At 37.5% G+C, this 127,762-nt stretch overlaps 7 protein-coding genes across 12 annotated transcripts; 6 read left to right on the plus strand and 1 right to left on the minus strand.

The window, feature by feature from the left end:
• The first annotated feature begins 24,966 nt into the window (after positions 1-24,966).
• On the plus strand, positions 24,967-42,675 carry LOC104116684 (uncharacterized). 4 transcript variants are annotated; one of them, XM_070201905.1, is made up of 7 exons: positions 24,967-25,284; positions 25,887-25,968; positions 27,510-28,288; positions 28,391-28,837; positions 28,937-29,069; positions 29,685-29,842; positions 42,314-42,675. In XM_070201905.1, the coding sequence occupies exons 4-7, from the start codon at positions 28,719-28,721 to the stop codon at positions 42,318-42,320; spliced, it is 417 nt and encodes a 138-aa protein (XP_070058006.1). In that variant the 5' UTR covers positions 24,967-25,284; positions 25,887-25,968; positions 27,510-28,288; positions 28,391-28,718; the 3' UTR covers positions 42,321-42,675. The 4 variants fall into 4 exon arrangements, 2 of the variants coding, with proteins under 2 accessions (XP_070058006.1, XP_070058005.1); XR_011415883.1 differs by lacking the exons at positions 28,937-29,069; positions 42,314-42,675 and having other exon boundaries at positions 24,980-25,284; positions 27,510-27,919; positions 28,012-28,288; positions 28,391-28,682; positions 29,685-29,792; XR_011415882.1 differs by lacking the exons at positions 29,685-29,842; positions 42,314-42,675 and having other exon boundaries at positions 24,980-25,284; positions 27,510-27,919; positions 28,012-28,288; positions 28,391-28,682; positions 28,937-28,962.
• An 8,049-nt stretch (positions 42,676-50,724) lies between these two features.
• On the plus strand, positions 50,725-55,706 carry LOC104091430 (transcriptional activator TAF-1-like). 3 transcript variants are annotated; one of them, XM_009596761.4, is made up of 13 exons: positions 50,725-50,860; positions 51,956-52,102; positions 52,251-52,295; positions 52,382-52,477; positions 52,595-52,675; positions 53,389-53,445; positions 53,600-53,757; positions 53,882-53,948; positions 54,044-54,092; positions 54,248-54,492; positions 54,635-54,712; positions 54,830-54,955; positions 55,055-55,706. In XM_009596761.4, the coding sequence occupies exons 2-13, from the start codon at positions 52,043-52,045 to the stop codon at positions 55,286-55,288; spliced, it is 1,296 nt and encodes a 431-aa protein (XP_009595056.1). In that variant the 5' UTR covers positions 50,725-50,860; positions 51,956-52,042; the 3' UTR covers positions 55,289-55,706. The 3 variants fall into 3 exon arrangements, with proteins under 3 accessions (XP_009595056.1, XP_009595057.1, XP_009595058.1); XM_009596762.4 differs by having other exon boundaries at positions 53,894-53,948; XM_009596763.4 differs by having other exon boundaries at positions 53,900-53,948.
• A 1,921-nt stretch (positions 55,707-57,627) lies between these two features.
• LOC104091431 (NDR1/HIN1-like protein 6) lies at positions 57,628-58,320 on the plus strand. The gene has a single exon (XM_033654869.2). The coding sequence runs from the start codon at positions 57,628-57,630 to the stop codon at positions 58,318-58,320; it is 693 nt and encodes a 230-aa protein (XP_033510760.1).
• An 8,602-nt stretch (positions 58,321-66,922) lies between these two features.
• LOC138891714 (uncharacterized) lies at positions 66,923-68,896 on the plus strand. The gene is made up of 2 exons (XM_070175467.1): positions 66,923-67,577; positions 68,826-68,896. The coding sequence occupies exons 1-2, from the start codon at positions 66,923-66,925 to the stop codon at positions 68,894-68,896; spliced, it is 726 nt and encodes a 241-aa protein (XP_070031568.1).
• A 5,946-nt stretch (positions 68,897-74,842) lies between these two features.
• LOC138891715 (uncharacterized) lies at positions 74,843-76,993 on the minus strand. Its single transcript, XM_070175468.1, has 4 exons — positions 76,882-76,993; positions 75,992-76,050; positions 75,193-75,441; positions 74,843-75,103 (listed from the first exon to the last, which is right to left on the minus strand). The coding sequence occupies exons 1-4, from the start codon at positions 76,991-76,993 to the stop codon at positions 74,843-74,845; spliced, it is 681 nt and encodes a 226-aa protein (XP_070031569.1).
• Positions 76,994-94,800: 17,807 nt separating this feature from the next.
• On the plus strand, positions 94,801-100,469 carry LOC104091432 (ubiquitin-conjugating enzyme E2 28). Its single transcript, XM_009596765.4, has 5 exons — positions 94,801-94,957; positions 95,053-95,152; positions 97,481-97,608; positions 99,393-99,497; positions 99,982-100,469. Exons 2-5 carry the CDS (start codon positions 95,083-95,085, stop codon positions 100,123-100,125), a joined length of 447 nt encoding a protein of 148 aa, XP_009595060.1. The 5' UTR covers positions 94,801-94,957; positions 95,053-95,082; the 3' UTR covers positions 100,126-100,469.
• A 2,726-nt stretch (positions 100,470-103,195) lies between these two features.
• Positions 103,196-105,362, plus strand: LOC104091436 (uncharacterized). The gene is made up of 2 exons (XM_009596769.4): positions 103,196-103,493; positions 104,360-105,362. Exons 1-2 carry the CDS (start codon positions 103,263-103,265, stop codon positions 104,807-104,809), a joined length of 681 nt encoding a protein of 226 aa, XP_009595064.1. The 5' UTR covers positions 103,196-103,262; the 3' UTR covers positions 104,810-105,362.
• The last annotated feature ends 22,400 nt before the right edge of the window (positions 105,363-127,762 follow it).

Genomic DNA, 127,762 nt, shown 5'->3' on the forward strand with positions numbered 1-127,762 from the left:
ACATGAGAAACATCTTCGGATTGTGCTTTAGAGTTTGAAGAATAATCAGTTATATGCCAAATTTTCGAAATTTAAATTTTGGTTAGACTCAGCTGCCTTTTTGTGACATGTTGTATCGGTAGAAGGCATAAAAGTGGATCCTAAGAAGATTGAGGAAGTTCAGAATTGGCCTACACCTACTTCAGCTACAGAGATCCGGAGTTTCCTGGGTTTGGCAGGTTATTATCGCTGGTTTGTGGAGGGGTTTTCATCCATAACATCCTCACTGACCAAATTGACCCTGAAGGGTGCCCCAATCAGATGATCAGACGAGTGTGAGTTGAGATTTCAGAAGCTCAAGACTTCTTTGACTACTACACCAGTGTTGGTATTACCTACAGGTTTAGGATCTTATATGGTGTATTGTGACGCATCTCGCATTGGGCTTGGTGCAGTATTAATGTAAGATGGCAGAGTGATTGCATATTCGTCGCGGCAGTTGAAAGTTCATGAGAAAAATTATCTTGTTCATGACTTAGAATTAGCATCCATTGTTCATGCGCTGAAAATTTGGAGATATTACCTTTACGGTGTCTCGTGTGAGGTATTAACTGATCATCGTAGTCTACAGTATCTGTTCAAACAAAAAGATCTCAATTTGAGGCAGAGAAGATGGTTGGAGTTGTTGAAAGACTATGATATCACCATTTTGTATCACCCCGGAAAGGCCAATGTGGTGGCCGATGCTTTGAGTAGAAAGGCTGTGAGTATGGGTAGCCTTGCGTATATTCCGGTTGGTGAGAGACCGTTAGCTGCAGATGTTCAGACTTTGGCCAATCAGTTTGTGAGGTTAGATGTTTCAGAGTCCAGTCGGATCCTAGCTTGCACAATCGCTTGATCTTCCTTGCATGAGCGCATTAGAGAGCGATAATATGGTGATCCTCATTTGCTTGTCCTTAAGGACACGGTACGAGACAGTGGTGCCAAACAGGTTGTTGTAGGGGAAGATAGAGTTCTGCGGATGCAGGGTCGTATTTGTGTGCCTAATGTGGATGGGCTTCGTGAATTAATTCTTGAGGAGGCCCACAGTTCCAGGTATTCTATTCATCCGGGTGCTGCCAAAATGTACCAAGATTTGCGGAAATATTATTGGTGGAGAAGAATGAAGATGGATATAGTTGCATACGTAGCTCAGTATTTAAATTGTCAGCAAATCGAGTACGAGCATCAGAGACCTAGTGGTTTACTTCAGAAGTTAGAAATTCCTGAGTGGAAGTGGGAACGTATCACTATATATTTTGTTGTTGGACTCCCACAGACTCAGATAAAGTTCGATGCAGTATGGGTCATTGTTGATAGGTTGATCAAGTCAGTACATTTCATTCCAGTAGTTGTTACCTTTTCTTCAGAGCGGTTAGCGGATATTTACATACACAAAATTGTCTCATTCACGGTGTGCCCGTGTCTATTATTTCAGATCGAGGTACGCAATTCACCTTGTACTTCTAGAGGGTTGTACAACGTGAGTTAGGCACGCGGGTTGAATTGAGTACAACATTTCATCCACAGACAGACGGACAGTCAGAGAGCACTATTCAGATATTGGAAGATATGCTTCGCGCTTGTGTTATAGACTTTGGAGGTTCTCAGGATCAGTTCTTTCCACTTGCGTAGTTTGCCTATAATAATAGCTATCATTCAAGCATTTAGATGGCTCCGTATGAAGCATTATATGGGAGGCGATGTCATTCGCTAGTTGGTTGGTTTGAACCGGGAGAGGCTCGGTTTGTTGGGTACCGATTTGGTACAGGATGCCTTGGATAAGGTCAAGGTTATTCAAGATCGACTTCGCACAGCTCGGTCTAGGAAAAAGAGTTATGCCGACCGTAAAGTTCGTGATGTTGCATTCATGGTTGGAGAAAGAGTATTGCTCCAGGTTTCACCTATGAAGGGTGTAATGAGGTTCGGAAAGAAGGGAAAGTTGAGCCCTAGGTATATCGGACCCTTTGATATTCTCAAAAGGTAGGTGAAGTAGCCTATAGGCTTGCACTACCACCTAGTTTATCAGCAGTTCACCCGGTGTTCCATGTGTTTATGCTCCGAAAATATCTTAATGATCCGTCCCATGTGTTAGATTTCAGCTCAGTCCAATTGGACAAGGATTTGACTTATGAGGAGGAGTCGGTAGCTATTCTAGCCCGGTAGGTCCGACAATTAAGGTCTAAGAGTTATCCATCAATTCGAGTACAATGGAGAGGTCAGCCGGTAGAAGTATCTACCTGGGAGTCCGAGTTGGACATGCGGAATAGATACCCATACCTTTTCACCAGCCCAGGTATTTTTTCTAATTCCGTTCGAGGATGAACGTTTGTTTTAAAGGTGGATAATGTGATGACCCGAAAGGTCATATTTAAATTTAATATTCATTTATGTGATTTGAGACCTCAAATAGCACCACTTAGTATTCCTCGACTTGCATGCGCAATCCGTATATTTTCCGGAAAGCTTTTATGTGAAAAATTGATAAAAACAATGAAAAATAATGCTTTAAAGCTCAACTGAGTTGACTTCGGTCAATATTTTTTGCAAATAGACCCGGATTAGTGTTCTAACGGTCCCGATGGGTCCATATCGTAATTTGAGACTTGAGCGTATGACCAGAATCAAATTTGGAAGTCCCTAACTTGAATTATCTCTACTTGACGAAAACTAGAAGTTTAAAGTCTTAAAGATTTTAAAGTTTGACCACAAATTGACTTTTATTGATATTGGAGTCTGAATCTAGTTCTGAAAATTTTTATAGGTCCGTTATGTCATTTATGACTTGTGTGCAAAATTTGAGGTCAATCATACTTGATTTGATAGGTTTCGGCATCGAATATAAAAGTTAAAAATTCTTAAGTTTATTAAGCTTGAATTGGGATATGATTCATGGTTTTAGCATTGTTTGATGTGATTTGAGGTTTCGACTAAGTTCGTGTGATATTTTAGGACTTATTGGTGTATTTGGTTAAGGTCCTGGGGGTCTCGGGTGAGTTTTGGATGGTTAACTGAATGAATTTTGGATTTGGAACCTGCTGAAAATTTTCTGGTGCAGTATCTGGTTTCCTTCATCGCGTTCACGAGAGGGGTCTCGCGTTCGCAAAGAGGAACTCAAGGCAGGCGAAATTTACTCTTCGCGTTCACGAAAAGGGGACCGCGTTCGCGAAGGGTAATGGGTAGTGTTCATCGCGAACGCATGAGAGTGTTCGCGTTCGCATAGAAGGGCGAGGCTTGGCTGGGCACCAGGCGATAAAGCTTCGCATTTACGAAGACCAAGTTTGGCAAAGCATCGTGTTCGCGAAGAAGAAATCTGGGGCAACACAAAAATGTGCTTCGCGAACGCGAGGCTCCTGTCGCGTTCGCGAAAAGGAAAAACCTAGACAAAATGTTTAAGTTCTAAAAATCATTTTTCATTTTTGACAATTTAGAGCTCGGGAAGAGGCGATGTTTGGGAGATTTTCAAGAAAAATAACGGGGTAAGTGTTATTAACTTAATATTGGTCAAATTACGTGAATCCATAGTTGTTTTAACATATAATTTGTGAATTGAGTTGGAAAATTTAGAAAACCCTCTTAGTTTAATTTGAAGATTTGATGGTCGAGTTGATGTCGGAATTTGGTAAAATTTATATGGTTAGACTCGTGGTTGAATGGGCGTTCGGGTTTTGTAACTTTTGTCGGTTCCGAGACGTGGGTCCCACGGACGATTTTTGAGTGCAATTTCGGATTTTATTGGAATATTAATATTTTTAGATTGGAATTAATTCCTATAATTTGTATTGACTAAATTGAATTAATTGTGACTAGATTCGAGCCATTCGGATACTATTCACGTGGCAAAGGTTTATTGGAATCTTGAGTTGGTTGCAAATCGAGGTAACTGTTGTAGTTAACCTTAACTTGTGAGAATAGAACCCTTGAATTATTTGTTACGTGAATTTCATGTGTGACGACTTATAGGCGAAGTGACGAGTGTCTATACATTGTCAAATTTATTGTTTGCATATTTATCTAAAAATCATAATATATTTTAAATCATGAGTTAATTATTATATTAATTATTTCTCTCATATTCCTTGTCCAATATTATGTCTTGAATTCATGCGATAATTGCGACATGCTTATTTGAATTATGTGTCTTAATTGCTACTTGACATTTAGCACATTAAATATTAAATTGCCTATTTTCTCCCTGATTTCCCACAATTTATTTGCTACTTGTCATTACTTGTTTCCTAAATAAATCATAATTTTTGTATGCCTAATAATTTCTTATTAAATGTGGTATTTATTGGAGTATTTTCTTCATTTTAGAATTGTTAAATTATGTTGTTGGAGCGGGTTGCACGCCGCAACGAATTTATGTTAAGTTTATATTGTTGGAGCGGGTTGTACGCCGCAACGGATTTATTGAAAGTTTATGTTGTTGGAGCGGGTTGCACGCGAAAACGAAATTAAATTGAAAGATTATATTGTTGGATCGGGTTGCACGCCGCAACAGATTTTATTCTAAGTTTATATTGTTGGAGCGGGTTACACGTCATAACGGAAATTAATTAAAGGATTATGACTTTTGAATTGACTTCAATTATTGATATGATTTACCGGTCTTACTTCTTTTCCTGTTGTTATTATTATTATTATTATTATTATTATTATTATTATTATTATTATTATTATTATTATTATTATTATTATTATTATTATTATTATTATTATTATTATTATTATTATTATTATTATTATTATTATTATTATTATTATTATTATTATTATTATTGCGTACGGGTTAATGTAAGCGACCTGCCTTAGCCTCGTCACTACTTCGTCGAGGTTAGGCTTGACACTTACAGAGTACATGGGGTCGGTTGTACTCATATTACACTTTACACTTCTTGTACAGATACCGAATTTGGTCTCAGCGGTGTACTGTAGATTTGCTCGGATTCAGCCATCAGAGGAGACTTGAGGTATAGCTGCACGGAGTTCGCAGCTCTGAAGTCCCCTTCCCCTTTAACTTAGTTGTATGCTTTCTTTCAGACAAATTTATTTTATTCAGACCCTTGTTTGTATTATTCTAGAAGCTCGTGCACTTGTGACTCCAGTTCTGGGATGGTATTTAGACATCGTTATCATTTTTATTTGTTTACTTTAATTCAGATATTATTACAATTGTTGGGTTCTTTGTTGTTTAATTAAGATAAATTGTTAAAAATGTTAAAATTATTCTAACGCTGGCTTGCCTAGCAAGTGAAATGTTAGGCGTGATCACGATCCCGAAGGTGGGAATTTGGGGTCGTGACATCTTCTTAAAAGAAACATATATTGTGGAATGTTTTTATATGAAAAAAGGGTTAAAAAATTTAATTGGTTTGTCTACCTATATCGTAGTATAGAACTTAATATTTATTTATAAAAAAAAAAATATGCTAAGTATTTATTTATCTACTAGGGATATAATTTTATTTCTCACTTTCTTGGATTATTTCAAACTTGCATTAATATAATAGCATATTTTAATCAAGCTTAAATTTTGAAGGACAATTTTTCTTTAACTAAGTTAATGCATACATTAAAACTCATTGCATTGTTAATACCATGGTTTCTTATGCATTAGTTATGCATAGGATAATACCAAATAGGGTATATAAGTAATGCATATGCTTAAAAAGTATACCAAATAAAATATTACTAATACACAAAATTAATACATGCATTATTTTACCTAATGCATCCTACCAAACAACCCCAAAGTTATTTGGGGTTGGAGGTGTGAAATACTTATGCAATTAGCTTGGTTACATTTTGACTTCACCAACCAAAATGACAACTATCAACTACACATTTTGTTCCAATATGTATTGCCATTTTTGGTTGGTTTTCATTTTTCAATGAAATTTATGACATGGGCCTCACATCTCGAACCTCAAGAGCGCTATAATGTTGATTTGTTGAGTTACGACATCCTTTTCGGCCCATTACCAGAGAGCCCAAACAAAAAAAGATATAGGAAATTTTATCTCCTTTATCAAACTATTACGCCTTATTTATTATAAATCAAAATAATTTTAAAATATTTTTACTTATAGCTATATTTTCTACTTTATAGCAAAATATGATAGCTATAAGAAGTTAATTCCCACTAAACTATAGTGATTTCTGAAAATTTCTCAAAAATATAACAAAAACAAAGGAAAATTTATATAGTATAACTAACTTATACACTATAAAGAAAGCAAAAGTTATTTGAATTTTTTGGTCTTAAACAAGCCATGATATTCATTTGACAACAAAATCCTTGTAAAGATTCTTTTTATGCAGCTAAGCAAACATTGTTATCTTATGCAAAACTTTATGTTGGGGTTAATAGTTCCAATAACACAATCAAACGATGCTAGAGCCTAAATAAAAAATTTAAATATATTATTTTAAAATATAATATAGTTCCCTCTAGCATCGTTTGATATATTTTAGGCCACTAGAGGGAACTAAAGTAACAATACTAGTACTTTTTAAAGACTAGTAAAATATATAAATTGTTACTTTAGTTCCCTCTAGTGATATCTTGTGGCCTAATGTAGTGCTTGTATTTGTAATGTGTGCCCTTTTAGCATAGTGAAATGTAGTGCCCTTTAGCGTAGCATCCTTGTAGTTATTGAAATTAATCATTTAAGTATCTCTTATACCCAAAAATACGTCAAAAAATTGATAGTTCAAACACAAACTCTGTCCAATTCTAGTCAACGATCGTAAGAAAATAACATGATAAAACAACAATATTTCCCGGACCAAGTATTGTTATATGAATATTTAAAAATTAAATCATGTATAGTTATGAAAATTAATTATTTAATTTTATTATAGTAAAAAATAAGTGAGTCATAAACAAAAATATATAATAATAAAACTAACATATAAATTAATAAAACTAACATATACAATATTAAACTAACATATAAATAATAAACTAACATTTAAAATAACAGACCTATTGAGTAATAAATCGGAAAACTTTTCTCATCATGAACACAAGAATTTAGGATACCTTGGTGCTACTGGGCCTCAAATATTGAGCCCGAAACCCATATGTGAATATTTAAAAATTAAATCTTATATAATTATAAAAATTAATTATTTAATTTTATTATAGTCAAAAATAGGTGAGCAACAAACAAACATATAAAATAATAAAACTAACATGTAAAATAATAAAACTAACATATTAAAGTAAAATAATGTAATTAATATTGTTCAATTTACAGTAGCCGGCATGCAGGTTCCGCCTTTGCATCCCGGACCTGCCACGCCAGAGCTACTGTTGCTACAGGGCGAGCATAGGTCGTCCTACATATGGGAGGGACAGTTATTGGCCCAGACATTCCGCGCCAGGAGAGTAGACGATATGTGGGACTTTCTTAGGGCCCACCCTCTCCATCCCCGTATAGTCAGATGCCTCCAGGATACAGGTTTTTATAGGATTGTGGAGATCGCCGGCTGCAGCTGGATTGGTCATTGATCACGGCCCTGATAGAGCGGATGTGACCGGAGACGCACACATTCCATTTTTCCATTGGCGAGGCCACTATCACACTTCAGGACGTAGAAGTCCTGTATGGGATGCCCGTTGATGGACACCCTGTTGCTTTGCCAAATGCCATCAGAGAGTATACGGGTTTGCAGTACCTGGAGATACTGCAGTGACTCACCGATTTCCAACCACCGGATGAGACTGCATTGATTGGGGCTAATCGTCTGCAGTTGACGCCCGTCCGACAGCATTTGGAGGCGATGCACGCTGACATCATAGATGATACACCGGAGCTTCATATTCACCAGTACACGAGGTTGCTATTGCTGCTTATGTTTGGAGGGATTTTGTTCCCTAACACTTCGGGGAACCTAGTTAGCTTGAGATTGTTTTATCATCTTGAGCGGCTAGATGATTTACATCATTACAGCTGGGGTATTGCTGTTCTCGGTTACTTGTATAGGCAGATGTGCCGGGCGAGCATGGGCACCCAGCGAGACGTTGTTGGATTTTTGCCGCTGCTACAGGTGAAAACATAGTCGAATACTCTATTTATTATAACATACCTAGTAAAAATATACCTTAAATTTTACGCCCACTTTGTATATTAAGTTTGGACCTGTGAGCGATTCCTGCAGTTGCAGCAACCTCTACCACCCTTAGCTCCGGGTGCACCACCTCCATTTCTCCCTTTAGCTAGGAGGCGGGTTGATAGGCGAGGATATGGACGGGAGTACGAGGCTCGACATAATCTCCCCTATTGTAGGGATTTGTTGGATTTGCTGGAGGGCGCATAGGTAAATGTATACCTAAGTTTACTTGGCCTGGCTTCATATGTGTTGCGTATAATTTGGAGGCCATACAACGACGAGCTAATAGCTGGTTTGCTCGATTATTGCTCGACCGGCCGAATTATGTGGAGCTCTTCCGTCCCGTTGATGTGCCTTGATATTGTCGAGCATCATGCCACCGAGCGAGTACTTCGCTAGTTTGGTCGACCGCAGCTTGCACCTCCACCGCCCACTTGGCATATGACATATTACCAGCGAGATGATCGTTCCAGGGTGGACCAGACATATGTGGCATGGCTAGAGGCGCAGAACAATACTTGGGACCAGCGACATGACCTGATTCCGCCCCCTCCACCTAACCGGATGAATAGTGAGAATGTCTATATGGGCTGGTACCGCAGCATTACCTGACTTTTCGTCGGGAATCCCGTTCATCGCGCTGGCGGTCGGTACGTTCCATACGCCGGGAGGCACAAGGCACTGGTATGTTATTTGGTATACTTACTTATAATGTTAACCTAGCATTCTGTAATTTATATTTTACATGTTGTGCAGGCTATTGACCTACATCTGTTCCACCGGTTGGGACTGCAGATGCAGTAGTATACCTGTGAAGGAGTAGACGCTTTGCACGAGTATGGTCGGTAAGTTACCGATTTGGCTTCCCAGACATTGAGGCGAGCCCGGGGTGATGAGCGCTTAAGATACCAGACTGATTATGTGGCGCAAGAGCAGTACCGTTATGGGCCAGCAGTGGAGCCGGAACTTGGTCGACATGGCAGGCGTGCCCCATGAGGTAGGGATGTCCCACGAGGTAGGGATGTCCCACGAGGTAGGGATTTCCTACAAGGTCATGGGGGTCGGCGAAGAGGTGGTCCCCAGCAAGGGGGCGTTGAGGCACCTGTTGAGGATGTTGGAGTTGATCAGCCGGGTGACCTCCATGAGCCAGACAATGCTCATAGTGATATGCCGTCATTCAGCCTTCAGCTTACTCCAGGGACTTCGTAGGTGACCCCATCAGCTTTATTGTTGATCGTGGGCACGGCCATTACGCGAGAGGATTGGGATAAGTATTTTCCTGATCCTCCAAACCCATCGACCGTTGCTGATGATCGTCCGACACGAGATGTAGATTGTTGGCGCCGGCTGAGTTATGGCTCATCATCGAGGGATGCTGAGGATCTTTCACAGGCGTAGGTTTGTTTGTATTACTATTATTTATATTTATTTTTATCTCATTGATTAGCCATAAATATCTTTATGTTTTTGTTTTTACGGCTTCATCCCCGCCCGTCATGGAGGCCACTTTGTGCGATATTGACCTGGCTGTGACGGATGATTATATTCAGGAGTCCGATGAGACCATGGTAAGATAATATAAATTTTTGTGACTTAACACGTACATTACTAATATATAAATATATCATATACTAAAATATCTTATTATTCTATAGGTTACTGCTGGACCGACGGACCCTTTTACCGAGCCAGCCAACCCTACAGACGATCATGCTGCAGCGCATCCTTCGATAAAGAGGCGACGTGATGAGGATGATCCTGATAGTATAGCCTGGCGGGATGGGATGCGCCTCAGGCCAGCGACTGCATTAAAGCATACAGGATGTGGGACACATTAATATTTTTATATTTTATGTACATATGACATTCAGTAAATAATAACAACATTTTTTATTGTTTACATTATATGTGCATTATGTTTTTATTTCTCCGGTTCTTCGTTATTTCTCCAGACATTTGTTAATGCAAGAAAAATGAAAAATTTATGGAAAGTTTTGCTATTTGTTTTGGTTAAGCGCATATAATAACTAAAATATGCTAGTTATTTATAGGCAAGACAACACAAATAACGTAGTATCTCACCGCGCTATGCTTCGCGTGTTAAAGATTCTTTCGGGTACAAAACAGCTTTTCCAGAAGATAGCTTTTGCAGGAGAGCAGCTTTTTAGGTCAACAAGACAACACACAATTATTATTTTTTTAATGGGTTTATGTGATTGTTGTACTAAAGTATTAATGTTAAATATCAATAGGATTTAACAGCAATGGAAACATAATTTTATTTCATACATTCTGCAAGATAAACAAGTACATACACTTATTACAATCACATTACGGAAACAAAATACTACATGTATCCTTGATAGTTGGGCATATTAGATGAACTTCCACCAGGAGCTGGATTACCACCGCCACCCAAACCAGCTGAAGGACATTTACGACGGTCGTGTCCTGTTTGCGAGCATATGCCACATTTGCGCGCATAAACAGTATCACCAACATCCATTTGGTTCCGTATACGTGTTCTTTTTTCCACTTGTCGTTGACGTACATAGTCCTTGTTACACACCATTTTAAATGGCTCTGGCGGCCAATAATGCTCAGCACCCACTGGCTGCAACTACCCACTATAGGTGTTTAAGTATGCAGAAACACTATATTCTTTATCAACGTAATTGGTTGCCCCTAAACCTGTATGTTGAAAGCACTTGATGGCTTGTGAGCACGGCATGTGGTAGATGGACCATTTCTCACAAGAGCATAACCTTCTGGCTTCATTTACGGTGTGTGTATTATTTTCCCGGTTTTGATGGACAGCGGTGCGAACTTCAAAAATATTTCGCTCGTTGCAATACTATAAATATGAATGCCAATGAGCTAGCCGCCTGTATTTCTCAGATCTTTTCATTGGTATTGGCATAAATTTAACACCCCTTGCCATCAATGACGATGCACCATTAGCCCTTTCGACAAACCTCTCCGCCATATGCTTGAATGACATCCGCACCATGGCAGTGACAGGCAATCCACGTGCAGACTTCAATAACCTGTTGAAAGACTCTGACACATTTGTAGTAAGAATTCCCCATCTTCTTCCACCATCCACATTCAAAGTCCACTTGTCAAGCTCATGTCGCATTAACCAACGATAAGCTCCCTCGTCTTCCTGCCTGATAGATTCCATGCGCCTCCTGAATTTACACTCTTGGTGATCTGTTGCAGCCATCCACATTAAATCATTCAAATCCTTGTTGGGATATGCTTTCTGGAAATTGGCCTCCATGTGCCTCACACAGTAACGGTGGTAGACATACGGTTCCTGCCATGCAGGCAAATTCTGTACAGAACTTAAAATACCACATGCCGATAAGATATTAGACAAATACCTGAATGTTGTTTGATAAAATGCTCTTTCAAGTGGTTGAAAAATAGTATCCACGTCTCTTGGCTTTCATTGGCACAAATAGCAAAATCTAAGGGAAATATACTTCCATTAGCATCTACTACAATGACGATCAACACCTTAATATCATACTTTCCATAGACATGAGTGACGTCTATGGATATTACCGATCGGCAATGCAGAAAACTATCAATTGCTGGTTTAAATGTTAAGAACACATATTTGAATATATGTTCTGGTATTCCCAGACTCCGCTCAAGCTTCCATTCAACAATAGTCCAGGGGTTAAAGTGTTGCAATGCAGCCATATACCTGGATAAAGATGCAAAGGACTTATCCCAGTTACCATAAACAATTTCAAACGTACATTTGCGTCGGAGAAATGCCTTTCTTTTGGTAATGTGTGATGACCCAAGGGGTCATCTTGTGTTCTAGGACTTTATTCCATGCTCGTTAGCCTTAAAAATCTTATAATTATCTTTCTCGATTTGCGTGCACAGTCCGAACGTAATTCCGGAAAACCTTTACGTGGAAAATAGAAGAAATAATATTTTTTGAAATTTAAAAGTAATTTTTAGTTGACTTTGATCAACATTTTGAGTAAACGGACCCGGGCCCATGTTCCGACGGTCCCGGTGGGTCCGTAATTAAATATGGGATCTAGACGTATGCCCAAAACCAAATTTCGAGATTCATAGCCCGAGAAATGAATTTTTGACTAAAATTGAATTTCAGAAAAAAAAATCTATGGTTTTAAAGTATGTTCTTAATGCTTGATTTTGATGGTATCGGGCCCGTATGTTGGTTCCGGAGCCCGGTATAGGTCCTTTATAATATCTAAACCATGTCTATAAAAGTTGGTGAGAAACGGAGTTTATATGACGTAATTCGGACCCTCGGTTGAGAAAATAGTAACTTCAAGTGTTCTTGAGAATTTCATTGATTTTGATGCTAAATCCGTAGTTTTAGGTGTTATTTTGGCAATTTGATCGTACGAGCAAGTCCGTATGATTTTCTAGACTTGTATGCATGTTTGGTTTGGAGCCCCAAGAGCTCGGGTGAGTTTCAGATAGGCTACGGGATGTTTCCGACTTAGAATTTCTGCTGGTTTGTTGTTGCTAGTGCACAGGTATTTTGTGCTTCGGGATCGCAAAGAAACTCTCGCGATCGTGAAGTGTAAACTAGGCTGGGAGGTAATTTCTTCTTCGCGAACGCGAAGTGTATACTAGGCTGGGAGGTAATTTCTTCTTCATGAACGCGAAGGACTGGTCGCGAACGCGAAGCATTGGGGGTGGTACCCTTCGCGAATGCGAAGCATTGGGGTGGTACCCTTGGGGAATGCGATCAGTCTCCCACGAACGTGATAGGTTAAGGGACCTAGGGGAGGGGGTCATGTTCTTCTACGCGAACGCGTCCACTGGGTCGCGAACGTGAAGGCTTGGGGGGAGCTGCCTTACATGAATGCGTAGAAAGACTCGTGAACGCGAAGGCCTTAGGCTGCTGTGCATCGCGATCGCGACAGGCCTGTCGCGAACGCGATGAAGGCCTGTATAGTGTTTTAAAACAGACTTCAAAACGGGATTTGTTCAAAATTTCATATTTCCTTCCATAGAACTCGACCTAGGGCGATTTTTGAAGAAGGATTTCGACACCCAATCATAGGTTTGCACTTTCTAACTTGTTTTCATCAATTTTTATCATCATTTATTGAACTCCTAGTCTTTAATCTTGTTCTTTAAGGGTAGAAATTAGGGATTTTGGGGGAATTGGGAATTTGACACATTTGGGGATTTAGACCTCGATTTGAGGTCGGATTCCGGAACTAATTACATACTCGGGCTCGGGGGTGAATGGGTAAACGGATTTTGGTCCGAACCTCGAGTTTGGACCAAGCGGGCCTAAGGTCGGTTTTTGATTTTTTGGGGGAAATCTCTAATTATTCATTAAAGTTGATCCCTTTAGTGATAATCGATAGTATTAAGCTATTTGTGACTAGATACGAGTGGGTTGGAGGTGAATTCTAAAGGAAAAGCGGTACTTAAGCAGTGAGTAGCCTGCGAATCGAGGTAAGTGTCGTGTCTAACTTTTGCTTGAGGGAATAGGTAATATGTGTTTATTTACTACATGTTTGGTTGTTAAATACGATGTATAGGTGAGGTGACGAGCATCTATGCCTTGCTGTCGAGACATAGCATGCGAGTGAAATCCTATTCTTTATAAATTTTGTAGCCTTTAATCCTACTATCCATGCTTAGCGTTGTTATTTGAAATGTTGGGTGACTTATGTCTGGTTTCATCGAGATTTGGCAATTTTTGAATTTTGGTTCAAGGTTGAGGTTTATATTATGATATTACACATTGGTAAAATACTGCCTTCTTTGTGAAACTTATGTTTATCCGTTGTTATTGATTCTGTGATTTGTGAGGAGGAGTGTAAAGCACAAAGGGTAATGCCATGCATGCATTATTTATATTATGAGTAAGAGTGTAAAGCACGAAGGGTGATGTCGTGCCATGATATGTAAGTGTTAATGCACGAAGGGTGATGCTGTGCCATGATTTATGAGTGATAAAGCACGAAGGGTGATGCCGTGCATAATATGAGAGGTTTAATGCACGAAGGGTGATATCTTGCCGTTCTATTTATTATTTGGTGAGATTGAGAGTAAAAGCACGAAGGGTGATGCCGTGCAGTTTTATTTATTATTTGGTGAGGTTGAGAGTAAAAGCACGAAGGGTGATGCCGTGCATTTTTTCTTACTGTTTTAATGCTTAATGTGTTTACGGATTATTGTTTAATTCTGTATTTTCGTTATTCTCACTCCTTACATTGAAATCCCTCAATGTATGTCCCCTTCCCATTATTTTCTGCTTTATTTATTTATTTACTGTTATTTCTTTTAGCATGATTATACTGTTCAGGTTATATATGGGTGTCTTGTCCTAGCCTTGTCACTACTTCGCCGAGGTTAGGCTCGACACTTACCAGTACATAGGGTCGGTTGTACTGATGCTGCACTCTGCACTTTCTGTGCATATCCAAGTGTCGGTCTGAGCTGATCCTGAGTTGGTAGCTGACATTTGCGCAGGAGACCCAAGGTAGATCTGCCGACGTCTGCAGATTCTTGGAGTCCCCTCCTATATATTCATCTACTATTTTTATTAGTTCATAAACAGTTGTACCTCTTTCTTTCAGACAAATAGTTATAGTTAATCGTAGTAGACTGTGAGTTGTGACACCAGATCATGGATAGTTAGACCTATCAGTATTAATTGTGCAGTATCATTATATAAATTTCGCTACTTATTTTATTTCCATGTGTTGGATTGTAGTGATTCTCTGTATATATTGCAAGATTTTCATGTTGCAAAACTCTAATGTTGGCTTGCCTAGCAAGTGCAGCATTAGGCGCCATCACGGTCCGACAGTGGGAATTCAGGTCGTGACAAGTTGGTATTAGGGCACTAGGTTGCTTAGGTTCACAATTCATGGACAAGCTTAGTCTAGTCTGGGGGATCGGTACGGAGACGTCTGTACTTATTTCCCAGAGGCTATAAAGTTAGGAACAAGTTCACTTTTATTCAACTCTGTCGTGCGATTCTTGTTATCCCAATACTGATTGAACTCTTCCATTCTTATTCTCTCGCAGATGGCGAGAACACGTACCGCTTCTTCCACTGATCAGCATCCGGATTCTCTAGCAACAGCTCCTATGAGGGGCAGAGGCTGAGGCAGGGGCAGGGCTTAGCCCGGGGCTCGAGCAGCAGCTCCAGCTGGGGAGCCTCAGGTAGAGTTCGATGAGGAGGCTCCAGCTAAGACCGTTCTGGAAGGATCAGCTCAGGTCCCAAAGGGGTTTATTGCTACCCCGGTACTTCAGGATGCCTTGGTCCGATTAGTGGGCCTTATGGAGAGTGTAGCCTAGACTGGCGCATTCCCTATGGCACCAGCCATATCTCAGGCTGGAGGAGGAGCTCGGACTCCTACCACCCACACTCCGGAGCAGGTGGCTCCCCAGTTTCAGACTCCAGCAGCCCATCCAGTTGTGGTAGTTCAGCCGGTTGCTGCAGCACCGCCCATTGACGGGGCAACTATGTCCTCTGAGGCTTTGTGGAGGTTGGACAGGTTTACCAAGCTCTTCCCAGTTCACTTCAATGGTGCACCTTCAGAGGATCCCCAGGAGTACCTTGATAGCTGCCATGAGGTTCTTCGGAACATGGGTATATTGGAGACCAATGGGGTCGACTTTGCTGCTTTCCAGATGACTGGTTCCGCCAAGAAATGGTGGAGGGATTATTTGTTGACTAGACCAGCTGGGTCGCCTGCTCTTACTTGGGATCAATTCTTACATCTCTTCTTGGAGAAGTTTTTGCCTATCACTACTAGAGAGGAGCGCCGCCGTCAATTCGAGCTTCTCCAGCAAGGCAGCATGACTGTTACTCAGTATGAGACTCGTTTCGTAGATTTGTCCTGTTATGCTATTCTTTTGCTCTCCACAGAGAGAGAGAGAGAGAGAGAGTGAGGAGGTTTATTGAGGGTCTTGCTCAGCCTATCAGATTGCAGATGGCTAAGGAGACGGGGAGCGAGATTTCTTTCCAGGATGTGGCCAATGTGGCCAGGCGAGTTGAGATGGTTCTTGGATTGGGAGGTCAGGGGTCAGACAAGAGACCTCGCCATTCCGGGGGATTCAGCAGTGCCTCATCTGGAGGCGGAGGTACTTATGGTAGAGGCCATTCTTCCTGGCCATTTCATTCAGCACTTCAGACATCCCACGGTGCCCCAGGTGGTCGTGGCCCTTATATTCCTTATTCTGATCAGCCAGCTCCTATCATTGCACCTCCTCTTCAGAGTTTTCAAAGTGGTTATTCAGGTCGACAGGGTCGGTTTGTCGGCCAGCAGTCACAGCAGCCGAGGTCATGTTATACTTATGGTGACCCGAGGAACATTGCTAGATACTGCCCTCGTACGTCGAGTAGTTCATAGTACCAGAGTTCTCGTGCCATGGTTCCGGCACCAGCTGCCGCACCGCCTGCCCAGCTAATCAGAGGTAGGGGTCAGATAGCTAGAGGTAGGGGCCAGATTGTTAGAGGTGGAGGTCAGGCCACTAGAAGTGGAGCCCCGCCAGTTAGAGGTCGTCCTAGAGACATGGTTCAGGGTGGTGGGGCCCAGCCCCGATGTTATGCCTTTCCAGCCAGACCTGAGGTTGAGTCCTCCGATGTTGTTATCACAAGTATTGTTTCTATTTGCAGTAGAGATGCTTCAGTTCTATTTGATCCGGGGTCTACTTACTCCTATGTGTCATCTTACTTTGCTTCATAATTGGTTGTGCCCCGTGATTCTTTGAGCGCCCTTGTATATATGTGTCCACGCTCGTAGGGGATGCTATTATTGTAGATCGTGTGTATCGCTCGTGTGTGGTCGTTATTGGAGGTCTTGAGACCAGTGTAGACCTTTTGCTCCTCGATATGGCTGATTTCGATGTTATATTGGGCATGGGTTGGCTATCACCTTACCATGCTATTTTAGACTGTCACGCCAAGATAATGACCTTAGCCTTGTCGGGGTTGACTCGATTAGAGTGGAGAGGGACTCCTGGCCACTCTTCCAGTAGATTTATTTCTTATATGAAGGCTCGGCGTATGCTCGAGAAGGGGTGTTTGGCCTATTTGGCTTATGTTTGTGATTCTAGTACTGAGGTTCCTTCTATGGATTCTGTGCCTGTTGTTCGTGCGTTCCCTGAGGTATTTCCTGCAGACCTGTCGGGGATGCCACCCGATAGGGATATTGACTTTTGCATTGATTTGGTTCCGGGAACTCAGCCCATTTCTATTCTGCCATACCTGATGGCCCCACCATAGTTAAAAGAATTGAAGGAACAGTTGCAGGATTTGCTTGACAAAGGCTTCATTAGACCTAGTGTCTCGCCCTGGGGTGCACTGGTTTTGTTCGTGAAGAAGAAGGATGGATCTATGAGGATGTGTATAGATTATCGGCAGTTGAACAAAGTCACTATCAAGAACAAGTATCTGTTGCCGAGGATTGATAATTTGTTTGATCAACTTCAGGGTTCAAAGATTGATTTGAGATCTGGCTACCATCAGTTGAGGATTAGGGCATACGATGTCCCTAAGACAGCTTTTCGGACGTGGTATGTGCACTATGAGTTTCTGGTGATGTCCTTCGGGTTGACCAATGCCCCAGCAACATTTATGGACTTGATGAACCGAGTGTTCAAGCCTTACCTCGATTCATTTGTGATTGTGTTTATTGATGAGATCCTGGTATACTCTCGCAGTCGGGAGGAGCATGAGCAGCTCCTCCGGATAGTGCTCCAGACTTTGAGAGATAGTCAGTTGTATGCTAAATTTTTGAAGTGCGAGTTTTGGTTGGATTCAATTGCTTTCTTAGGTCACGTCGTATCAGCAGAGGGTATTCAGGTGGATCCTAAGAAGATTGAAGCAGTCAAGAACTAGCCTAGACCCACTTCAGCCACAGAGATCAGCAGCTTCTTGGGTTTGGCAGGTTATTACCGTCAGTTTGTGGAGGGGTTTTTATCTATAGCAGCCCCGATGACTAGGTTGACCTAGAAGGGTGCCCCATTCAGATGGTCGGACGAGTGTGAGGCGAGCTTTTAGAAGCTCAAGACAGCCTTGACTTCAGCACCGGAGTTGGTATTACCATCAGGGTCAGGATCTCACATGGTATATTGTGATGCCTCCCGTGTTGGGCTCGGAGCAGTATTGATGCAGGAGGGCAGGGTGATTGCATATGCGTCTCATCAGTTTAAGGTTCATGAGAAGTATTACCATGTCATTGACTTAGAGTTGGCAGCCATTGTTCACGCGCTGAAGATTTGGAGGCACCATCTTTACGGCGTGCCATGTGAGGTATTCATGGATTATCAGAGCTTGCAGTATTTGTTCAAGCAGAAGGAAATCAATTTGAGGCAGAGGAGATGGTTGGAGCTATTAAAAGACTATGATATCACCATATTGTATCATCCCGGGAAGGCCAATGTGGTGGCCGATACTTTGAGTACAAAGTCAGCTAGTATGGGTAGCCTTGCTTATATTCCAGTTGGTGAGAGACCGCTTGCATTGGATGTTCAGGCACTGGCCAACTAGTTAGTGAGGTTGGATGTTTCTGAGCCCAGCCGTGTTCTTGCTTGTACAGTTGCTCGGTCTTCTTTGTTTGAGCACATCAGAGATCGACAGGATGACGATCCTCATTTACTTGTCCTTAGAGACACAGTGCAGCACGGTGGTGCCAAGTAGGTTACTGTTGGAGATGATAGAGTTTTGAGGATGCAAGGTCATATTTGTGTGCCTAATGTGGATGGACTTCGTGAGTTGATTCTTGAGGAGGCCCACAGTTCCCGGTATTCTATTCATCTGGGTGCCACCAAGATGTATCAGGACTTGTGGCAGCATTATTGGTGGAGGAGGATAAAGAAAGACATAGTTGCATATGTATCTCGGTGTCTAAATTGCCAGCATGTAAAGTGTGAGCATCAGAGACCTGGTGGGTTGCTTTAGAAGATATATATTCCTGAGTGGAAGTGGGAGCGTATCACTATGGGTTTTGTTGTTGGACTCCCCCGAACTCAGAGGAAGTTCGATGCAGTTTGGTTCATTGTAGACAGGCTGACCAAGTCAGCACATTTCATTCCTATGGCAATTACCTATTCTTCGGAGCGGTTGGCAGAGATTTACATTAGTGAGATCATCCGTTTTCACGGTGTGCCCGTGTCTATCATTTCTGACCGAGGTATACAGTTCACCTCGCACTTCTGGAGGGCAGTACAGTGTGAGTTGGGTACACGGGTTGAGTTGAGCACAACATTCTATCCTCAGACGGACGGGCAGTCCAAGCGCACTATTCAGATCTTGGAGGATATGCTCCGCACATGTGTTATAGACTTCGGAGGATCGTGGGATCAGTTCTTGCCCCTTGCAGAGTTCGCCTACAACAACAGCTACCAATCGAGCATTTAGATGGCTCCCTATGAGGCATTATATGGTAGACAGTATAGGTCGCCAGTTGGGTGGTTTGAGTCGGGGGAGGCTCGGTTGTTGGGTATAGATTTAGTACAGGAGGCCTTGGACAAGGTCAAGATTATACAGGATCGACTTCGTACAGCTCAGTCCAGGAAAAAGAGTTATGCCGACCGCAGAGTTAGTGATGTGATATTCATGGTCGGGGAGAGAGTATTTCTTCATGTATATCCCATGAAAGGTATCATGAGGTTTGGGAAGAAGGGCAAGTTGAGCCCTAGGTATATCGGGCCATTTGAGATTCTCGAGAGAGTGGGGGAGGTAGCTTATAGACTTGCGTTGCCTCCAGTGTTATCATCAGTCCATCCAGTATTTCATGTGTCCATGCTCCGGAAGTATCATGATAACCCGTCCCACGTGTTAGACTTCAGCTCTGTCTAGTTGGACAAGGATTTGACTTATGAGGAGGAGTCGGTAGCCATTCTAGACTGGCAGGTTCGACAGCTGAGGTCGAAGAGTTATCCTTCAGTTCGAGTGCAGTGGATAGGTCAGCCCGTTGAGGCAGCTACTTGGGAGTCCGAGTCGGACATGCGGAGTAGATATCCCTACTTGTTTGACAGTTCAGGTACTTTTTTATGTTAGTTCGAGGACGAACGTTTGTTTTAGAGGTGGAGATTGTGATGACCCAAGGGGTCATCTTGTGTTCTAGGACTTTATTCCACGCTCGTTAGCGTTAAAAATCTTATAATTATCCTCTTCGATTAGCATGCACAGTCCGGGCGTAATTCCGAAAAGCCTTTACGTGGAAAATAGAAGAAATAATAATTTTTGAAATTTAAAAGTGATTTTTAGTTGACTTTGGTCAACGTTTTGAATAAACGGACCCAGAACCGTATTCTGACGGTCCCGGTGGGTTCGTAATAAAATATGGGATCTGAGCATATGCCCGGAATCGAATTCCGAGATCCATAGCCCGAGAAATAAATTTTTGACTAAAATTGAATTTCAAAAAAAAATCTATGGTTTTAAAGTATGTTCTTAATGCTTGATTTTGATGGTATCGGGCCCGTATGTTGGTTCCGGAGCCCGGTACAGGTCCGTTAAAATATCTAAACCATGTCTGTTAAATTTGGTGAGAAATGGAGTTTATATGACATAATTCGGACCCTCGGTTGAGAAAATAGTAACTTTAAGTGTTCTTGAGAATTTCAATGATTTTGATGCTAAATCTGTAGTTTTTTAGGTGTTATTTTGGCGATTTGATCACACGAGCAAGTCTGTATGATATTTTTAGACTTGTGTGCATGTTTGGTTTGGAGCCCCGAGGGCTCGAGTGAGTTTCGGATAGGCTACGGGAGGTTTCGGACTTAGAATTTCTGCTGTTTTGCTGTTGCTGGTGCACAGGTATTTTGTGCTTCGCGATCGCGAAGCAACTCTCGCGATCACGAAGTGTAAACTAGGCTGGGAGGTAATTTCTTCTTCGCGAACGCGAAGGACTGGTCGCGAATGCGAAGCATTGGGGGTGATACCCTTCGCGAACGTGATCCGTCTCCCACGAACGCGATAGGTTAAGGGACCTGGGGGAGGGGGTCATGTTCTTCTACGCAAACGCGTCCACTGGGTCACGAACGCAAAGGCTTGGGGGGAGCTGCCTTACACGAACGGGTAAAAAGACTCGCGAACGCGAAGGCCTTAGGCCGCTGTGCATCGCAATTGCGGCAAGCCTCTCGCGAACGTGATGAAGGCCTGTCCAGTGTTTTAAAACAGACTTCAAAACGGGATTTGTTCAAAATTTCATATTTTCTTCCATAGAACTTGACCTAGGGCGATATTTGAAGGAGTTTGACACCCAATCATAGGTTTGCACTTTCTAACTTGTTTTCATCAATTTCCATCATCATTTATTGAATTCCTAGTCTTTAATCTTGTTCTTTAAGGGTAGAAATTAGGGATTTTGGGGGAATTGGTAATTTTACAAATTTGGGGATTTAGACCTCGATTTGAGGTCGGATTCCGAAACAATTACATACTCGGGCTCGGGGTTGAATGGGTAAACGGATTTTGGTCCGAACCTTGAGTTTGGACCAAGCGGGCCCAAGGTCGGTTTTTGACTTTTTTGGGAAAATTTGGAAAATCTCTAATTATTCATTAAAGTTGATCCCTTTAGTGATAATTGATAGTATTAAGCTATTTGTGACTAGATACGAGTGGGTTGAAGGTGAATTCTAAAGAAAAAGCGGTACTTGAGCAGTGAGTGGTATGCGAATCAAGGTAAGTGTCGTGTCTAACTTTGGCTTGAGGGAATAGGTAATATGTGTTTATTTGCTACGTGTTTGGTTGTTAAATACGATGTATAGGTAAGGTGACGAGCATCTATGCCTTGATGTCGAGTCATAGCATGCGAGTGAAATCCTATTCTTTGTAAATTTTGTAGCCTTTAATCCTACTATCCATGCTTAGCGTTGTTATTTGAAATGTTGGGTGACTTATGTCTGGTTTCATCGAGATTTGGCAATTTTTGAATATTGGTTCAAGGTTGAGGTTTATATTATGATATTACACATTGTTAAAATACTAGCTTCTTTGTGAAACTTCTGTTTATCCGTTGTTATTGATTTCGTGATTTGTGAGGAGGAGTGTAAAGCACGAAGGGTGATGCCGTGCATGCATTATTTATATTATGAGTAAGAGTGTAAAGCACGAAGGGTGATGTCATGCCATGATATGTGAGTGTTAATGCACGAATGGTGATGTCGTGCCATGATTTATGAGTGATAAAGCACGAAGGGTGATGCCGTGCATAATATGAGAGGTTTAATGCACGAAGGGTGATGTCGTGCCATTCTATTTATTATTTGGTGAGATTGAGAGTAAAAGCACGAAGGGTGATGCCGTGCAGTTTTATTTATTATTTGGTGAGGTTGAGAGTAAAAGCACGAAGGATGATGCCGCGCAGTTTTTCTTACTGTTTTAATTGCTTAATTTGTTTACGGATTACTGTTTAATTCTGTCTTTTCGTTATTCTCACTCCTTACATTGAAATCCCCCACTGTATGTCCCATTCCCATTATTTTCTGCTTTATTTCTTTATTTACTATTATTTCCATTAGCATGATTATACTGTTCAAGTTATATATGGGTGTTTTGTCCTAGCCTCGTTACTATTTTGCCGAGGTTAGGCTCGACACTTACCAGTACATGGGGTTGGTTGCACTGATGCTGTACTCTGTACTTTCTGTGCAAATTCAGGTGTTGGTCCGAGCTGATCTTGAGTTGGTAGCTCACATTTGCGCAGGAGACCCGAGGTAGATCTGCCGACGTCCGTAGATTCCTGGAGTCCCCTCCTATATATTCATCTACTGTTTTTATTAGTTCATAAATAGTTGTACCTCTTTCTTTCAGACAAATACTTGTAGTTAATCATAGTAGTCCGTGAGTTGTGACACCAGATCATGGGTAGTTAGACCTATCAGTATTAATTGCGCAGTATCATTATATAAAATCCGCTTCTTATTTTATTTCCATGTGTTGGGTTGTAGTGATTCTCTGTATCATTGTAAGATTTTCATATTGCAAACCTCTAATGTTGGCTTGCCTAGCAAGAGTATCATTAGGCGCCATCACGGTCCGACAATAAAAAATCGGGTTGTGACATAATGGTGCACCCATATTTCTGGTGGACAGATATTATACACCCTTTGATCTTGTACCTTATATACGCTTCAATGTGTGGAATCAAGACAAGAAAAATCAAGTCAACATTCAAGTTAAAATGATTCCCACTGAATGTGTCCATTTCACAATTGTGGGTGCCTATGTATTTACCCACAACCCACATATTTGTTTTCTTCTTCCTTGCACACAACATCCAATTACAACCCGTAAACCATCTACGGCAGACTACCTTGTATACATCTGGAGATGACTCGTGTACCGTGATCTCACGATACTCTTTTATGCTGTACATTAGCACCGCCCTGGTTAGGCGCGCTTTATCGGGAAAAAACATGCTCTTTCACATCACCGTTGCTCTAGATTCATCCTAATTGTTGTCATAATCACTATTCTCTTCCTGACTCTGTGCATCTGCCAGATCCCGATTAAATATGTCGTCTTCGGGCAATTGAGTAAGGACAGGACCTTCAGTATGCCCGTTTTCACTGCACAACCAATAAAATAATGAGTTACTCAAATTGATAAATACTTTACATATAGCTATATCACTTCACTTACAAATCGTAATATGTTGACATCCCATGATGGACATTATCCTGTTGGTGATGACTCCCGGATGGACTACTATGATCCAACACACCAGAACTAGGCATATTCCAACGGGGCATTAGTTCATAACTTGTAAAATTCATATCTGGATGGTACCCCATGTGGAATATATGAGTGTTAATACAAATTCAATACATCAAAAATAAATATCGTAACACAAAGGAAAATTAAAGTTTACCACTCGTCTTATGGATTATGTAAACTAGGAGAAAAATTATTTCCTCGCTCCTCATTCGCCCGTGGAAATAAGTTTAGATCAGGCCAAACTCTTTCATCCGGAACCTGTTCGGCTAAAACTACTCCAAAATAACCACCTGATGACTGAGGGATATCCCTATTTTGTGCAACCTCATTATTGCGAACGTCTTCAACCTTGACGTACATTTTCAATATTTTTATCACAAGAAATTCTCGGTATTCATCCGGAGTCCTCAAAAAATCTCTCAGAGTTTCATCGTCCTCGATGTTAAACTCAGCATAACAAGCAACCCCTTACGGAATGACAAAATATGGATATCTTTCGATTACTTTAAGATTCACCGAACGTTTGCTCACACTCATTTTTTTTACATAACAACGATACCAATGTATCGTACTGAGTTATCACCACAACCTCACCCCCCCTCCCCTTCCAATATAATGAAACATTTATTCTTCGCTATTCAGACATTATGACAAAATATAAAACAACTTAACGAAAAAATATTTCAGAAGACTTGAGAATATTTGTGAATGGATTTTTAGAAAATCCTTAACCTCTTTAAATAAAGCAAAAACCAATCCGGGGGTACAATATTTTAGGTATAGCACTTTAAATAAGGGCGTTATACCCAGTTGAATTCTTATTATGTCAGTTAAGCCCAGAAGAATTATTGGTGGGCCCACATAATATGTATAGCGCGATAAGGAAAGGCGTTATATATATAACGCATTTTAAAAGGGCGTTATACTTAATTGGGCAAACTGTCGTTAAGGTATAGTACCCTTTAAAAGGGCGTTATATATATTTTGATCACTATGTTTATTTTTTACATATTTTAGTTCTTTGTGTTCAAAAGAATCACATTTTGGTTCCGAAATCGCTCAGGAATGCAAAGGAAAAGGTGGGGTCTACTTATTCAGTCAGTTATAGGCGGGACACGTCATTTTGCCGACCGAAATCATCAGCAAAAGTTTCAAGGGCCACCACTTCCACGTGGTTTTCCTACTATATAGAAGAGCGCAGAAGCAGCTCACCGTCGACATCCCTGCTTAGGCACATGGGTATTCAAGTATTTTTGCATAGCTTTTGCGTTCCCTGTGCTTACACGTATTTCATCGGATTTTACTCAGCTCCATCATCTTTTCTCCTCTCTATCTTCTATCGAGTTTTCTCCGTGAGCCTTTGCTGGATTTCTCAATAACAATACGTTTGGTGAGAATTTCTCTGCCATTCTTCTTTACTCACTGGTATTTGGTTAAAATTGGTAGGTGTTTAAATCTGGGATTTCTGTTTTCACATTTTATTTCTCTCTTCTTTTATTTGGGTTCCATCTCATTAGGTTTTTTCTTTTTGAGATACCCATCTCACAGACTGAAACACTTCTGATATCTCTGATTTTCTGCCTCTATCAGTATAATTTCCATACCAAAGAACTCAGCTTTACTGATCTTTAATAACAACTTATTCTGCATATCCATAAGTGCAATTTCTTGATCTTTTTTGCTGAATCATTGTAAATGGTATGTGTAGAAGAATAATTATCATCGGCTCCTGAATAATCAAAATTTTGATGCATCGCTTGAGATATCATGTTGATTAGTTATAATATCTTAAGAATTTTATTGATTTGTTGAAGGTATCAAAAAAGAAATGGACTGAGATGTATAATCAGTCAATATGCTGCTTTTGTCGTATATTTTATAAACAAGAAAAATCATTCACAGATGAAACCCTGGCTTTATTATTTCCACCTTTGTGCTATTGCTTTCGATATTTTTGAATTGGAATTCTATTGAAAAATTCAAACTTTTCCACGGCCAAGAACTGAAATGGAATATCAAGATTTTGTTTGTGGATTTTTGATAGGTTGAATCATTGTGAAGAAATGGTGTTTATAACAACATAAAGCCACTTGTAGCTTAAGCCCCAAAGTTAACTCCTTCTCATTGTAAGACCTTCTTTGCTACCTCATTTGTATTCTTTATGATTATTTTTGGTTAAAAATTATTTTGACATCTGTTGATTTTGCTCTGTTAATCAAAATTTGGTTTTCTTAATGGATATTATGATAAGTAGGGCTGGGTTCATGTTGATTTTTGTTTTACCTAAACTCGTGGTGCTGCAGTTGTAGTATTTACTAAAGGCAACCCCTTATTTGATATTTAATGTACAACTGCCTGATATCCTGCAAAAAATGAATCCTCCGGACCTAAAAATTGGTTGTTACCATAAAGATATTAACTGAGATATCTACTTAAAAGAGTTTCAAGGCATGTTATGTCCAGTGAATAGCCTTTATCTCATGTTTGCTAAGAAAGTAAATTATTTTGTTAAATTCTGTCACTATCAAGTTCTGTCTGTTGTGATTTCCTTATCCTACTGGAGTTGTCTTATTTATAAAGGTACTATGGAAAATAGCAAAGTATACTAGCAAAATAATACATGTCGAGATGACATATAGTATGTCCAAATTACTGATGATGTTTTTTTCCTGCTTGTACTATATATATAGACCAAAGATGATGACATTTTCTTTATGTTTACTGGCAAAAATATTAAACTTTACTATTAGTGCTAAAATTACGTGCATTACCAATCTTGAGTAAGAAGGCCAGCAAAAAGAAAGAGAACAAGTAATATGCTTCTATTTTCTAGAAGGAACTATTTACAAAGTATGATATGTTAAATTATTTTTTTGCATTAACTATATTGCTTAATGTTTTCCAAATTTTTAGCGCTTTGTTATCAGAATAGACCACCTTTTTTGTGCTGATGGGCCATAATGTTGCAATATGTTTCTGAGAAAGGCAAACTAAATGAGATTTTCATATTTCCTAGGTTTACTTAAATATCATCTGTTCTTTTCTCCGGTAGAAATTACCATTTTAAGTTAAAACTTATCTTTCACTCTATGAGTAAAACAATTATGCCTACTGCACTCTTTTTGACATTCAAAATATGACTTTGCGTTTTACTGAAACATGTGCTTAGGAGATAACTATCTATAGTTGGTTTGGATGTTTCTACACTTATTCTCTTCTTTATCTACTGCCTTCCTCTACTATAAATATGTTGTAAATGATGTCTTCTCATATGACTATGTGTACTAAGTTTTCTGCATGAAATTAGTATGTCTGATATGCTGTTGTGTTTTAAATTATTTATTTGACAATAAAATGACATACCATCAACTGGATTATACAAAAAAAGTGATTGAGTAAATCTTCATTAATAGGGAAGTATGTCCTTAATCCTTTGTCATATTTTCGAAAGTACAAACTTGCCGGTTTCTATGTTTAAACAGTTAAATAGTAGTATACATGTTTGAACAGTGTCAAATGTGCTAGATGTTAGGGTCATTGGTGTAAATCTCATTATCTTGAAGAATGAACATGTGTGAACTGTTGAGTTGTTACTTTTCTAAAGTTGCTATAATCTATTGTTCTGGTATGACGTATATCTTGACAAGTTATTTCTGTTTCCACAAAGGAATAGAGATTATAGAACGCGTGAAGCAGGGAGTTCCTACATTCTGAAATCTAGTGATTAAAAAATCCAGATCCAACTTCCACTAGGAATTCCTAACTTTTGGAAAATATTTCAAGTGTATTTTACGTATATTTGATGCTTTATATTTGTAATGTGGGATGGTTTGTTCTTGCAATTTTACGATTATTTGTTGTCTTATATTTGTAATGGGGGATGGTTTGTTCTTGCAATTTTACGATTATTAATATGCATGTTATATTGATAAAATGGAAGAAAGACTTAACATCAGTGAAATTACACCACAAACTACAGAATGGATTTGCAAAGTCCAGGTTGTAGACAAATTTCGGCCGCGAGACAGCAGAGATCAGCGAGTTCGTTTTCAGACAATAATTGTCCAGGATGAAAGCGTAAGTCAAGTTACAACTATAATTGTAACATTAGATCTTCTCACTTGTACTCTTCCAAAATTAGTGCATTATTATTCTTAATAACATTGTAGGAGGAACAAATTTGTGTAATACTGTACGGTGACGACATTAGACGATATGATAACTTGTTCGAACTTTTTGAGACGTATCTAATTTTAACTGCCAAGGTTAGAAATACGCTGCCTTATTCACTACATAGCTGCCAATTTGAATGGGTCGTCGACATGATCACTATTGTGGAGTCTATTCCAAAGAATAATGAAAAGGAGGCAATGTTACCTCCTTCGTCAAGACTGAGTACGATTTCGTTCCTCGATGTTGAACAACAACATTGCGGTGTTGAATTTGGTATGTTTCAAATTAGCCTATGCCTTATAACAACTTAATTGCTTGGAACTCATGGTGAATGGAAAAATATTGGTTTTACCTACATTTTTTTTATAACAACAGATCTATTAGCTGTGGTGGCAAACTATAGGGAAATGCAATACACCTCTGATCAGACTAAGAGATTTCAAGAGGCCATAGTTATGGACAATATGTGAGTCATTTAATCTTCTATTACATAACAAAATCTCCAGTTGACACTTACAAATGTACAAGAAGAAACAACCTCTTTTCTTCACTATATGGGAAGATTTGGCAAGCAATGAAGGAACTGAGTTACTGAGACAAGTGAGGCAACTGCAAGAATACCCTGTTATTCTCGCGAAGCAGATAGCTACCACAAAATACCATGGTGGTAAGCTCATGAAGTTCCTGTTTCTACATATGGATAATGTTTCCACGTTGTTTATTAACAAAATTTGCATACACAATTTCCCGTTTGGCAATAAGATACAACTCGACAATCTTAATCAATTCCCTGTATGTGCAAGCAACTGAATTACAGAATTGGTACAATATAAACTGTACTTAAAATATACCACATCATTATTTAACTATTGTTACTTCTATGAAAAAATAATTTTCCGACATTTCCTGTGTGAATTACAGGGCAAATGAGAACAAACAAATGCTAATGGTATACACAGTGAAGAGTTCAACTAAGTCAGCTTCATCACTTAATCTTATATATGTTGATGATGAAATATTATCTGTTTCAGCTATTGCTATGCAAACCTCCATTGTGAGGTCATTAAATTACAAAATAAAATACCGATAACTGACACACCATACTCTGTCGTTGCGTATCTTTTATACGATATGGATAACTGTTTAATATGTTCTAATATACTATTGTTCGTGTCGTCCCAATAACAATATGATCTAAAAGATATTAGACTATAAGTTTTTGGAATAAACTCTTATGTTAAAGTTCAACTATAAAAAATCCTAAAGAAAACAATATCAAACAAGTTATATTTGTTCATTGAAGTTATATATTGTTCGCTTTACAATTAAATTTATTTTGAAATTCTTTTTAAAAGTCTAATCATTTTATTACATCCTATTTGTATCCTACGTCATCTTAATATTTGGAAAAGAGGCTATTGATTCAAACAAATCTATTCTAATATCAAACAGAATAGTTATCACAATTTAGTTTTACATAAAATTAGTTAACTAATTTTTATATTTTGCTGTCACAACACACTCCTCATGAGGTCTTACTAATTATGCAACTTTATATTATTTCGCTGCTGGAAATTATATGCAATTAACAATTGATGATTTAGCATATTCCATTGCTTATGTTATGAACATAAAGCTAACGACTTGTTTCATTATTTACATTTTGCAGGTGGAAACTTTTTACTTCGAAGGAGAAATTTTGCTACCTGAGCATTTCCAACGATTTTATCTGCTAGGTTGTTCTGACTGTAACCATCTTGTTCGAAGCAAAATAAAAGGTGAGGTTCAATGCATAAACTGCAGGCTGCAACGAATGTTAATTCAAAGGTAACAACTGCTACTAATAAGATGATTCCATTGATAATATTTGATATTGTGTACCATCCATTCTACCTCAACTAAAATAATTTACAACATACTATATCTGTCATGACCCAATTTTACTTATAGGTCGTGATGACGCCCAACACTACAACTAGGCAAGCCAAGCAGTAATTTAAAATAACCAACTCTTAATTCAACCAATGTGTGTGCCAAGACCTGGTGTCACAGGTGTATGAGCATTCTAGTAGATTATACAAAATCTCAAATACTGTATAAAATAAAAATAGACAGAATGTAAATATAAGAAGGGACATTTGTAGCTGCAAAACGGCTCAAAAAGGCAGCTCACCACTATGCCTCTGGATAACGTGGGTGTAAGACGATAGGTCCCCCACTAGTACTTACCTCAGGTCCTGCACAAAAAGTACAACAAGTGTAGTATGAGTACCTAAACAACATGTACCCAATAAGTATCAAGCCTAATCTCAAAGTGGTAGAGAGAGATGGTCGACTTTGACACTCACTATGGGTCAATAATAATAATTGAAATAAAACTAGAATATCTAAATCAACATGATTCACAGAATATAACAATAATTTATTTAACCAGCAGAAATAATTAAATTCCTTCAATTCCAATAAATTTTTAAATTTATCAATTAGTCTCATTTACAGGAATAATAATTCTTTAAATTTCAAAGATTTTCAATTTATCAATTAGCTTCACAAACTACAATAAACTATCAAAGTATCATGTAATTATTATTATTATTAAGCACGATTTCTGCCGAGGTCGTTTGGCCCGATACAAAGTGTCGTGTACACTGCCAAGGGACGTGCGGCACGATCCATAGATGCATCTATTCCCGCCGAGGCGTTCGCCCCGCTCCACAAGAAAGGAGAACATTTTCTTATGTACCTCCGGAAATATAGTATATTCATTATAAGATACATTCAGGAGGATGAACAATTTCTTTTAACAATTTATTTATTTAAACAGAAAATTAAGCATATGAGATATTCATCTTTTAATATTTTTATCTAACAATTCATACACACGCACACACACACACACACACACACACACACACATATATATATATATATATATATATATATATATATATATATATATATACTGATTAAACAAAAAATATAATTTACACAAGTAATTCATGCTTTGAGTCCTAAACTACCTGAACTTTAGTATTAATAGTAGCTACGCACGGACTCTCATCGCCTGGTGTGTACGTAGCCCCCACAATTAGCAACAATTAGTACCTTAATTACCTATGGGATAATTTCTCCCTCACAAGATTAGACAAGAGACTTACCTCGTCTTGCTCGAATTTAATCCAATAGAAGGCCTTTTCCACGATTATCCAACTATGTCTGACTTGAATCTAGCCAAGAAACATTCGATACACTCACTAACAATTATAGGAATCAATTCCATAAGAAAATACTACATTTTTCAATAAAAATTCGAAATTAATTAAAAATTCATCTGTGGGGCCCATGTTATGGAATCCGACGAAGGTTATGAAATCCGACAACCCATTCAATTACGAGTCCAACCATATCAGTTTCACTCAAATCTGACTCTGAATCGATACAGAAATCTCGAAAATTCGTTTCTATGAGATTTCAAAAATTTTCCAAATTTCAATCTCAAAACACTAATTAAATGGTGAAAATAATGATATATTTGTGTATGTAGACCAAATCCGAGTTAGAATCACTTACCCAAATATTTTTCCTTGAAAATCTATCCAAAATCACCTCTGCTCAAGCTCCAATTTGTTAAAAATGACGAATGGGACGAATGCCCTCTTTTTATAAAACTGCCCAGACAGCTTTCGGAACCGGGCCTCGGTCGTGGCTTCAATCATGGCCCTCGAGCCTAGGCCTTAATCGTGGATTCGATCACAGGCTCGATCCTGGACCTCGGTCATGGCCTCGACCATGACATCGAGCCTGAGCCATCGATTGTGACCCTCGATCTTGGGTCTCGATCCTGGCCCTCGAGCATTGCCTTCGATCATGGCCCTCGAGCTGGACCTTCGATCGTGGCTTCGATACTGAGCCTCGTCCCTGTCTTCGCCTCAGGCTGTCGATCGTGGGCTCAATATCTGGGCTAGATCTTGGGCTCGATCACAACCCAAAATATCCGGCTGAAGGAAAAATTGCAGCAGCTTTTTAAGTCCAACTTTTGATCCGTTAACCATCCGAAACTAACTTGAGGCCCTCGGGACACCAACCAAATATACCAACAAGTCTTAAAACATCATACGAACTTATTTGAAACCTCAAATCACCTAAAACGACGCTAAAACCACGAATTATGCTCCAATTCAAGCATAATGAAACTTAGAATTTTCAACTTTTACATTCAATGTCGAAACCTATCAAATCAACTTCGATTGACCTCAAATTTTGCACACAAGTCATAAATGACATAATGGAGCTATAAAAACTTTCAGAACTGGATTTCGACTTCGATATCAAAAAGTCAACTCCCCGGTCAAACTTCAAAACTTAAATTCTTGTTGTAGCCATTTCAAATCTAATTTAACTACGGACTTCCAAATAAAATTTCGAACACGCTCCTAAGTTCAAAATCGTCATACGGAGCTGTTGGAATCGTCAAAATTCTATTTCGGGGTCATTTCCCCAAAATGTTGACCGAAGTCAAACTTGAACTTTTAAAGCCATCTTAAAGAACCAAGTGTTCCGATTTCAATCCAAACATTTTCAAATTCGGAACCAACTATCCCCTCAAGTCATATATCATTAAAAGCACATACGAGAAGTTTTATTTTAGGGAACGGGGTTCTAAAAGGAAAAATGATCGGTTGGGTCATTACATTCTTCACCTCTTAAACAAACGTTCGTCCTCAAACAGGTTTAGAATTATACCTGAAGTGTTGAATAAGTGTGGGTATCTGCCCCGCATGTTTTCTTCGGCCTCCCAAGTCGTTTCCTCGACTGGTTGGCCCCTCCACTGGACTTTTACTGCAGAAATCCTCTTGGACCTCAACTGGCGAACCTATTTATCAACAATGGCAACTGGCTCCTCTTCATAACCCAGACTATTATCTAACTGAATTGTGCTGAAGTCTATAACATGTGATAGGTCGGCATGATACTTCCGGAGCATAGATACATGGAAAAACGGATGAACTCCCGATAGGTTGAGAGGCAATCCAAGCTCATAAGCAACCTCCCCAACTCGTCTCAACAACTCAAATGGGCCTATAAACCTTGGGCTCAATTTCCCCCTTTTTCCTAAATTTCATGATTCCCTTCATTAGCGAAACCTTCAAAAGAAATTTTTCACCTACCATAAATGATAAATCACACGCTTTCTGATCCGCGTAACTCTTCTGTCTGGACTGCGTTGTACGGAGTCGCTCCTGAATCAACTTTACCTTTTCCAAGGCATCCTTCACCAAATCAGTACCATATAACTTAGTCTCACCGGGCTTAAACCACCTGATGGGTGAACGACATCGCCAACCATATAAAGCCTCAAATGGAGCCATCTAGATGCTGGATTGGTAACTGTTATTATAAGCAAACTCGGCCAAAGGAAAGAAACGATCCCACTGACCTCCAAAGTCAATCACACATGCCATGAGCATATCCTCCAAAATATGAATTGTCTGCTCTAACTACCCGTCGGTCTGCAGATGAAAGGATGTGCTAAGCTCTATACGGGTCCCCAATTCACTCGGTACTGCTCTCCAGAAATGTGAAGTAAATTGAGGGCCTCTATCTGATATGATAGAAATTGGCATGCCGTGCAACCAAACTATCTCCTGAATATAAATCTGGGCCAACCTCTCTGAAGTATACGTAGTCACAACAGGAATAAAATGTGCCGACTTGGTCAACCTGTCAATAATGACCCAAGCTACATCAAACTTTCGTAAGGCCTGCGGCAACCCAACTACAAAGTCCAAAGTGATGTGCTCCCATTTCCACTCTGGTATAGTCATCTGCTAAAGTAGGCCACCTGGTCTCTGGTGTTCGTATTTAACTTGATGGCAATTCAGACACCTAGCTACATACTCAAATATGTCCTTTTTCATTTGTCGCCACCAATAATGCTGTCTCAGGTCACGATACATCTTTGTAGCACCTGGATGAATAGAATACCGAGAACTGTCTGCTTCCTCTAGGATCTTTTTCCTCAGTCTATCCACATTAGGAACACATAGACGATTCTAGAGTCACATAACACCATCCGCGCCAAAAGTAACTTCCTTGGCACCACCCCGTAGTACTGTTTCTCGAAGAACCATTAAGTGTGGATCATCATACTGGCGAGCCTTGATTTGCTCAGATAGTAAAGACTGAGCTACAACACATGCAAGAACTTGGTTGGGCTCTGAAATGTCCAACCTTACAAGTCGGTTAGCCAAGGATTGAATATCCAAAGCTAATGGTCTCTCCTCTGCTGAAATGAAAGCCAAACTGCCCATACTCTCCGCCTTTCTACTCAAGGCGTCTGCAACCATATTTGCTTTGCCCGGATGATACAGGATAGTAATATCATAATCTTGTACTAACTCAAGCCATCTGCACTGTCTAAAAATTAGATCCCTCTACTTGAACAAATGCTGCAAACTACGATGATCAGTGTAAACTTCACAAGACACCCCACAAAGATAATGCCTCCAAATCTTAAGAGCGTGAACAATCGCAGCTAATTCCAAATTATGTACTGGATAATTCTTCTCGTAGGGCTTCTGCTGACGCGAAGCATATGCAATAACTCGCCCTTCCTACATCAATACAACACCCAAACTAACGCGTGAAGCGTCACAATATACTGTATACATCCCTGAACCAGAAGGCAACACTAGCACTGGTGTTGTAGTCAATGCTGTCATAAGCTTCTGAAAGCTCATCTCACAATCATCAGACCATCGGAACGGAGCACCCTTCTGGGTTAATTTGGTCAAAGGTGCTACAATAGATGAAAAGCCCTCCACGAACCGACGATAATAACCTGCTAAACCTAGGAATCTCCTGATCTCAGTCGCCGAAATGGGACGATGCCAATTCTGAACTGCCTCAATCCTTTTGGGATCAATCTCAATACCCTCGCCCGATACAATATGCCCCAAGAATGCTACAGACTCTTGACGAAACTCACATTTAGAGAACTTAGCATATAACTTTTTTTCCCGCAATGTCTGAAGCACTAATCCCATATGTTGCTCATGTTCCTCCTTACTGCGCGAGTAGATCAAGATGTCATCAATGAAGACAATGACAAACGAATCAATATATATGTCCTGAATACCCTGTTCATCAAATCCATAAACGTTGCCGGGGCGTTAGTTGAATCGAAAGACATCACCAGAAACTCATAATGACCATATCTAGTCCGAAAAGCAGTCTTCGTAACATCTGAATCCCTAATCTTTAACCGATGGTACCCCGACCTCAAGTCGATCTTAGAGAACACCCCAGCACCCTGCAACTGGTCAAATAGATCATCAATATGTGGCAACGGGTACTTGTTCTTAATAGTGACTTTGTTCAATTGGCGATAATCAATACACATCCGCATTGTTCTATCCTTCTTCTTCATAAATAATACTGGTGCACCCCAAGGCGATGCACTTGGTCTGACGAACCCTTTGGCTAGTAACTCCTCAAGTTGTTCTTTCAATTCTTTCAGAGCTATGCGATACGGTGGGATAGATATAGGCTGGGTATCTGGAGCCAAGTCAATACAAGAATCAATATCACGGTCAGGTGGCATACCTGGAAGATCTGAAGGAAATACATCGAAGAACTCCTGAACTACAGGCACTGAATCAATAGTCGGAGTCTTTGCAGTAGTATCCCGAACATAGGCTAGATAAGCCAAACAACCTTTCTCAACCATGTGTTGAGCCTTTATAAAAGAAATAACTTGATTAAATGAACTAACATACGAACCCTTGCACTCCAGCTTATGCAATGCTGGAATAGCCAAGGTAACAGTCTTGGCATGACAATCTAGAATAGCATGATATGGAGATAACCAGTCCATGCCCAGAATAATTTCAAAATCGGTCATCTCAAGCAATAGGAGATCTGCTCTAGTTTCATAACCACAGAATGTAATAATTCAGGACCAGTAGATCCGGTTCACAATAACAGAATCGCCCACAGGAGTGGACACATAAATAGGAGTACTCAAGGACTCACAAGAAACACCCTGGAATGGAGCAAATAGAGATGACACATATGAATACGTAGATCTTGGATCAAATAATACTGAAACATATTTGCCTCAAACAGAAATAATACCTGTAATCACGGCATCTGAGGCCTCTGCATCTGGTCTGGCCAGAAAAGCATAAAACTGAGCTGGAGCGCCAACTGGCTGGCCTCCGCCTGGCTGACCTCCACCTCTAGGACGACTCCTACCCACCTGTCCTCCACCTCTTGGTGGTCGGACTATTGGTGGAGCAACTGGTACGGTAAGTATAGGCTGCTGACCCTGCTGCATTGGTCTACCCTGCAACCTAGGGCAAAATCTCTGCATGTGGCTGGGGTCCTCGCACTCATAGCAACTCTTCGGTGCGATGGGCTACTGACTAAAAGTCTGGCCCTAGGGAAACTGAATACCCACTAGGAGGACCCTAAATAGCTGGTGGGCGATAAGAACTCTCTGGTATAGCACTGAGATAGGGTTGCACTGGAGCACCTCGAGGAGGCGGTGGTGCTGGATATGGGGGCATACTGGACTGCCCTCTCACGAACTGACCTCTGCCTCCAGACGGAGTACTTCTGAACTCTCCAGAATACCTAAACCGCTTATCTCTCTTAACCTGCTCTCGGATCCGCTGACGTACACCCTCAATCATGCGGGATATCTCTACGACCAACTCATAAGAAGTGCCCATTTTAACCTCTCGAGCCATAGTGGCCTGAATGCCAGTATGTAAACCCGCAACAAACCTCTGCATTCTCTCCGCCTCAGTAGGGAGTATCATAAGTGCATGGCGAGGTAAATCAGAAAACCTCGCCTCATAATCGGTCACTTATATCTGACCCTGCTGGAGCTGCTCAAACTGAAACCTCAACTCTTCCCTCTGAGAGGGTGGAATATACATGTCCAGGAAAATACTGATGAATTTGTCCCAAGTCATGGGAGGAGAATCTGATGGTCTGCCAAGAACATAAGACTGCCACCATCTACGGGCTCTACCCTCTAACTGAAAAGTAGCAAAGTCTACACCATGAGACTCCAATATCCTCATGTTGTACAGTCTATCCTTGCACCGATCAATAAAATCCTCGGGATCCTCATGTCGCTCACCCTCAAAGACAGGAGGATGTAGTCTAGTCCATCTGTCCAATAGTTTCTGCGGATCAGCGGCTGCAGCTGGCCTGGGCTCAGGTATAGCTGCTACCACTGGCTGGGCTCCACCCACGGGTAATGCACCCTGGGTCTGATATACAGCAGTTTCCTTTCCATGAGCCTATGCGGTAGGGGTTTGTGCTCCCCCTCCCGCTTGAGATGTGGCTGGGTCTGCCGGAAATAAACCGTCCTGAGTCATATTGTCCATGAACTGTAGCATACAACCCATAACATCCTGGAATCCCGGTGCAGATGTGAAATCCATCGGAGCTGGCTCTGCCACAGGCATTTCCTCAACAATGGGATTCTCTGCTGGACCTACTGGCGGCATAACTGGAACAGTCCTGGGATGTCCTCGCCCTCTACCACTGACTGGAGCCCTCCCTCGGCCTTTGCCTCGACCTCTAGCAGCTGAGGGAGTAGCTCTTCCCTGGTATGGAACCTCGTTAGAGCGTGTTCTCACCATCTGTGAGAGAATAAGAGAAGGATATTTAGTACTACATCAATTGCACGATGAAATATGAAGAAAGGTAGTTTCCTAATACCCTATAGCCTCTCAAAGATAAGTACAGACGTCTCTGTACCGATCTACAAGACTCTATTAGGTCTGCTCATAACTTGTGAGACCTACGTGAACCTAGTGCTCGGATACCATGTTGTCGCAACCCAATTTCGCCTATAGATCGTGATGGCACCCAACACTATAGCTAGGCAAGCCAACCAATAATTTATAATCACCAAAAAAATAAGAAACTCTTAATTCAACCAAGTTGTGTGCCAAGACCTGGTGTCACAAGTGTACGAGCATTCTAGTAGATTATACAAAACCTCAAATATTGTCTGAAATAAATTAGACAGAATGTAAATATAAGAAGGGACATTGGTAGTTGCAGAATGACTCATAAAGGCAGCTCATCACTATGCCTTTGGATAACGTGAGTGTAAGGCAGTAGGTCCCCCACCAGTACTTGCCTCATGTCCTGCACAAAAAGTACATCAAGTATAGTATGAGTACGTAAACAGCGTGTATCCAGTAAGTATAAAGCCTAATCTCGAAGTGGTAGAGACGATATGGTCGACTTTGATACTCACTATGGGTCAATAATAATAATTGAAATAAAATTAGAATATCTAAATCAGCATGATTCACAGAATATAACAATAATTTATTTAACCAGCAGAAATAATTAAATTCCTTCAATTCCAATAAATTTTCAAATTTATCAATTAGTCTCATTTACCTGAATAACAATAATTCCTTAACAAGCAGGAATAATAATTCTTTAAGTTCCAAAGATTTTTAATTTATCAATTAGCTTCACAAGCTACAATAAACTATCAAAGTATCGTGTAATTATTATTATTAAGTACGATTTCTACCGAGGTCGTTCGGCCCGATCCAGAGTGTTGTGTACACTGTCGAGGGACGTGCGACATGATCCATAGATGCATCTATCCGGCTGAGGCATTCGGCCCGCTCCACAAGAAAGGAGGACATTTTCTTATGTACCTCCGGAAAGAGAGTATATTCATTATAAGATAAATTCAAGAGGATGAACAATTTCTTTTAACAATTTATTTATTTAAACAGAACAATAAGCATATGAGATTTTCATCTTTTAATATTTTTATCTAACAATTCACAATATATATATATATATATATATATATATATATATATATATATATATATATATATATATATATATATATATATATATATATATATATATATATATATATATATATATATATATATATATATATTGATTAAACAAAGAATACAATTTACACAAGTAATTTATGCTTTGAGTCCTAAACTACCCGGACTTTAACATTAATAATAGCTATGCACGGACTCTCGTCACATGGTGCATACGTAACCCCCACAATTAGCAACAATTATTACCTTAATTGCCTATGGTGTAATTTTCCCCTCACAAGATTAGACAAGAGACTTACCTCGTCTTGCTCCAATTTAATCCAATAGAAGGCCTTTTCCACGATTATCCAAGTCTGTCTGGTTTGAATCTAGCCAAGAATAATTTGATACAATCACTAACAATTGTAGGAATCAATTCCATAAGAAAATACTATATTTTTCAATAAAAATTTGAAATAAATTAAAACTTCGTTCGTGGAGCCCACGTCTCGAAATCCGGCAAAAGTTACGAAATCCGACAACCCATTCAATTACGAGTCCAACCATACCAGTTTCACTCAAATCCGACTCCGAATCGATACCGAAATCTCGAAAATTCGTTTCTATGAGATTTCAAAAAATTTCCAAATTTCAATCTCAACACACTAATTAAATGGTGAAACAATGATATATTTGTGTATATAGACCAAATTCGAGTTAGAATCACTAACCTCAATGTCTTTCCTTGAAAATATATCCAAAATTGCCTCTGCTCAAGCTCCAATTTGTTAAAAATGGTGAATGGGACGAATGCCCTCTTTTTATAAAACTGCCCAGACAGCCTTCGGAACTGGGCCTCGATCGTGGCTTCGATCATGGCCCTCGAGCCTAGGCCTCGATCGTGGATTCGATCACAGACTCGATCCTGGACCTCGGTCATGGCCTCGATCATGGCATCGAGCCTGAGCCTTCGATTGTGACCCTCGATCTTGGGTCTCGATCCTGGCCCTCGAGCATTGCCTTCGATCATGGCCCTCGAGCTGGACCTTCGATCGTGGCTTCGATACCGAGCCTCGTCCCTAGCTCCGCCTCAGGCCGTCGACCATGGGCTCGATATCTGGGCTAGATCTTGGGCTCGATCACAACCCAAAATATCCAGCAGAAGGAAAAATTGCAACAGCTTTTTAAGTCCAACCTTTGATCCGTTAACCATCCGAAACTTACCCGAGGCCCTCGGTGTAATGACCCAACCGGTCATTTTGACTTTTAGAACCTCGTTCCCTAAAATAAAACTTCCCGTATGTGCTTTTATTGATTTATGACTTGCGGCGATGGTTGGTTCGGGATTTGGAAGTGTTTGGGCTGAAATCATAACACTTGGTTCCTTAAGTTAGCCTTAAAAGACCAAATTTGACTTCGGTTAACATTTTCATAAAACGACCCCGGAATCGTGATCCGACGGTTCCAATATGTTCGTATGATGATTTCAGAGTTGGGCATATGTTCGAATCGGGTTTTGGATAATCCGGGAGCGTTTTGGCGCTTAATAGTGAAAAATCAACTATTTGAAGATTTAAAGTTCTTTAAATTTGGTTTGGAGTATGTTTTTGAGTAATTGAAATTCGTTTGGAATTCTGAGTTTGGGAATAGTTCCGTATAGTAATTTAAGACTTGCACGCAAAGTTTCGTGTCATTTCGAGTAGTCTAAGTATGTTTCGGCGCGTTGGTAGTAAATTGAAGAACTTAAAGTTATGAAGTTTGAATCAATTTGGTTTAGGGTATGATTTTTAGATTTGATGATGTTTTACACATTTCGAGAGTTCGAGCGAGTCCGTTTTATGATTTCAAACTTGTTGGTATATTCGGCGGGGCCCCGAGGGACCCGAGCGTTAATCGGACGAGGCTCAAACTAGGTTGGAAATTTAGATCCAAGATGAAGCTCCCTAGTTCTGTCATAATTGCAGGAGCAGAAATAGGACCGCACCTGCGAAGGCGCAGGTGAGAGGAAGAGGAGCGCAGGTGCGGTAATAGCGCAGGTGTGACGTGGGACTCGCAGAAGCGAGCCGCTGACCGCAGGTGCGAGCGAAGCCGGCTAAGGGAAAACCGCATCTGCGAGGGCATTTCCGCAAATGCGAACATCACCGTTGGGCAGAACTTCGTCCATTTTTATTCATGTTTCTTCCATGTTTGGGCGATTTTAGAGCTCTTTGAGAGGAGATTTAAACTAGCAATTTGGAGGTACGTTAATTCTACACCCCTTGAGTTAAAACATAGATTATGGGTAGATTATAACTAGTAAATCATAAAAATCAAGGGTTTAGGTGGAAAACCTAGATTTTTATAAAAATAAAATTTTAACCACGAAAATGGTTATGGAATTGGATAGAAGTTATATATTTGAGTTCTTGAGATTATGGGTAATGTTTTCATCCAAAAAAATTTGAAATTCGGGCACGTGGGCCCGGGATGAATTTTAGAGATTTTACCATTTTTGATAGGGTAATTTATTTAATAGATGAATTTCGAATTATTGAGCATATATTAATTATTATATATAATATTTGAATAGTTTCGAATTTTTCGGTGCCGAATAGAATTTTATGCGACGCAGTAATTAGAAAGTGGACTTTGAGACAAGGTAAGTCTCTTGCCTAATCTTGTGAGAGGGAAATTTTCCCATAGGGATTAAATTAAATAATTATTGCTAATTGCGGGGGCTACGTACGCACGAAGTGACGAGAGTCCGTGCGTAGCTACTATAAATGCTAAAGTCCGGGTAGTTTAGAACTCAGAGTATGAATTACTTGTGTAAATTGTATTCTTTATTAATTAAATTATTTGATGTATATATTGTGAATTGTTAGATAAGGATATTAAAAGATGAAATTCTCATATGCTAAATTTTTGTTTAGATTAATTAATTGTTGAAATAAATTGTTATCTTCTAGAATAAATTTTACAATAAATACTCTTATTCCGGAGGTACATAAGAAAATGTCCTCTTTTCTTGTGGATCGGGCCAAATGCCTCGGCAGGATAGATGCATCTATGGATCGTGCCGCACGTCCCTCGGCAGTGTACACGAAACTCTGGATCGGGCCGTACGACCTCGGCAGAAATCGTGCTTAATAATAATAATTACACGATACTTAGACAGTTTATTGCAGCTTGTAAAGCTATTTGATAAATTGAAAATTTATTGAAATTGAAGGATTTAATTAATAGATTGAAAATTGTTGTATTTGAGAGATTTTTATTATTTCTGCTAATTGAATAAAATTATTGTTAACTCTGTGAATCATGCTGATTTGAATAATTATAATTTATTCCATTTATTATTGTTGACCCTTAGTGAGTGTCAAAGTCGGTCATCTTGTCTCTACCACTTCGAGATTAGGCTTGATACTTACTAGGTACACGTTGTTTAAGTACTCATGCTACACTTATTGCACTTTTTGTGCAGGATCTGAGACAAATACTAGTGGAGGACCTATCATCGCACATCCTCATTATCCAGGGGCATAGTGGTGAGCTACCTTTATGAGCCATCCTGCAGCTACCAATGCCTCTTCTTGTATTATTTTTATTCTGTCTATTTTTATTTCAGACAGTATTTGGAGTTTTGTATAATCTACTAGATGCTCATACACTTGTGACACCAGGTCTTGGCACACACATTGGTAGAATTTGGTGTCTTATTATTTTCTTGGATTGAAATTTCATCGATATATATTTAATTTATTAGTTGGCTTGCCTAGCTATAGTGTTGGGCACCATCACGACCTATAGGTGAAATTGGGTCGTGATGCTCGGGACCTCAACCAAATATACCAACAAGTCTTAAAATATCATACGAACTTATTTGAAACCTCAAATCACCTGAAACGACGCTAAAACCACGAATTATGCTCCAATTCAAGCTTAATGAAACTTAGAATTTTCAACTTCTACATTCGATGTCGAAACCTATCAAATCAACTCCGATTGACCTCAAATTTTGCACACAAGTCATAAATGACATAACGGAGCTATAAAAAATTTCATAACTGAATTTCGACTCTGATATCAAAAAGTCAACTCCCCGGTCAAAATTCCAAACTTAAATTCTTGTTTTAGCCATTTCAAGCCTAATTTAACTACGGACTTCCAAATAAAATTTCGAACACACTTCTAAGTCCAAAATCGCCATACGGAGCAGTTGAAATCGTCAAAATTCTATTTCGGGGTCGTTTTCTCAAAATATTGACCGAGGTCAAACTTGGCCTTTTAAAGCCATCTTAAAGAACCAAGTGTTCCGATTTCAACCCAAACACTTCCAAGTCCCAAACCAATCATCCCCGCAAGTCATAAATCATTAAAAGTACATACGAAAAGTTTTATTTTAGGTAACGAGGTTCTAAAAGTCAAAATGACCGGTTGGGTCATTACAATATCATAAGTGTCACTTTGAGGTAGAAATTACTGACGAAACTGGCACAACTACAACAATAGTGACTGAAGGTTTGGCCGATAGAATGTTGTCAATATGAGGGCTGAACATATATGATATCGCCAATGTTAAGGTACATACACATACAACGATGCAGTTAATATAAGCCAACAAAGTTAATATAATACTCTCATGGTTTACACATAAACGCAAGCTTTGACAAGTCCATTGTTTTTACTATCTCTTTGCAGAATGAGTTATTCTATGTTGCCCATATCAATCGATAACTTGCAGATAAATTGTTCAGAGTTCAGCTACAGAGGTCATCATCCAGAACACCAGGCAAAAATGCAGGTTCTCTAGTCCTTTTATCATATACTAAAAAACCAACTATGTTTCTACCAGAAGAGTCAACATCTGTAGCTGGTGCCGAGGGAACTATGGAAGAAGAATCAATACTTGTGACTGATAAAAAAGGAACTAAGAAACAAAAAATGGAACCAAATACTCTACCAAAGCCACACTCAAGGTTAGAAATTGAAATACCATATTTTACCATGTACTAATTTTCTTAAAATGAATATTTTATTTGTACAGTTTCTCGAGGCAGTGATGTTCGCGCAGATGGTATGCGATGTACAAACGCATTTTGACAGATCGTACCGATCGTTTAACAAAGTTTAGATAGTTAGTCGTCTTAACAAAGTGTTCCACATTTTTTGCATAAATAGTTCTAAGTAGTGTGTGCCTATGTTTGTGAAGGCAATTGGTATTACTTTTTGGATATTGGAGCGGCCTCCAGATGTTGTGCAATGACATATTATAATTAGAATGCATGTACATTTCCGAAAGTTTACTATGTTTTATCGCATGATGTTTTCCTTTATACTACTGATGTCTACTCTTACTATTTAATAAAAGAACTACACATGTATCATTTACATAATTTTAATTTTAGTTCAGTTATAAAAATCTGTGGCAGCGTTTAAACACAATTCATTACCACCAAAATGTTGATAAATAAGAATTTTTTCTTAGCTGAAGTATTTATTATTGAGCATCAGTAAATACTTTAAAGTTTATGTTATATAAACTATGTCATTGTATGCGGACTATATAAGGGAGTTGACAGGTGAGACAAGCGGTCACTTTCCTTCGGATTTAGCTACCTTGGTTTTTTATTTGTATAATATTTGTGTGTTTGTCAAAGCTACATTTTTAGACAGAAGCTAAAGGCCAAAGAGCTTCAACTTCTTATGATAACTTATGATAGAGTAAAGGTAATGTCCAATAGATTGCCTTTATCTCAGATTTGTTGAGAAAGTAAATTACTTTCTTGAATTATCTTACGACCAAGGTTTGTTAGCTATAATTATAATTATATTTATCGGTCTGATATAAATATTTGTTGAATTTCTACGCTATTCAGATGAAGAACAAAGTTTATGTGGACTCATTTGGTCATCTTTTTGCAATATTGGTAACGTCGTCTTCTGCCAGCTGTGCTTTAACTCTGTCAAGGTAAGTATATGAGTTTAAAAAATTCTCACGCTGCTACGTTCTGTCTACTCCTAAAATAAAAACAAACCTAAATTTTTTTGTGCACTAAAAAGAAGTGAATTCAAACGTAATGTTTCTTCCCAGTAAAAACCAATACAAATAAAAAGCCTTTCTCTGGGTTGGGACCATTGATATGAAAACGTTTTTGGTTGCTATTATACTAGTTGTACAATGGAAGTAACCAACTTCCAATATGCTAAATTTTCCCCCATCTCTGTTGCATTTCTTAATTTTCTATTGAAGTATCTCGGTATATTTTAATGCTCTGATCAGTCTTACTAATAGGATATTAGAAAGTATCTCAAACAGTTGTTGAAAATATTGTTATTCATGTTATATGTATTAGTTTCCTTGAGTTTCTTACTTACCTTAATAAATTACACGTGCTTCTGATAAAAAGTTTATGATTTTTACAAGCTTTCATATATATATATATATATATATATATATATCAGTTAAATTTCTTTACATCAATATTAATGGGAGTTAAATGTTTAGTTGTTGAAACGTTATAAAAGATATACAGAAATGATTTCATTCCAATCTGTGCCTTCTTTACCTTAGCAACCAAGAAAGAATATTTTGGTTTTGAATTGTCATGGATCCATGGAAAAGTTAAAACTAAAATAACAGAGTTGCTGTCTAAGTTTTAGCTGCCTTTTAAATCCAACATAAACTGAAAGAGTCATATCATCTTTAATGTGCTTTAGGAATATGTGATGGTTTCTGTGACCACTTTTAGTCGTAAACTTTCTATTGTCGTTTGGCTCATATTTTTTCTTTAAAATATTTCTAGAACATAATAATTAGATTTACATTTCCCGAATACCTAATCGAGATTGGTTCCTTTAGCATTGTTTGATGTATTTGAGTTCCGTTCGGAGGTCGGAACGCACGGGATGGCATTTTGGAGCATCGCTTGGCTTGCTCGGTGTTGGAATTTTCTTGTTCGATGTAAGTAACTCTTCTAATTTTGGTGTTGAGGGTATGAAATCCCGAAATACGTATTATGTGATTGGCATTGAGGTGACGCACATGCTAGCTATCGGGCGTGTGGGCATGCACCATGTGAATTGACTCTGTTGTTTCCATAACACTGTATAGTGGTCTTACTTTGTTGGTATCCATGTTTTCACTATGTGATAAAGTAGTTAAGCTGCCAATCATGTTAGATATCATGTTTAGGTATTATGCCGATATTGTTTGGACCCATAGTGGTCGTTTCTTACTGTCACCTCACTGATTTTGATATTTCATACTCAGTCATATCCATGCATTCATGCCATATCTCACTCTCAGTTATTATTTATTGATACATCATATCATTATTGTCGGGCTAGTTTCATGAGATTGTGAGCCCGTGAGTGAGACTAGAGAGATTGATGACAGTGAGGCCGAGGGGCTGAGTGAGAGTGATATTTTTTTTGGGATCGGGCTGCACGCCGCAGCATGATACATCGATTACATTTATGGGATCGGGTTGCATGCCGCAATGAGCCTTAGGGTTGTATATGTATATGGATCGGGTTGCATGCCGCAACGAACCTTATGGCTAACTATATATTATGGGATCGGATTGTACGCCGCAGCGATATAGCGCTTGGGCTGAAAGGAGCCCCTCCAGGAGTCTGCACACCCCCAGTGAGCGCAGTCGACTATAAATAGGGATCGGGCTGCACGCCGCAGCGGGTATTATACAGCGCTGAGTGATTGAGTGTGCTGAGCATAGTGAGAGAAAATACGAGACAGTGAGATTGAGTACTCTGCGAGTGTGAGTACATGAGTTCATCCTTGAGATGTATTGCATTTGACATGCGTACTTGAGATACATGCATAGAGATGCATTTCCTTCTGCTACCCGATTTTTGGGACATTTATGATTTTACTTGTATCTTGACATGTAGGCATAGAGAAGTACTTTTCTCGTGCTATCTGAAAATGAAACAACTTACTATTTGTTGAAAGGAGTTTTTGGAAAAAATCACAGTTTTCAAATTTACTCGTATTTTGGCTTTTTTCGGTAAAAGATTTAGAGTTTCACTGAGATACTTGAAAAGAAATGTCTACTTTCCTAAAAATGTGAACAAACTGAGCCTTTTATTTCTGAGATACTCTTTTATTACTTGTACTATGTTGTTATGTTGAATTGTGAAATATTGGTGTTGGACCCGACCTTCGTGTTAGCTCGTCACTACTTTCAACCTGAGGTTAGGTTTGTTACTTATTGAGTACATGAGGTCGTTTGTACTCATACTACACTTCTACACCTTGCGTGCAGATGTTGGCTGTTGATGTTGCTGTTTTCGACGGGAGCTGGATTGAAGATATAGCTGCGTCCCGGTTGTAGCTGTCTCTTGTTCGTGGTAGCTTTAGATCTGTAAAACTCTGTTTATGTACTATTCAAACAGACTATGTATTTATTTCATTTCCGCTTTGTAAACTTTATTCTTAGAAGCTCATGATTTGTACTACCAGTTCTTGGGGAATGTATTAGATCCATATATTTCTTTTGAATAATTGTCTTATAAATATTATTGGAATTGGTTAGTGGTTAATTGGCTTACCTAGCGGGTTGTGTTAGGTGCCATCACGACTAGTCGGATTTTGGGTCGTGACATTAACCAATCATTATTTGTTGATTTTAAAAGTTTATACTATTTTTAAAAAATATGATTAATGTAATTATAGTTGAAAGTTGTAGGCTATTAAATTTGCAGTGACTTCCTTATTTTATTTTATTTTTGTTACCTCACCCATGGTGGGTGGGCTCGACTTCTTAATTTGTCTAACTCACTTCAACTTGAATCAATTTTGTTTATAACTATGATTTTATAGAATTTTCTTCTATTCTTAAAGTGCTTTTTAGACAATTTTTCAATCTCAAACTAATGAAATTGTCAAAGAATTAGATATGAAAAAGCATTTCTTAATCTTGAATGTCTTTTAAGGCATTTTTTTAAATTTTGGCTTTAGGCCACATGTAGGGTTGAGCGGCCTCTGTGTTCGCATGGGCAAAATTATCTAGTTTCTTTAGATGACTCGAAAAGCTTACAGAATTTAGATTGGTTTGAAATAATTGTTCTTTTGGTGTATTTTCATTATTTTTCTGCAAAATTGCAGATTTACAAGTTCAAACGAGATATTAGAAGAGTTTACCATATACGTGTATAGGTCAAAATCTTCTCTAGAATATTTAAGACAAGATAACGCTAAATGAAAAGTCTTTAAGCCGTCACTAGTCGAGGTCGACCAGGAAGCAGCGAGATTCGCGGCCGAGATGTCAGCCAGGGGCGGACCTAGAGCATTGAATATGGGTTCCCGGAAACCCAATAAATCTTGCATAGACCCTGTATTTATATTAAGAAAATCACTAAATATTTATAAATATCTAACTGTGAACCCAGTTATTATTGCATATTAATTTGAAATTACGGTAGGAACCCATAAACCTCAAATCCTGGATCCCCCTCTAATGTCAGCAAAGGTCGATGTCGAGCACCGTCGACAAAGTTGTAACGACTAGTTTTCAAAATAAGATATGAAAGAAAATATTCTAGTGGATATTCTCTTTACTTGTACTATTAGGGTTTGTTAAGAAAATGTCTCATATTATAAATAGAAAATGAGATAATGGTAGAAGGCATGTGAGATTCATTATTTGACAAGAACCAATTTTTGATTGAAGATTCTCTCTCTTACAAAGTTACAAATACTACATTTTCGTCTAGATTCTTGTTGGTATTATCCCACTCTCTTTCGTCAGATCCGAGAATAATTCGAACATTCTGGGATTTATCTGTCACTCATCATTGACATGAGAGATAATCAGCTAGTTCATACTTTATTGGGTGAATCACTCTTTCTATTTACTTAAATAGCATTTATTGTTATTTATTATTAGTTATTGCTACATTAACGCTTATACCTTTTAGAATAGTTAATGCATATAGTTGTCAATCCTCCATTAGATCTGACCAACACTAGTCATTATTTTGAAAATAACATCTAGATATATTATTATTAATTAAGTTTAACCCATTATTATATAAATAAATTATTTAAATCGAAAGTTATACTTTTTGGTGAAATAATATGCTCAACACATCAGGCGAAATTAATAGGCTTCTAGGCTGATAAATATATATTTTTTTTTTTTAAAAAAAGAAAGGGAAGTTAGGCTAATTCCGAATCAGAAGGAATGAAAGAGAAAAGAAATTTTTTTTGTAATACATACCATAAATTTGTATTTATGTATGCTTTGGACCCGATAATATATGTCGTTGTCAAAAAACAAATTCGTAAGGTGTGTTCGGCCAAAAAGAACAATACGTGTCATGAAATTAAAGTCGTAATAATGATTCTAACTTATTCGTACTATAATAATTGAATATAAGAAAGATGATTTTTTCCCCTCGCATTTGAGTTGTCCTTGTTGGCAAAGATTCTTGATGTAGTTTGATATTCTCACTTGCGTGGCCTGCGCTAAGCCGTCCATCAATCTTCACCATTCATTGCATCCAAATCTAGCTCTGGACCCACATTGATTTTCTTACACGTGTTCCACTTTCTGTATGATTAAGAAAGTGCTAATAAAGATTCAAGAGTATTAAATAGTGACAGTTCAGATTGGTTGTGGCAACTATAAAAATGCTAACTAAACATTGTATTGCTAATACTGAAATTTATGTACGTATTATACTGCGTAATACAACCCCGACCTTGGGTAGAGAGGCTGTTTCCGATAGACCCTCGGTTCCCTCCCTCCAAGAACTCTTCACATTGCTCTTGGGGTGACTCGAATTCACAACCTCTTGGTTAAAAGTAGAGGTTGCTTATCGATAATATACTTGCAGCCAAATGACCCCTTAGTTTATGGTTTATGTAATTGTAAATGAGGAAAATAGAGAAGAATCGCACCCCAAAAAATATAGCTAGCGTTTGGCCATACATTCTCAAATTTGTTTTGAAAAATCTGATTTGGGTGAAGTTTGATTTGAAGATGAAAATGTGTTTGGACATCAGTTTTCAAAACATATTTCCCAAATTTATTTTGGAAAAATATGAAACATGACTTATACCCACAAGTTCTAAAAACTATCACAAATACCCAACAGTACTATTATCAGTAACATTCATTATATTATCGCAAACCATAGTCCTGAACATAAATAAATTTGATACAAAATTATCATTTTTATAATGAACTACATGATACACTATCATGTGACCGACAAGACGAAGCAACATTGTTACAAAATAATAAATGGTGGGCTCTTTTATAAAATATAAAAGTTTGGGGCAATTTTAGAAAAATACAATAGTGATATTTTGGCCCAAAACCAGCTATTGAGCTGGTTTTGAGATTTGAAATTTGGAATTTTGCCAAAATGTAAGCAAAATCTATGACCAAACATGTATTTACCAAATAAAACTCAAATTTATTTTCTCAAAATCTATAGCCAAACGGGTCCATAATATAAATAGCATATTTTAATACAATCATTTATGACTACTTTCACTGCTGAAATTGCTCCCCTTCTGATTTATTTATCATTATGTTGGCTGCAAATACTTGTAAGATGCGTTTACAATATTACATGGCGGATTTGAAATGAATAATCCAATAAGGTTAATTTTCTCATTTTAAGTAATTTTCGGAGAACAAACCACGTCAGACACAAAACTAGTGGTACAATTAATTTAGCCAACAAGATCCCACGCTAGAAACACGTAAATCGAGTATGCAAATGACACGTAAAATAAATAGCTGACATAAGAATAAATAAATAAAATACACGAATTTTAAACGCGCCACCTCACCCCTTACAAAAACAACTCAGTACCTTTACCAACCGTATGTACAAATAATGTATACGTATACGTGAGTAAGCTGGTTTAGATACGTACACGTGTTTGATGACGTGGATGTTGCCTTGGCTCTCCTCTTTCCTTCTTCTTCTTCTTCTCTCAATTTCTCTCTCTACAATTTTCTCATTTTCTCTCTCTTTATCATATTCTCAGGTATGTTCATATTTAGGAATTATGCAAATTTTTCTTTTTATTATTTTGTGAAATGTTTTGGCTTTTGAAGGTGAATTCTGTTGAATTTGCTGTACTATTATTTCCTGACATTTCTGTTGAAGAGAATTTTTGAGTTATCATTGTGAAAAAGAAGAAACTAAATAACTAAAAGTTTAAGTTTAAGTTATACAAGCCGTCTGTTTCAGAAACTTTTAATTATCTTTAGCTGTGATAGCAGATTATCTGTCTTATTTTCAATATGAAAATGTTTAGAAATTAAGAAAGTTTGATAGTCCAAGGAACGTAATTTAGACTTCATGGAACAATGTTTTATTTTTCTTTTATTTGTTCTTCTCTAGTTGTAAATTAGGTGGATTGATGAGCACTAGTTTGTCATTACATCCTAGGTTGTTCTATAGATTCTCAAGTTTTGTAAACTTTTTCCGTTTACTTTGTTTTGGATGAGGACTGTGAATGGACTATTATGCCCCTGTTTCTCTTTCCTGAATCCCGCGTTCACGCAGGGTCGAGGAAGAGCGCACCCCCAAAGGGGTGTGATGTAGGCAGCTCTCTCTCTCTCTCTATATATATATAAGAGCAAATTGTAAGAAAATGAGTGAATTTTGAAAGGACAGGAGGTAATATTTGAAAATCATTTTTAAGGTGTTAGTTACAAGAAAATAAACTTTGACCATGCAAATCATTTTCAGTTCTCCAAAATGGACTTATTTTATACAGTAAGATTTTTTCAAATATAGTATGCAATCAAAAGTTTAAGAGATGTAGTATAGAAGATGATGCAAAGATGTATAGAGACGTAGTATAGCTTCCACGTCTTCGTCCATTTGTTCTAACCACAATGTGCTAGCAAAATTAATCACAAATGCAAAGATAATGTTACATTTTTCTGTAATACGTTAGGATGGATAAAACTTCGCAAAGTTCATTTGCTTCCTTAGCTTTGGATGGTTTTCTGCCAATATCCTTTAGATTAGACCATACTTGTATTAAGAAAGGGGGAAACTTTTTGTTATTCCATCTTTGGTCTTGTGAAATTTTGTTGCTCATTGTTTAACACGGCTGTATTTTATGCAGTTGGCATAATAATCTTGGTCAGTACCTACAAAAGGAAGTAATCATTTCAGCTGTGAATTAATATAGCATTTAGTTGCTTTCTGATACATGGGAAATAGTGAGGACGGGAAATCTTGTAAGCCTGAGAAATCATCTTCGACCGCACCAGTAAGCAAATACAGTAATGGTTATTGTTCAATTTTGTGTTGTATGTTTGACATTTTTCTCCTATGCTTCAGAGTATCTGTGATTATTGTTAATCTCTTCTTTGAAGTTAGTCTCTGAGTAGTTGGCAAATTTCTTCTTGTATTGACAGGACCAGAGCAATATTCACATGTATCCTGATTGGGCGGCTATGCAGGTTAATCATTTTTCGCCTTGCTGCTAAATATTCTTACCGTAGCTCTAGTGGTTGTTGATATTTACATATACCAGTTAAATCTTCAGGCATATTATGGTCCACGGGTAGCTGTACCTCCATATGTTAATTCTCCTGTTGCACCTGGTCAAGCTCCTCATCCTTGTATGTGGGGACCGCTACAGGTAATTTCGCCTAATGTTTCTTAATAATTTTTGCAATTTGTTTAATCGAAGTGTTAGGTATTAGATTATTTGGTTTTGACTGCACGAGTGCTAACCGGGATTCTCCTTCTTTTTTAGCCTATGATGCCACCTTATGGTATACCATATGCAGGAATCTATGCGCATGGTGGTGTTTATGCGCACCCTGGAGTTCCTATCGTGAGTCTCCATTCCAGCATTTCGATTCTTTTTTCGATATCATAACTGCTTTCTAATTCTTACTTTGGGGCATTGGTAAACACCTTATAACATATTGAGCTAGGCCCACTAATTTCTTAAAGGACTGAGAAGTATCGGGGACAAATATGAAGGTATAACTATTTTAACAATAGATCGAGAGTGAAAAACAAGCAGCTAACTGATTTAGGAATTAAGCCCTACAATTGGCCAACAACAAATTCCAGTATCCACACTACTGGAAGTTGTAAAAAGTTGCCGTATTTGCTCTGTTATGGAGCAAGTGAACTCATCTTGATTTTTAATGTTAAAGATTAGTTAATGGATTGGCTCAAGTGAATAGTGATCATTGGTAGAGGGTATTATATGAAAACTTGAACCACCTTTACCAGTTCCTTTTTCTTTGCGCGATTGGGATTTTTTCAACTTGGTCGGATGTATGTGTTATCTCTTGATAATTTAATATTTTTTATGGACATAAGGAACTGAATTCTTATAAAAAATAAAATAAAATAAAATATGGGGATCTTATAATCTTATAATTTCTAATTATACTTGGTTTTATCATCTTCATATTAAATCTGTGACTGTATGTTTATGGAGAGTTACTGTAACATGTAACGCTAGCGACAAAGAGTTGTGGCTAAAACGTGGAACAGGCTCATTTTACAGATTATTTGCTTATCTGATTCCAGGTGTCTCGTCCTCAGGCTCATGTAATGACATCATCTCCTGCTGTCAGCCAAACCATGGTATATATGACTTTTTAGTTCTTACAGTGTTTATGAACTTACCATATTTGTTTCCGGAAATGCCGACAGTGACAGATTATTCTTTTCTCTAACTCAATGTAGTATACTAGTACCTAATGGTGGGATTGAAGCTAAACCATTCTACATTGTGTAGGATGCTGCTTCTTTGAGTATGGACCCTTCTGCTAAGACTTCGGGGGATACGAATCAAGGCTTGATGAGTAAGTTAAAAGGTTCTGATGGGCTTGGAATGTCAATAGGAAATTGCAGCGTTGACAATGGCGACGGTACTGACCATGGACCTTCTCAGAGGTTTGTGCAATACCAGTTAATGCTTCGGATCATATTCAGTTATTTAAGAACCATGCTCGACTGTGTCATAGATAGAATATTTGCAATTACTGTAATCCAGTTAAAGATTTTGACTAATTATTAGGTTTCATGTCAGTGACAGTGGGCAAACGGAAGGTTCAAGTGATGGAAGTAACATACACACAGCAGAGGTATGATCTTCTGAGATTTATAAATCCATTTGTCTCATCTAATTTATTTATTTTAATTTCTATTGGGGAACTGATACTTTCTCTTCATACCCTAGGTGGGTGAGAAGAGTAAGAAAAGAAGCCGCGAGACGACTCCTAATACCTGTAAGAGTTTGGTCTCATTGTGAATTTTAAGGGTTCTTGCATCTATTCATTGTCTCGTATTTGCTTCCAATATTTGTTAAATGAGAAAACCCCAGTTTGAAAGTAGTTTGCCTGATTTCATCTTGTGATCTCACTGTTCTTCAAACTTTTAACAGCTGGTGACGGAAAGAGTCGGACACGAAGCAGTCCACAACCTAGGGAAGTAAATGGGGCTACCAAGAAGGAAACTTCTATAGCTTTTAATCCTGGTAACATAGCAGAGAAAGTAGTCGGAACAGTATTTTCTCCAACCATGACTACTACTCTGGAACTGAGAAATCCTGTCGGTACACTAGTGAAAGCTAGTCCAACTAATGTTTCACGAATTAGTCCTGCAGTGCCGGGCGAAGCTTGGTTACAGGTACATACACGATCCAGGTTAACTTTGCTTGCTATTCGACATAAACTTTGGTGTTTGCATTTTTGTACATGAATTGACGAGAATAGTGTTTTTTTTAATGTGTAATCTACGTTCTTATTGTTAACTGCAACTATATTTTCAGAATGAACGTGAGATGAAGCGGGAGAAGAGGAAGCAGTCTAATCGGGAATCTGCAAGGAGATCAAGGTTGAGAAAGCAGGTAACATAGCAAATGTGGACTACGTTTTGATTTAATCTTATTATATGGCCTACGTTTTACTGCTTTCATTTACTAGTTCTGATGCACATACTTTCTTTATTTCCATCCTCCCTCCAGGGAGAAGCTGAAGAATTGGCAATACGAGTTCAATCTTTAACCTCCGAAAATTTGGGACTCAAATCAGAGATAAATAATTTCACTGAAAATTCTGCGAAACTAAAGCTTGAAAATTCCGCTTTAATGGTACGACTTTGTTTCTTTGTTAAGTATTTTTCTTCAATTGTTAGTGGTGACATCTATATGCAATGTTCGGGCTTGTCAAATATGGTCTGGCTTGCGCAGGAGAGACTGCAAAATAAACAACGAGGACAAGCAGAAGAGGTAACTTTAGGCAAGATTGGTGATAAGAGGCTGCAACCTGTTAGCACAGCAGACCTATTAGCAAGAGTCAACAACTCTGGTCCGTTGGATAGAACCAACAAAGACGATGAAATTCATGAGAATAATACTTCAGGAGCAAAGCTTCATCAACTTCTTGATGCTAGCCACAGAACTGATGCTGTGGCTGCTAGATGATAAATAGTCACGACCGTGCCCGCCCCCTACTTTGAGATCTTGAAGTATAGTTTGATTGTGTAATTTTGGTGCAAGTTTCAAACTTACTGTTAGCGCGCAGAAGTACAGTACAGAAATGCAGAATAGGGCTCTGAAACTTCAGAAATTCTAATTTTACCTAATTGTAATTTAGCAATGGACGAAGCTGAGGAGTGCCTTTTTTTTTTTTTGTCCCCTTCACTTCAGAATGCCATATTGGACGGTCTTATGTAAATTGCTAATGTTAGTCATACTAGAAAACTTGACTGAGAAGTGAAAAGATTTTGGTTTGGATGTCTAAAAGTATTGGCTTTGGAAGCAGTGAACAAGTGATCTTTGTGATATGACTGATGCCTTTGTTGGAAAATATATATTGTCAAAAATGCTTGTTATAGTTAAATTTTTGGTAAAAATGCATGTGTTATGCATATTCTAATTCTTATGCCTTTTAACTTCTCTACCATTGCTTCTTGCTATTACTCATTTTCCCTCCCACTCCCAATTATCAATGTAATAACATTGGCCTGTCAATTTGGTTTCAATTTTAAAATTAAGCTTAATCTTTCATCTTCATGCTTCTATTTAAACCTAATTAATTAGAACCTATAGGTTCAATTCCTGTCGAGGTAATTCTTACAACTACTCCTAACAGGAATGATTTTTAATCTCCCTACGTTTAGACAACGAAGGGGAGCCTTAGGGTAATGTTAAAGTTGTTTCCTTGTGACCTATATGTAATGGGATTAATTGGTTGGATACTTGAGACACATAATCTTTCTAGGAACAAATTCTACAACGATAGGCAGAAAGGCATGATTAGTTCTACAAATCTCACTACACTGACCATAGTAAACTGGTCCTTCTTACGGGACTATCCTTTGCATTAGTTATGATCCATCTAAGGAATGAGCATTCCCCGGAGTCAAATCCCATGGACTATAAGGAAAAGATAGAATCTTGCCCGGCAACAACAGCAGCTGATTCAATAGCAGATGGTCTTGGAAAGAATCTTTCATTCGATGCTTCTGATTCGAGCTGTGGAATTAGCCATTGATACTTGCATCAAGGTAAGCTGTCTATATCACATCCCTTTAGAGTATGGTCCTTCTCCTGAACCTGCGTGAACACGAGATGTTTTGTGTACCGGCCTGTCCTTTTACATTTAGGCGATATCCGATCATCTTGACCTCGACAAAAAGTCACCACATTGATCATTCATAAAAATTGTATATTTTGTTATAATTATTTACTCAAAGTCTAATAATATTGATAGTACGTGCTGACAGACTAGCAAAATAAAGTTTGGCCGAGGAAATAAAAAAAAGATAAGACTTTGGGGATAGAAAATTATATTCATGTTTCTTATTTGTTTTAAGTTTGTTAATTTTTCATTAATCTACTCGAAACCTTGCGCGTAAATCTCGGCAGTTTAATCTTTATCCCCACACCATTATCTGGTTCCTGTCTTTGTCATTACCAGAAACCTTTCTCCTCCCACCTTTGCTTCTCTTTTTCCTCCATTTCGTCTTTTACCTCATCAGAAATCCTACAAAAGAAAAAGGAGAAAGAAAAAAAAAATTCTTCTCCAAAACCCAAGTTTATTCTTTTATTTGTTTTCCGCAATTATTACCACCTGAGATTTGATCTCTCAAATATATATAAAGGTTCAACATTTACACATGATATCTTTTCCAAATAAAATGCAACACTGAATTCGACTCCCAGGTTTTATCTCTGATTCATTTTTAGAATTGTTTTAACCCCACATTTTCATCTTTAATTTCTTTGGTTTGATACACAATATTATTTGCAATATTCTTTGACAATTTACTTTCCCTCAACAATTCCGATTGCATCCATTACAATACTGAAAACAGAATTCAACAAAATAAATGCTTCTTCATTCTATAACAATATATTTTTCATATCATGCATATTTAATTTGACGCTAGTATATACAAATTTCATTTGAAAACTAACCATGTCATTTGAAAACTTAAGTTGCTAAAATAACCACATGACTTTTATTTTCTCAATAAAGTTTTCAATATGTACCCTCACGTCTCATTTTTTTTATATCATGTGGCAAGCTTTACGTGTGAGTTTGTTCTTTTTCATACCTCAAACACGTGAAAATTCTTTTTTGATACTAAATAAAAGTGAGATTCTAATCAAATATCTCTGTCGCGCTGATATCATGTTAAAGAGTATAATAACCTAAATTAAGTTTTCGACGTTTCATACCTGAAAACATGATGATTAATATCAAATTTGAATCCACATGCAGAAACAGATAGAAACAAAGAGGAGAATTTTGAAGAATGTCAATGAGAAAACCTTTGCAGAAGCCACCTGGTTATAGAGAAACTGGAATACCAATTCAAAGGCCACCACAATCATCATTCTACCCAGAAAAAAATAATTCGCGCAGAAGGAGTTTCTGCTGTTGTTGTTGTTGTTACTTCTGCATCTTCTTAATCTTCTTAATCCTCTTATTAATTGCTGCTGGTGCCATTCTATATCTCTGGTTTGATCCAAAGCTCCCTATTTTCCACTTAAAATCCCTCGAATTCACCAAATTTAATATCACTGACAGTCCAGACGGGCCTAAATTGAATGCACAAGCAACAGTTAGTGTAGAGCTGAAAAATCCAAATAAACAGCTCAAGATTATTTATGGAAAAACAAACATAGAATTGAAAGATGAAGATGGTGTAAATTTGGGTAATGGAAACGTTCCAGGCTTCGTCCAGGGGACGAAGAATGTGACAGTGGTTAAATTTGGTATTAAAATGAATGAATTGTTATACGTTGAAAATGTCGCGAAAGTAAGAGATGGATTAAAGAACAAGAGTTTGAAGGTTTCTGCTGATGTTGGAACTGGTTTTGGAATTGGATTTAGTGGTTGGAAAAGTGAAACAATTGGAGTTAGAGTGAGTTGTGGAGGTTTGAGCTTGAAGCAAATGGAAAATGGTGCTGCACCAAAATGCCAGATTACTGTGCTTAGCTGGTAAGTAACAAGATTACTTGTAGTTAAAATAAATTGAGAAGAGTATTATAGATGAAGTACATAATAAAAATAGAACACAATGTAAAGAAAAAGATATCTATGTAAAGGATATTAACAAGTTGAAGTTAAACCTTAGTTCTGTTGGTAGGTTCATATTAGTTCGAAATATATTTGCTAAGAGTCTTTTGATATTGGAGAGGATTTGTATGTCAGTAGAAAATATAAAGAACGTCAAAATAGATCGGAGCTAAATGGATAGTAATGATTCATATAGGACCGACTCCGACTAGCTCGAAATTGAGGCTTAATTGTTGTTGTATGGGATTTCGTGAACCAATTATTGTAGTTTTTATACATTTAGTTAAAAGTTATTTTTTAGTGAAATATAGTTACTCCGCCTACTATATTATTGTAAAGGCGTTCTCTTAACGAACCTTCATTGTTTAATTTGCATGATTCATCAGAGGCGGAATCAGGATTTGAAGCCAGCTCCGTCCCGGGCATGCATATAACCAGGCAGGAGGAATAGGAGTTACTACAGTGCTACGTTATACACAACATACCACATATATTTACTTTTGTACATATTATGATTTATCTATATGATTTTGGATAACTCAAGCCAAAAGATATAACCCTATAGATAGTTAAGATGCATATAGTGCTTTAAACACCTGGTATATATATTACAGCCTACAGGTGATGAAGAGAAATGGTAAGAATGAAAGGAATGAAGTATAGTATTAGTTGAATATATAGAAGAACTAGAGGTGTTTGTGCAAAATTGTCAAGCCCCTATGTATACTAGGAATGACAATATGAGCATGTACTATGACTAACTTGTAATATAGCAGTATCTTTTTAAGCAAAAAAGAAGAAGAAAAAGAAAAGCACTATGGGTGTTTATGTTAAGAAAATATATGCATTCATCATTTCTGCCAGGGGTGTACGTGGACCGAGTTGGTTCGGTTTTTATCTAAATCAAATCAAACCAATTATATCGGTTTGGATTGGTTCGGTTTTATCGAGTTTTTCGAATTTTTTGTTATATGAATATTATTTTAATCTTACTTTGTTAAATTTTTGATAAGTAAATACTAGTATATGTTTAGTAAAAATTAAAAAAATTGACAAATATATGATAGCACATGATAGTTATTTTTTAGTCGTCTGATAATAATTTTACGTTGATGTACACTTTCAAGGTTAACCAAATTTAATAATTAAATATAAAAATAAATATGAACTTATATAATGATATGTTCTATTTAATTTTAAATTATCGAAATACCATTTCAAATTCGAAAAAGATATAAGAATTTAATAGATCTTGACATATGAATATGGAAGAACAAAGAGATTGACAATTTCACTAACACTTGACAAGAAAGTGATCATACAATCCATTATTTAAAGTTAATAAATATGGAGCATTTCATATTTAACTAAATATTACATCCCATAAGAAAATCACAAATATTTTTAGATATTTTTTAAAGAAAATTCTATAAAAAGTCTTAAAAGTATACATAAAAATTATATATATATTTATATGTCGGTTTGGTTCGAAATTTTTACTCAATACCAAACCTAATCAGATTTTTTAATCGGTTTAGTTTGACTTTTCGGATTTGTGCGACTTTCCAGTTCGGTTTGAACACCCCTAATTTCTGCTATTTGATTTGGTTCTTTTTTTAATTTTTTTTTAATTACATCAAGAGGAGAGGAGGGGAAAGGAAAAATGAAAGGGAAAGGGGATGTTACGCTATTGATGGGGTTTGAATCCTCCACCTCAATTGTGGAAGACAGAGGAGCTACTAAGCGAGCTAGTCGTCAACCCCTAGTAAATACTTACCAATTCTCATAACAATTTAAAAGATTTATTCTTCTCCCTAAGACACAATTTTAAATATTAAAACACTCAGCAACAACAATGTATTTCAGAAACTTTAGTACGTATCCAATTTTTTTAAAGCAGCTATAGAGATATTATTCATCCATCCAAAACTGCAGATCTCCAATTCAAAGTATCTGAATATCATCGGCATTGGTCGATTGAGCCGAGGCCATGTAATCTCCAACACCAATCTTGCTTTGCACTTCTAATGTATGTACAGTTTGGCATGACGATAACCATTTGTTGAGGATTTGTTCCCTCAAGATTGTGTTGCTCAACCTTATGTCCAAATTAAAAATTTCAAAATCAGCCTCTAACCCAACAATGAGAAGGACGACTCTAATTTTTATTTTTTTTTGCGTCTCGATAGAACTGAGAAAATAACTCGATATAAACGGGACTGACATAATTTTTTAAAGCAAAAGCAGTTTTAAACAAAAGAGTCTTAAAAGGAAAAAGTTATATACGATAACTAAATAAAAAAATAGTTACTAAAGCCTCACAAAGTTACTTGTAGTATCTCAAAAAGTTGTTCACAATACATAATACCTGGACTTGTATATAAATAGGAAAGGCGTAAAGTTGAGACTTAAGTACGTCAATAACATCATCACCTCACTTTTCTTATCAAGCCACTCAAGAATATAAGAAAATGTATGGCTAAGGATCAGAATTCAGTGGCAACAACCATATTCATGGAAAAGGAAAAATATGTAAAAAAAACCTGCAAAATAAAACTGCCAAGAATAAACTTCCAATTGACAGCGTGAAAACTAATATATGTTGTTGCCTCTGCACAAATTCTTTTCCAAAACTGTTTTCCAATAACAACAATAACAAAATCATTCTAAGAAAAAAAAAGGATCTCGAAAGAGAGTTGATAATAGAAGAAGTTATGGAAAAAATAGTGTAAGTGAAAAATTGATCTTGTACGTCTAAAATGTAAGGTAAGTGATATAAACGTAATGAATAAACTCCATAATATTCACAATACACATGCGAAAAGCAAGTAAAGAATGAAAGAATCTAATCATTCTTAATATTGACCTGGTTGTGAAACGTAAAAAACTAATGCAGTTCCATCACGAGGTGCATCTTTCTCAAATATAACTTTGTGCATCGAATGTCCCTGAGACAGTGCAAATATATAGTATAAAAAATCCCATGTTTTGGACAAAATTTTAATAAAATAACAAAATAGATGCCAAAATATATGCAAAGATAAATCTTTCAAGACACTTAGTGCATATAAATGTCCTTGGGACACAAAAAAGAAGCACCACATTTTGAACAAAACTTTAATAAAATAACAAAATAAATGTCAGAACATATGCAAATTTAAAGACCAAGAGGAAAATGTTGTAACAAGATAAAAGGCTTAAGTTCTAGTTACTCTCTTTGCATTGCGTTCCAATCACAAAAGGCATTTGATCGGTCAACTCAGGCACAAATGATGCGGACCTAAAACAAATGTGGGAAATAATATACTGAAAAAGATTATGTTTCCTTGATCTGGATAGAATGACTAACACGCTTATATACCTTATTTTGTCTTTTATTCACTTGTTTTGTTGTCTTATCATATCCTAGTTGATTTGTTAACCTATATATGAAGTGTTGGTTCAAATGATACCTATTACCAAAACAGAATATTATCAGGACATGAAACTTGGTTCAAGGTTATAATACAATTAGCAGCATGGACCAAAAACAACCTGTATACGGTCGAAATAGATTTCGGCCCTCGTATGTTTGATCGAGTTCGAATGGTAAGCGACCTGAGTGAGACTTCGAGATGAGTTACGAAGATAGTACTAACAAGCTTCGAGCTCCAAGACCGATCGAGGAGTCGGCTCGGTATCATTATCGAGCCCATGACCAAATCGAACCGCAAGGCAACGTGAAGGTAGTCGGAGACGCACAGACCGATTGACACTCACCCCGAATGTCGAAGACACACAGACCGATTGATACTCACCCCGAATGTCGAACTCGAACCAAGGCCGAGGGCTCGACCCAATACCGAGCTCGAGCCAGTATCGAGTTCGCAGACAAGAGTCGTTGCAACCGTACTAGGGGAGAGAATCTTGGCGGGAATCGAGGAAGAGACAATTCATCATAGGTTCTCCACTATATATTTTTTATTATAAATAAAGTAAGATCCCTCTACTATAAAAGGGGGAATCCCTGTAAGCACAGGGCAGGTGGACACATTGTAAAAAAAGACTACTTCTCCGATGGAAGAATAAATCTCTTGAGCTTGTTTTACTCAGCATACTCACTCTCCTTATTCAATAATTCATATCCCGTTTTTATAGCCAAGAATCTAAACATTTCCACTTTTAGTATGATTTATGTCAAGCTATATCATATATTCTTAGAACTACTAATAAATTCAACTATATCCGATTTTTCGGATAAACGGTTTGGCGCCCACCGTATGGCTAAGGGTAACAGTGGTTGTTTGATACAAATCTGCAATACACACTAGTTTACAACTTCAAATCAACAATGGCAAACCCTCGATTGATGGCTTTATCTATCGACCACGAAGCCGACCTTCAAGATGAAACCAACAACTTGACACTCAGGGCCGGAAGGCTACTTAACGATGTCACCGAAGCTCGAGTCGAAGTGCCACTAGATGTCAATTCACAAGTGGCTCTTGAGGCGAACCAACGTTCCGAACTGGAAAAAAGTATTCAGGGCGGTACTCGATCCGTAGCTCGAGATACCCATAATGTGGAGGAGATCGGAGTCAGCTTACGGATGATCTTCGAGATGTTACAAGCCCAACAAATAGCGATAGCTCAGTTGCAGAGCCAAACTCAGGTACAAAGCAGGCCGGAGCCCAATCCGCTTCGAGAAATCACCCACAGAACGGAGCCAGCCATAGTGAAGTCAAACGAGCAAGAATCGAGGACTACTTCCGAAATTACTAAACTGCTAGAGGAACTCACAAAACGAGTCGAAGACAACGATAAAAAAATAAAAATATATAATTCTAGGGTCGATCAGATCTCGGGAGCTCCACTAATGATAAAAGGGCTGGATTCAAAAAAAAATCGTACAATAGCCTTTTTTTCCGAGTGCAGCCCCAAAACCAATCCCCAAAAAATTCCGTATGCCCCAAATTCCCAAATATAACGGTACGACCGATCCCAACGAGCACGTCACCTCTTACACGTGTGCCATCAAGGGTAACGATTTGGAAGACGATGAGATCGAATCCGTGTTATTGAAAAGGTTCGGAGAGACCCTCTCGAAGGGAGCGATGATTTGGTATCATAATCTGCCACCAAATTCCATCGATTCTTTTGCCATGTTAGCGAATTCGTTTGTAAAGGCACATGCTGGTGCCATAAAGGTTGCAACAAGGAAATCGGACCTCTTCAAAGTAAAACAAAGGGGTAATGAAATACTGAAGGAGTTCGTGTCCCGATTTCAAATGGAACGCATGGAATTGCCACCGGTCACAGACGACTGGGCCGTCCAAGCTTTCACCCAAGGGTTAAACGAACAAAGTTCAGTAGCATCACGTCAGCTGAAGAAAAATTTGATTGAGTATCCAGCAATAACTTGGGAGGATGTACACAACTGATATCAGTCAAAAATTAGGGTCGAAGACGACTAGTTGGGAGTTCCTTCCGAATCCATGCATCAGAACATGACAGCTATTAAAAACTAGAGGGACATCGACAGAGAGCAAAGGTCGAACAGAGACCGATATCAACCGTACATGGCAGATCGAATGAACAACGGTTCAACGCGCAATGCCGCTCAGAATAATCGAAGGAATGATCGAGGACAAAATTCTCGGGGGCTTATGAGCAAGGGTGGATTTGATAAATATGCCGATCCTATAGAAGCACCTCGGCTATCGGAGTACAATTTCAGCATCGACGCATCGGGCATTGTATCGGCGATCGGAAGAATCAAAGATTCTAGGTGGCCCAGACCCATGCAAACCGACCCTTCCCAAAGGAACCCGAATTTGATGTGCAAGTATCATGGTACGCATGGCCACAGGACCGATGATTGCACACAATTGAGAGAGGAGGTAGCCTGTCTATTCAATGAGGGCCACCTTTGAGAGTTCCTCAATGACCGAGCCAAGAATCATTTCAGAGAAAGGGACGCTAGCAAAAAAGATAAACAGGAGGAACCTCTACATATCATTCATATGATCATCGGTGGGGTCGATACTCCACAGGGACCCGTGCTCAAATACGGCAGATACCGACCGTAGGGGAAAAATGAACTCAAGGTTATGTACCCGAGGGCACTTTATCATTCGGAATTGAAAAAGCTGAGGGCATCTCTCAACCTCACAATGACGCTCTGGTAATTTCTATCCTATTAAATAAAGTTCAAGTTAATCGTGTCTTAGTGGATCCATGCAGCTCTACGAATATCATCCGATCTTGGGTAGTAGAGAAGCTCGGTTTACAAAATCAAGTCATGCCCGCAGCTCGGGTCTTAAACGGCTTCAATATGGCCAGTGAAACAACTAAAGGGGAAATTATTCTGCCTGTAAATGTAGCTGGAACCATCCAAAACACCAAGTTCCATGTAATCGAATGTGATATGAGGTACAATGCCCTACTCGAAAGACCATGGATCTACAATATAAGGGCAGTGCCTTCAACTACACCAAGTGATGAAATTTCCTACGTCGGACGACGTGAAGACAGTGTACGGGGAGCAACATGCTGCGAAGGAAATATTTGCGGTCGATGAGATAACACTGATACAAACGTTATCGGCCTTAGAAAAGTCGAGCACAAAAGATAGGCGAGAAACCAAGTAGCAATCGCAGCCACCAGTCTCGACCGAATCGGTGAAGCAAGAAATAAAAGATGACGAGGAAGAGTTTCCGACACCTCGAGCTCTCATCGTCCCTGATGACTCCGACACCACCAAGTCAACAATCGAAGAACTGGATCAGGTTATATTAATCAAACATCTACCCGAGAGAAAGGTATACCTGGGAACAGGGTTGACCCTCGAACTCAGGCAAAAACTTGTTCAATTTCTTATTGATAACATAGATTGTTTTGCTTGGTCCCATTTAGACATGACAGGGATCCCACCATCGGTAACAACGCACTAGCTAAGCTTGGACCCTAGGTTCAAACCGGTGAAGAAAAAAAAGAAGACCTCAATCCAAGGTAAAACACGCATTTGTAAGAGATGAGGTAACTAAACTTCTAAAAATAGGGTCGATTCAGGAAGTAAAATATCTCGAATGGTTAGCCAATGTGGTTGTAGTCCCCAAAAAGGGAACAAACTTAGAATGTGTGTAGATTATAAAGATCTAAACAAAGCATGCCCCAAAGATTCTTTTTCACTGCCTAGCATCGATCGCTTGATCGATGCTACAGCCGGCCACGATATCCTCACTTTTCTTGATGCCTATTCCCGGTACAATCAAATTAGCATGAACCCGGAGGACCAAGAAAAAATTCATTTATCACTAAGTATGGAATCTATTGGTATAATGTAATGCCATTCGGGCTAAAAAAATGCAAGGGCTACGTACCAACGCCTAGTGAATAAAATTTTCAAAGAACAAATAGGTAAATCGATGGAAGTTTACATTGATGACATGATAGTTAAGTCCCTGCGCGCAGAGGACCATTTGACTCATTTACAGGAAACATTCAAAATTTTAAGGAAATACAACATGAAGCTCAACCCCGAGAAATGTGCCTTTGGGGTTGGATCGGGCAAGTTCCTCGGGTTCATGGTGTCGGATCAGGGGATCGAGATCAACCCCGACAAAATCAAATACATCGAAGACATCACCGCCGTGGATAGTGTGAAAGCAGTGCAAAGGCTAACTGGACGGATAGCTGCTTTAGGCCGATTTATTTCAAGATCATTAGATCAAAGCCACGAATTCTTCTCTCTGCTCAAAAAGAAGAACGATTTCACCTGGACCCCAGTATGCCAACAGGCACTAGAATAACTGAAGTGGTACCTATCGAGCCCACCATTGCTTCACACTCCGAAGACAGATGAGAAGCTTTACTTATATTTAGCGGTATCGAAAATCGCGGTAAGTGGCGTCCTAGTTCGAGAAGAGCAAGGTACGCATTTTCCTATTTATTATGTAAGTCAGACCTTAGGAGAGGCAGATACTAGATACTCACACTTAGAGAAATTGGCGCTTGCATTGATAAGACCCTCTAGGAAGTTAAGACCATACTTTCAGTGTCACCCTGTATGCATTTTAATAACTTACCCACTTCAAAACATTTTGCACAAGCCCGAACTATTGGGCCGACTGGCCAAATGGGCCCTCGAACTCAGTGGGTACGATATTGAATATCAACCTCGAACGGCCATCAAGTCCCAAATTTTAGCAGATTTCGTGGCCGATTTCACACCAACCCTCGTACCCTAAGTTGAAAAGGAACTCTTATTAAAATCGGGTACATCATCGGGGGTTTGGACCCTCTACACAGATGGTGCTTCAAATATGAAGGGATCTGGGCTAGGCATCGTATTAAAACCTCCCACATGTGGCATTATTAGGCAATCCGTCAGAACTACTAGATTAACTAACAATGAGTCCGAATACGAGGCCATGATTGCAGGTCTCGAGCTAGCTAAAAGTTTGGGAGCAGAAGTCATTGAAGCCAAATGTGACTCTTTGCTAGTGGTGAACCAAGTGAACAAAACTTTTGAAGTTCGAGAAGATAGGATGCGGAGGTATTTGGACAAACTACAGGTAACTCTACACCGTTTTAAAGAATGGATCCTACAACATGTGCCTCGAGAACAAAACAGTGAGGCCGACGTACTCGCAAATCTGGGGTCGTCGATCGAAGAAGATAAGATCGACTCGGGGACTGTCGTTCAACTTTCGAGATCTATAATCGAGGGAGGGAATGCCGAGATTAACTCCATAAGCTTAACCTGGGATTGGAGGAATATGTATATTAAATACTTAAAGAACGGAAAACTCCCATCGAACCCTAAAGAATTGAGGGTTCTACGAACCAAGGCTGCTCGATTCACGTTGATTGAAGATGGAACATTGGACAGAAGGATGTTCGACGGACCACAGGCAATATGCTTGGGACCAGGAGACACCGATTATGTTTTACGTGAGGTCCATGAAGGCACTTGTGGAAACCACTCCGGCCCTGAACCACTAATTCGCAAAATCATCAGAGCAGGAAACTACTGGGATAGCATGGAGAAGGACACTAAGGAATTCATTCGAAAATGTGATAAATGTCAAAGGTTTGCACCAATGATCCATCAACCTGGAGAGCGGCTTCATTCACTCATTTCTCCATGGCCATTCATGAAATGGGGAATGGATATCGTCGGCCCTCTACCATCGGCCCCATGTAAAGCTAAATTTATTTTGTTTATGACTGACTATTTCTCTAAATGGGTTGAAGCACAGGCGTTCAAAAAAGTAAGAGAGAAAGAGATTATAGATTTCATCTAGGATCACATCGTGTGTAGATTTGGTATACCAACAGAAATAACATGTGACAATGGTAAGCAATTTATCGGTGGAAAGGCGACGAAATTTCTCGAAGATCATAAAATAAAAAGGATACTGTCAATACCATATCATCCTAGTGGGAACGGACAGGACGAATCAACAAACAATATTATCATCTAAAACATAAATAAAAGATTGAACGAAGCCAAAGGAAAGTGGAGAGAAATTTTGCCCGAGCTCCTTTGGGCATATCGGACAACATCTAAATCTAGTACAGGAGCTACTCCATTTTCCTTAGTGTATGGCTCCGAAGCTTTAATTTCGGCCGAAGTCGGGGAACCAAGCGCAAGGTTCTGACATACATCGGAAGAATCAAACTACGAGGCAATGAATACTAGCCTCGAATTATTAGATGAAAAATGAGAAGCGGCACTGGTTTGAATGGCTGGACAAAAATAACGAATCAAAAGGTACTACAACAGAAGAACCAACCTTTGCCATTTCAAGACCGGGGACTTGGTCCTAAGGAAGGTCACCATTAACACTCGAAATTCTAATGAAGGGAAGCTCGGCCCAAATTGGGAAGGACCCTATCAAGTCCTCGATATAGTCGGGAAAGGGTCATATAAACTTGGAGCAATGGATGTAAAACCATTACCAAACAATTGGAACATATCGCTTCTCAAATGATATTATTGTTAAGGTATGATTTTCTCTTCTCTATCGTCTATATACGTATACTCGACACTAATTGTAGGAATTGGACAAAAAACATCAAGACCTCTGGTTTCAAAGCACGCATTGTACTCTTTTTTCTTAGTTCGGCTTTTATCCCAAATGAGTTTTTCCGGCAAGGTTTTTAACGAGTCAACAACTATGTGCTACCCGAGGACAAATCAATAGTATCCGAGGCTCCTTCGTAATCATCCTCGAATACTGGGGGGCTACCAACCGTAATAAATCAAGTCCGGCGCAAGAAAGTTATTTCATATCAAATTCATGTCAAACAGGGTCTCGATAGAGAAAAGTGTAAGGGCCAAATGGTCAAGACGAACCATGCCCACGTAGTTTGGCTCGAACTCTGGCACAGGATACAAACACATGTATAATGACTTATAAAGGATAACTTTTTTTTCTTTTTCAGATATTTCACACTTTGAAAAGATCTTCCTGCTTCATGATTCAAACAGGAGCTTATGGGCTAAGATACTTTGAGTTCGAGTTCGAAAACAATCACTCACTCAATTATTAAAGCCTAAGGGCTATCTTACTTCGAGTTCGAGCAATCACTCACTCGATCATAAAAAGCCTACGGGCTAAGATACTTTGAGTTCGAGTTCGAAAACAATCACTTACTCAATTATTAAAGCCTAGGGGATATCTTACTTCGAGTTCGAGCAATCACTCACTCGATCATAAAAAGTCTACGGGCTAAGATACTTTGAGTTCGAGTTCGAAAAAAAATCACTCACTCAATTATTAAAGCCTAAAGGCTATCTTACTTCGAGTTCGAACAATCACTCACTCGATCATAAAAAGCCTACGGGCTAAGATACTTTGAGTTCGAGTTCGAAAACAATCACTCACTCAATTATTAAAGCCTAAGGGCTATCTTACTTCGAGTTTGAGCAATCACTCACTCAATCATAAAAGCCTACGGGCTAAGATACTTTGAGTTCGAGTTCGAAAACAATCACTCACTCAATTATTAAAGCCTAATGGCTATCTTACTTCGAGTTCGAGCAATCACTCCCTCGATCATAAAAGTCTACAGACTAAGATACTTTGAGTTCGAGTTCGAAATAATCACTCACTCAATTATCAAAGCCTAAAGGCTATTTTACTTCGAGTTTGAGCAATCACTCACTCGATCATAAAAAGCCTACGGCTAAGATATTTTGAATTCGAGTTCGAAAACAATCACTCACTCAATTATTAAAGCCTAAGGGCTATCTTACTTTAAGTTTGAGCAATCATTCACTTGATCATAAAAGTCTACGGACTAAGATACTTTGAGTTCGAGTTCGAAATAATCACTCACTCAATTATCAAAGCCTAAGGGATATCTTACTTCGAGTTCGAAACGTCTATTCGACTACTAAGCCTGTGGGCTATTCTTATTTTTCGAGTTCGGGCAAGCACCCACTCGACCACTAAGCCTGTGGGATACTTTTATTTCGAGCTCAAGCAAACACTCGCTCGGCCATAAAGGCTACGAAGGTCGAATTCGATGAAATCACCTAAATCCTCATGAAAACATCCGCAATGCATGAATGAAATCAAACCCCAAACCCAAGCCAAATGCTCTTCGTACAAGGTGAATCGGGTGAACAGTAACCCCACAGCGGCGAAAGGGCCACCACGCCTCCGTCCAGTGGCGAAAAATCACAAAATTGGTCTCAAAAGAAGCTCCTAGTCTTTGCGCACAATCCCCGGTTGGTTTCATCACCAAATACATACCCAAATGTTATAGATCTCCAAATTAATGCGACATTCACTGTAGCACAATAGTGCCAGCATTCTTCAATCATTTCCCAGCTCATTTCTGTTTTAGTTTGCTTCCTTTTGAGCATAACGTCGTCTCATTTTTGCGACAAGAATGTTGAACTAGGTCATCCATGACTGCGATTCTCTCTCCCCGGCCTTTGGATGTGGGAGAGCCACCTTCAGTCGTTATAGAGAACATACAAAATACATATGCTGCTCAATTGTCTCAAGCGAAAGCTGCTGCTACTTTGAATCAAAAAATGTTGAAACCTATTAAAGTAATTCATGAAATTCCAACAATTCAGTTTCCAATGGATGAACGGATGGAATTCGCAAAAGAGGAGGGATTGCATCAAGCTGTTGTGGTGAAGCTTTCTTCAAACGCACCAGATGTATCCACATTGAGAAACTTACTGTCGAAATTTTTCGGTATCAAAGGACAGGCTTTGATCGGCCAACTTGCACCTAGACAATTGCTTATTAGGATTGATCAACATGAAGATTTCGTTAACTCACTTACGAGGTGAGTTAACTACTTTAAATACAATGTTAAGGAGCACCAAATCAGGGTATTTTCATGGTTTGTTGGTTTTAATGTAAAGGAGGAAACGACAAAGGCAGTGGTTTGGATTTCCTTGCCTAATCTTCCAACGGAGTTGTTTGCAATGAAGGCGTTGTTATCTTTAGCTTCAGCTGTAGGCAAGCCTATAGCCATTGACAAAGCTACTCAGACTAAGTCACGTCCTACTACTACAAGGGTGAAGGTTATCCTTGATTTAATGGATAAATTACCAGATAAATTGAGGCTACAATTTCTGGACAAACGAACAGGCAGAATGGTTGAAGTTTTTCAAGATTTTATATATAATAACTTGCCATTATATTGCAACCACTGTAAACACCAAGGTCATGATGAAAATACATGTCGGCGTTTGAATGAAAAGGTTGTGGGGAGCAGGCCAGGTGAAGAAGATGATGTCGTGCAAAGTGAAGAAGAGATACTGGATAATGAAGGTAAGTTAGTTGAGAAGTTTCAAGGGGATTTAAGGAAACTGCTTAATGAAAAAGGGAGACTGCCAGGTTTGATTGAGGCAACAGGTATTGAGGGTATACACCAAATATCTGATGGTGCACAAGTTCATAATAAATCTGGGAATCATTAAACTATTGGAGAGGAGAGGAGGTTGAAGGATGTCACATCTACATCTGGTGCACTAACATATGCTACTGCTGGGGCATTAGGTGCTAGTGGTGATGTGAGTTCAGCTGACTTGCATGGGAAATCAGCTGATCTTATTCAAATGCAGGAGGATCGAGCTACAGCTGATCGATATGTTTATGAAGGAGATGTTAATAATCGAGTGCAGCTTTTGGTTTCTCAGAATGCCACAACTGACCGAGTTGCTGCTACAAATACTAATAGAGTTGGTCAAAGATCAGATGTTATTAAGGCCTAACATGTACCAACTGTTTCTGGTGTTGCAACAGTTCCAGTGACTGCTGCACTTGCTAGAGTTTCTAAGGAGTTGAAGGCTGATTCAAATACTGTGTTTGGTAGTGATTTACTTGGGGTTAGAAAGGGACCAGGTGCAACACAAAAACATGATGAATATGGGCAGCAAACAGGTAATGAACATGGGAAAACTAATGTCCTGCTGATAACTGATGGGAAGGAGAATAGAGCTGGGCAGGTACCTCATTCTTCAGGAAAAGTTGGTACAGATCCAGCAAAAAAAACTAGAATTTCTGAGGGGAAAAAGGAGACTGTTAATGAGCGAGGATTTTCATGTAATACTGAGATCGCAGTAGCTATGAATAAGGTTTCGCAGGTGTTAGAGGGGGGAAAATAGACTGCTATAGCTGCTAAAGATAATACTGCATTATTTGATCTAGTTGAAAAGCAAGCAGCACTGGTATCTACTGTTGTGCAAGCTAGGCAGTTTAATTCACCAGGCACAACTGGACATTTTTTTGATACCAAGTCAGTTACACTGGACACAGGAGATACTCAAAAGCCTGATTTCCCAACAATGCAAAAATCAAATGCTCTTCTGAGAGATGAAAGAACTGTTGTTCATATAGATGTTATGGAATAGGAGTATGTAGTTTCTACGGGTCCTAAGGAAGTGATTACTGAGGCTTTGCTTTCAAAGCTGGAGACTACTTTCTCACAGAAAACAGCAGGTGCCCGTGAAACCATTGGGGTTGTGAATCCTACTGTAAATTTGAGTGTTGAGGCATCGAGTTATGCAATTTCAACAGACACTAAGTTGGGGAATGCAAAGACTAAACAACTTCAAGGTTCAGTTGGAATTGTGCAGGCAGCAAATAGGGAATTTAAACATACTGTTTCTGTGAAACAAAGTGTGAATCAACATACTCCTACGCAAGCTCATTCATTGGGTACAAGTGCAGGGAAGGTTCTTGATAATACGGTGAATTCAACTAATGCTCCAAGCAAATCAGATACAAAGGGTAACAACTGCACAAGGGTGACTAGATCACCTAGCAAGAAGCAATCTCCAATCATTCAAAATAAGATTGTACCGTCAACAGCAATTGGGATTTCGAATTTTTTTGACACTTTAATAAATGACGACGAGCATGCTATAAATGGATCAGACAATGAGGAGCAACAGATTGATGATGATATAAAACAAATCATGGATACAGAAGGCACTATAGCGAGTGAAAATAAGCAGAAAATTGCAAAGGGCATAGGTTCACGACTTGAGATCGTATCTGTTAACGATCGCACTTGTGAGGCAAGTCAAGAACATGCTGCAGTTACTCCTACAATGCAAATTTCCAATCAGGAGCTGGATAAAATGGTAATGGATGCACATGTAGCTATGATAATGAACACAACTACAAAGATTAATGCACCTCTGGTCACGCTGAATACTTCAGTCTTTGAGATACCATCCCAATCGATGGAGTCTTTTGGTAAACATACTGATAATTCTGGACTGCAGCTAATCTCAACGAGCAATAACCAACAGTAAAATGCAGGTATGATCTCACTCTCTTAAGTATCAACAAATGATATAGCAGGCTATAAGGAGCAACAAGGAGAGTCGAGTGCACTGACAGCTAATAAAAAGATTTGGGCTGACCAAGTTGAGGAGGAGGAACATGATTCTGCAGAAATGTATTTAGGTACTAACGAATATGCAGCAGCACTGTTACCTGCCACCCCACGATCAAAGGAAGCATCAGAAAAGGTACAAAAGGAGCAGGTTTCTAACTCAGCATCAACTGCTCTAAAGAGGAGAGGTTTGAGTCCAAACGCTATTGTATTTGTACCTTCGGGACATCAACAAAAGACAAATAATTCAGCAAATTCAAATGAGATCCAAATTTCATCCTCGAACATGGCAGCATCTACTGGAATTAGCACTTCATTAATTGCAACATACAATTTGACACCAAAAAATATCATCCACGCTCTTGTTTCACATGACATGGAAACATTGAGAGGTCTTGATAATCAGAGGAAAGATCAAATAGCATTGTCGAATGAGTACAGACATATTGACGATTTTGGGATGCATATGGGTCAATATTTTTATGAAGAAGGAGAAGAGGATGCACTACTGGATGCCACCTTCAACATTATAGCTAGGGAGGGAGATCTTTCACCAAGACATGTGCGAAGCAGATCCAACAAATACTAGAAGAAGGCACCAGACATGCAACATAGTTGGGACGACAAAGCAACACAAGAGGTTGTCATTAGGAAACCTCCAATGAGGAATGCAAAGCAAAAGGCAGTTGTACCTACGACCTCTACACGGTCAAATAGGTCAAAGAGAAAATAATAAAGTTTGAAGAATTTTTGAAGACGGTGGAAGAGGAAGCCAATGAGCTACAAATTGAAGAGTTCAAAAGGTTGAAGAAAGAGGGGCAAGACTCAATTTTTTACATTGTTTTACTTTATCACTTTTTAAGTATCATCAATTGTAATATCATCACAGAGTATGTTATAAAACTCTGTGATGATCATAGAGTACCTAGTTCTTTCCAGTTCATTTTTTCTTCATGATTGTTAGTAGATGAGGTTTATTATGCCTCAATAGGATTTGTAAGGTAAGGTCTAGCACAGTATGTGTGAGCTATATTGCTATGCCTATGGGAAGATCCAAGCGGCTATGAGGTTATATGCCCTCGTGAGACTTCTGCCGGCAGCTACACCATGATCCTCTACATGAGGCTGCCATCTTAAGGCAATGGAAGCGCAGAGGAGTGATTATATAGCCAAGTCATAGAGGCAACACTACTATAGCTTTTGCCCCCTTACTTGTACTCTTCCGTTGTGGTTTTTCTTTTCTTTTATTATTAATAAAATAGCTACTAGGCAACCCGCCTATTAGTATATTTGCCAAAAGAAAAATGCATGAATGAAATCTTCACGAAGCTAGTCAGTAAAAGAAAAAGATATTTGTATAGATATACAAAGATGGTTTACATAAATAAATGCAACATAGAAGAAGCTAAGGACTAAGCTTCTGGGTTATCATCGAGAGCGGTCTCCTCTCCACCGGGCTCCCCCCCATTTTTGGACCCGCTCTTGCTACTGCCATCATCATCAACATCATCGCCATCGGAAGCCAAGGCTTCAGCACCAGCTTCGAGTTATTTGGCCTTTTTTATCTCTTCAACAAGGTCGAAACCTCAAGCGTGTATCTCCTCGAGGGTCTCCCTCCGAGATCGACACCTAGCAAGTTCGACAGCCCAATATGCTCGAGTGTCAGCGGTATCCGCTACCTCTCTTGCCTCCATTTGATCAGCCTCGGTATCAGCCCGATACACGGCAATGGACTTGTCCGCCATGACTTTCGACGAATCAATCTTTGCCTTGGCCTCAGCAAGCCTTGTTTCAAGCTCCTCGACCCTCTTGGCCTGAGCCGAACCTTTTTGCTTGATGCTTCGAAGCTGAACATCAACCGATAATAATTTGTCCAATGGTCACATTCGGCCTTGATTTGATCAACTTCTTCCCGAAGCAACCCGATCTTTTCAACCTTTTGCTGCAGCTGAGATAACGAAGAGTTAGCTTCCATAGTTGGGTCAAACCCATACTCTAATAGAACGAGGCTCACCTGATTATCTAGTTCGTCCTCTTCTTCACGAGCTTTAGCCAAATCTGCTTGGAGGTCCTTTATAACCTCGTCCTTTTGGCTGCAAAGAAGCTGCAGAGCATCTCTCTCCCCCGAGACCTTCTGAAGCTCGACTTCACATTGGCTGAGGTCGACTCGAAACTTGCTAATGGCCTACACAATAGGGAAAACACACAAGTCAGATTTGGAAAAGAACGAAGAAACCAAGCACAGTAAAATCATTACCCGAGAAATGAAACGTTGGGCCTCTTCTAGGAGAAGAGAAGCGTCACTAATATCGGAGGCATCATCGACTCCAGTAAAGCAATCCCGAAAAGGGTCCCCTACACTAGAGCCTCCGCACATATCGAGGGTCTTCAATTCTCGAGCTTCCTTTAACGCCTCCTCAGAAAAGGTCGGAAGAGAAGGCAAATGACCTATGGTCCCGAGCGAATTGCTCGGGATGCTCTGATCGAGACTTGGGATATCAAAACTGAGCCCGACCGGTATAGCCGTCATCGGCTCAGAAAATCTGGCAACCTCGATAGCTTTTGCAGATCGGATCACCAAAGCCGAAGCATCATCTTCTTCTTCTTCTTCTCTCAGTCGTTGGACCGAGTCCGTCGAAAGAGCGACTGCCTTCCTCCTCACCCTCGAGTTTTGGGCTTGGGGTCCTCTGACCGAGAGACAGCTTTTCGCTTTTTATCTTTCCCGATTCCGGAACCGGGGACTTGGTTCTTTCCTCACCACTCGAAGGCCTTAAAATGGCATCCTTGGTTACACCTGCATGAAAGGAAGTCGATAATGAATGGAGCATAAAAACATTTCTAAAAACATGAGAAGTGACCCTTACCGTGATTCTTGGCCTCCCATCTACCTTTTGCCAAATCATGCCAAGCACGTTCGGCATAAGAGGAAGTCGAGGCTAACTTTCGAACCCAATCCTCGAGGTCAGGTACCACTTGTGGCATCCAAGGGGCAGCTGTATATCGAAGAAAGATATCAGATAGAATCAGAGAAAGATACGAAAAGCAACGCCTTATGAAAATCACTTACGATCAAAATTCCATTCCTCGGGGAACGATATCTTCTCTTCTGGGATGAGGTCACGGGTCCTCACCCGAATATAACGACTCATCCAACCCCGATCGTTGTCTTTGTCGATGCTCGACATTAAAGCTTTCGATGCCCGACGATGGAGCCTGAGTAGTACTTGAAAGATTTGAGGCCGATACAATCGTATGAGGTGATTTAGGGTGAAATCCAGCCCCTCGGCCTTGTTGGAGAAGAAGCGAAGTAAGATTACTACGCGCCATAGAAAAGGATGAATTTGACCGAGGGAGACCTGATATCTTTTGTAAAAATCAATGATCACTGGATCGACGGGACCTAACGTGAAGGGGTAAGTATAAATACTTAAAAATCCCTCCACATGATTGGTGATGCTCTCTTCGGAAGAGGGAATTTGCAATACAACATCGGGACCCCAGTTGCAGTCTTTCCTCACAGCCTCGAGATCGCCCTCTGTTATCGAGCACTTGTACATCGACACGTGCTCACATCGACCCGGAACCGACGAAGGATTTTCAACCTTAAAATCGATCTTTAGAGTACACGGGCCAGGAACATACTCGTGGGGAGGCGGCTCCACCGGCGCCTTGTCGCCGGACGGCCGTGAAGAGGAAACTTTCTCCTTTTGAGGTACGTTTTTTGAAGTTTTTGCCATTGACATAAGAAAAATAAAAGCAAAGAAAGATGAAAGGTTGATGGTGCCAAACGCTGGTGAAGGTGGCTCTACGAGCGGCGAAAAAGGCTGATGGTGCCAAACGCTGGTGAAGGTGGCTCTACTAGCGGCGAAATAAAGGCAGAAAGAGTAAAGAAAATTTGGAAGATTGAAGATGTATAAGTGGTAAATGATAAATGGAGGGATTATTTATAGGTTTATACCATGGTGGTTCAGTATCAGCGGTGGTCGACCACCGTCTGACATACATTAAATACCTTGAAAGACTAAATCGATGGGACAGCTATCACGTACGTCATGATCGAACCCAGTAAAAACATCAGCTTATAACCCGATCGAGCCGTTGAAAATCATATCACTTCTCACCACATTCTTCCTGAGAAACGAAGGGACTATCTGTATACGGTCGAAATAGATTTCGGCCCTCGTACGTTTGATCGAGTTCGAATGATAAGCGATCGAAGTGAGACTTTAAGATGAGTTCCGAAGATATTACTAACAAGCTTCGAGTTCCAAGACTGATCGAGCAGTCGACTCGGTATTATTATCGAGCCCTTGACCAAATCGAACCGCAAGTCAACGTGAAGGTAGTTGGAGATGCACAGACCGATTGACACTCACCCCGAATGTCGAAGACGCACAGACCGATTGACACTCATCCCGAATGTCGAACTCGAACCAAGGCTGAGGGCTCGACCCAATACCAAGCTCGAGCCAGTATTGAGTTCGCAAACAAGAGCCGTTGCAACCGTACTAGGGGAGAGAATCTTGGCGGGAATCGAGGAAGAGACAATTCATCATGGGTTCTCCACTATATATATTTTTATTGTAAATAAAGTAAGATCTCTCTACTATAAAAGGGGGAATCCCTGTAAGCACAGGGCAGGTGGACACATTGTAAGAAAAGATTACTTCTCCGATGGAAGAATAAATCTCTTGAGCTTGTTTTATTCAGCATACTCACTCTCCTTATTCAATAATTCATATCCCATTTTTATAGCCAAGAATCTAAACATTTCTACTTCTAGTACGATTTATGTCAAGGTATATCACATATCCTTAGAACTACTAATAAATTCAACTATATCCGATTTTCCGGGTAAACACAACCATAAACCACTCTTATGGGTTTTATGGGTTTTGGTTCCCTTTTGCCTATGAGTGATAAAAGGGATGAAGAGTAAAAAAGAAGCCCATTGCATATTGGCTCAGAAACTATAAAATATCGCCTAGAAAAATGACTAAATTAACACTTGCTGATAACATCTACTATGTCATGTATTTTTTTTTGTTATTTATTTGAAAAGAAGGACACTATAAATTTATAATATGGGTTTGATTCATTAACCAAAAGTTGTTGGTACATTCATTTGAGAACAAATTTGTACGGTTACAATTTTTAGCATTATTTCTGTGATGGTCCGAAAGAGAAAAAATAAAATTATTATTCATTATCATGTTAGTGGTCGAACAAATATAAAAGCCGAATATATTTATTTTATCCTTAATTGCCTTCAACAATTTTGGTCATCTTGAAGAAAATGATTATATTTAAATAATTGATGCTAATTATTCCTCTTTATTAATTGACATTCTGAAAAACCTATATGCGGAATAGAGAAGATCCTAAAATACCACAATCTAGAAATTAATAATGCCAGCGAGTAATCCAAAAGCATATCACTCATTGCATGTAGTTTGGAAAAACCAAATTTTCATTCGATCATTCTAAGCTCAACTTTTTCCTATTCTTTATGTTGCTCTAGTTCTAAACACCAAGACTTCATGAGCCTCTTATAGCCACTAATTCATTCATCCTTGTACCTCACAAACCAGCTATGTGCAATCCCGGAAAAAATCTTCACAGATGCATATTTACAACTGCTATGAGGTTTGACTGGTTGGTTTATATAGTGACATCTTATTAGTTTAATATTTTCTTTTAAATAAAACTACTTGGAGCATTACAATGTCAATTTTCCTTCTACTTGTTTAAATTTGCAACTTACTTGGACATCACAAAACGACTCCAAAGACTCCACACATTTACTATCACACACAACTAACGCAAAAAACACATGAACGCAAACCTTTTCTTAATAAGGAGACACACTAAAATTGCAAATTTCTCTACACATACACAATTCAATCTAGACCATTGCCGATTCGGTGATTTCATAGTCATCAACCTCTTTCTCACCTATTTTCACGGTTGTGCAATAATATCTTTTGGCCGAACAATCTTATTTACCATAGCACCATCACGCCACTTCATAATTTAGCGATTCAATCGATCTTTCTTTTTTTCGCATATAAAATATCAATCACGATTTGAAATGAAGCCATCTTATTCTAACGATCCGGTCGGTCATATTGAGTATTACAACCCCGTTCCCCCATTTACTGCTCAATTTATGCTTTACAGGGAGTGATTAGTTCGGGTCCGGTGAGGTTTTGAAATGAATTGGAACACTTAGTTTCAAGGTTCAAATCTTAAGTTAAAATAGTGACCGGATGTCAAATTATGTGTAAACGGCTTCGGAATAAAGTTTTAATAATTTCAATAGCTCCGTATGATAATTTTGGACTTAGGAGCGTATCCGAAAAATTATTTGGAAGCCCGTAGCTAAATTAGGCTTGAAATGGCTAAAATAGAAATTTAAGTTTGGAAGTTTGACCAGGGAGTTGACTTTTTGATATCGGAGTCGGAATCCAGTTCTGAAAATTTTCATAGCTCCATTATGTTATTTATAACTTGTGTGCAAAATTTGAGGTCAATCGGAATTGAATTGATAGGTTTCGGCATCGAATGTAGAAGTTGAAAGTTCTTAGTTTCGTTAGGCTTGAATTGGGGTATGATTTGGGAGTTTAGCGTTGTTCGATGTGATTTGAGATTTCCACTAAGTTCGTATGATGTTTTAGGACTTGTTGGTGTATTTGGTTGAGGTCTCGGGGCCTCAGGTGAGTTTTGGAGGGTTAACGGATTAATTTTTGGACTTGGAGCTTTGCTGGAATTTTTCTGATGCACTATCTGGTTTCCTTCATCGCGTTCGCGAAGAGGAACTGAGGGACATGCAAGATTTTTTCTTCGCGTTCGCGAAGGGTTGGGCAGGTTGTGCATCGCGAACGCGAGAGGGGTTTCGCGTCCGCGAAGAAGAGAGGGAGCTGGGGTTGGACCAAACGCGTTGGCCTACGCATTCGCGAAGGCCTGAGGTCGTTAACCATCGCGTTCGCGAGTAGGATCTCGTGTTCACGAAGAAGAAATTGGGGCAGCAGATTTTTGTGCTTCGCGAACACGAGGCAAGGGCCGCATTCGCGAAGGAAGAAACTGGGCGGGACAAAATTGTGCTTCGCGAACGCGAGGCAGTGGCCGTGTTCGTGAAGAAGGAATCAGTGGACATAATATTTAAGTTCTGAAAATGGGACTCCATTTTTTACGGACTGGAACTCGGGAATAGGCGATTTTTGAGAGATTTTTAAGAAAAACAATATGGTAAGTATTCTTAACTCAATATTGGTCAAATTATCTGAATCCATAGCTGTTTTTAACATTTAATGGGTGAATTAAGTTGGAAAATTTAGAAAACCCTCTTGGTTTAATTTGAAGATTCGAGGGTCGAGTTGATGTCAGAAATTGGTAAAATTGGTATGGTTAGACTCGTGGTTGAATGGGCTTTCGGATTTTATAACTTTTTACGGGTTCCGAGACGTGGGCCGACATGCGATTTTTGGGTAAAATTTCGGATTTTTGATGGAAAATTTATATTTTCATTTGGAGGCCGATTCGCGAGGTAAAGGCATAGCGGAGTAAGAGATTACACAGTTTGAAGTAAGTAACACTTCTAAACTTGGTTCTGAGGGTATGAATCCCCGAATTTGGTGTTATATTAATTGTTTGAAGGTGACACATGTCGTGCCCCTTTTTCTAGCGAAATCGGGCTTCAACACGTGACAACTCTTTTAAGGAAGGGTGTTAAAAGAGAGAGTCGCCACCTAACAATTTTTAAGGTGCGTCAGGGCACCTATTTGCATATAACTCTGGATTAACCAGTTGTGTCATCAAAGATCGGGTAAGGGCTCAAATTACCTCGAGGAGAAGGTGTTAGGCACTCCTCGAGGTCTACAACGATGGGTCCCGGCCGAACTCGAATTATATGAATTAATCTAAACAAGAAGAAGAGACAACAATTGGGCAAATAAAAATGATTGACTTTTAAACAAAGGTGGGGGTCCTAAGTGTTTTAGCCTAAAGGATCACACCGGGCAACATAAATAAACTTCATAACTCTCTCGAGTTGGGGTGTTACTCGTATTATTCAGCGGGCACAGACTATAATCTCATGCTACCCGATTACTATCTTTAAGTTGTTTACCTAAAGCGCACTAATTGATTCTAAATCGTGTCCTATGCGTGCACTACCCGTCTCATGCCTATGGTCCATGAGGTATTTGGACCTCTATCTCGGAGTAGTTCTAGACTTTAACTTAGGTTGCTCAAAAAGAGAAAAGACTAGATGACATGGAAAACAATTTAGACTTTCACGTATAAGCAAATAAGGACTCAAGTTAGCCTCCGCACTTAAACAACAAACGCACGCAAATTGATTCATATTGACAGTTGCAGATTTTAATAAGTTTGCAGAATCCTATAGGCAAGATTTCTATGTGATTCCGGATTTCATAAGCAAGCAGTTTTACAAGACTTTTCCTTTTAATACAATTTTTTACAGCCTACATAGTTGCCTACTAATTACAAGCATAAGAGATTAAATCTATAGTCATGATGCCTAAGTGATTCTCACAGCAACTAACAATGACAATCACAAGAATATGTTCAGAACTGCTTAATCGAGTCCTATAGGCATGGTATCTAATAGTGATGATTAGCACAATGTTGAAGAAACGAGCAAGGCGGTAATTAAGACTGATTCAGATCCGATAGACATGATTTCTATAATTAAAACTAATTTTTAGATCCTATAGGCATGACATCTAAATCTGTAGATTAAGCCGCATGTAAACAAAGTCCTATGAGCACATTGAGACATTCATCATTCAATATCCTATAGGCATGGTTTCTAGCAAGCAGAAATAGAACACATTTGAACCAAATGAAGAACCTATAGGCAAGATTGCTAATACATAATAATAGAACATGTTTGAGCATAATAGGATACCTATAGGCAAGATTTCTATAATAACCGAAAAGTGACACGTTTAGAGCAAAATAGAATACCTATAGGCATGATTTCTAACACATGACAACTGAACATGTTTGAGCATAATAACACATTTTAGCTAAGTAACAAACCTATAGGCAGGATTTCTATCCGTTTTATGCAAGTGTAAGATAAAACCCCTTTCCCACTTTTACTAATATCCCAAAATATCATTACAAGAATTATTACAGACCCAGAATGAATAGAATAAATTACAAAGTAGAATAGCTATAGGGAGCCTACAGCAGGCCCAAAGATACACCTGGTCAGGCAGGGCCTTCATTCTCATAGTTCATAACAGCCCAAAATTACATTTTCATGGACATAAGGCAGCGAGAAATTGAGTGATTCACCCAGTGGGCACAAAACAGAGTTGAGCATATAGAACCAAGGCCCTAGTGTGTCATAGTTTCCAAGGGCTTTAAGAACCCAGGGCAGTGCTCACACTAGGGAGGTTAACAGAGACAATTCAGAGGAAAGATTAGGGACCAAATCCTAGTGTGTCAGAGTTCAAAAGGGTCTCAAATGAACCCTAAGCAGTGTTAATACTAGGGAGGTCAGTGGCAAGAGCCTTGATAGCCTTGGATTTCAGCCGGCTAGGAATAAGGAGTTCAGAATAACACAAATAATAATGAGGGAGAGTGGACAATAGCTGAGGGACAAAACTGAAGGGTACAAAAATAGTCAAGTTGGGCACATAAAGCAAATAATCAAACATGCTTTAGGTTTTAAGAACACCTTTAGCAAGATTTAGAAGAATAAGTTCAACACCTAGTGCATAAGTAGTTACACATTAACAAACAGGTTTGCAGGATTGGAGTACACAGACTCATAACAGGGAAAAGGTCCAAATTATATTAAGTACAGATGCTAGTGTCACAAGATAGCCATGTTAACTTCACATCAGGTAGCAGAACATCGTTTAGACACAGTAGGGAAGCACAAATTATGACAACATACTGGTGGATCTAGTGAGCCAAAACATACTAAGCGGTATATTAACTGAGAACTAGTCATGATTGATAGAACAGGATCTTGTCACAGAATTAAAACATACTACCTATGCAAGATTGCCATTATAGAGATTCATAACAGAAAGGGAAGATAAACTCATGTCATACAGTAAGTGTAAGCATTCAAATTTGACCTAATAAACTAGTTAATCTAAAGGAAGTTCAAATTATGCATATGGAGCATATTCGAATAACAGAATGGACAACCTTAAGCAGGATTAAACACCAAAGAGATGTCAAGCAGTAACACATTGGCTAAACGAAATTAAGAGAATCTCGATTACTCGAATTAAGCTTAGGCATATTTCAGATTACCAACATAATGAAGTGAAGATTAGAGAGATCAAAAATTAAAGTAAAGCACTCAGGATTGCATACAAGAATAGCCCAGAAAACACATTAAACTACAATCTTCAGAAGCGAAAACATATGCAAATAACAGGTAAATAGGAATGAAGTGACAAAAGTTCAGCAACTCACCAGTTAAGCGAAAACCAAGAAAGAACAAAGTCCACAATAGCAAGAACCCAGAATTTCTGCCCTTGGCTTTCAGCCGACCAGGAACCAAAGTGCAGAATAAAATTATTAAAGAGAAAAGAGCACATAACTTTTATTTTTTAGTAATTTTTCTTAATGATTTCGGCCCTCTCAAAAGGGGAGTGGGGAGGGGTTTATATAGCAGTAGAAATCAAACACCCAAATAAGGAAAATCATCTGTCAAACACTAGAAAGGAAAGTAATCGAAATCAGTAGGGAAAAGAGAAAATTTCAAAAACCCTAATTTTAGGTAAAGTACACAAATCGGCAGAAATCTAAAATAAATAAAAGATAAAAATCACATGCTGCATGAAATAAGATGAACATAGATAGAAATATCTTTTAAAATCAAAGAATCAAACCAGATTTGGTTCGATTTAAAAGAATCTGAAACCCTAATTTTATGGTGAGTAGGAGTCACAGAAATACAGAGAGATTCATACCATAAAAGAACAAGAATGAACATAGACAGAAAAAGTCAAGGAACTGAACCAGCTTTGGTTTGAAGTTGATGAGATCCGTTTGTCATGTTCAGGCAAGCGGTATAGAGAAAGAGTCCAGTACCAAGGGAGAGTCGAATATGGCAAGAAGTAACCGTATAATCCCATGTCCGGTGGGATTAGGAGAGAAATTTGGGGGGAGACGACTAGGGTTTGGGCAGAGAGAAGGGGGAGGTTTGAGAGCATTCAAAGGCGGAGGGTGGTGAAGAGTGGTTAGGGTTAGGGGAGTATTAGGTTAATTAAAAAGTGAGGGTGTAATGTGGGTCGTTGATCTCGGAGATCAACCACCATGATTAGTTGGGGGTTCTGAGTCGGGTTGGTTAATTGGTTGGGTTGGAGGTTATTTGGTTTGGGCTCAGAGGTTATCGGGCTGGGATTGGGTAGTTTAGGTCCGAAATTAAGGTAAATTTTGGGCCAGATTTTAAATACCCAATATTTAATAAATAAATAATTTATAAAAATAATTAATAAATATAAAAAATATAATTTATGCACTAAGATAATTAAAAATAATTGCTTAATATTATAAAAATATAAAAAGTTATTTTCTGCATAAATAAGGTAATTATATATGCATATGGGCTATTATTGCAAAATATGCAATTGAGCCCTGAAAAATGCAAATGTAATTATAAGAAATTCTCTGAATATTTAAAACCTCATATTGGTATAATGATAAGTTTATATGATTAAATCATCACAAAAATAATTTAGAGGTTAATTATTAGATATTTATATAATAAAAAAATACAGAAATAAATTGATTCAAAGCCTTTAAAAATTATGAAAAATACTTGTATATGCTTATAAACTAAATGATGATGCATACGTACTATTTTGAAAGTGTATATATATATATATATATATATATATATATATATATATATATATATATATATATATATTGAAAATATGATGGAAAAATTGGGTATCAAAAGCTGCTCCTCTTTACCCGGGAAGGATGAAAGAGTTATTGGGTAAAGAAATGATGACCAATTTTGACGAATGGGGTAATTTTGAAAGCTATAGGCTGAACCCTGGTTTCTGAGATGCCTACATATACCTGGTTTCACAGGAATCAGGCCATGTCTAGTCCTGGATCCAACGGTGGAATAAATAGATGGAGTTATTGTAAGAACGGACAAGATATTCTGGATAGGACAATATCGGAATTGTAAACGGATGTATTTGGGAATGGTTATGGATATTTGAATGGTTATCAGATGGAAATGGGTAGCATACGGTGGTTGGTTACGTTTGAAATAATTGCTGGACATGAACGTTGAATGGAAACCAGAGCGAAGATTGCTCCAGTTAAGAGAACGGTTATTTCTTGGATCACCTGCAAACTCAAAATACGATGCATACAAATACATATAGATCATTGCATAAATTTAAGCATGATGAAAATTCCTTCTGGACTATAGAGATCGTCTTTGGACGGTGAGGATGAAGTCCTTAGACTGTGATGTCCCGGGCCATGAATTGCGAGATAGGGGATTCGCAGCCCATGAAATGATATTCTCGGGCTATGAAGATGGTGTCTCCGAACTATGATGCCTTTGAATAATGATGTGCGATATTGAGAGATCCTCAGGCCATGGCATGATATCTTTCGGCTATGAGGATGATGCCTTCGGATTATGACGCCTTCGGAAAAGTTGGCTATGCTTCAGCCCATGAGATGCAAAGACATGATGCTTGAGATGAAACAAGACAGAGCTTAGTCTTATGTAGAACTAGGGGCATAGCTTAGCCCCGAGAGAAAAGAATAATAGAAGGTTTTGGACAACGCAACATTTGTGGTTATGGAAGGAGAGACAAGGCTTAGTCTTGTGCAAGATTGGAGACAATGCTTAGTCTTGTTCAAGGTTGGATACAATGCTTAGTCTCATGCAGGATTGGAGACAATGCTTAGTCTCATGCATTGGGAAGGCAGAGCTTATCCTTATGCAATCAATGAGGCAAGGCTTAGCCTCATGCAAGATGGGAGACAATGCTTAATCTTGTGCAAGCTCGGAGACAATGCTTAGTCTCGTGCATTGGGAAGGCAGGGCTTAGCTTTATGCAATTGAGGAGGCAGGGATTAGCCTCATGAAAAATAGAGACAATGCTTAGTCTCGTGCAATAGGAAAGGCAGAGCTTAGCCTTATGCAATTAAGGAGGCAGGGCTTAGCCTCATGCAAGATGGGAGACAATGCTTAATCTCGTGCAAGCTTGGAGACAATGCTTAGTCTCGTGCATTGGGAAGGCAGAGTTTAGCTTTATGCAATTGAGGAGGCATGGCTTAGCCTCATGCAAAATGGAGACAATGCTTAGTCTCGTGCAATAGGAAAGGCAGAGCTTAGCCTTATGCAATTAAGGAGGCAGGGCTTAGCCTCATGCAAATGGGAGACAATGCTTAGTCTCATGCAATAGGAAAGGCATAGCTTAGCCTTGTGTACTTAAGGAGGCAAAGCTTAGCCTTATAAAAAATGGAGACAATGCTTAGTCTCATGCAATAGGAAAGGCAGAGCTTAGCCTTGTGCAATTGAAGAGGCAGGGCTTAGCCTCATGCAAGATGGGAGACTATGCTTAGTCTCATGCAATAGGAAAGGCAGATCTTAGCCTTGTGCAATTAAGGAGGCTGAGCTTAGCCTCATGCAATATGGGAGACAATGCTTAGTCTAATGCAATAGGAAAGGCATAACTTAGCCTTGTGCAATTAAGGAGGCAGAGCTTAGCCTCATGAAAAATAGAGACAATGCTTAGTCTCATGCAATAGGAAAGGCAGAGCTTAGCCTTGTACAATTGAAGAGGCATGGCTTAGCCTCATGCAAGATGGGAGACTATGCTTAGTCTCATGCAATAGGAAAGGCAGAGCTTAGCCTTGTGCAATTAAGGAGGCAGAGCTTAGCCTTATGCAAAATGGAGACAGTGCTTAGTCTCATGCAATGAATAGATAATAAGTGATAGTAGAGTATTTCTTAGCTGGAGATATGTTTGCGTTAAGTAGCTTTGTTGTTATGAAGATAGTGATTCTAAGGTGCGCACGTACTCGCGGCTATTCCTTGTTCCTGTATCCAAAGAAAAATTGTGATTTTTATGGGGAGGTCGGTTTGTGCCTCCGCCTGTTTGCTTTTCTTTGCTCTGCATTGAAATCTTGCTCGAGTTACCATGGGTAGCATCTGGCTAAAAATAAAGCTTTGCGAAAAATATGTGTGCATGGTTATTTAAAATACAGTAATATTAAATAAATTAGATGAACCAATAACTGTGACATTATCAGAGACATTGCGACCTTCTTGCCATAGAATTTTGAGGGTCCTCCTCAAAATTCTGCCCCAGTTATTCAGACGATTTTCTGGATATTCCGCATACGATGCCGTTGGCTGAGCTTGCCCCGGAATTTTGAGGGTCCTCCTCAAAATTCTGCCCCAGTTTCTGATTGTGGGAAAAATGAGAATTTTATTGAATTGTGGTCGAACCCACATGGCTGCCTACGTATCCCCTCTTAAACGGGAATCAGGTCAAGCGTAGTTCAGTTACATCAATTGCATAAATGTAAACAGCTTTAAACATAGTGTCTTTTGACTGTATCTGAGTTGATAGGCTTTGGCCAAATCTCTCCATCCATTTCTGCGAGTATGAGTGCTCCTCTTGTTAGTACTCTGTGAACCATATATGGTTCTTGCCAGTTGGGTGAGAATTTTCCTTTGGCTTCATCCTGATGTGGAAAGATTCATTTCAGCACCAGTTGCCCCGGTGCGAACTGTCTAGGTTTGACCCTTTTGTTGAAAGCTTTGGACATTCTGTTCTGATAAAGTTGACCATGACACACTGCATTCATTCTTTTCCCGTCAATGAGAGATAATTGTTCATAGCGGCTTATTATCCATTCTGCATCATTGAGTTCAGCTTCTTGTATAATTCTTAAAGAAGGAATTTCAACCTCGGCAGGAATGACTGCTTCAGTACCGTAGACCAGCAAATAGGGAGTTTCCCCAGTTGATGTGCGAACCGTGGTACGATACCCAAGCAGAGCAAATGGCAGCTTCTCGTGCCATTGTTTGTAATTATCTACTATTTTCCTCAGTATCTTCTTGATGTTCTTGTTGGCGGCTTCTGCAGCTCCGTTCATTTGCGGTCTGCATGTCGTGGAGTTCCTATGCTTGATCTTGAACGTTTCACACATGGCTTTCATCAAATCGCTGTTTAAATTGGTGACGTTGTTAGTAATGATTGACTGAATCACTATCCTCATGTTGCATTGTCTCATTACATGTCACAATCGTAGGTTCATCGGGATAGGTAATAATAATGCTGAAAAGAAAAATATAAAAATAATAATAAATACGAAAAGCAGTAATGCATTGAAAAAAAATCTTAAAAACATCAACAAGTGCGGCTTGATGGCTCGAGCAATTATTTCAAAACAGAATACTGAAAAATGTCTCAAATGCTCAAAACTATTTCTTAAAAGTAATTCATGCTAATTTGTCAGGCTACCCAGGAACTCGACGGGCTCGGGATAATGCAAAGGTCTAGTTCTTGAGAAGATGCCAGCATACACGAACCAACCTTTGGGAATGAGAATAATCGAAAGAAAGAAAAAGCAAAAGGTAGCCAAGTTAGTAAGGAATATTAAAAGAGTGTTTGTAATATTAAAACATGTTTCATAAAGTCATGCAATAATTCGGGTCCTAATTTGGGGACCTCATTTTGCCCGAGGCAGGCCTAAGCGACACGTAGACTTGGAAAAAATTATTGCCAACATTTGCGTCATTTAATTAATGCCAAAAATGTTTACGCAATAATGATCAACACGTTGACATATTTTTCTCCAAGTAATGCACGTAGTATGATAGCGTCCATTGGGATTGTGGAAATCCCGTCCGACTTTGGACGAGGTTCATCTTAGCGGGTTGTTACGTTAATAACACTTCAACCCGTACTAGATATAGCATGATGCATATACACTTCAAGTTGGAGTAGGGTTTCTAGAATGGTCTAGACTGGTACTCCCAAGTGGACAACTTGAGAGGGAAAGGCACGGAACCGTCGACTGCACCGCTGATCGACTAATTTTACCGCAAATAAGCCTTTCCAAATTTAAAGGGTAATTTAGGAAGAGCACGGACACTCATCAAGTGCCGCTATAGTATTAGTTACGCACGAGTGGAATATGAGGTGGAGCATGCTTTATGCAAAGATAAAACAACATGTTGTCAAGTATTTTGCGTGATGAAGACGGTAAATACAGTATTAAATGAAACGTAAAGACATAAAAAGAAAGAAAAATAAGGAAGAAGTTAGTTCGCGCAATATGAAAGAATTGTAATAAAGCAAGCAAAGGGGGTAGGGGTAGGGATAGAGACATGATGTAGCAAATTTAAAAATGATTCGGACCATGTGAACATGACTAGGAAATAGAGGAAAATGCACATTATAACCAAATTAAGCAAAGATTTTCATACAAATTCAAAATAGAGGGAAATAGGGGAAAGGGTGTGCATGTAGCCATAAAAAGGGAAAATGGAAGCGGGATGCTTATGTAATGATAAAGAAAAAGGAAATACATTCATCAAAGAAGACTAATTCATATAGACCAAATTCGCTATGGTAAGAGCCTAAAAATATCCACAGCAGAGTCGCCATGCTGTCACACCCCTTTTTCTCATGAAATCGGGCTTCGACACATGACAACTCTTTTAAGGAAGGGTATTAAAAGAGAGAGTCGCCACCTAACGATTTTTAAGGTGCGTTAGGGCACCTATTTGCAAATAACTCTGGATTAACCAGTTGCGTTACCAAAGATCGGATAAGGGCTCAAATTACCTCGAGGAGAAGGTGTTAGGCACTCCTCGAGGTCCATAACGGTGGGTCTCGGCCAAACTCGAATTATATGAATTAGACTAAACAAGGAGAAGAGACAAAAATTGGGCAAATAAAAATGATTGCCTTTTAAACAAAGGTGGGGGAGTGGGTCTTAAGTGTTTTAGCCTAAATGATCACCCGTGCAACATCAATAATACTTCGTAACTCCCTCGAGTTGGGGTGTTACTTGTATTATTCAGCGGGCACAGACTATCATCTCCTGCTACCCGATTACTATCTTTAAGTTATTTACCTAAAACGCACTAATTGATTATAAATTGTGCCCTATGCGTGTACTACCCGTCCCATGCTTATGGTCCAGGAGGCATTTGGACCTCTATATCAGAGTGGTTCTAGACTTTAACTTAGGTTGCTCAAAAGGAGAAAAGACTAGACGACATGCAAAACAATTTGGACTTTCACATATAAGCAAATAAGGACTCAAGTTAGCCTCCGCACTTAAACAACAAACGCACGCAAACTGATTCATATTGACAGTTGCAGATTTTAATAAGTTTGCAGAATCCTATAGGCATGATCTCTATGTGATTCCGGATTTCATAAGCAAGCAGTTTTACAAGCCTTTTCCTTTTAATACAATTTTTTACAGCCTACAAAGTTGCCTACTGATTACAAGCATAAGAGATTAAATCTATAGTCATGATGCCTAAGTGATTCTTGTAGCAACTAACAATGACAATCAAAAGAATATGTTCATAAATGCTTAATCGAGTCCTACATGTATGGTATCTAATAGTGATGATTAGCACAGTGTTGAAGAAACGAGCAAGGCGGTAATTAAGACTGATTCAGACCTGATAGACATGATTTCTATAATTAAAACTAATTTTTAGATCCTATAAGCATGGCATCTAAATCTGTAGATTAAGCCACATGTAAACAAAGTCCTATCACACATTGAGACATTCATCATTCAATATCCTATAGGCATGGTTTCTAGCAAGCAGAAGTAGAACACATTTGAACCAAATGAAGAACCTATAGGCAAGATTGCTAACACATAATAATAGAACATGTTTGAGCATAATAGGATACCTATAGGCAAGATTTCTATAATAACCGAAAAGTGACTCGTTTTGAGCAAAATAGAATACATATAGGCATGACTGCTAACACATGACAACTGAACATGTTGGAGCATAATAACACATTTTAGCTAAGTAACGAACCTATAGGTAGGATTTCTACCCGTTTTAATGCAAGTGTAAGATAAAATCCCTTTTCCACTTTTACTAATACCCCAAAATATTATTACAAGAATTATTACAGACCCAGAATAAATAGAATAAATTACAAAGTAGAATAGCTATAGGGAGCCTACAGCAGGCCCAAAGATACACCTGGTCAGGCCGGTCCTTCATTCTCATAGTTCATAACAGCCCAAAATTATATCTTCATCGACATAAGGCATCCAGGAATTGAGTGATTCACCTAATGGGCACAAAACAGAGTTGAGCATATAGAACCAAGGCCCTAGTGTGTCAGAGTTCCCAAGGGCTTCAAGAACCCAGGGCAGTGCTCACACTAGGGAGGTTAAGAGAGACAATTTAGAGAAAAGATTAGGGACCAAATCTTAGTGTGTCAGAGTTCACAAGGGTCTCAAATGAACCTTGAGTAGTGTTCACACTAGGGAGGTCAGTGGCAAAAGCCTTGATAGCCTTGGCTTTTAGCCGGCTAGGAATAAGGAGTTCAGAATAACATAAATGATAATAAGGGAGAGTGGACAATAGCTGAGGGACAGAACTGAAGGGTAAAAAAACAGTCAAGTTGGACACATAACGCAAATAATCAAACAAGATTTAGGTTTTAAGAACACCTTTAGCAAGATTTAGAAGAACAAGTTTAACACCTAGTGTATAAGTAGTTACACATTAACAAACAGGTTTGCAGAATTGGAGTACACAAACTCATAACAGGGAAAAAGTCCAAATTATGTTAAGTACAAATGCTAGTGTCACAAGATAGCCATGTTACTTCACATCAGGTAGCAGAACAACATTTAAACACAATAGGGAAGCACAAATTATGATAACATACTGGTGGATCAAGTGAGCCAAAACATGCTAAGTGGTATATTAACTGAGAACTAGTCATGATTGATAGAACAGGATCTTGACACAGAATAAAAATATACTACCTATGCAAGATTGGCATTATAGAGATTCAGAATAGAAAGGGAAGATAAACTCATGTCATACAGTAAGTGTAAGCATTCAAATATATCTAATAGACCAGTTAATCTAAAGGAAGTTCAAATTATGCATATGGAGCATATTCGAATAACAGAATGGACAACCTTAAGCAGGATTAAACACCAAAGAGATGTCAAGCAGTAACACATTGGTTAAACGAAATTAAGAGAATCTTGATTACTCGAATTAGGCTTAGGCATGTTTCAGATTACCAACATAATGAAGTGAAGATTAGAGAGACCAAAAATTAAAGTAAAGTAATCAGGATTGCATACAAGAATAGCCCAGAAAACACATTAACCTACAATCTTCAGAAGCGAAAACATATGCAAATGACAGGTAAATAGGAATGAAGTGATAAAAATTCAGCAACTCACCAGTTAAGCAAAAACCAAGAAAGAACAAAGTCCACAGTAGCAAGAACCCAGAATTTCTGGCCTTGGCTTTCAGCCGGCCAGGAACCAAAGTGCAGAATAAGATTATTAAAGAGCAAAGAGCACATAACTTTTATTTTTTAGTAATTTTTCTTAATGATTTCGGCCCTCTCAAAAGGGGAGTGGGGATGAGTTTATATAGCAGTAAAAATCAAACACCCAAACAAGGAAAATCACTAGTCAAACACTAGAAAGGTAAGCAATCGAAATCAATAAGGAAAAGAAAAAATCTCAAAAACCCTAATTTTAGGTAAAGTACACAAATCGACAGAAATTTAAATAAATAAAAGGTAAAAATCACATGATGCATGGAATAAGATGAACATAGATAGAAATACCTTTTAAAATCAAAGAATCGAACCAGATTTGGTTCGATTTATAAGAATCTGAAACCCTAATTTTAGGGTGAGTAGGAGTCACAGAAATACAGAGAGATTCATACCATAAAAGAACAAGAATGAACATAGACGGAAAAAGTCAAGGAACTGAACCAGCTTTGGTTCGAAGTTGATGAGATCCGCTTATCATGTTCAGGCAAGCGGTATAGAAAAAGGGTCCAGTACCAAGGGGGAGTCGAATATGGCAAGAAGTAACCGTATAATCCCATGTCCGGTGGGATTATGAGAGAAATTTGGGGGGAGACGACTAGGGTTTGGGTAGAGAGAAGGGGGAGATTTGAGAGCATTCAAAGGCGGCGGGTAGTGAGGAGTGGTTAGGGTTAGGGGAGTATTAGGTTAATTAAAAATGGAGGGTGTAATGTGGGTCGTTGATCTCCGAGATCAACGACCATGATTAGTTGAGGGTTCTGGGTCGGGTTGGTTAATTGATTGGGTTCGGGGTTATTTGGTTTGGGCTCAGAGATTATTGGGCTGGGATTGGGTAGTTTAGGTCCGAAATTAAGGTAAATTTGGGGCCAGATTTTAAATACCCAATATTTAATAAATAAATAATTTATAAAAGTTATTAATAAATATAAAAAATATAATTTGTGCACTAAGATGATTAAAAATAATTGCTTAATATTATAAAAATATAAAAAGTTATTTTTTGCATAAATAAGGTAATTATACATGTATATGGGCTATTATTACAAAATGTGCAATTTAGCCCTAAAAAATGCAAATGTAATTATAAGAAATGCCCTGAAAATATTTAAAACCTCATATTGGTATAAATAATAAGTTTAGATGATTAAATCATCATAAAAATAATTTGGAGGGTAATTATTAGATATTTATATAATAAAAAATGCAGAAATAAATTAATTCAAAGCCTTTAAAAATTAGGAAAAATGCTTGTATATGCTTATAAACTAAATGATGATGCATACGTACTATTTTGAATATATATATATATATATATATATATATTTGAAAATATGAGGAAAAAATTGGGTATCAACAACGCACATGCTAGGTGACGAGCGTGTGGGCGTGCACCATATAAATTGTGACTTAATAACTTCATGCACAACCATAATTTGAAGTATATGAGTTTGTAATTCTAATCTTTTTAAGCTATAGAATTTTAAATTAATAATTTTATACATAATTATTTAATTTTTTAAAATAAATACAGAATTTGGACTAAAGTAACTGACTCGAGAGCTAGCTACGCCCATGCATGTATAAGTCGATACTATCAAAGATTTGATTTAGTTGCCAATAAAGTAAATTAAAAACCGAAATCTCAGAATCAAATCAGAATACGTGAAAAGACATGCACAAATAGCCGACCAGATTCAATGTTTAATTTTTATAGTCAGTATACATAGTTATATGTATATTATATATGAATTATATATATGTTATATGTATATTATATATGAATTATATATATGTTATATATCGACCTGCTATTTTTAGTTTAAAAGATTATGTGAACGGCTATTTGGGTTTATTTTTTATTTTATTATTTGAAAATTATGGATAACACTAATGTGTGGGGTCATGAGAAGCGCCCCAAAATCCCAATCACACAGGAGTTCAAGTGGGCTCAAACTCGGGGCAGCCACAGCCATTAGTATAAAATAAAAAACAAAAAAACAAAACAAATACAATATAAAACAGCGGCAAATTAAAAAAAAGCAATATATTCCCCACAATTTCATCTGCTTATTTCGCGTGAAAAGTCAGCAGCTTTTTCAGTTTCGAATTTCAATTCTCGCTAATCAGGTAAATCACACCTCTATGTATTTTCCAATTTTTTTTCCTGCTGAATTGGGTTGTATTCTGATCTAATTTTTGGTTTGTTTTTTGGTCATATTAAGACTCAGATTTCTTCGATTGTTTGGTTTTTAATGGCTTCGAAACGAATATTGAAGGAGCTGAAGGATCTCCAAAAAGATCCTCCTACCTCATGCAGCGCCGGTAAAAAAAATTGATTTTATTTTTAATTTTATGCTCTTTTTTGTAATTTATTTGATTTTTTGTGTAAAGTTTTCATCTTTTTGCTTGTTTAGTAGTTGATCTATGGAATCTTCTCGATGCACGAGGATTTACTCTTTTTAGATGTTGAAATTTCAGTTTTTATCTTGCTCAGATAATATTTTCTTTGTTTTTATGTTTTTTATTTTATTTTATTGTTATGATGTTTGATTATTCTAATGGGTCATTTGTGAGATTTTGGATTTCTGTTGTTTTTCTGAATTAAGTCAACTCAAGTCAAACATATCTAGCTAGATTTAGTGACTAGTCAACTGCATATGTCGATTTTTTTCCCTTAAGTGGTGTCTGGCCTGCTTGCATACTCCTCGACTAATACAGGTGACCAAACTCTGTAAAAACAAGTTTAGACAGATGGGAAGAGTTCACCTCTTGTTTTTTTCCTTTATTGAGATTTGAACCCTAGTGTCGCATGATTCATTCCAGCTTCATTGATCACTAGGTCACCCCCTTCAATGCAATTGCATATGTTGATTTGTAAGTTTATAGCTCTTAGTCTACAATGTTATTTTTTGCCATCTATCACTTCATTGGTCGGTTTTTGGATGGCACAAAGGCCTTTTGCAAAATATAACAGCTTGTGTCTCATGTGATGTGCTGTTACACATAGGTGGATTGAGGATCTAAGCTTGACGGTTCAACCTTTTAAATTTATTGCACTAAACTCACTATGGGTTCAAAGTATAATATTTGTTGACATATTTTACTAAGGGGATAAAATTGTGAGTCTCAAAAGCCTTGAGGTATGGCCCAAAGGGATCAGGCCAAAGTAGATAATATCTTGACTGTTGGGCTTGGGCTGTTGCATGAGGAGCATAATATTACATAGTGCACTTTGATTTCCGTGGAGTAGGGAGCTTGTCTTCACCTTATCTATAATGTAGCTTCTAATATTCTTATCTTAATTTTGTATTTTTATTAGTAAATACACGTGAGAAGAGAAGATTCCTACCACAACAAGCTTTATACATGTCAGACTTTTGTCTAATGGGTTCTCATGACCGAACTTATGCGGGTGGCCAGATTAATTTTCAAAATGATCTGAATTATTGGTTATATAGCGATGTCAATTCGTCATACTTTGTTCATTCTTCAAGTTGTGCTTGTTTTCCTAATGTCATTATGTCCATACTTTGAACTTCTTTTTAGAATCATGTCATGTGCATTGAAGCCTCCAAGATATTTAGTTTCTGCCAGGAATCGTTACAGAGATGTTTCTGTCTGTATTGTCATTGTAGTCCTATAAGCCAATCATGATTCCTTCGAATAAATCTTACGTTATAAAAAAATCATTGTTCCTTCTAATCTATCTGTCCTGTTTTACTGTTGTTAGATGCTTTTCAAATTCCATGTTGTCTCCTGATGGAAATAATTGTGTGCTTTACATCCCAGGACATTTATACTCCCTCTGTTTCAATTTAGATGACACACTTTTCTTATTAGTTCGTTCCAAAAAGAATGACACATTTCTACAATTGGAAATAATTCAACTTTAAACTCTTCATTTTACCCATTTCACCCTTAATGAGAAGCTTTTATAACCACACAATGTCATGGCCCCACAAAGTTTTTACCCTTAAGCTTTTAAGACCACAAGTTTCAAACGTCTTCTTCCTTATCAAAAAGAAAGTTTCAAACGTCTTCTTTTTTTTTCTTAAACTCCGTGCCGAGTCAAACCACCTCATCTAAATTGAAACGGAGGGAGTAATTTCTTCCAAGTTGTCAGTATCTTGTGGTACAATCTAATACAAGCCTCACAATGCATGCCTGATGAGCTTAATTTTACACTTAATGAATCCCTTTCATATCTTACAAATATAATACAATTCTTACATGTTAGTGATTATGTAATACATATATATGATGGGGGTTGATCGGGTTAGTGATTATGCTGTTATCGAATGCAAAGTTGAATAAAAATTTATTTCGAATTTTTTAATGGATTTCTAGCATATTCTTACTTATTTATCTATGCATAACTGGTCAATTATTTATTGCCATGATAGTTTATATGTAATTTTTTAAATTAGCTTCTACTATCTTAGCATATGATGCATACTTAACTATTTTGATACATGATCTGCCTCCCGATTTGACAGCAATGGTTTGAATCATAGTGGTAGTGCTTTTTGGATATTCTTGAACAAGATGTTATGCAGATAGTCCAGCATCTTTTGTAAAGGAGATATATGCTAAATTATTCATCATTTGGTGGTATTGGCTTGCTAACATTTTTGTACCATGTGTTAACAGGTCCTGTTGGAGAGGACATGTTTCACTGGCAGGCTACAATAATGGGGCCCTCTGACAGCCCTTATGCTGGGGGTGTATTTTTAGTCACTATCCATTTTCCTCCAGATTATCCATTCAAACCTCCTAAGGTATCTTATAGTTGCAAAATTACTTTGTGAGTCATTGATGTGTCTGCTGGTGGTTGTTCTTTTGCAGATTCCTTCTTATTTGGTTTTTGCATATTGGAGCATAATTTTCTTAGACTTTTGACTCCCTTCTATTCTTGCATTATTTGATGATGTTGAAATAGATTTCCTGGTAATGAGCTTGTGTGAAGTGCAATGTAGAAGAGAAGTTGATTTCTGCAGCTGTGGTCTCTGGCTTATATTCTTATCCCTTTTTATTAGACCGTCACCTTGCCTTAGAACAAAATTTCAAGGTTGAGGTCTTACGGATAGGGGTGTTCATGGTTCGGTTTTTCCCAAAAAAGAAACCAAACCAAGTAAGTCGGTTTTTTTAATATTGGAACCAAACTTAACCAATTAAGTCGGTTTTTTATCGATTAAGTTTATGTCGGTTTTTTCTTAAAGATAAGACATACACTACCAAACGCATATTCCGATGAATACATTTTCAATGTAACACTATCAAACAATTGCTCTTTGAGAAATCTATCATTTACCAAGATATATTGATGATAATTGAATCAGTCTACATTATGAGCTGATACTTTTCCTATATTGTAATTCCGCATCCTCTCGATGCTTTTGTTATTAATATACCACTTCATCAAAAAAAATTGAATCAAATGGTGATGAATAATTTAAGGACTCGATTAAAATAGATTATTTTTAACATGAAATAGATTCTCGTACTTAGCAAAAGAAAACTAGAACTAAAATGTAAAGGCAAAGAACTAGATTATTATAATAGCAAATAACTAGACTAAAAGTGCAAACAATTAACATGTACCATAAAACTTTGGAAACTTTGTTTAAAAATATACATATATATAGGTATAATAATAAATTTTAAATAGCTACTTCTATAATCGGTTTGGTTTGATTTTTTCGATTATTTTTTTATTAAAACCAAAACCAAACCAAACCAAATCTGTTCGGTTTTTAAAAATTCAAAACCGAAACCAAACCAAAAAAGTATCGTTTTTTTGGATCGGTTTTTGGTTTGATTCGTCTTTTGGTTTGGTTCGGTTTTTCGGGGTTTTTATGAACACCCCTACTTAAAGATAACACACTAGTAGGGTTTTGTTACTGGGGGGGACAGAAGGTGTTATGATACTTAAATCAACATATTACATATGCTTTGTTTTTGAAACTTTTGGTGCCAGATATGGTGATTAAAGAGGAATATGGATTTCATCTTTCAATTTTTATTTTAATATTGCCTTGGACTAGCCCTAGGGATTTAGTCTTAGTGGTAAGGGTGCAACACGTGATGTATGGGTCAGGCGCACGTCACGGGTTCAAACCTTGCCGTTGACAAAAGCTTGGTATTACGTGAAGAAGGGTAGAGGGGTCGGCTCGTTCTCCACCGAGTTTTGAACTGTGCACCACTGTCCCTTCGGGATTTCTCGGTGATAAAAAAACCTTGGTTTTTTCATACTTGATACGTCATTTACAGAAAGAAAGAGCAGGATTCTCTTTGGGGTAGGTTAAGAACGAGGAAGGTTCAGCTTCTTTTGAATGACATCATGATCGATATCAGCTAGGTGATCTGCAGGACTAAATGAATGTTTTATACAGATGTACTGATACCTGAAACATTTGGAAAATTTCTGTCAGCGTCAAACAAGCTGTTTCTCAGTCAATCATTAGTTGGTGAACCTGAACATGTTCATGTATTTATTGTTAATTTGTAAGCTGGAGTCTTCCACTAGACTTTATTGTGTTACATTATGGTTAAATCTTTGCAGGTTGCTTTTAGGACAAAAGTTTTCCATCCAAATATCAACAGTAATGGGAGCATTTGCTTGGACATACTGAAGGAGCAGTGGAGCCCCGCGTTAACTATTTCCAAGGTCCTTTCTTACCTTTATCTGCTGAGAAATAATACAAGCTGTGAAAACATTCCTATTCAGAGTCTTGGGACTCATAATATAAGAGTTTTTTTCAAATCATTTTGGATGCATCAGCTAATTTGTTGGTAATCTAAAGGATAGGTAATAAAGATATAGTGATTCCTTGAAAAGGAAACAACATTTTTATTGGACATTTTATATAATAATTAGTAGGTGACTTAATCCTATTAGCTTTTCCTTATTATTCCTTTATAGCTTTAGGGAGCAATGGTGAAAACATTTTAACTATCTAACTTGTCCTTCATAAGGTGCTTTGGTTTCAGTTGATAACATATCTGTTCTCTAATGGTACATCAATTGTTTCTGTGGAATTATGTGTTGTGTTAAATGGTTTTCCTAGACCAGTAGAACTGGTTGAGTTTCACGAAGTATGTTGTGTTATTTGTGTTTCTTAAGGTGGGAAAGGTTTCTGTATTACCTTCAGGTTTTGCTTTCAATCTGCTCACTTTTGACGGACCCAAACCCTGATGACCCCCTGGTTCCTGAGATTGCTCACATGTACAAGACAGACAAGGCCAAATATGAAGCAACCGCCAGGAGTTGGACCCAGAAGTATGCCATGGGCTAAATATTGCCTATGGCGGCTTGAATTGATATAAAGAAAAACAAATTTCAATGTCTTTCTTCTCCGCGCTCTCCATTAACAAGTTGTACAATAGCATTAAGCATTGCCCTCTGCAGGAAGACTAATGATGCTTTGAATTTTGTTTATATAGATTCTAATATTTTATGTGGGGAAGCATATATTTATCTGGTTTTGGATTGTTTCCTTTGGCTTGACACTATTTGTGTAAAAAATTCATGCCTTTTGTACATTCTACTATCATGTTTATTACTATTAAGGTTAACTATGTGAGATACAGCATCATCCTCGAGGTGGGGTTTATCTTATCGTAGTTTAGTTTTATCTAATTAACCTTGGTCTATGAAGTTTTAGAAAAGATGAACGGATGTCTTTGTTTTTTCCTTTTCTTCTTTTCCCCGTTTCCTATTTTCCCACCTTGAACTACTTCTCAAGTATATGGCCACAGTTTAATGGAGTTTCCAAAATTTCGTTGTTTACGGACTAGTCTATATTTAGCATCGAGTAATCTGAAACCACCCTATTATATGATGCTTATATTTTGGGTTGGTTTGTGCAGGGGCGGGTGTAGCGTTGTACCGGTGGGGTTCAATTGAATTCATAACTTTCGATGCATAGTAAAAATTTATTAAAATTGTATAAATAGTAGATATGAACTCATAATTTTAAAAATATAATTGGTTTAACGCTAAAAACTTTAAAAGCTGAACCCATAAGGTTTAAATTCTGAATCCGCCTTTGGGTTTGTGTGCATCTGCTACCAAAGTTTCTGCGGAAAGAATTCCCTTACTTTCATCTCTGTTGAAATTTGAACTTGGTTTCCATATTGTTACTCCGACTCTTCGACTGTTTCACCATCTACTACAGGGGTAATCATTGCACCATTGGATGCGGGAGAATAATGGCATGTTTTGCCAAGTTTTTTCGAGTTCAAAAATACTTTTTTTTTCAAAAAAAGTGTTTTTTTTTTCAAATTTGAAATGTTTGGCCAAGCCTTTAGGAAAAAAAAAAAGTGTTTTTGAGAAGAAGCAGAAGAAAAGTATCTTCTTCTCATAAGCACTTTTTTGAGAAGCAATTTTGAGAAAAATACATTTAGAAACACTTTTTAAAAGCTTTATCAAACACTAATTGCTGTTTAGAAGTACTTTTTAAATTAATTAGCCAAACACAAATTGCTTCTCACCAAAAGTACTTTTAAAAAAAAAAATACTTTTCAAAATAAGCTCATTTTTCCAGGCCAAACGGGCTATTACACTTGTTGATTCTTTGCTGGGATCCTAAGCTTTCAAGGGCCAGGGGAAAGAGATGAAAATCAAATTTGTTATCGAGTTGCCAAAGTATTCTGAAAGTTAAAAACTTGTTTATCACAAAAATTAAAGGATCCACTTTATTACCAGCGTGAGTCACATTTTAGCAATGGTTTCCTATTTACTTCTATTTGCCAACCAGAACTGTAAATCTGAAATTGAGCTCCAACTTTTATGTCTTATCCTTTTTGTAATAAATAATTTGAAAGGGGGATAAAGGAACACAAAAAAGCAAAAAACAAAGCTTATATTGATGTAAATTTAAATGACTAAGAAGTTATTAAATATTCATATAACTGTCTTCAACTTATTCAGAGTTAAGGTGGAGTTATTGTTTAGTTGTTATTATTCCTTTATTTACTGACGCATAGAATTCGTTTAGTGAAAATTTCGGCTCTAACATAGAATTCGTTTAGGGCTGGCAAGTGGGTCGATTCCGGGTCTAAACGGGCCGGTCCAAACGGTCTCGATCCCAGTTCCGGGCCGGTCCCAAATTAAACGGGCCTGGGCCAAACGAGCTTTTTGTAAGGACGGGACCGGGACCGTTTGGTCCCGGCCTGCAGGCTAAACGGGCTAAGTGGGCCCAACATATTTTTTTTAAAAAAATAAATGAAATAAATATTAGAGACAAAAGAATGTTAAAAAAAATATCTAAAACAATGCTTTGTAAATTTTATTATAGAATTGTGACCTAAATTTTAATATTCAATATTTAATATCGAATATATATAGTATATCGATATAAGATGTATATATAGTATATATATATATATATATATATATAAGCTATATTCGATAAGCTATATATACATCTTATATACTATATATAAGATGTATATATTGTATAGTATATATATTAAATGTATGTATATATATATATATATATATATATATATATCGATATATGATGTATATATAGTATATATATAAGTAATAAGCTATATTCGATAAGCTATATATACATAATATAGTATAGTATATATATTAAATGTATTTTATATATATATATATATTTTTTTTTTTTTATTACTTATATATATATATATATATATATAAGCTATATTCGATAAGTTATATATACATCTTATATACTATATATAAGATGTATATATAGTATAATATATATATTAAATGTATAATATATATATTAAAGTTATATGTAGAAGAAAATTAGAGAGAGATTGTGATAGATTGATGATTCTGTAAGAAAAAATGAAAGAATGATGGGGTTTTTATAGTTGAAAATAGGGAAAAAGTGTAATTATAAAAAGTTTGGTATTAAAACAAAGTTGGGGGGGTTAAATGACTATTTTATAAATAGCCAACGGCTATACTATTTTTAAAAAAAAATAGCCGTTGGAACTGTTTGACCCGTTAAGGGATCGGGCCGGTCCCGGGCTCTGGCGGGCTAAACGGTCCCGGGCCTGGCGGGCCCAAGTCATAGGACAAGCCCAGACCCACTAAAACACCCGTTTGACCCGCGGTCCCGGGCCGGCCCACTTACCACCAATACCTGTAATACATTTGTGGGACAGGAAACAGCGAAGGGTTTCAGCAGCAGACAGACTTGCCATTAAAGGAATACCACATGCAAAAAAGAGAAAAAAAGTGAACAAAAAAACAAAACAGATTAGTTTAAACACCAAATTCAGACCACTAAAGAAGGAAAAGAACTCTACCTTACATTCCAATTGGTCTAAAAAATATTCCCAACCAATGAAATCTGAAAAAAGCAAAGGCAAGTAAGCTTTTTTTAAGTATAAAATGAATTGATTGGTGGTGCATTTCTTTTGCTTTGATATTATTGTATATTATATGGAGATAAAAAATACTAATAAAGATTTGCATATTCTGACAGAGAGAGCAGGGATTTTACATGATAAAATCACTCAAAAAATCTATTATGAAGGATTACATTTCTGTAGAGATTGTGCTGAACATGGTCGTTACTGTGGAATTGCAGACCTCAGAATAGAAGATAAGGAGAAATTGATTGCCATTCGAGACTCATTGAAGGAAATTCAGAACATGCTTGAGTTCTACCAGGTTTTACTTTTGGTTACTTTCTTTTGTCTAAAATGAATTCATTTTTTTTGTTTGTTAATTTATTCTAAATGCATGATTAGTTGAGACGTCGAAGACATAATTAAGTATAAAAAGTATCCGATATTTTTAATAACTTGCAGTTTTAGATGAGATGGTCACACACAATTCAACGAGTATTTGACAAGGAATGGGTCTTGAGGTCGAGTCTCCGGCATACAATGGCATTAAACTACCTTTGCCACTGCAAGACGATTCAGGAGTTAACGTATATTCAATCAAATATCTCTATAACAACCTCTAGTTCGAACTCTTTTGGCTATAGCATGAAAATTAATTTCATAAAAAACTTGACTTTTATAGTGAATGACTGTTATATGATGATGTTGTTATAGAGAGGTCTGACTGTATATATATAAAAAATTATTTATGCCCTATTAGGGTAGTACAATTTTCCAAAGAAGGGGATCCAATTGAACTCCTTCCGGTGATCATGATGCCGTCATTGCTCGCATATGAGAGGCAGTATTGGAGGCATAATTAAATATATAAAAGTGTGTTATGTCTATCAGCAAGAGCTGCCCTTTATTAAGGGGTGTCATCCGTCACAGTTTTGCAGCAAAAATATGATAATTACTTGTATATGTGTGTAACCAGAATTTTATAAAAAATGAATATGTGTATATACAATAGATAGACACTCCTTGAAAATAATACAAATTAAATATCAGTTTAGAACACAAAGTAAAATCTTAAACCACCACAGTTAGAGACTCAAATTCACTTGTAAGACGAGTTAGGACAATAGGTCGACACTGCTTGTGCAAAACTAGGTAATTATTTAACTTGTAGTTGTCCAATCATTGCAGACATTACAGTCACGGCAGCAGAGACTATACAATGGAGCAGTTGCCCGTTTGGAAGAAAGCAGAATGCTTCTGCTAGAAAAAATAAACAAGTATCCAACATGGGGAAGTAAACTAGACTTAATTGAAGAATTAAGAGAGTGTTTAGTTGAAGGAAAAGTTGCATTTCCTGAGAATTTGGCAGAAAGCAAAGAGAAGAAAATTGAAGATGAGAACAAAAAGAAGACAAGTTCAAGTTTCTTGGTCATTTGTATAAGAGGTTTATTTAATCCGTGGAACTGGTTTCGTACAACAAGAATTGCTGCCATAGCGTTGATTGTTGCTTCTGCTAGCATTTCTTCTCCAGTTAACTTGTACAGGAACAAGCTGCAAATTAAGGAAAACATATCTGTATCAAGAATGAAGATTGAATATCCAGATTGTCAACTGGCTGTTTCATATGGAAAGGGATGATCATATGCATTTTCTTAAGCAGCCACTAATGCTTGCATTAGGGTAGGCGGTCTACAATACACCCCTTAGGGTGCGGCCCTTCTACGGACCCGAAGTGAATGCAGAATGCTTTGTGTACCGGGGATGATCATAATTTTGATCGAATACCTTGCTGATCGGGTTGGCTAAATAGATGTTGTTAGAAGAAGTACACACGAGGGCGTATGGATACCTAGTCAATCAGGTTTGGATTGGATCATCGAGATAGAACGCCTGGTACACATGGTAACAGACTCTTTAGATGTGATTATCCTCAAATACAGGTATAGCACAGACTTCAGTTATAGTCGTGATACGTATCATAGATTCAGATACGTTCAGTCAGAACTCAGAATACATATTCAAATGTGAATTTCTAAACTACAGCACCAGATAGAGTTTCAAATACAACTTCAGCTATCAGTATACAAGAGATATCCACTATTAAATTTGCAGTATTGCATAGCATGTTGTGTTTCAACACTTTATTCCAACAATTATGGATGGTTATCTATTCACTGAGTTTGTAGACTCACTTCTCGCGTTTTCTCTTAACATATTGTCACGACCCAAATTCTAACATGTAGTGATGACGCCTATCTCGAAACTAGGCAAGCCGAAAATCTCAGTAAACCACAATTTCTTTTAAGTTTGAAAATATAATATTTAAATAAAATCCACAAATCTTACAAATACCGATACAACCACTCCTAAAAACCTGGTGTCACTGAGTACATGAACATCTAATATGAATACAAGTCTGGAAAATACGGTCCATAACAGTCTGAGACCAAATACTGTAAATAAGGAGATAGGGAAGGAGATGCAAGGTCTGCGAAACACGACAACTACCTTTGAATCTCCAGAAAATTAACTGTGCGAAAGAATCAACACCTGCTATGTCCAGGAACACCTGGATCTGCACACGAAGTGCAGGGTATAGTATGAGTACAACCAACTCAGCAAGTAACAATAATAAATAAGGAATTGAAGATAGTGACGAGCTACACAATTATGGTTCATTTCCAGTAATTCCAGCAAAGAAAAGACATGCTTTCAAATCCGGCAGTTTAAGTCAAATTAATTTTATACAGTTCATGTTCATGTAATCCGGATATAGAATCTTTCAGAGAATTTCACAACAATGACAGATAGCAACTAAATGCAACAACAAATGAAAAGCAAGTACAGCCCCTCAGGCAACAGTCACTCAACTCGTCACAACAGCTCAACCACTCGACTCTCAGCCCTCAACACCCACACTCAATGGGTTCCCGCGTTCACTGGGAATGTACAGACTCGGGAGGGGCTCCTACAGCCCAAGCGCTATAATCTGCACGGACAAATCACGTGCTGCACGGACAACTCGGGTGCCATAGTATAAATATCTGGATCTATACGGACAACTCACATGCTGCACGAACAACTCACGTGCTATAGTATAATATAAGGATCCGCACGGACAACTCATGTGCTGCACGGATAATTCACGTGCTATAATATAATATAAGGATCCGCACGGACAACTCATGTGCTGCACGGACAACTCACGTGCTATAGTATAATATCTCACAATCAGGCCCTCGGCCTCGCTCAGTGCTCTCAGAAATCATGAAATCAGCCCAAACAACAATGATATAATGCATCAATAATAAACAATAAAGACTGAGATAAAATAATCAAGTAAACTGTGACTGAGTACAAACAACAATTAAGCAGATAGTTCAACATGTACATGACCTTTGTGGGTTCCAACAATACCAACATATAGCCTAAACATGGTTTCTAACATGACCTATAGTCAAATTTCCACAACACATAGAGAGCACATTAGCTATCGACAAGTTATTCAACTTTACAGTTTCCACGGGACAGACCAAGTCATAATCCCCTCGGTGCACGCCCACACGCCATTCATTTAGCATGTGCGTCACCTCCAAAATAATCACATGACACAAAATCCTGGGTTTCATACCCGCAGGACCAGATTTAAAACTGTTACTTACCTCAAAACGTGAAATTCTTTACTCTGCTATGCCTTTGCCTCACAAATTGGCCTCCGAATGCCTCGAATCTAGTCACAAATAATTCGTTTCAGTCAATAAAATTTATTAGAATTAATTCCATATGAAAATACAATTTTTCCATAAAAATCCGAAATTTAGCTCAAAAATGCCCATGGGGCTCACGTCTCGGAACCCGACAAAAGTTACGAAATATGAACACCCATTCAACCACGAGTATAACCATACCAAAATTACTAGATTCTAATAAAAATTCGGCCCTCAAATCCTCAAATTTATCCAAGAGGGTTTTCAAACTTTTTCAACTTAATTAACCAATTAAATGATAAAAACAACTATGAATTCGGGTAATTTAACTAATATTGAGTTAAGAACACTTACCCCATTGTTTCCTCTGAAAATCTCCCAAAAATCGCCTCAATCCGAGCTCTAAATCGTTAAAAATAGAAAATAGGACGAAGTCCCATTTCTAGAACTTAAACTTTCTGTCCAGACCTCTCTTCTTCGCGAACGCGACAGGTCCCTCGCGTTCGCGAAGCACAAAATCGTGCTGCCCAACATTTGCTCTTCGCGAATGCGAGACACTGTTCGTGAACGCGATGCTTTATGGAGCCCTTCTTCGCGAATGTGAAGGCAAAAATCCATGCCAACTATTTTTCCCTTCGCGTACGCGATACCCAAGCGCGAACGCGATGAACAACTCAGTTCCTCTTCGCGAATGCGAGGGCCCACTCGCGAACGCGAACAGTAAATCTTGTCTGTCTCAAATTCCCCTTTCGCGAATGCAAGGGCCCACTCGCGAACGCGAAGAAGGAAACTAGAAAAATACACCAGCAGTCTTCAGCCAACATGCCAAGTCCAAAAAATGATCCGTTAACCTCCCGAAACTCACCTGAACCCCCCGAGACCTCAACCAAACATACCATCAAGTCCTAAAACATCATACGAATTTAGTCGAACCCTCAAATCACCTCAAACAATGCTAAATCCATGAATTACACCCCAATTCAAGCCTAATAAATTTTGAAAATTTTAATTTCTACAAACGACTCCGGAACCTATCAAATCACGTCCGATTGATCTCAAATTTTACACACAAGTCATAAACAATATAACGGAGGTATTCCAATTTTCAGAATCGGATTCCGAACCCGATATCAAAAAGTCAACCCCCGGTCAAACTTCCCAAAAATTCAACTTTCGGCATTTCAAGCCAAATTCCACTACGGATCTCCAAATAATTTTTCGAACACGCTCATAAGTCCAACATCACCATACAGAGCTATTGAAATCATCAAAATTCAAATCTGAGATCGTTTACACATAAATCCACATCCGGTCAACTTTTCTAACTTAAAATTTTCAATTATGAGACTAAGTGTCTCATTTCACTCCAAATTCCTTCTGGACCCGAACCAACTAACCCGATAAGTCATAAATCAATTGTAAGGCATAAATTAAGCAATAAATGGGAGAACGGGGTTATAATATTCAAAACGACCGGTCGGATCGTTACACATATACACTTTGAGATAGAGCTAGCAGCTGCTCAGCATTAGCCATTCCTTCTTTAGAAGGTATTGGCTCTTACTATCGATCGGATGGAGAGAACCGGTAAGAAGGCTTTCTCTATTGCAGAGAGGACACACTACTAAAGTCTCAGTAAAGCCAAAGAAGTTATCCAATTTCGCCTTTTCTAAATTATTATGTCAGACGTCCTGGCCTAGGAGCCCCGTTCGCGGATACGTTTTCATTATAAATGGATCTAAGGAGTTCACATTGTTATAGAATGAGAGTCACATTTTTGTCTTTCTTGGTTCTTCAGTTGCAGTAGCTTAACTACACGGAGTTTGCTCTATGAGCTCTGTATTAGTATAAAAGAATGTGTTATCATTGATGAGCATGGTTCAGATTTGTTCGTGAAAGTACCCTTTGAACTATAAATAGTTTGCTCCATTATTTGCATAATTGCATCTATATTAGTGACTGATAAATAACAAATGCAAGATTCAAATCTGCATCGCACGTCAATCAGGCAAGTTGCATTGACTCATCTTTTATTGATGAGAGGTTAAGAATTGCACTCAAGAGTGTGAGTGTGGCCTAATGGTCACTCAAGTGGGTGAAAATGATGGGCAGAGGCGGATTCAAGATTTGAAGTTTATGGGTTCCCACGATAACCAGAGACGGGTCCAGAGTTTAAGCTTCATGGGTTCAACCTTCAAGATTCTTGACATTGAATTTATTATATTCTTAAAGTTATGGGTACATATCTATTATTTATTGTAATTTTAGTGATTTTACTCATAAATTTATACTACGCGTCGAAAATACTGGGTTCAGTTGAACCCGATAACCTTAAGATCCATCCGCCCATGACGATAACTTTAACTAAATTTACAATAATAAATGAGTTCACTGTTATGTAATTATAGATATTTTTAACACATACACTGTCTGGACAAAAGTTACTAGGTTAACGTCAGAGACGGATCTAAGATTTTTATTACATGGGTGCACCACTAAACAGAAGGGAAAAAAGAAAGTATTAAGTAGGAATTGATCCCTGCTCCTCTAGACAAATAACTCAACATTCAATCAAGTGCAATATTTAGCCTCTTTGGAGCATGGATGCCCGCAGATAACATTAGATCAATTTTAGAAAATATGCACATAAAATATCTAGTTTGGCGAAAAGACCATGGGTTCATGTGTCTTACATATTAGCCTATAAATCCGCCCATGGTTAACGTGAATCTGCATGACGTACGGTAGATCAGCCCCCGACCATGGGTGATCAATATTTAAATTCCAGCGGAGACAAAAAATTGCTAGATGCTTATTTCTCATCTGTCTAATTGTTAGACAGATTTATCTAATATGTGTGTTGGTCAGAGACAACAACCGAATAGTCAAGGCACGTGAAAACTAGCCTGAACACCTTTTATCATTTAAAAACAATAAAAGGGCTGCAGAATTAAGGAAACTGGTAAGTGTGTGCTTCCTAAAGACCTTGTTGCATCAATAATTTGGCTCATTGAAATTTACTCCATCTAATCAATTCATGAAACTGAATATGGGTGCAAAATTAAGAAAGGAAGGACAATTATATCACCTTCAAGTTTCTTTAAGAAGGGGAATAGCTAGCACTTACATATTGAAACCTTATTGAAGACTAATCACCATACATCATTATTCTAAATACACTTACCAATTCTAGAGAGATTAAAGCTTGCATAATCATCCCACTTTTTTCTTACTCCTACTAAAACAAACTTAACACAAAACATATCAACTTTATAGTACAACAACAATAACTATGCATCAATTCTAAGAAGTCCGGATCGACAATATGAATCCTCAAAGTTCATGCCGCTGATCCATTTAAGTTCGTCTTAGTTTAATGTATGATGCTAAATTACAACAAGAATAAGAACAAACTCAATGTGGTCCCATAAGTGGGATCTGAGATGAGTAGCGTGTACGCAAATCTTACCACTGCCTTATAAAGATATTACGATACTAAATTAAGTATCAAAAAGTTTGTAAGAAGAAGTAGAAGGGATATTAATTTAATAGGTCCAAAGAAAAGCTCCTATAGCAAACTTCCTCTTCTGCTTTACATCTCCAAGAATAGGAAGTCCATATTGAGTAAGCAAACAATCCAACTTCCATTCTGGCATATTCTCGTACTCAGCCTTTGTGTATTTTGGGTAATGCAATGGCATTTGAAAGCCAAATCCACAACGTTCTTTGCCATTTGATCTTGCCATTGACTCCATAGAAACACCACTCATTTTTTTTCTTTATATAATATGCTTTAGTTTGGAAATATAAGAATAGGGTTTGTGTATTTATAGAGGAAGATAGAAGGTTTGTTAAGCAAATTTAATGATGGCATTCTCGAGGTAGGTGTGGTATATTTTGAAATTAACGAAGGAATTTAAGTTGTTTTTCGATATGATTTATGTGGTTGAATACAAAGAATAGGGAAAACCAACTTGTCCTAATTTCTTATTTCATTTTAGATTCCCAGGGTTAGGAAATATATATTGATTTTATTGACAAAATTAAGAGCAATTATTAGTGTGAAGTATTCTCTAGAGTGCCTTCAAAAGAAATATAGAGTTACTGTTATCCATAATAATATGTACTCCCTTCGTCCATTTTAAGTGGTTTTTTTTGGCTCTTTTCACACATATTAAAGAATTCATATTTTAGCATTAATTAACAATAAAATTGATCATATTAACCTTAATTTGTTCATTAAAATATAAAAAACTATCCCTAAGCTCTTTACTCCAAGGACAACTTTGGAAAGAAGAAGTTACTTTATTCTTGATATCTGAAAAAATCAAATATTGTGAACAAAAAAAAGATAAAAAATCACTTAAAGTGGATCGGAGAGAGTAATAACAAGCTATTAATTTACTCAAAGTTACCAACTCATGCTTAGGGTAGAGTTTTCTCTATAGTTGTCTTTTATATGGTCTTAATGTGCAAAAATAGAGTTTACATTTTAGTCTAAGAAAATGTATTTGCTCATAATTTTATTGCCAATGCAACCAGAATAGTGACAAATACAAGTGGTGAATACAAGATTTTACACAAGTGATACCAATCTCAATTCAGCTTGTAAGTAATTAAGCTTGAGTATATGACTATGATATCTCAAAATTGATATCTAATTATGTATACACACATATATTGTTTTAAAAAACTAATTATACACATAAATATAAGAAAAAAATATTCATTTCTTCTCTTTACATGTCATTGCTCGGATTCCTTTTATATTGCTATATTGTTGATTTTTTTGAACCGATTGTCTATCAGAAAGAGCCTCTCTACTCGTATAAGGTAGGAATAATAAGGTCTACGTACATATTACCCTCCCCAAACCCCACTTATAAGATTATACTGTTGTTGTTATAGTAGTGTTGAATGTCACTCATTTTGAAATGGAGTCTCAGCCACTAATTAAATCAAAATTCAGATCAACATAAATGTCTACTATGAATAGCAAAGAGTTAGGGCAGTAACGCACACAAGTGGGCGGACGGATTAACATATACTCCAATAGTGAATTGAATTCGAGGCGGAACTAAGATTTGAACCTTATGGATTCGGGATTGTAATCTTTTAAGTTACTGAGTTCTAAATCAATAAGTTGTATATATTCAATAGATTTCTTATGACAAATATATGATTTGATCAAAAACTACTGGGTTCGACTGAACCCGCATCCAACACTCTGCTTCCGCCCCTGTATTGAATGCAAGCAAGAAAGTAGATACAATATGTTTTTTCATATGCTATACACCACACAAATCTTGTTAATGCATAGCAGTTAAATTCTTGAAAGCATTAAATGTCGATCATCAGTTCACTACATTGTGGTGTATATTCATTCAAAATCACTATAATTGAGAGCAAGGCCTCCTACTTGATAAATTTGTGATAGTAGATGATCATCACTAGGGAATGTCTACTTGGAATATCCTCAAGACCACATATGGTGGCTTGACTTTGCATACCATTGCTATTTGTCGGTCGTGGATAGGTTCTGTGCACAAACGCAAATCCAGAGTTTGAAGTTTATGAATACCTACGGCAATCTCAAGTTAGCAACTGAGTTCACAATTAAATATTTATAGATATAATAAATTTTTAATACATATATAAGAACTGAACAAAAGCTACTGGATTCCCGAGAACCTCTTGTTGGCCTCTAGATCCGCCACTGTCTGTCCATGTGGATTCTTGTGGTATTAGAGCATATTGTTTACATAAAATTATGTTGGATGAATCTTTTCTAAATCACTGTTTATATTTTGATCCCATTAAGAATATTTTAAGAAAATAGCCATGCACCAGAATTTTAAAGTACGTTGGGCATGATTTTTCTTGATTGCCTCAATTTGAAGTAGTGGAAATTTTGACGATCACTAAAATTTTAGACACAATGTTGAAAGTATTTAGTGATCCGTCAGAATTAGTGGCAAAATTCCGACTATCACCATATTGCTGCGTGTTTTAAACTTCTGCCCAACGTGTTTTAAATTCTGGCACTTAAAAAAAATCTTGCCGGGCATGCTTTAAAATTTCTGGCATATTGCTTCTTTTTTATCTCTTTTCAAAACTTCTGTTACTAGGGTTACAAAGTTAATAGTAGCACAAAAGTATCCTATTTGTGCAATTCAGTCTATTGTTTATGGGTTTAATAAGTTGAGCGCATTGTTAGTATAAAAAATATTTATGATATCAAATTACTTACAAGATAATTACATATAAATTTTTATAGTAAAAATTTAATTGATAACCTGAAAAAGATAGTAAATAACCTGATAAACTATGTTAATAATATAGAAACTGGATCTTTACACAAATAGCCGGCCATATTCATTATTTATTTTTTCTAGTCATATACATAGATTATACATAATTATAAACATATAATACATATTATGCATTTATTATGCCTCCACTGGCTATTTTTAGTTTAGATAGTTGGGTGGGCAGCTCTTTGGGTTAATTCTTCAAAATTATTAGCTGGGAACATTTGCACAAATGGCCATTTTATGCTACTATTTAAATTATGTCTCCTTTATTAGTAGGCCCAATTTGTCCGCAAAATTGAAAAATTTAGCCATTTGTCTGCAAATTTAGCCTACTGATAAAGGAGACAATTTAAATAGTAGCATCAAAAAGGCTATTTGTGCAAATATTTCCAGCTAATAATTTATAAGGTATAGTTGGGGTAAAAATGACCCTCTATAGCCCCTCAAAATTTTAATAGCTCATATTTTCCCCCATTGACACGAAATGGCCCTCCGGCCCAAACATATTACATTTAATAGCCCAAAATATCTATTTTGTATATTCTTTGTATAGTGACAGTCTATTTTATATATTTTTTATATAGTGACAGTATATTTTATATATGTTTTGTATAGTGACAGTATATTTTGTATAGTGACAGTCTATTTTATATATTTTTTGTATAATGATAGTCTATTGTATATAAATTGTATACTGGCAGTCTATTTAGTATATTTTTATATATTGACAGACTATTTTGTATATATTTGGTATAGTGACAGTGTATTTAGTATATTATTTATATAATGACAGTCTATTTTTGTATATATTTTGTATAGTGACACTCTATTCTATATAAATTGTATAGTGACAGTCTATTTTGTATATATTTTATAATATACCAATATTCAAAAAAAATGATCTCCGGTCTAATACATAGTCTAAAAATGTAAGACGTGGTCTACCTCTACATTGGTCAAACTTTTGGAACTACTACTTGATTTAGAGTGATTTTTTTTATTGTCTTTTAAGTTGAAGGTTTCAAGAATTGAATACAAGATTTGTCAAATTTCAGCAGTTATAGTATTAATACTAATGGTGTCCAAGCTCCAGCTTCGACTTCACCACAAATCGTGAAATCGAAATCATAACCGAGTCAGTCTAACCCACTATGCTCGATCTCGTTGGCTTTAGATCTGGACGGAAACTCAAACACCGACGACCCTCCATTAAATCCAACGACTATTTCTTCTCGTTTTATTTACTATTTTTGGTGCTTTTGATATTATGAAAATCTAGATCTAAAAGATGGTTTGCTTGCTATTTGGATTTCGGCAGATCTAGTCGGTATATAGCTTTTCCGGCGTCCGTGAATTTTTCAGCCACTGCTGCGACCGGTGAAATTTTCCGGCTAAACCATTTCGGGCCGAAAATTATTTCTCTAGTGAACATGTGTTTGTTTGTGGACTGTTGTTACTATGAATTTGTTATGCTGGAGCTTTAATCTACTTTTTAAGATCCATGTTTATACAATTATAGAGGTGCTTGTGGGTCAGATGTATAATTCGGTGGTTAGCCACTAGAATTACTTTTGGGGTATAAAATATATATTGTAATTTTAGGCTACCAGGTGTTGTAAGTTTGGCCCGAGTGACTATAAATGATTTTCGCTCGTTGGGGAGAAAATAACCCTCCATAGCCCCTCAAAATTTTAATAGCCATGTTTTCCCTCAATGACACGAAATGGCCCTTCGACCTAAACAATATTACATCTAATAGCCCGAAATATCTATTTTGTATATTTTTTGTATAGTGACAGTCTATTTTGTATATTTTTTATATAGTGACAGTCTATTTTATATATTTTTTGTATAGTGACAGTCTATTTAGTTTTTTTTTTGTATAGTGACAGTCTATTGTATATAAATTATATAGTGACAGTCTATTTAGTATATTTTTGTATATTGACAGTCTATTTTGTATAATGACAGTCTATTTAGTATATTTTTTGTATGATGACAGTCTATTTTTGTATATATTTTGTATAGTGACACTCTATTATATATAAATTGTATAGTGACAGTCTATTTTGTATAATTTTTGTATAGTGACAGTCTATTTTGTATATATTTTATAATATACCAATATTCAAAAGAAATGCTCTCCGGTCTAATACATAGTCTAAAAATGTAAGACGTGGGGTCTACCTCTACATTGGTCAAACTTTTGGGACTACTACTTGATTTGGAGTGATTTTTTCTTCTTGTCTTTAAGTTGAAGGTTTCAAGAATTGAATACAAGATTTGTCAAATTTCAGTAGTTGTAGTATTAATACTAATGGTGTCGAGGCTCCAGCTTCGACCTCACCACAAATCGTGAAATCAAAATTATAACCGAGTCAGTTTAACCAACTGTGCTCGATCTCGTTGGCTTTAGATCTGGACGGAAACTCAAATACCAGCGACCCTCCATTAAATCCGGTGACTCTTTCTTCTCATTTTATTTACTGTTTTTGGGGCTTTTGATATTATCAAAATCTAGATCTAAAAGATGGTTTGCTTGCTATTTGGATTTCGACAGATCTGGCCGGTATATAGCTTTCCGGCGACCGTGAATTTTTCAGCCACTACTGCGACCGGTGAAGTTTTCCGGCTAAACCATTTCGGGACGAAAATCATTTCTCTAGTGAACCTATGTTTGTTTGTGGACTGTTCTTACTATGAATTTGTTATCCTGGAGATTTAATCTCCTTTTTAAGATCCATTTTTATATAGCTATGCAGGTGTTTGTGGGTCAGATGTATAATTCGGTGGCTAGCCACTAGATTTACTTTTGGGTTATAAAATATATATTGTAATTTTGGACTACCAGGTGTTATAAGTTTGGCCCGAGTGGCTATAAATGAATTTTGCTCATAGTTGGGTCACCCAATAACTTGGGCCTTTCTTCTGAATCCAATCTTTATACGGGCTGGCTCATGCGGGTCGGCACTTTATGAGTAATACATATTTTTCAAACTTTTTATCTCTCATAAATTATATGAAATTATCTTTTTATATACTGCACATGCCCGTGAAAAATTGTAAATTTTGGTTTTAGTCCTCCTGTTTTCACCAAAACCAGTGTTTAAAGAATAAATGTTGAGCTTTCATGATCAGAAGATTAGTTTTTTTCTTGGTTTCTCATTTGATATTCGGTACCAGCTTTAGTATTTCCGACTACTTCATATTCGCGCGTAAGGCTAATAAGAGAAAGCAATACTCTATATTAGATTTTTCTTCATTCCCAGGTGCTCGAATCGAAAACATCTGGTTAAGGATGAATGAATCAAAAAGAAGAGAACTCGTGTAAATTGCACAAAAAATTCTTTAATTTATTTTAATATGCAACAAGAACTCATGTTCATTTTCCCTTGCTATTTGTTGGATATTCAAAGGTTAAGAGCGACGCATGACTCATCCTTTCGCCCTTTTTCACTATGGTATTATTTTATTTACCTTTAAAGTGAATGAAAACATATTTGTTTGATTCTGCTTTGTGACCTAACACAAAAATAAAACAAGAATTTAGGCACGTCTTGTCTTTCAAGTTACATCTTCAAAACACAATAAAGAATTTTAGCCCTTTCGGCTTTAATTACTTGAGAGACTTTTAAAATTGATTGATAGTTACTAAGATGTCTGCATGATGAATATGGATCATTTTAGCAATCTGCATGTTAATGATTGTTTGCTTTTAACGTACTAAGTATAAAAGTGAAAAACCAAAAAATTAATAATAACATAAAAAAGTTGAGCTTGATTCAAGAAATGCGTTGATTTCAATTTTCAAATGTTCCCTTCTATTTGTTTTGCTTTTTTCTTTCCTTTTTCATCTGAAGAAAACTTCATTTCAACAAAATAATTGTTCCATTATTCGCATAAGGAATTCGAATAACAATACAGATTTGAAAATTTTAAATGTCGAAGTACAAAATCTTATAAGGTTTAAATCGTAGTGTGTTAAGTCGTAAAGATTAAAAATGATAAAATGGAGATGGATATAAGCTTTAACTTATTAGATTAATTTACAATAAGTGTAATCATTTCTTAAACAATTCGGTATCTGGTACCTACTGATTCGATTAATCTAAATTCGCACCATGTAAGGTCTATTAAAAAATATATGCTGATGATCAAGATCTTTTCATTTTCAGGCACGAAACTGTTAATTAAGGAAGGAGGAATCATATCCACAACTGAAATAACTAAACATACTATGACTGAGAAGTTTAAAATATCAAATGTGGACACTACAAGAATTGGCCAACTTTTGACTATGTATGTTGTTGTAGATATTCAAATTTGTATCAAATTTGTACGAAATTTATTTTTAATTTGTATGTTTATGTACCATACATTGTTTATTTCTCAATTGATTTATTAAGGAAAGAAAAGTATAGAACGAATTTCAAATCGACTCATGTGCACTGATTCATATTTGTTTGAACAAAAAAACTTGAATATTGATGGGAACTGAATGATTTGGGTGGAGAAATTTTGAGTTTCACATTAAAAGCGCCACCGTCGCACTTTGGAAAAATTGATTTTTATGTGAGATTTGAATTGTGTGAGGAATTAACTAGGTAGCATAGATTCTTGTTGAAAATACTAATACAAAGTTGAATTCAAAGTTTGGAGGCGATTGAATTGTAACGATCCGACCAGTCGTTTTGAGTTCTAGCGTGTTGTTCGGCAGTTTGAGGCCTTGAGTAGTTTCACTTCAGGTATTATGACTTGTACGTGTGGTCGGAATCGAATTTCGGGAGGTTTGGAGTTGATTTGAGAAGAAAATTCTAAATTCGGAAGCTTTAAGTTGAAAAAATTGGCTAAGGTTTGAATTTTTAGTAAACGACCTTAGAATCCGGAATTTAAGGTTCCAATAGGTTCGTATGATAATTTTGGACTTGAGCGTATCTTTGGGTCGAGTATCGGGTAGCCCGGGAGTATTTCGGCGCCTATTACGGCAAGGTGGCATTTTGAAGGTTTAATAATTTCTTAAGTTTGGGTTAGAGTAGATTTTTATGTTATCAATATCTGTTTGGGATTTTGAGCGTGAGAATAGCTCTGCATGGTGACTCTGGTCTTAGGGGTACGTCCGGATGTGGATTTGGAGGTTTGTAGGTCATTTCGGGGTCTTTTGGCGAAAGTTGGAAATTTGAAGGTGTTTGAGAAGTTTGACCGGGAGTGAACTTTTTGCTATCGGGGTCAGATTCTGATTTCGGAAGTGGGAGTAGGTCTGTAATGTCAATTATGACTTGTGTTCAAAATTTGAGATCAATCGGATTCGATTTGATATGTTTCGGCGTCGAATGTAGAAGTTTAAAGTTCAAAAATTCATAAAGCTTGAATTAGGGTGCGATTCGTGGTTTCGATGTTAGTCAATGTTATTTGAGGCCCCGATCAGGTTTGCGTTATGTATTGGGACTGGTTGGTATGATTGGACTGGGTCCCGAGGGCCTCGGGTGTGTTTCGGACCAATTTTGGCTGTTTTGGCTGCTGTTGTTGCTAGTTCTGGTTTTGTCCTTTGGGAACGCGAAGGAAGTCTCGCGTTCGCGAAGAAGGATTTTTGGGTTGCTGATTTTACTCATCGCGAACGCGAGAGGGAAATCAAGAACGCGTAGAAGGAAATGGGCGAGCTGGGCCTGGAGCAGTTTGGCCTTCGCGAACGCGGCTCGTGGACTGCGAAGGGGCAGGGGTCAGAGCCTTCTCGAATGCAATGAGGAGGTCGCGAACACGAAGAAGAATTTTTGGGCAGTGGCAATTGGCCTTCGCGAACGCGAGGCCTTGGTCGCGAATGCAAAGAAAGGGCGACTGTGCTGGGCATAATGATTTGAAAATAAGATTTTGGTTCATTTTACCTATTTTTCACACGGATTCGGGCAATTTTTGGAGCTGTGCAAGAGAGTATTTTCACCATCTAATGTAAGGTAAGTGATTACCACCTATTGCAAGTTAAATACTTGGTTTATATATGGATTTAAACATGAGAATTAGTAGGAATTTGGAATTTTGAAGAAAAACCTAGAAATTAGTATTTTTTGAATTTTGACCCCGAAATTGTACATAGAATTTGGAATAAATGATATATTTGAGTTCGTAGTGTTATGGGTAAAGTTTATCTCCGAAAAATTTCGAAATCCGGGCACGTGGGCCCGATGGTGAATTTTATCGACTTTTCGAGTGGAGATAGAAATTGTTTAAATTGATTAGTTATGGGTATTAGACCATGTATTGATTGATTTGCACATTGTTTGCATAGTTTTGGATCGACAAGCATCGATTTGAGGTGTTAGAGTGACATTGGAGCCGGTTATGGAACTTCAGAGCGAGGTAAGTCTCTTGCCTAACCCTGTGAGGGGGAAACTACCCCATATGTGATATTATTGTTATGTGCACTAGTTGTGGGTGTTACGTACACACGAGGTGACGAGAGTCCGTACTTAGCTAAAGCATATTTATGTCCGGGTAGACTTAGAATTTTATCATAAAATATTTGAATTACTTGAACTTGTTCTGTTGGTTTAATTAGTTGAAATTATAATTGAACTTGATTTAGAAATTACTTATATCTTAGGCCAAGCCTCATCACCTTGAGTTATTGGCTAGTTATTTGAGAAAACGGTAAGATTATATTCATATTAAGTTCATGCGCTATAATGTAAAGCACGTGTCTCAAAATCTGGGACCTTTCCTTTCTCGGATAAGGCCAAACGTTCTTCGGTAGTATCATGCGTTATATCGCTAGTAGCCAAATATTCACGAGCTAGTCTTTCCACTGACATCCGACATTTTATGGTATTTTTTATTTATTTAGTATTGACACTCGACATGTACTGAGATATTAAGAAAATTAATACAAGACTGGGAAATTATCCTCTAAACGGAATAATTGAAATTTTTTGATATTTCAGAAATTATCCTCTAAAGTGTCGATGTCAACCCCTCGTCACTACTCCTATGGGGTTAGGCTAGATACTTACTGGGTACACGTTGATTTACGTACTCATGCTGCACTTCTGCACTAAATGTGTAGGGATTGGCAGGTCTATTTGGTGATCACCTTGGCGTGTAGGCGCACCTGTTGAGGAGAGCTCATGTGAGTTGCATTTAAGACTACACATCGCAGCCCTCCGAGTCCCCATTATAAAATTTACTTTATTCTGTCTTATTACATTCGGTACAGACGTTGTTTTTATTATTGTACTCCTTAGAAAATGCTCATGCACTTGTGACACCGGGTTTTGGGGGTTACTACAAGTGTTTGTCATTTTAGCCCGTGTTCATATTATCAATCACCATGTAAATTATATTTCACATTATTTCATTAAAGAAAAATGTTGTTTTCAAAATTCTAAAATGTGTAATGAAATTGGTAAATTATTGTTGGCTTGCTTGACGGCGGCGTTAGGTGCCATCACGACCTATAGTGGATTTTGGGTCGTGACATAAATTTAATTTGAAATCTACTAAAACTTTGAATCTGCTCAATTATGCTTTTTAATTCAACTGCGATCAGTGCTGTAGTTTGACAATGTTATTAGAAATTATTCGGTGAAAGCAAAGTAGAGCAATCATAGAGATGGAAACAAGGATACATTTTGGCGACAATTGCGTTCAAAGCTTGTCAAACTGTAGCGTACCTTTTCCTTTTTTGTAACTTAAATTCTGTTTATTATGGCTTAAAATAGGTAATATACAACTCGAAGGAGTCTTATTAAAAGAGGAATGGAGAGAAAATCGGAAAAAGATGTAACTAAATTCCCTAATTTAAGACACTAATAATGGATTGTATATAAGTTGTAAGTAATCCTTGTTTATGGCGGGTAATATACAATTTTAGGATAATTTTAGTAAATAAATTTTAAATATTGTATAGGAAGGAAAAAAACCTCAATGGTTGGGTCACCTAATAACTTGGGCCTTTCTTCTGAATCCAATCTTTTTATGGGCCGGCTCATGTCGGCTATTTATGTAAAGATCCCATTTGAAAACAATCAATTAGTTGTGCTGTTTATTTGGAAAAGGAAGAAACTAAGGGAAAGGTATGAGACCATTTTACAGTTTGACATCCAAATAAGCATATGTACATAGCAAAAGCAGAAGTGTTAAGGATAATACATATTTTTCTAACTTTTTATCTCTTTTCAGAAAAAAAGAAGAAAAGAAAGGATATACCTTTTCTCTTTCAGAAATTATATGAAATTATCTTTTTATAAAATGCACATGCCCGAGAAAAATTGTAAATTTTGGTTTAGTCCTCATGTCACTAGAGTTGAGAACTAAAAAAATAAAATAAGGCAGTCTGGTGAACTAAGCTCCCGCTATGTGCGGGGTTCCGAGGAAGGGCCAGACCACAAGGGTCTATTGCACGTAACCTTACTCTGTATTTCTGCAAGAGGTTGTTTCCACGGCTTGAACCTGTGACCTCCTGGTCATATGGCAACAACTTTACCAATTTCGGGGAAGGGCCAGACCGCAAGGGTCTATTGCACGTAGCCTTATCCTGCATTTCTGTAAGAGGTTGTTTCCACGGCTTGAACCTGTGACCTCCTAGTCATATGACAACAATTTTACCAGTTACTCCAAGGCTCCCCTTCACTAGAGTTAGAGAACCATTTTCACCAAAATCGGTGTTTAAACAATAAATTGTGAGCTTTCATGATGAGAAGATTAATATTTTTTCTTGGTTTCTCACTTGATATTCAGTATCAGTATTAGCGTCCCGACTAATTCGTATTCGCACGTAAGGCCAATAAAGGAGAAAGCAGTACTCTATATTAGAATTTTCTTTATTTCCAAGTGCTCGAATAGAAGATATTTGATTTAGGATGAATGAATGTTATCCATCCCATTAAAAACCTTTGGTGGTAATAGAAAATTAGTTTGAAGCAAAATAGAACTCATGTAAATCGGCCAAAAACTTCTTTAATTTATTTTAATATAATATGCAACAAGAACTCATGTTCATTTCCCATTGCTATTTGTTGGATATTCAAAGGTTAAGAGCGACTCATGACTCATCCTTTCGCCCTTTTCACTATGCTATTATTTTATTTACCTTGAAAATTAGGAATAAGTTTATTTAATTGGGGTCATAGTTTAAAATTGGAGCAATAAAAAATTTTCACATGTAATTTAAATAAACGTCTTTATTAATTTGACATTGACCGTTAGTCATAGGGTATAAGTGAGCCAGAAAGATAACATTTAGGACATTTTTGGCTCAATAGGTGGACAGAGGGCATATTTGTACCAAATCGAATAGTCTGAGAATAGTTTTGGACCTTTTCCGTTGTTTGATTCTGCTTTGTGACCTAACACAAAAATAAAACAAGAATTTAGACACGTCTTGTCTTTCAAGATACAATCTTCAAAACACAATAAAGAATATCCATCTTTCTTTGCTTAGTAAATAATTAGATGTATGAAAACTGTGGGAATGAAAAGGGGAAAAGATTTATAACTTGATTAATTCGGCTCACTTTCAATGTTTGTTGTCCCCATCTAAAATAAACTAACATATTTTAGCCCTTTAGGCTTTAATTACTTGAGAGATTTTTAAAATTGACTGATAGTTACTAAGATGTCTGCATGATGAATATGGATCATTTTAGCAATCTGCATGTTAATGATTGTTTGCTTTTAACGTACTAGGTAAAAAAGTGAAAAAACAAAAAAATAATAATAAACATAAAAAAGTTGAGCTTGATTCAAGAAATGCGTTGATTTCAATTTTCAAATGCTCCCTTCTATTAGTTTTGCCTTTTTCTTTCCTTTTTCATCTCAAGAAAACTTCATTTCAACAAAATAATTGTTCCATTATTTGCACAAGAAATTCGAATAACAAATATACAGATTTGAAAATTTTAAATGTCGAAGTACAAAATCTTATAAGGTTTAAATCGTAATGTGTTAAGCCGTAAAGATTATAAATGATAAAATGGAGATGGATATAAGCTTTAACTTATTAGATTAATTTATAAGAAGTGTAATCATTCCTTAAACAATTCGGTATGTAGTATCTATTGATCCGACTAATCTAAACTCGCACCACGTAAGGTCTATTAAAAAAAAATATGTTGATGATCAGGATCTTTTCATTTTCAGGCACAAAACCGCTAATTAAGGAAGGAGGAATCATATCCACAGCTCAAATAACTAAACATACTATGACTTGAGAAGTTTAAAATATTAAATGTGGACACAACAAGAGTTGGCCAACTTTTGACTATGTGTGTTGTTGTAGATATTCAAATTTGCATTAAATTTATATGAAATTTATTTTTAATTTGTATGTTTATGTACCATACTTTATTCGTTTCTCAATTGGTTTATTAAGGAAAGAAAAGTATAGAATGAATTCCAAATTGACTCATGTGCACTGATTCATATTTGTTTGAACAGAAAAACTTGAATATTGACGGGAACTGAATGATTTGATTGGAGAAATTTTGAGTTTCACATTAAAAGCGCCACCGTCGCACTTTGGAGAAATTGAGTTTTATGTGAGATTTGAATTGCGTGAAAAATTAACTAGGTAGCATAGATTCTTGTTGGAAATACTAATACAAAGTTGAATCCGAAATTTGGAGGCGATTGAATTTAATTTGAAATCTGCTAAAATTTTGAATCTGCTCAATTATGCTTTTTAATTCAACTCCGATTGGTGATGTAGTTTGACAATGTTATTAGAAATTATTCGGTGAAACCAAAATAGAGCAATCATAGAGATGAAAACATGGATAAAGTTTTGTGACAATTGCATTCAAAGCTTGTCATACTGTAGCGTATCTTTTTCCTTTTTTGTAACTGAAATTCCGTTTATTATGACTTAAAATAGGTAATATACAACTGGAAGGAGTCTTATTAAAAGAGGAATGGAGAGAAAATCGGAAAAAGATGTAACTAAATTCCCTAATTTAAGGCACTAATAATGGATTGTATATAAGTTGTAAGTAATCCTTATTTATGGCGGGTAATATATAATATTATGATAATTTTAGTAAATAAATTTCAAATATTGTATAGGATGGAAAAAAACCTCAATTTATAAGGTATGGTTGGGTCACCTAATAGCTTGGGCCTTTCTGCTGAATCCAATCTTTTTATGGGCTGACTCATGTCGGCTATTTATGTAAAGATCCCATTTGAAAACAATCAATTAGTTGTACTGTTTATTTGGAAAAGGAAGAAACTACGGGAAAGGTATGAGACCATTTTACTGTTTGACATCCAAATAAGCATATGTACATAGCAAAAGATGAAATTATCTTTTTATAAACTGCACATGCCCAAGAAAAATTGTAAATTTTGGTTTAGTCCTCATGTCACTAGAGTTAAGAACTAAAAGAAATAAAATAGGGCAGCCCGGTGAACTAAGCTCCCGCTATGCGCGGGGTTCCAGGGAATGGTCTATTGTACGTACCCTTACCTTGCATTTCTGCAAGAGGCTGTTTTCACGGCTTGAACCTGTGACCTCCTGGTCATATGGCAGCAACTTTACCAGTTCCGGGGAAGGGGCAGACCACAAGGGTCTATTGCACGTAACCTTACCTTGCATTTCTGCAAGAGGTTATTTTCATGGCTTGAACCTGTGACCTCCTGGTCATATGGCATCAACTTTACCAGTTACTCCAAGGCTCCCTTTCACTAGAGTTAAAGAACTATTTTCACCAAAATCGGTGTTTAAACAATAAATTGTGAGCTTTCATGATCAGAAGATTAGTATTTTTTTTTTTTGGTTTCTCACTTGATATCCGGTATCAGTATTAGCGTCCCGATTAATTCATATCCGCACGTAAGGCCAATAAAGGAGAAAGCATTACTCTATTTTAGAATTTTCTTTATTTCCAAGGGCTCGAATAGAAGATATCTGGTTTAGGATGAATGGATCTTATCAATCCCATTATAAACCGTTGGTGGTAATAGAAAATTAGTTTGAAGCAAAATAAACTCATGTAAATGGCCCAAAAACTTCTTTAATTTATTTTAATATAATACGCAACAAGAACTCATGTTCATTTCCCCTTGCTATTTGTTGGATATATTCAAAGGTTAAGAGCGACTCATGACTCTATCCTTTCGCCCTTTTCACTATGCTATTATTTTATTTACCTTGAAAATTAAGGATGAGTTTATTTAATTGGGGTCATAGTTTAAAATTGGAGCAATAAAATTTTTTTACATGTAATTTAAATAAACGTTTTTATTAATTTGGCATTAACCGTTAGTCATAGGGTATAAGCGAGCCAGAAAGATAACAGTTAGGATATTTTTGGCTTAATAGGTGGACATAGGGCATATTTGTACCAAATCGAATAGTCTGAGGATAGTTTTGGGCCTTTTCCGTTATTTGATTCTGCTTTGTGACCTAACACAAAAATAAAACAAGAATTTAGACACGTCTTGTCTTTCAAGATACAATCTTCAAAACACAATAAAGAATATCCATCTTTCTTTGCTTAGTAAATAATTAGATGTATGAAAACTGTGGGAATGAAAAGCGGAAAAGATTTATAACTTGATTAATTCGGCTCACTTTCAATGTTTGTTGTCCCCATCTAAAATAAACTAACATATTTTAGCCCTTTAGGCTTTAATTACTTGAGAGATTTTTAAAATTGACTGATAGTTACTAAGATGTCTGCATGATGAATATGGATCATTTTAGCAATCTGCATGTTAATGATTGTTTGCTTTTAACGTACTAGGTAAAAAATTCAAAAACCAAAAAAAAAAAAATAAACATAAAAAAGTTGAGCTTGATTCAAGAAATGCTGTTGATTTCAATTTTCAAATGCTCCCTTCTATTTGTTTTGCCTTTTCTTTCCTTTTTCATCTCAAGAAAACTTCATTTCAACAAAATAATTGTTCCATTATTTGCATAAGGAATTCGAATAACAAATATACAGATTTGAAAATATTAAATGTCGAAGTACAAAATCTTATAAGGTTTAAATCGTAATGTGTTAAGTCGTAAAGATTATAAATGATAAAATGGAGATGGATATAAGCTTTAACTTATTAGATTAATTTATAAGAAGTGTAATCATTTCTTAAACAATTAAGTATCTAGTACCTATTGATCCGACTAATCTAAATTCACACCACGTAAGTTCTATTAAAAAAAATATGCTCAGGCACGAAACCGCTAATTAAGGAAAGAGAAATCATATCCACAGCTCAAATAACTAAACATACAATGACTTGAGAAGTTTAAATTATCAAATGTGGACACTACAAGAATTGGCCAACTTTTGACGGCAAAAATCAGTCATATTTTTAGGATTTTGATGGAATTTTGAAAATAAAAAAATTCCAGAGGAAATATTCTACATACATAAATGATAAGTGATCACACCGACCATCTATATTTGTTTCAACCCACAAAATAAAATTGCAGCCAAGTTTAATTTGAAGGAAATTAAAACCTGCTACCGTCCATGTAGCTATATCCTTAGGATGAATTAGGGACATAAATAGATTGAATTTTTTTTTATCGAAGTCTGAGAATTTCTTTGAGCTTCAAAAAAGAGAAAAAAAATCGACTTAGTAAATTTTGAGTAATGATATTGATCGTAACTTTAGCATAAAGATGAGCAATATTAAGGAAAATTAGATATTTTCTCTCTTTAACAGTACTACTATCTTGATTTATTACTGTAAAAATACAAATTTGAATTAGTCGTGTCCTAAGGTAGAAACCAAATGACAAATCCTGAAAGGGATCTGTCACCATAAAACTAAGGGATATGATTACTTAAAACCAGTGAAGTTATAACCAATTTAGAAGTAGATGTGCTATTAAATCAAATTAAACTTCGTACAAAAAAAAACAAATAGAAAGGAAAGAAAGCATGTCGGCTGTTGACTGTTGTAGTGGAAATAAAGTGGCACTTTGATTTAGGATCAAGTGATAAGACAGTGCACTCAATTTCAATGAAGACTAGGAAGAAAGTGTACCTAATTATAAAGCTCCATTCATCAAACACCAATTACAAATACTGTTCGATGATGTGTATCTCCAAATATCGAACTTTTGTATCTGAACTTAGAAGAGATATAACGATGGTGGGACGGATAAGATCCCTCCACTTTTAATTAGAGATTTCTATTTCGAATTTTGAGTATGAACAAATTATGATAAAATATGATTCTCTTTAACGGGCTTAATGCGACATCGATGACTCACCTGTCTATCTAATATCCAGTACTAGAGTAGATGTACTATCGGGTATGGCTTCCTCGGTCACAACTTCTCGCTTAGCTAAATGCCAGACAAAGATGCAAATTAATTCCTTATATAAAATGCAGATTGACATGTTCAATGAAGCAACCAGTACGACAGACAAGCCACTTTCTTGTTCTAGGACTACTAGAGTAGATGCACTATTGGGTATGGCTTCCTCGATCACAGCTTCTTCGCTTAGCTAAATGCCAGACAAAGATGCAAATTAATTCCTTATATAAAACACATATTGACACGTTGAATGAAGCAACTAGTACGATAGACAAGCTACCTTCTTGTTCTAGGACTACTAGAGTAGATG

The sequence above is a fragment of the Nicotiana tomentosiformis genome, chromosome 5, assembly GCF_000390325.3.
Source record: "Nicotiana tomentosiformis chromosome 5, ASM39032v3, whole genome shotgun sequence".
Lineage (NCBI taxonomy): Eukaryota > Viridiplantae > Streptophyta > Magnoliopsida > Solanales > Solanaceae > Nicotiana > Nicotiana tomentosiformis.

Bases quoted from the DNA above. Each gene is read 5' to 3' on its own strand.
- LOC104116684 (XM_070201904.1), top strand. From the start codon at position 27,776: ATGGAAGAAAGACTTAACATCAGTGAAATTACACCACAAACTACAGAA. The intron at 27,920-28,011 runs GTAAGTCAAGTT...ATAACATTGTAG, and splicing joins TAATTGTCCAGGATGAAAGC to GAGGAACAAATTTGTGTAAT. The intron at 28,289-28,390 runs GTATGTTTCAAA...TTATAACAACAG, and splicing joins ACATTGCGGTGTTGAATTTG to ATCTATTAGCTGTGGTGGCA.
- LOC104091430 (XM_009596761.4), top strand. From the start codon at position 52,043: ATGGGAAATAGTGAGGACGGGAAATCTTGTAAGCCTGAGAAATCATCT. The intron at 52,478-52,594 runs GTAATTTCGCCT...CTTCTTTTTTAG, and splicing joins GTATGTGGGGACCGCTACAG to CCTATGATGCCACCTTATGG. The intron at 52,676-53,388 runs GTGAGTCTCCAT...ATCTGATTCCAG, and splicing joins CGCACCCTGGAGTTCCTATC to GTGTCTCGTCCTCAGGCTCA.
- LOC104091431 (XM_033654869.2), top strand. From the start codon at position 57,628: ATGTCAATGAGAAAACCTTTGCAGAAGCCACCTGGTTATAGAGAAACT.
- LOC138891714 (XM_070175467.1), top strand. From the start codon at position 66,923: ATGCGGAGGTATTTGGACAAACTACAGGTAACTCTACACCGTTTTAAA. The intron at 67,578-68,825 runs GTAAAGCTAAAT...TTTCTTTTTCAG, and splicing joins CCCTCTACCATCGGCCCCAT to ATATTTCACACTTTGAAAAG.
- LOC138891715 (XM_070175468.1), bottom strand. From the start codon at position 76,993: ATGGCAAAAACTTCAAAAAACGTACCTCAAAAGGAGAAAGTTTCCTCT. The intron at 75,442-75,991 runs GTTCCGGAATCG...CCTATTGTGTAG, and splicing joins AGGAAAGAACCAAGTCCCCG to GCCATTAGCAAGTTTCGAGT. The intron at 75,104-75,192 runs GTTGAAAAGATC...GTTGATGTTCAG, and splicing joins TATCTCAGCTGCAGCAAAAG to CTTCGAAGCATCAAGCAAAA.
- LOC104091432 (XM_009596765.4), top strand. From the start codon at position 95,083: ATGGCTTCGAAACGAATATTGAAGGAGCTGAAGGATCTCCAAAAAGAT. The intron at 97,609-99,392 runs GTATCTTATAGT...AAATCTTTGCAG, and splicing joins ATCCATTCAAACCTCCTAAG to GTTGCTTTTAGGACAAAAGT. The intron at 99,498-99,981 runs GTCCTTTCTTAC...TATTACCTTCAG, and splicing joins CCGCGTTAACTATTTCCAAG to GTTTTGCTTTCAATCTGCTC.
- LOC104091436 (XM_009596769.4), top strand. From the start codon at position 103,263: ATGGAGATAAAAAATACTAATAAAGATTTGCATATTCTGACAGAGAGA. The intron at 103,494-104,359 runs GTTTTACTTTTG...CAATCATTGCAG, and splicing joins ACATGCTTGAGTTCTACCAG to ACATTACAGTCACGGCAGCA.